At 31.1% G+C, this 144,179-nt stretch overlaps 3 protein-coding genes across 3 annotated transcripts; all 3 read right to left on the reverse strand.

The window, feature by feature from the left end:
* Positions 1-14,022: 14,022 nt before the first annotated feature.
* LOC145333054 (gamma-aminobutyric acid receptor subunit alpha-1-like) lies at positions 14,023-78,239 on the reverse strand. Its single transcript, XM_080178199.1, has 28 exons — positions 78,160-78,239; positions 74,303-74,365; positions 73,713-73,753; positions 73,335-73,395; positions 65,469-65,539; positions 64,299-64,366; positions 62,111-62,169; positions 61,737-61,776; positions 53,289-53,380; positions 46,303-46,356; positions 42,392-42,474; positions 41,137-41,174; positions 39,777-39,821; positions 39,137-39,191; positions 38,561-38,628; positions 37,560-37,647; positions 35,089-35,150; positions 33,904-34,002; positions 26,727-26,851; positions 26,288-26,371; positions 26,015-26,056; positions 23,015-23,049; positions 22,617-22,668; positions 19,003-19,033; positions 18,499-18,590; positions 16,624-16,701; positions 16,364-16,424; positions 14,023-14,154 (listed from the first exon to the last, which is right to left on the reverse strand). Exons 1-28 carry the CDS (start codon positions 78,219-78,221, stop codon positions 14,101-14,103), a joined length of 1,803 nt encoding a protein of 600 aa, XP_080034325.1. The 5' UTR covers positions 78,222-78,239; the 3' UTR covers positions 14,023-14,100.
* Positions 78,240-94,114: 15,875 nt separating this feature from the next.
* On the reverse strand, positions 94,115-117,285 carry LOC145333517 (alpha-tocopherol transfer protein-like). The gene is made up of 13 exons (XM_080178676.1): positions 117,126-117,285; positions 113,946-114,053; positions 112,285-112,401; positions 111,409-111,452; positions 107,797-107,865; positions 107,351-107,434; positions 106,204-106,249; positions 105,830-105,929; positions 104,753-104,805; positions 96,818-96,900; positions 96,493-96,639; positions 96,005-96,050; positions 94,115-95,373 (listed from the first exon to the last, which is right to left on the reverse strand). Exons 1-13 carry the CDS (start codon positions 117,174-117,176, stop codon positions 95,275-95,277), a joined length of 1,047 nt encoding a protein of 348 aa, XP_080034802.1. The 5' UTR covers positions 117,177-117,285; the 3' UTR covers positions 94,115-95,274.
* A 10,963-nt stretch (positions 117,286-128,248) lies between these two features.
* Positions 128,249-139,902, reverse strand: LOC145333063 (uncharacterized). The gene is made up of 17 exons (XM_080178210.1): positions 139,824-139,902; positions 138,782-138,882; positions 138,099-138,199; positions 137,444-137,493; positions 135,826-135,874; positions 135,201-135,272; positions 134,625-134,682; positions 133,863-133,934; positions 133,720-133,743; positions 133,326-133,393; positions 132,726-132,753; positions 132,369-132,434; positions 131,022-131,091; positions 129,887-129,996; positions 129,416-129,508; positions 129,224-129,275; positions 128,249-128,369 (listed from the first exon to the last, which is right to left on the reverse strand). Exons 1-17 carry the CDS (start codon positions 139,858-139,860, stop codon positions 128,353-128,355), a joined length of 1,068 nt encoding a protein of 355 aa, XP_080034336.1. The 5' UTR covers positions 139,861-139,902; the 3' UTR covers positions 128,249-128,352.
* Positions 139,903-144,179: the final 4,277 nt, after the last annotated feature.

Raw genomic sequence — 144,179 nt, forward strand, 5'->3', positions numbered from 1 at the left:
AATGAAGCGGTGGAAAGTGTCATGTTTGACGTCATAGATATACGTACAAAAAGGATGGATGAAAAGAGAAGTTGGAAACCCCTAAAAAAGATATGGATATCCCTAATTTTTATGACGTCACACTTTTAGATTAAAATATAGTTGAAAAGTAGGGACACTGCACTAGTTTGAACCCAGCTTATACCAATAACGAAATTAATTCGGAAAAAAATAACAAAACCTATACGTGTTTTTCAGCTGTCGTTGGGGGGCAACACATCGTAAAATTGACGACCTCTCCATTTGCCCCTCAAATATTATTTTAGATTAATTTCGCTTGTTGGTTATACCTTATACCTGGTTTGAACCAAATAATAATTATTTTAATCAACAAACGAAAGACTGTGTTTATAAAATTTTGGGTACAGTCCAATTCGTTAATTTTATCGTTGGGACGTGGAGAAAGTTTTAAAAATCTTCTAGGGACCTATGAGAAGCTTTAATGTAAGGAAGAGATATTTTGGTTCAGCGGTTAGAACCCTAGCTAAAATGGATTTATTATTGTTTTGTTGTTTTGCCATCCAAAAGTTTTTCAATCAAATGTTTTTTTTTCTATATAGATATGGCTTCAGAATAAATTAATACATCTTCTTTTTCACATACTGCAAATATATTACAGGGATTTTAAGGGATAAGACAATGGAAGATAAATGGACAATAATGATAAACAAAATTACCATTAATGTAGAACCAATCAAACAAGATAATATAAAAGTACCTAAAATTTTAAAGTCAAAGAATAAGAGAACGTATTGATGAAAAATGTGGTACTAGTATAATAAATTCAATTGTTCCATTCCTCCATGGCAAATCTATGTCATACAATGAAAGATTTTTAGAAGTGATGCTACTATGTAATATAGGTCTAACCGACTTTCTTTCTACAATAACTAAGTAAAAGTATATCATCCTCCTATTGGTGAAATTGACGAAAATACGTGTAAATAACGTTCTTAAATCTAGCACTAAAAAAAAATATTTATTTTTAAAATTGTAAGTGACCATGTAATTTTCACAGGATTGCTTATAAACATTTTTTTTGTATTATTGTTCGTAAACTTAAAGTCTGTCAATAAACAAGGAAATGTTAATGAATATGAAAAGTAAGATAAGAAAAATATCAGTAGACTTTGCCAGTTATGGAAAAAGTTCAAAATGTGGCACATGAACGGCTAAAAGGAAAACATAAAAGCAGTATGCCCCTAATATTTAGGGGCTCTAAATTCATAAAGGAAGGGGGAGGGGCTGAATAATAGAACATTAACATCTCGAAACATAATTAAAACTTCCCATAAATTGTTTTGTTGGTTAGCAAGATCTTAACAGACGAAAAACCTCTCTAATCTATATAATAGAGTATTATTAAAAGAAATATAATGTTGTTCAAAAGTTTCGCAGCATTAACAAGAAACTTTATTTGGTGTAGAAAATACGAAAATAAAAGAGGTTCTGCTTAGAGACTGTATTCTGCGCAAGTCTATTATCTAAATACATATTTTTATTGTACGTCATGCGGTAATGTGTTTAAAAGTAGTTACGTTTCTGAATCTACAATATTTTGACATATTTTCAAGATATTTAAAAAAAATATATATATTTTTTTTTCAGTGAATATATAAAAACTTTTTGCTCTTTTACTTCCGCGCGATAAAACCTTGAAATTGGTAATCTATCATCTTCTCAGTAAAAATCAGGAATAGATGGAAAGCATATATAAAATTCTTTAATTTTTAAAAATTCTTATAAAATCTACTATTTGTAGGTTTTACCTTGCCTCTAAGGGCTCCGTTCATAAAGAATAGCTGCAGGGGTTCTTCACCATTGGATATAGGATATATTGTCTCCATTTAATTTGCTAATATAAACCTCATTTATTCGTCAGTTTGTTCATCCAGTAGGAGGGGATGGAATGGATGAGAGGGTATGGGGGGTATTTTTTAGCCAGCTCTGAGCATCACTTTACCAGAGTACAGGAAAATCTTGTGCAACATCCAAGTAATAATATATCGATTTCATCACCACATATGAATTTAGTTTTGAAATAAGAAATAAAGAATGAGATGTTTTCTGGGTGTCTTAACTCTTTTTTTTTTGACGAGATTACTTGCTCTAAAAAGTCGCATTAAACCTATCCAAAATCAATACTAAGCCTATCTGAATATTATTAAAAAATTACCAATGATCTAATCCCTTTATCCTTGATAAGATTGGAAAACTTTATGAAATTTATATAAACCTATTTCTCAAATCTGAAAAGTTTTTAAATTTGTCTATAATTTAGTCAATATTATAGGTCCGGTTTGTTGGAATTTCATGTTAAAGTCCATTCTTAATCTATAAGGTAGACGCATTTAATGTCATATAATGTTCATGTGAATTTATGTGGAAGGAGAGCCAACCTAAACTTAAAAGATTTTTTGGGAGGTTTGAAGGGTAACATTTTTTCACTATATTTTTACATTTACAAAAATGTCAGTTTGATACAAATACTATATTGAAATATCAAGCATTCGTAATTTTTAATATTGCAAACTTGCAAAAATGTATTGTATTTTAAACAATTTTATACAAACCATCAAATAGCAAAAATTTACCATGTTTTTAGCATGTTGTTACCGCGCCATTTATGAATATAATTGTCATTGTTGTATTATATAATATTGTGTTATGGTTATGTAATATACATATATTTATACATTATTATTATGAATATTTTGACACAGGGATACTGCATCTAAATTTTTCTCAAACTTTTATCTAGTCAATGCTAGTTATTTAACATAAGATAAAAATTATAAGATTAAAACCAGTTTTGTTCAAAGCCATACTTGTATTATTCTTCTGTTTATAATTGTTTTATTGATAGGTATTGACGCTTGCTATATATACTCTGTCGAAAAAATTGTCGTTGTAATAGCAACATAGATTTTTAGTTAAATTGTCAGCCACGACCTCTTTTCAGTAAATATTTCAGCTGACATAAACCCTTGAAGTTTATGTATTATGCCAACAATTTTGATAGGGTAATAATTATGTAATTACTATTTAAATGCAAAGAAAAATTATTTATCTTGTATTGCCTTATCCCTTAGATAATAAATATTATCTAATATAATGAATGTATGGGCTAGCCTGTCGGAGGAATGTCAGCACTATGTCACCACTGCCTGATTGATTTCTCGTCGCATCACAGTTGGGTATACAAATGGATCTATGTATAATGCGTGAAATAATGATTATTCATGTATCTACAAGAAATAGTTATATACAAATACTTTTAAGCATTTTATGTGCTAGCTAAAATTAATATTTTTCTATTGGTTACTATTATTAAAATGAATTGAACAATTTTATATATTAAGCTGCAATTTTGTAAAATTTCCATTACCCCTTGTCATCAAATTCGATTAAGACATGCAAATTAAAGCATATACTATATATCCCAATACACAGTAATCCATTCGTATACCTAACTTCCAGAGATAGATGGATGCACAAGAGTGCTCCCATAATACAACCTAATATTCCTTTACCAAATAGCCATGCCATAAAAGATTATTTTTAAATTTTTTTCATTAAAGAAGTAATGTGATTTTCTCAGCTGATACTTAAAATGTTGTTTTATTTTAAGATTCCTTTGACCGTTTGTTCTTTTTTTCATGCTCTGTAGTTCATTTTATGACAAGACTTGTATAGATTTGATATTGTTGAGTTTATTTTAAGTTTTTGGCAACTTTTTGATCTTGTCTTTCTTGTTTTAAATACAATTATAGGCTTTTCTTGAATTTGTTTGCTACAAAATAAAAAAAAATGTTCAGTTGTAGTGTAGAAATACTAAAAACTAAAGAATAGGAAAAAAGAGAAGCCTTTTACCTAAATTAGTATATTAATAAACAAAAAGGTGATCAGTTTTTCATTATTTTGAGGGGAAGGGGGAATTGGCAATGGGAGATAAATTAATTTCTAAAGAAATATTCCTCACTTTGTATATAAACTTATTCTCTAATTTACATTTTCAATACAAAGTACGCCCAGAAATCAATTAATAAAGTAGCTGGGCAAAAATAAAAAAATATCGAACTCAACACTTTTTTTCAAATATAAGGGAGCGATTGCAGTCGGTGCTCGATAGACACTTCAAGGTAAAGAACCAATATTAAAGAATAGCAACTCTTTATCATTAGGTATGTCAATTAAGTTATTTTTGTTGAAGAAAAATTAATAAAGAAACAAATAATTTGGTCCTTATTTATTTCACTGCATTTTTCGAACTCTAGAGCTTTGCTTAATATTAAAGCTATCATCCTTGTTCTCTGTTTCTTTAGATGAAAACAGATAATTAACTAGCAGTCAAAAACAAACATTAGTTAGTTAAACGTACTGGCCACTCATTTCAAATTAATTAATATTTAAATTATGTATTGTATACAACATCTATATTAGGGTGTTCTGAAAACAATTGACTTTTTGAAAATTAATTTTTCTTTCTAAAATTTAAAATCATTATTCCTATGTTTTATATTTTTATCACTCATGATGATTAAGTACCAACGATGAACAACCTTCTTAAGCATTTTTATACTTCAGCATTAATAAATTAATTATTTTTATATATAAAACATTTATTTTGTAAAACATATTAAGGTTGCAGAGAGTGAAAAAATATTAATTATGAGATAAAAGTATATAATTGTGCATTTGTTTGGTAAGGGACTAGTGTAAACTTTATAAAAAAAAGTCTCTTTGAATAGTTCTTTTTTTTAAAGTATTTACTTTCATTTTACAATTTAAAGGTAAATTACTTTAACTTTAAAAAAAAATAAAATCTAATAGAATTTTTATAGAAATATGATGCAAAGAGTTATTGCCATATAATCATAAGTATTAACAGTAATGAGCAAGGATCCAGCTTTTTACATCAGATATGATATTTTAAATGTTATCTTTCTTTGGGCAAGAATAAATTTGTAAAACTACTAATTGTAATCTGGTGTTTTTGAAGTAGTTCAGATATTATTTACCATTTAAACAGCCAATCAATGATTGTATTTGCTCCAAGCTGTTAGGTAGAACTCCACGAGAGTATCAAAGATGCTGAGCACACTCAGACCCAACCATAAACCAAGAGAACTTCCCAGGTCTACAACAAGGTTAAACATATCATATGCATAAACATCTGTGTTAACAATGATTTCATCATTTATCCTTATGTGAACATATCCAGTTTTCATCCTATTAGAGACTTTAGCAATTTCTGTAAGCTTGAAACTCATTGACCAACATGAAGGTGAGCAAAGGCTCATAGAATCCATTTTTCTACCTCTCATGAATTTGTAGAAATGGTTGGTAATATTATCGTCTCTTTTGGCATCAATGTGCAACACATTTCTATCTTTGCATGTCAAATTAGAGTGTTTAGGGTACCATGGGGGTAAACAACCATACCAATCTAGCAAAGCATTTTTCATCTCCTTTTCAACACACTCTGCATAGGTTGAACCTATCCTTGCATAGTTGAAACAATTAAATCCGTCATTAATACCATGGTTATCTAAGGTTAAATCTACGGCATATCTTATTCCTTCAAAATATCCTGTGTGTAACATACCAAAACTAGCACTAGCAAAATTTGATCCATAAACACTGAAACTGTTGGCATTATACGGATCAAGCAGAATAAGAGTTGATCTATTTGTTGATTCTATCTGTGTTTCTGCTCTAGTTGGCAAAATATTCAAACAACTTCCAAATGGTGAAATATTGAACTTTTGTATTTCTGGTGTAACCCAATCCTTTAATTCTCCTGTGTTTGAATGTGTTGGTATGGTATGGATATAATTGGAATCAAAAAGCAAATCAACAACATTTCTAAAACTCAAGTTTCCATCCTTTCCATTCCATGAATATTCTGATGGTTTCAGCCTTCCCATTGAAAAATCTGTAAGTCTTCTGTAACCAAGTTTATTAGCTACAGCATAATTGAACTGATTATCAAGACATACATATATGTATGGCTTTTTGATCTCATCCAAGGTAGTTGTTGAGGTTTGATGAACTATTGGCCTTGAGGTGTACTTGCCAATTGAATTTTGCAATTGATACACAAACAATCCAAAGGCAAAGAGTTGAAACAATCCTCTTGCAATCTTAGGGCTTTCCATTTTTAATTCCGAAATGATAATAGCTGCACTAATTATTAAATTTATAATGTACTAATTATAGGATTTTTATTATTATTTGTAAACACTAGTCATATCAGACAGAGGTCAAATGTATATTAAAACAGTGTTTAGGGCTTGGAAACTTCCTATACTGCATGTAGTTATGTTTATATGTAAATTGTAAATACCATAGTTACACTACTGATGTGCCAATTATGCTAACTCTTTGAATTGATAAATATTTGAGTTCATGATTCAATTAAGTGAATTAAAATGGTTTGTAAACTTAGCAGACAATTTAAATCCCAATTTTTAGGAGCTAACTTGCATCTTTTTTGATTACCCAACTTTCTCTCAATGTTTTTATTTTCTTATATCTCTATCAAGAATGTTTTTTTGCAATTTGTGAAAAGTTAGAAAGCTCAACACCATAACTAGTAGTTTAGCTATTTTATTTAAAAATAATTGTATTAATCTAAAAAAAATATCAATTTGTTTATTTTCATCCAGATATTTCGGCACCTCCCTAGTCTTTTCATTGACTCGTATACATCCAAGCTCTGTTTATTTTGTAGGTGTATTTTTAAATAAAAATCAATATTAACAAAACTTGAGTTACTTTAATTAAGGCAATATCCCACTAAGTACCTGGTGTGGTAAACCCTTCCTCCCACCTTTAAATGACAAAATCCATAATCACGAAAAGATCATGGTTGGGATTATAGACAAGGAGATTTTAAAAGCAATTGTTGAAATCAAGAATAAATTGATTGAGGAAAAAATATCGAAACCTTTTACATGTATTTGTAATTTTTTATATTTCTATTTTAGCATAACTGACAGACCAACGGACATAGTGAAAACATACTGGATGCCCATTTGTATAGAAAATCTTCACAAAAAATAAGCAAAGAAATCTCCCCAATAGAGCGTTAAAGACCTACATACGAAGTGAATTAAGGAGTAGCTTCGCTACTGAAAAACTTAATCTGAGTTTGTTTTGCCGCCTTTTTCTTTAACATCTGTAAACAAAAAATACAAACTTACTATTTAAAAAGTACGTACAAACCTTAGTTTTAAAGTAACTACGCTACTTTTATTTTATTATATACCTATGAAGTTCAAAGTTGTTTTACATAATCAGATAAAGTTTTCTGTTTTCAATTTCCATTTTGAAAATATATTACTACATTTATGACTGTATTAATATTTAGACAAAGCAAATATAGTCAGGGACCTAGGGATAAGACAATCAACAATTTATCAATATATTTAAAGTTAAAATGTTGAAAGAATATTTTTGTCCTTTTGTATCTCTAACAGTCCCCCCATAATCTTAAATTAGTTTACTATATCTAAAGTTTTGCATAAATAAGAAAATAAAAATTAACATTTTTTCTTTTAAATCTAGGTTTCTCTAAAAACCACTAGAAGTGTGAAGTGAAGAATTAAATAAGAATTCCAAAATCGATCGCAAAATAGGTGTTATAGAATATGCCTAGTTTCACAATAAAGATTCTTGCCCCAAGAGGTAGTTAAAAAACAATTATGTACGTGCCTATCGTGGGAATCATCTTCTATTACCTACCCAGCTGAAAAAATTGCAAATGGATCGCCAATTTTCGTGCCTACTTAATTGAAAAAATTGCGAATGGGTCGCCAATATTTGCGAATAAATGGCGAATTCGCAAAACATATGCAAACAAATTCTTTAAAAAAAGGGGATTGTGATTTTTTGTTTTTTGGGGTGTTGGGGGCGTACCACCCCCCCAAGAAAATAGCATTAAACCACCACAGGACCAGTATGTATATTCCCTGAAGAGTAGAATCCGATCAGTTCAGTGGTTACCGAGATCTTAAGGGACAGACGGACAGACAGACGGACGGTCAGACATCATTCTACTTTGTATTATAGACAATTATTTTTGAGGACTACTTCTCTCCTAAGAGAAATCGCCCCTAGAACAATGACCCTTTTTAAATTTTTTGTTTACTTTTTCTTTAAAAAAACAAAAATAAGGATGGGTGAGGGACTCTACTTTCCCCATCACTAACCTCAATTTGTCCTTAGAGGTTTCTAGGTTCCTATCCGCAAGCATACATAAAAGACATTGAACTGGCTTGAAAAAAAAAATATGAAAGGGATGTATGATGAATTGGGGATTAGTTCTACATCAATCTTTTTATTCATTTTATCCTCTTTAAATATTCTTACAAGATAGAAAAAAAATATTTAAAGCTCAGAAAAAAGATTAACCTCTAATTTTTCTGCTTCTTAATAAAATTCATAATAGTTTAGTATTTAATTTTTTGTTGATTACTTTAGCCATTTGTCTGTCTTTATGTTATGTTATAGAATGAGTAATTTTTTTACAGGATGAATTTGGTTTTATTTTGCTGTTATTACAGAAAAATGCTGAAATTTTGTATTAATTGTATACTGAAGACATTTGCTACTTACGGATGTTGTCATCCTGAGGTGTATTTCAAAATAAGTTTACTCCTTTTAATATTGTGCTCGTTCTTTAGGTTAAAAACCATGCGCTTTTTTATCATTTAGTAATTTTATAATTTTGTTTCTTATTCATTGAAATAAAATAAATAAATTATTAAGCTACTTTGGCAATCTATTGTCATCGTATGATGTTTAGATTGATAAAATTTATAGATATTCATTTCCATATATTGTGATTATAATGGCTCCAAAGCTGTGCGTCAGCCGCCTATAAGCCTCAGGTAAATCAACCTTCTACAATTTTGAAAATCAGCTGGATGTCTTAACCTAACTCAAATTCTGCACTCCATATTTTCATAAAATTCATCACTTCCAAATGGGTTTAGATTTGAGGCTTTGTCGCGGCTGAATCGCGGCTGCCGAGCCCTGGTGATTATGATAAACTGTAATCCTTGTTTAGATTTGTGGTAAAGTTTATATCCATTCAATTATTGATGAAGGTATTAATTTAATCTAATAGACATAATACCCAAGTAAAATATATGAAAGTACATCATGCTCCGTCTGTATTAAGCTATATAAGTTGTAAAGAATTTTAATGTATATAATAGATTTGAAATCTGTATAGAATTTTAAGGATTTTTTTTTTATAAAATTCGTTTTTTGTATAATTCTTTATCTAAAAGTACAAACACAATTTAAGTTAATTAATTTTGACATCTGTGATTGGTGGGTTGAAAACAATCTGCGCTCTGATTGGAGAAGCTTAAGTGGTGTACACCATTCAACCAATTAGAGCTCAGGTTAACTTAATTAACTTAAATTGTATTTGCGCTTTTAAATAAAGATGTATATAAAAAACGATTTTTATAAAAATCCTTAAAATTTTATGCAGATTTCAAATCTATTATATACATTAAAATTCTTTACAACTTATATAGCTTAGTCTGTATGTCATTATCTGCCTATTATTAGGTATGCCATTATGTCTTTTATCATATCTGTTATTCTGTAGTAGCGGCCGCAGTTATCAGCCGTTACTGAGTTTGGATATTACGGCGCAGGGAACAGACGTAGACAAACGTTATTATATAGGAGCTGTGCTTCTCTATGTTTCACCAATAACAGCTAGAATATCAGTTAAGATGTGGATTTATTAAAGGTTCACAAAGTACTAACTATAATACAACAAAATGCTAAATACATGGATTGGAATAATTAATAATCAAAATCAGAGGTTAAATATATCTGTACAACAACAATAATTGGTGGGGAATGGTAAGATAAATCAGAATAAACACAATAGGGTTGTCAAGCTATAAATACTTTACTACATGGGGGGGTTTGATGGCCCCACCTCCTCCTCAGGGGAGATCACTAGGACCGCCCGTAAGTTGGAAGCAAAGCTACCCTACAATTAGGGGCATTGGGTGGCGAATACCACAATACAGTGGGTATAGAATATATTTGTGTATATCTGTCTATATTATTATATCTATTATATATTTGATATAGAATAGATTTGTGTATATCTGTCTATATTATTATATCTATTATATATTTGATATAGAATAGATTTGTGTATATCTGTCTATATTATTATATCTATTATATATTTGATATAGAATAGATTTGTGTATATCTGTCTATATTATTATATCTATTATATATTTGATATAGAATAGATTTGTGTATATCTGTCTATATTATTATATCTATTATATATTTGATATAGAATAGATTTGTGTATATCTGTCTATATTATTATATCTATTACTAGCGGCTACGCCCCTAGAGGCCTCTAGGGGCACATGAGGAGGGGGGAATCGAAATTAATAACCCAATTTCTTATTTTAGATTTTAAAAGAAAAAGGATGGAATTTTTTTGTTTTTGTTTGGGGGTTATTTTTCATTTTTGGAGGGGTTGGGGGTGTACCACCCTCCAAGAAAATAGTTATAAACCTTCCCTGGACCTATGAGAAGCTACCCTGTTAAGAAGAACCCAATCGGTTCAGTGGTTAGCGAGATCCTTTGGTACAGACACACAGACACACAAACACACAGATACACAAACAGATAAACATCCTGTTACTTTAGTATATCTATTATTATTATATATTGGATATATTTAGAATAGATTAGTGTATACTGTCTATATTATTATATCTATTATATATTGGGTATAGAATAGATTAGTGTATATCTGTCTATATTATTATATCTATTACTAGCGGCTACGCCCCTAGAGGCCTCTAGGGGCACTTGAGGAGTGGGGAGTCGAATTTGATAACCCAATTTCTTATTTTAGATTTAAAAAAATTTTTTTTTTTGGGGGGGGATATTTTTCATTTGGGGGGGGGGTTGGGGGTATCCCACCCCCCAAGAAAATAGTTATAAACCTTCCCGGGACTTATGAGAAGCTACCCTGTTAAGGAGAACCCGATCGGTTCAGCGGTTAGCGAGATCCTTCGGTACAGACACACAGACAGACAAACATCATGTTACTTTAGTATAAGGATATATTGGGTATAGAATAGATTAGTGTATATCTGTCACTCTGTCTCTGTAAGGATTATCAAATTATTGTTTGTATGTGTTTCATTGTGGCAGTTATGTTTCTGTGAAATAACTAATATATATTCTCAAGATTAATCATGGGCTAAATGAAATGAATTTTAGGAGTTGACTACACATCTTCACATCTATCACCATTTTGGCTGTATTTTTTAATAAAGTATCCATACTTTTGTGAAGGGGTCAAATTCATTTTAAGTTCTTAAACCCAACCTCTCTGATTTAAGAATTATTTTCCCAGAATGGCTTCGAAACCGATATACTTTCGATTCCTGCATCATTTACATTCCGAATTCCTCTCCCTCCCAGTATTAATTAGATTTTTAAGAAATTACAGCACAAAATTTAATAGATATGTGTGAGTTTTGGTAATTTTCTATTCCCGTTTTTTTTGCGGAAACAAAGGAACACCTTGGTCTGTGAATGAGATGGAATAATGTGTGTAATGGAGTATAAAATATTCACTGCATGACGGGTGGACGGGGCCATGTTACAGGAAATGGCAGATCCTAGTTTTTTTGTCCGCATAATTTGACGTTTTGACCCTTAATTCGGCATTCCTTGTTTTTGGACATCATCAAATAAAAAATACTGTAGTAGAAAAATATAAACCATCCTTATTTTAAAACAAAATGACCTTAAATGCTATTTTATTTAACAACCTTTTTTTTTTTTTTTTTTTTTAATTTAAATATTATCAACGGTTGAAATTTTCTTTTTTTAAATTTAAATATTATTAAGGGTTGTAATTTTCTTTTTTAAATTTAAATATTACTAACGGTTGTAATTTTCTTTTTTTAAACTTAAATATTATTAACGGTTTTTAGCCGGTGCCTCGGGGCTAAAAAAACTAGTTTTAATCTTATAATTGTACATTCTATATCCGCGGAAAGCCGTTTATAATACGATGCGAGAAAGAACTATTAACCCTTAACAGTCGGGCCCCTTGCCGCACCTTAATCAGTCGGGGGGGGGGGGCGTTCAACGCCCCCCCTCATTATCTCAGTTCCTATTAGAGCTAGAGTGCTAAGTGCTTGTGCAAGTCCCCTGTGTTATGGTGAATTTCCGACCTTAAGTAAGTCAAGGTCAATTTCCGCTTCCTTCACCCTTTTATTTAACAACCTTTGTTTTTAGGTCCTTTTTTACTTAAAAATTTCAAACGGCTGTAATTTTTTTTATTTTTAAAGCTGGAAGAAAATTTTTTTTTGCAGAAAATGTTTATTTTATTTAAATTTTATATTTGAAATATCCAAACATAAGTTTCAGCGGCCGCAGCTGTACTTGGCAGCTGCCAGCCGCCGCAGTCGGCGGGCGGTCGGCGGAAAACGGTGGCGGATCTTTATGAAATTTTTATACATTATGTAGACATGTAAGAAAAGCTTAAGTTTAAAATTTAAAGTCTCTAAGTCAAAAATTGCGGCCACAGGAGCATTTTAAAGATTTCTGGAGACCTGGAGGATCAGGACCTGCAGGATCATGCCTGGAACCTGAAATTGACTTGAACACCTGTATTTAATATGAGGATGTACTACTAGAGGATATTTTAGTATTTTGGTAAGATAAAATGCTTTGTTTAAATCAAAAACAAATTTTTGTTCTTTACCTGAATGACCCTGCCAGGTTTGCTGGCATCCTGTGCCCGCCAGGATGGAGATATTCAAAAATTCCAACTCTCAGTTATGTGTCATACCCATACTTAAAAAGTCAAGCAGTTTGGGCTCTTCATCTTTCACACACAGAAAATGAGATAGAAAAAACCGGATGGGGGGGCGTTCAACGCCCCCCCCCCGACCGTTAAGGGTTAAATGCTCCCCCAAAGAAAAAAGCTTTGGCGTCCCCTGTCACAGGATAAATTTAAAGATTGCCGGAGACCTGTAGAGTCAGGACCTGCAGGATCATAACTGAAATCTGAAATTGACCTGAACACCCGTTAAGGGTTGAAATGTACTATATCCGAATTTAAAGTTTACTTTATACATAATTTATTATATCCTTTAAACATAACATAACAATTTACTATAATATCACAAAATATGTTAAAACAATTAACATTAATAATTTTATTAAAACTAAGCCAAATATATGTTTTAGTAACAAAGCAAAAAAAATCAAAAATGTAGAATGTTACTGTTGAAATTTGACAGTAATTCAAGTAATCAGTAATCATCTATGGCCAAGCATTTTAAGACGAAAGGACAATCATTATGAAAAAAAGTAACTTTGCTGCTATTTTTACATTATTGTAAACTTTGAAAATAAATTCAAAGTTACTTTTGATTTATCATTAAAAGTTGAAAAAGTTAATTTTTCGGTGACTGGTCAAAATAATCTCTTGTGAATAAAGTTTTACATTTTCATTTTTACCCTCCGATTTTTTTACTTTTAAAAGAAAGAAAAACTTAACTTAAAACCTCTTTAGATTCTCAGAAGACTAATACAACAATGATATTGCTAACCATAGTAAGTAGCACGCTTAAATAACATTTGAGAAAAAAAACTAAAATTTGCTGCTCATGTTTAGATGTATAATCGAACAGGACCGATCGACATTGGTTACTTGTAAATAAGCTAAAATATCTTTTTTTTAAACAAATATTACAGTAATTGGTGAAGCCATTTATCGCATCGTATTATAGACAGTTTTCAACGGATGATACAATAAAAAAATAAGAGAATAATCTCTGTTTTGTTGCCCAATAAGGGCCAAAAGTTTGGACCAATGAATTAATAGAAAGAATATTATATCATATTTCGTAAAAAATGTCTTTAAAACGATACGATACATACTTTTTCATTAAGGGAATAGCTTTGAAACTAAGAAAGATATTTTTTTATAATTATTTTTATATTTATTGATTGTCTAAATACTAACTAAGCTTTATTTCCTCTAACAGCATGATCACTCCAGTTGAATTGTATGGACGTCTGTTAACAGTGCAATATTAATTTGGATAGATTTTTTTTTTTTAGATTTTTAAGAAATAATGGATTTTTCCAGTCCTAGAAATTATTATTAATTAATGGTTATAGTATATATGTTTAATATTAATTTTAATAAATTTGTATTTTAGCTTGCTAATATGGACCTCATTCATTGGTCAGTTTTTTATTCAGTAGGAGGGGAGTGGGTGTCGTAAAGGGAGTGGATCATTAATTTAGCCAGCTACAAGCACCTATCCGGAAAATCCGGTTTAACATCGATTATTCACACGTTTTATGGACATTATTATTATTGTTTTGAGAGAAAAAAGAAAAAATGTAAGTCCATTATTTTATCTTTATAGTTTGACAATGTGTTCTCATGTTAAAATCAAGCTAGAGATATAGAATAGACAAATGATGGCAGCAAAATCCCTCAACATTATATTAGACCAACAAGAACCCCACCGGCTAATTTTAGCACCAAAAACTTTTTTTTAACATGTGTGTAGCCTTCAGCAATAATTAAGTGTATACTAGTTAGCTTGATTTACAATAATAGCTCTGACCTATGTGAAGCTTACCTAAATTAGATAACCCTATTGGTTCAGTAGTTTAAAGATCTAAAGATTCAGACAAAAAAAATCTTACTACTTTATATAATACTATTGGCTACGCCTCTAGAGGCCTCTAGTGGCATTTTAATGGTTTTTTAAAATTTTAAATATCTAATTTGAGAAATAATTTGTCTATGTTACGATCAGCTGTTAAATTCATGTCTCTACGCAGCGCCACTACGCTGGCGAGAACTATGCGGCGGGAATATTTCATTTTTTTTCGATTTTATTGTTATTTCTCTTCGGAGGATGGTGGTACCCTCCCCCAAAATAGTTATAAACCTTCCCAGGACCTATGAGAAGCTACCCTGTTAAGGAGAACCCGATCGGTTCAGTGGTTAGTGAGATCCTTCGGTACAAACACACAGACACAAAAACACACAGACACACAATCACACAGACACACAGACAAATAGACATCCTGTTACTTTAGTATGAGGATGAAGTTTGGTGTCTGATAATTTTATAGAATCTGCTGTATTTTATAATTATCTATAATTTATTTAGGTTAGGTCAAGATAAAGTATGTAGGGTTAAGAGCCTCGCTGAAAGGCTAGATCCTAAATAGGATAGGTTTCCCAGTAGGGATGAGAATTTAAAACCTAAGTTTAATCAACTAAATTATTATGGTTTATCGGTGGGGGGGGGGGGGGGGTAAAATAGTTCCAATATCCAAAGAAGTGTTTCCACCAAAGAAATATATGGTTTTTCTTTTTATTCTCGGTTTCATATAGCCCGCCATTTTCTTTTCCAGTACTTCTTCACAATAAAGAAAAGACCCAGGAATCTCTAAAAGGACAAGACAATGGACGATAAATTGATGTACTTTCTTAATGCTTCAGGTTTTTGAGCTGACAAATAAGATAATATATTGTTCATTGGTACACCATGTAATTCCCAATGTCCCCTTCCTCCCTTGGGATATCGAAAGAGAAGGATAAAAATTTCCTAAATATATAAAAGTATGCAAGATAGCATTTCAAAGTTGGAAAGAATTATTAGGGAAAAGATAAACTTATCATCCATAGTTCTATCCTATATCGCTGTAATTTTGTATTGTTAAAGGTATAGCAATGAATATTATGTTTTATGCTTTTTTTCTGCTTATTTTATTGTTGTTGGTTTATGGTAAAGATAAATATGAAAAATAGATCTTCAACAATATAAAAAGAAGGAAAAATAACATTTATTTTTACTGCTTTTTTGATAGAAATTCCTAGATATAAGAATTTTGTTTTGTTTGTCCGTTAAGATCACGCTAAACATTACAACAATTGGGTTCTTCATTTCATAAAATATTCATATAGTTCATCCAGGGAATTTAAGTCTAGGGATGACATATCGCTAAATTTTTGCACCATTCCTTTCCCTTCGAATACAGACACCAGACATATTTGGGGCGCAGCCGCTAGTAAATTGTATAATAAAACACTTTTATTGGTCAAGTCATTACACTATTGAAAATTATATCAATTTTAAAATTCATCTTCCATATTAATTTTATGACATGGTCTTAAACTTCTAGAATGACACACTGATATTTACTTGTTAGAAGTAGCTATACTACTTAAAATTATTCTGATTAATATTGCACTTTCCATGAAGTAATGATTCCAGTATATGATGTTGAACAGTACAAACGTCAGTGGGAAAAGGATTCTAAAATAAGATATTAGTCATAGAGTAGCTACGATAATCATAATTAAATTTATTGCGAAATAGTTTTTATAGTGCCAATGATAATATGCTGATATACAGCTAATTTTAACATGATCATTTAAAATGTTTACTGGATAAAGATAAGCATAAACTTGGGATTGTCAATTATACCTGACAATTATAAAACAAATTTTTTAACCTTGAAACACTATCAATTTTTGAAACAGAATTAATTGTGCCCGCCAGCCTGCTTGCAGCCGCCTTTTCACGTTCTCTCCTGCAAAAATACATATTCCAATAAATAGAAATAAAGGAAATAGTTGTGTAAAAATAGGGATCGGCAGCTGCGCGTAAGCCTAAGTAAAAAAGTCATTTTATATTCAGCTTGATGTCTAACGCTGTTTCTAAACAGACAATCCATTTTTTCGAAATAAAATCCTTTGGCAAACAAGCAGGTTTAAATCTGAGGCTTATGCGCGGCTGCCAAACCCTAGATAAAAAGACAACAACAATTAGAAATTATCTACAAAACTGGATTAAACCACACATAAATATGTAGTGAAGAACAAAATTTAAATTCATAACTTTAAAAAAATAAATATCCTAATCAAAACCAATATAAAGCTTCTGTTAGATTCGTTTAAAGCTATTTCATAAAGATTTCATAAAGTTACCTACAGGCTGCGAGCTAAGCAGTTTTGATGTTAAAAAATATATTTCTATTTGAATAATAAAAAGAAGAATATACGATAGAAAATTTGGCAGCGACAATGTTTTTCCAATTAGAATTGGAATTAGAGTGAAATCTTAGGATTTCCGCAAGAATTTTCCAATTTATACACTTTACAATTACAATTGTGAGGTAGAAAAATATTTTGTTTTAAGTAGCTAAGCTACTCTATAATTAACTATCTCGGTCCATCAGTCAGTCCGAAACGGTATTGGAGAAATGTAATTTAGATAGATTGTGGATTTTCTTTTTAAAGACACATAAACAGCATCCAATATACATCTTACTTAGTTCGCCTGCCATGCTACAAATTACACAAACATACTTCATATGATAGTTTATCATATAATTTACCCAAGCAAAGCTTTTTTCTAAGAAATTGAAATTCAACTATTTATAGCTGACTCATTAGGTGAATGAAACGTAAAAATAACTGACCTTACGCACCAAAATCCATACATTTTCTAACATATAATATGGCAGGATTGTTTCTCCATTTATTTCCTATTGGCTGATATAGAAAGAATATATCTATTCCATACTCATGTTATAATTGCCAGGTATCTGACATTTAAAAGAAGTAAAAACAATTATTAAAGCAATTGAAACCAATATTCTAACCTATTACCTCAATTATCAGATGGATTAACTGTTCATTGATCTGTATTTAATATTAGCTACAGAGTCCAAACTGCTTACCCGTATTCAATATTAGCTGCTAGACAGAAGTCAAGCTGCTTACCTGTATTCAATATTAGCTGGTAGACAGAAGTCAAGCTGCTTACCTGTATTCAATATTAGCTGGTAGACAGAAGTCAAGCTGCTTACCTGTATTCAATATTAGCTGGTAGACAGAAGTCAAGCTGCTTACCTGTATTTAATATTAGCTGGTAGACAGAAGTCAAGCTGCTTACCTGTATTTAATATTAGCTGGTAGACAGAAGTCAAGCTGCTTACCTGTATTTAATATTAGCTGGTAGACAGAAGTCAAGCTGCTTACCTGTATTCAATATTAGCTGCTAAACAGAAGTCAAGCTGCTTACCTGTATTCAATATTAGCTGCTAGACAGAAGTCAAGCTGCTTACCTGTATTCAATATTAGCTGGTAGACAGAAGTCAAGCTGCTTACCTGTATTCAATATTAGCTGGTAGACAGAAGTCAAGCTGCTTACCTGTATTCAATATTAGCTGGTAGACAGAAGTCAAGCTGCTTACCTGTATTTAATATTAGCTGGTAGACAGAAGTCAAGCTGCTTACCTGTATTTAATATTAGCTGGTAGACAGAAGTCAAGCTGCTTACCTGTATTTAATATTAGCTGATAGACAGAAGTCAAGCTGCTTACCTGTATTCAATATTAGCTGCCAGACAGAAGCCAAGCTGACGTAGAAATGAAACACTTTTCTCTGTTTGTGTCTGTACTGCTTTACTCCCACTCTAAATTAAATTGTCGACTTATACAACAAATGATGAACGTTCGCTTCATAATTTTATTTTTGATTTTGATGCATATCATTTTACTACTGCATCTTAAGAGAAAAGACTATAAACAATATATATTAGTGCACATTGACAATGATGACAAAAAAATTAACCCTTGTCTAGCTCTAAATTATTGGGCACTAGTAGTTTTTAAAAAGTACCCAAAGTTTTGAGTCGAATAATACGATTTCTAATGTCCCCTCCCTCCGTGATTTTGCCCCAGGTTTTATATCAGAATTGGATAACATACATTTTCTGTTGATCTCATAATAAGGTTCAATGCATATACAACTTATTGCAAAATACATTTAAGACCATTACAGAAGGATGGCTGTGATTTTTATATCATAAATTATACAAATATTACCTTTAAACTATCCATAGAACCTTCAACCGTGCTGAAAAAATATACAAGATAAATATAAAAGCTTGAAAATAAAAATAGTGCAAAACATAATAAAAAAAAATCATAAGTAGCGCAGCACTAACATGTTAACAACTTTTTAGATGAAAAAAACTTAATTCAATATACTTTTATTCATTTTTCAAAATTTCTCTGTTAACAATGCAGTTTGACACAATGATAACAGACGTATACACATGCCATAGGTAAAGAGTAGTTTAACTACAAAACATAAACAAATGTGGTATATTTACTGTAATTGCTCGTATTATTTTTGTCTTTAGGAATTAATTGTCGACAATTAACTCGTATTGCAACTGAAATACATTTAAGACAAGTCAGTACGACCGTTTTTTTCTCTAAAGCTAAAATTTGAAAGAATATTTTATTCCAAAGATTATTAATATTGTCTAATTATATAGGGATGTTTGATTTCCATTATAATTCTAATTATCCTTTTATGTATCTAACTGTTTTAACACAATTAAATTGATTACTTTTATCTCAAATACAAAAATATGATAAATGCTGAAATTAAAGTAAATAAATAGAACAGGCAAGTGCTATTAGCTTTCCCGACCAGACAAGGACCCTGTCCCAATTTTATATTTGCTCCTTGAAAATCAGCTGATAGATTAGGTTTCGTCTGCTTCTAAAGCGTCCTTGTTATTTGGGGGTTGTAGTTGATTGTAATATAAACATCTTACTTATACATTTTTTGGACTAATTACAAAGATTCACAGAGCAAATATCAAGATTATATTGAAATATTCACCTACAAAAAATATCCATTCAAGTATGTAACTAATTTTGATTTAGTATCAGAGCACAACCTAAACACACCAGTCATTTCCGAGATCTTAAGCTTAAGAAATAAAGACTTACTACTTAAAAACTTATAAAAACATATCCATTCATGTATCCTTCTTATCTTAATTTTTTCTGGTATCAGAGCACAACCTAAACACACCAGTCATTTCCGAGATATTTAGCTTCAGACAGAATACCTAACTACTTTATATCATACTAGCGGCTGCACTCCTAGCATATAGAGACTCTATTTTCAAAAGGGGACAGAAAAGTAGCCTGCAAAACTTCCCAAAGCTCAAAAATAGAAATAAAATAGCCTAAAACCATCCGTAGACTCATGTAGAGCTTCTCCAAATTAGAGACCTCAATCGGTTCAGTAGTTATAAATCTTCGGTTATAGATATATGAATCCTATTGAATGATAGAAACATATCCATTCATGTATCTTACTTATTTTGTTATAGTATCTGAGCATAATTAAATTGATTGCGGCTATCTGGACAATATGTGCTCAATTCATTACAATCCATTCCCGTACAATTCATCCCAGAGAATAATGCTCCAATAAAGATAAACAAGAACACCTATGTACAAAAGTTATGCACTAAGAAACCCAATCATACAGTGATAAGAAAAAAAGTAACGTATTATGGTTATATGAATATTCACACAAATTTTCTTTTATATTTCAAGAAAAATCTAATGTATTCAACAACATATCTATGGTATACATAGATAACTATACAGATAATTACCTCCCTCCCTTTTTCAATTACCCTTATCGTCTGCTACCAAATTGTTTTCTGCTACTCGACTGTGTTAATATCCCCAACACCATTGGTTGATTTTCAATCACCCAATTGAGAGTCGGCACAATGATATTGTGATGGGGCGATACAGTTATTTAACCCCTTCTCCCTCAAGTGTTTTACTCTAATTATTCAACATAAATTCACCTAAAAATCAGCCTGTCCTTAACTGGCATCTGAGAAAATTCAGCATGCTCTAAAATGATGACAGAAAGATATACAATAATTTTTAATAAAAACCATAAAATGTGGGGAGAATTCTGTAGAAAATTTTGGTAAAACGAGGCCGCAAATAACAACTCTGTATCTTGAAATGTAATGTGAGTATTCACATCCATGATCCGTAAAGTGTTTTTTTAATCGCAAAAAAAGAAAAAAATATTAAGATTTTTTGGGAATAGTCCCTTTCGTAACATCGCTTCATAAGTAGCGATTCGTCGTATTTTTAAAATGGCTTTTTATAGGTTATTTTAGGTTAGGTTAGGTTATATTGGGTTAGGTGATTGCCACACAGGGTTAGGTAATTGGCCCCGCAGGGTTTGAGCCCCCCGCAGGGGCTAGAAATAGGAGAAAAGCTTCTGTGAAAAACACGAAGAATAACCCCATAAGGTGCGATGTTACGAAAGGGACTAAACCCGATTTTTTCTATCATGAAAGTAAAGAAGATGATTAAAGTCCCTCTACAGACTATGACCTTATACGTTAGAATAACCAATAAGAGGCCAGTATACACTGTAATTGACCAATGGTAAAATTTATGCTGGCCTCTCATTGGTTATTTTATCGTATGACGTCATAATCTGTGGAGGGACTTTAATCATCTTCAAAGTAAAGCAAAAGTATGAATAGGATTTAAAAGATAAGACAATGAAAGATAAATTTATACACACGCCCTATGATGATGTAACTTTACAAAGTGTCTCAAAATCAGCCATGTGACGTCATAAAAATAAGGGATTATCCATCTTTTTTTAGGGGTTTTCTTTCCCAATTCTCCTCTTATTTCCCTCATTTTCATGACGTCATATGGCTGATTGTAAAGTTACTATGATAAAAAAAAAATTACCCTGTGTGTAGATTATTAGTTGAAAAGTTATTGGTTGAAACCATCCGTTATGTTTAAAAAACAGTACCCATATATTTTAAGCTAACGGATCAGAGAATGTGTTTAAAACTTTGGGTACTAGTTTAATTTACAGTGCGGAAATGAGTGCACACTAGAATAGTATAACAAGTTATCATCATCCAGAGAGAAAAAGCTTTTATTCATTACAATTAACATCATAATCATGTAAGAAGATAGAAAAGAGTTATCTTATACTAGGACGAGGACAGTTTTCGCCATAAAGCGAAGCAAAATGAAGCTAGTGAAAATATTTCATTTAAAAAAATGTAATAGGTAATATTTGGAGATATGCGTTATATTTTAATTGTAAGTTTTGTTGCTTGTTAATATTTTGCTAAAAACTAAAACAAATTAAGTTGCTTATTAATGAAAGCTTCGCGTAGGTCTTGGGATTGTTTTATTTTTTGACTTAAGTCTTTTTGCATGGTTTAAGGATATCTTCGCCCTCTCTTGCCATAATGTTAACGGCGCAGCGCTATTAATGTATCAACGACAGTTATCTAATTAATCATAAAGAATGTTTTTGTTATAAGTAGCTACGCTATTAATAATGATGAAGAGGTTAAGTGTATTTCCGTTCTTTTATTATTTTTTTTTATAATTCAGAAACGTAGCTACAATAGGTTTAGTTTATGTTTATGCGTCTGTCAATAATGACCTTATATTAGTTCTAAACCCCCAAAAATAGGCTATGTAAGGAATCCTTATCCGTTTCGGGGGGGGGGGGGGGGGTTACTCTACCCTAGACTAAGACAAACTTCCCTTATTTTATTTTAACTAAACACTTAAAAGACAAACAGACATACACTAACTTTAGTATATGAAAATATTACCTATGTTCTCTACAGAGAGGTCTTCGTCCATTCTGACCCTCATATGGATTGCCTAAAATGTTTAATAAAATGTAATATTTATATATGAAGAAAAATAGCTAATGTTTCCATAAGTGGTAAAATTTTTAACAAAAACAAAATTATTTAGTCAAAACATTTTTGTCAGTTTTTTTGTCTTTCTAATGTACAACAAATTACGCAACCCTTACAAAGAGATTGACATTTCATAGTAGCTGCACAATTAAATAATACTAAACTAGTTTCCTTTTGGAAGTTTATAGATCAAAATAAATTTTCACATCTTCAACCAATCTTTTTCTATTAATTTGAAGTTACGAAAGGCAGAAACAAGTTTATAAAGTTATAGAGTGAAATAAAAGAGTGAATGTTGAACTTACCAATTGGATGTATATTGTTTACATTTCTCCAGTCCCTAAATAGTTTAATTAATGTAAGTTTGACTTTATTATGGTGTTTGATAACACAATTATAACATAATTACAGACAATTGGCGTTGAATTGTACATTAAGATATACAAGTTGGAAAGAATTTTAATTTTAGAGGGAGATTTGAAATCTGCTTCAAATTTTAAGAATTTTTTTTTATTAAATTCGTTTTTTGTATAATTCTTTGTCTAAAAGCGGAAATACAATTTAAGTTGATTAATTTTGACATCTGTGATTGGTGGATTTAAAATTATCTTCGCTCTGATAGGAGAAGCTGAAGTGTTGCACATCCAGGGACAAGGGAAGGCTATTCTGGCAAACAATGCTTTAGAGCTGATTTCTTAGATTTCCAGTTTAAACTTGATGGTGAGATAAAGCAACTTTTGGCAGAATTTGATAAGAAACTCAAGCATTATTTTAACACTTTTTGCTTTGTTTACTAAAAGCCATGCTAAAAGGATAGACAGAGTTTGCCTACACGTCCAGTTCAAAGATGTATGGGCAGAAATTAAGCTTTTTTAAAATATTTAGGTATTTTATCTAAATCATAAAATACTTGTAAATTATATGTTAAAGAGTGAATAAATTTATAAAAATCCTAAAGAGTGAATAGCTGTGATACTTTGAAAAATATTTAAGATTATTTAAAAATTTATCTCATATACATATTTTAATTCAAAAAAGGTTTTTACGACACCTAGCAATAAAATTCTGAACTACATAGCTATGAATTTTCACAATCATACATTTTATAATATTTGTAGTAGTTTAATTTTGACTTTTTTAGCAACTTCTTGTCTCTAATGGCTAAACACGTTGGAGGAAAGTGGCGAATTAGGGAAGTAAAATAAAAAAGCTTCCCTGAAATCATGATTTAACAAGTACTGCAATAATCAAACCTAAAAACTTCTAATCTTCTCCGAATATTACAACTTACAAACATTTGAATCATTTAAGATATGGGTAATTTCCCCCAAAGTGCCTTGTAGAGCACAGAGTCCCCCCTTTCCCTATCATTAATGTAAAACAAATTGAAAATGATCAAAAGGGCGGCATATTAGAATTGTCCTATTGTTTTAAAACTTTGCATGTGATTCCTGTAGTAGTTAGATACAATTTAGAGAGCGTAGCAACTCTATAATTGTTACCAGAATGTCCATATGTCCATTTTAAACATTATGTTGATTTTTTTTACTTTTTAATAACAAATTTTTATGTGATCTAATTATCCTATTGATTTGGTATACTGTTTCCTGGGACAACAAAGTACAATATTATAAGCGAAGCAACTCTATAATCAAGTCCTAGAAATGTGAGTATGTCCATAAACATTATCCTGTATTAAGCAGTTTTTCAACAAAGTTTACTAACAATTTTGCTTCGACTCTTATACATTTAACTTCTGATTATTCAGTTCTGACATTCTATAAGTGTTCATGTCCATTTGTCCTATCGTATCAGAGCTTTGATCTCATAGATGTTGTCATCCTTGTATGATAAATAATGAAAAATGAATTTAATTTTGAGCTTTAGGCATAAGTTTGATTATTTTCTAATTATTTTCAATTTTTCTTTAAAGATCCAAATTGTTTTGATTGAATTTGTCCTATTTCATTTTTTATAGATTCATGAAGTGAGATATAATTTAGTTATTGAATCATTTTGAAACTTTTGCGTTAACCTACTTCAGGGGGTTAAACAAAGTGCTTGAAAATGTTTAGGATTAAAATTTTTTTGAAATATTTTGTTTTTGATTTTAAACAGTTACAAATATTTTGGATAAGAAAAAAATTTAAAGATTTTAATTTTAAGAAGTTTTTAAAAATATTTTTTTAATCTCCCTAATTCTAAATTCTTTAGTAAGAAATCTTTGTTTTGATTCCACCAGCAGACGGCAATTCTAAAATTCTAAGCTAACGAGGTTTGGTGATAGCTTATGATTTATACTGTCTGAAATGAATAATAGTACATAATAGAAGTAGTTGCATCTTTCTTTTTGCTATATCAGCTGACGATTACCATGGTAGGTTTGGTGATTTTTCAAGAATTGTTAAAGAATTATTGAAGAATTGTTGATGAGACGGACTGCCCCTGGTCGCACATCATTTAACCAATTAGAGCGCAGGTAGTTTCCAATCCACCTATCCTATTGGTCAAAATTTATGAGCTTAAATTGTATTTCCGCTTTTAGATAAAGAATTATACAAAACAAATTTTTATAAAAAATCCTTAAAATTTCATGCAGATTTCAAATCTCCCTCTAACATCAAAATTCTTTCCAACTTATATATCCTATTGTACATCCCTAATGATTATAAACAGATAAACTTATTGGATGTGAAGCATATTATTTCAGCCAGGGATCTTAAGCAATAAGGATATGGATGATAAATTGATGCACATCCCCATTGATACTTAACATAATTAGTTGAAAAGTAAAGACACTACTGGTTTGGAACCAACCAACCAAAAATATGAGTACTCAAAGTTTAAAAGCTACATAGGGTACTGGTTTTATATAAGAGATAGGACTTTAGGGGGCTAGGTGTCGCTTCGGGTACTAGACCTCTTCTCCACGCACCTTGAAACATACTCCGCTTATGATTGCAGTGTAAAGCGTCCATTCACCCATCAGACAACCAACTCTCTGAGATGCACGACCTTTGTCTGAGAAATCCCAACTATGCATGGTAACGAGTTGCGCCTGTTTGGGGCCAAGGCATTCCCCCCCACTCTAACTATTTACGTCGCGCATCTTACATAGTAGCAGTGGGAACCATTTTTAATCGTCTTTAATTATGACGCGGTGTCGGACCGAGATTCGAACCTATCACCTTCCTGACGACGAGCGGATGCGCTACATGTTGAGCCACGGTCGCGGGTTGACTGGTTTGATATACTCACTACTGAATTGATGAATAAAATAATGAGAGTTATAAAAAAAAATTTACCTTGGTATAGTATGATGTACTGGAAGACTGTCAGCACTGTCACTGAAATATAGAAATTTAAAAGAAATATGATGAATAAAAATGACCTAAAAATAATAAATTGAAAGATTATTGCAATTGCTCTACAATTGTTTGGGTAGGTCTGCAATAATCATCTTATCATGTTTGCTGGTTTCTAATTTTTCTATTCTGTGTCTTTTTAACCCATTTTATTCTGGGCCGTTATGGTTCATAAAACTTATAAATCAAAAGTAGTTAAAATTCTTGGATTACCTCATACTACCATTGAGTCCATATGCATTATTATAAGATGAAATAAAATTTGTTGACATCGCTGTAAACTGTTGATGATTTAGCCTAAAATTAAATAAAAAAATAAAAGATAGAAGTGCTAATATTTTGCAATGGGTAAATACAATTTTTAGAAGCAATTAGGGGATGGTTTAAAATCTATCTATGTTAGCATGTCTGTGTTAATTGATCAACTTAGATAGTTAGATTATTGTAGATACATTTTTATATTAAGTTCTGTAGTCGAAGGGTTGGTTGTCTGAAATGTAACCCTAGACCTTCAACATTGTTATTTTTTAAATGATGTCTAATAAATTCGCTGTGTATTTGTGTAATGTAATTTTTTGCAATAGCATCTAGCCTTTCCCAAAGAATTGACAACGCTGATTTTTTTTGAAAAGCTTAATCTTGATACTTGTACCTGTAGGTCTGTGTGTTATTATCAATCTCCCACTCTTCCAAATCCTCCCAGTCATCAGCATTAGGTTCAGCACCTTCAACTACTTCCTCCTCATCCTCTGCAAACATGGCTTCCCCACTTCCAACCTGAATATTATTGATAGGTGTATTATTACCTGGATCTTGCACCAGCAATTAATTCCCCACCTCCAATCCCTTTTATCCCATCCCCTCCCTTCCAATTGCAGGAAATTTAGAAATAATTCTACAAACGTTAAAAAGTTAAATCTGATATTGCACAAATCTATTTCAATATACAATAAAGATATAATCAAAAATGATGTTTCTGTTAACTTTCAACTGTTTTATGAGAAATGCATAAATATGCTTCTAAAATCTTTTCAAAAAGACAAATATAAAATCAAAAGTTCTCACCAAATCCAATACTTTGAAAAAGGCTATGCACTTAAGTTCTAAAAATTTTCTTTTTCTAGGTTGATTCAAGTGCAGCTTTTAAATGTGCTGTAGAATAAAAAATACAAACATTGAACAAATCAAAAATAAATTGTATTATTTCATCCATATGTAGCGCAACAGTTCAGGGCTAATATTGATATTAATTAAGATAAATTAAAATTAGTATTATTATATGTGATTTAATGGCATATAATATCACCCTCTTAGAGTTATTTTTACCGCAAATGTCTCTTCTTTTTGCCTCTATATGTATTTGTTTTTAAGTGAATGCTACTTAAACTTTACAAATCCACAGATTTAAATCAGTATAGATACTGCATTACTGTCAGTAGCATTGTTGTACTATAAGCAAGATTGTACATACAATTATTTGTGTACTCTTTCTAGTGCCATAACCCTGCGGGACTACCTTGTATACAATATAACCTGACCTAAATTAACATGTTGCAAATTTATACATTCAACATCAAGATTGATGGCCTTTGCATAGTTCTAATCTTGTTACATTTGTACTTATTCTTGCCAAGCTGCCTGCCTTAATGACAATGTGAGACCTTGCTAGCTTATCTAGGCACATACAGGCAGTCGCGCTCTGCACGTCCTACTTTGTACAACCATTCTTTCTATATTTCTGTATACCATCATGCATTGTGATATTAATAAAAGATAAATTAAAAGAGCGTTGATAATTCATGAAGTTATAGTAAATATTTCTTTTACAAACGAAAAACTATTCATTCTTATTTTCAATCTATTTTAACATTGGAGGGGGTTATGAGCTTGACTTGCCACATTGATGAAAACCGCCCATAGTTACATTACAAATTGTATATGCTTTGATATGAGATGAAATTAATTATGAAATGGATTGATATACGAAACTGCATAACTAGACGTCAATTCAATTTTAATTTCAAGCATTGGCTTTTACAGGTGTTCAGTCACTTCCACAGATCATCATATTACAAGGCAAGGATCTAAAGGGATAAGACAATGGCCAATAAAATGATGTACATCTCCAATGAAAAACACAAAATTACCTCTTCTTTACATTACAATTGGTGGTCGAAGAAAAAGTTTCTATAGTTAAATAGAAAAACTTTAGTATAAAACTTTAAGGCCTAGTGTAATAAACAGCTCAATGTCCACTTCCTCCCTGATAGTGTCTCAATATTCGTAAAAAGAGTTAATAGCAAATAAATTAGGTGTAGTTTTTATTGTTTAATAATGGAAATGAAGAAATGAGCAACAATTTTTGATGTTGTAATAATATACAGTACTGGTGATTTGCTAATGTGATACATGTGCGTAAGTGATAATATACTGATTTTACATCCAGCCTTGCACTCAAATATGATAGATTTGTATATTATCAGGGAGGGAGGGGTAATGGCATATAGATTTTCTTAATGTCTTAATTCAAAAATAATAAACATTAGATTAATATCCAGGTAGACACTTTGGACTTCATAGAATTGATGGCAATTTTAGATATTTTAAATCCCTGGAATCTTATTGAATTTTTGAATAGCTGCCAGTCGATTGTTTTATTTTGTATTTTTATGCTGTCCCTAGAGGCAAAGGTGCTGCCAATAGTATATTGTATATGAATACATCACTTGGTTGAAAATTGTCTATTTTTACAAGGGAGATTAATAATCCATTTATCTCTGTGTATCAAAGATTCGCACAGTGAGACAATTTTGTAATATAACAGGGATCCAAAGGATAAGACAATGGACAATAAATGTATGTGCAATTGCATCCCAAATGATGAAACACTAAATTACTCCTTCTGAAGATTACAATTAGTGGTTTTGACACTCAAATTAATTAACCAACTAATAAACCAAAGTTGTTAGGCCAACGAATAAGAAAACATTATCATAAAACTTTGGAGACTAGTGTAATAAACAGCCAAATGTCCTCTCCTTCATTGCTTGGCACAAAACTATCAAATTGACAAGAAATGAAATGATACAATAATAAAGGGAAACTTGTAGCAGGCTAAAATAAAGATAACTACCATATACCCCCTTTATCCCATTCTCTCTTAATAAAAAATGTCCATATTATCAACCTAGCTAACCTGATGACATTTTTCCCTGTCATGATATCCAAGTATGTTTTATATCCATTGATGTTAGGAAACATATACTGATAGTAGAATAAATAAAATATGACAAATTTAGATTGAAAAGAATAGTAACCGGTAATTTAGTAATAATGTAAGGTAACTTCTGGAAAACTTTATATTTATAAGTATATCAGTAAAACCCATTTTAATAGCGAAGCTACTCTAAAATCAAAAATGTCTTTACATCGAATGCCCCTCCATCAATAAAAAGCGGGAAGGGGGAAACGTGAATTTCTTTTCTCAGTTCCTATATTAGATACTAGCGGCTACGCCCCTAGAGGCCTCTAGGGGCACTTGAGGAGGAGAGAGTCGAATTCAATAATTCAATTTCTTATTTTAGATTTTAAAAGAAAAAGTAAAAAAAAATTACGTTTGATGTTTGTTTTTCGTTGAACTCTCTTTCTAAAATTGAGAAATTTAAAAAAAATTTAATTTCTCTAGGGAGGGTGGTGGTACCCTCCCCCAAAATAGTTATAAACCTTCCCGGGACATATGAGAATCTACCCTGTTAAGGAGAACCCGATCGGTTCAGCGGTTAGCGAGATCCTTCGGTACAAACACACAAACACACAGACACACATCCTGTTACTTTATTATAAGGATAGGGCTGCAATTTTTTGCATAAAATTTACTTAGTCCGACTGTCACTTTTTTATTCTTAAGTTTAATGTTTGTCCAACCATGATTTGTTAATGCTTCGCTACCTATAGATGTAGTCTTGTTGTATTATTGAATCTAAATTAAATAAAGTAATAATGAACTGCATTAAAACAATAATGATAAAGCATTCTCTAGTTGTTGGGATTAGCCTTCAAAGGATTGAATAATGTTTAAGAAGCTTAGGTCATGGTGAAATGCAATACCTTCCTAGATACACCACGCACAGTGAGCTTGAGCATTATGTAAGTTTTTTTAGAAAATCAAAAAAAAGACCTTAAATGCATAGATGTACTAAAATGATATAAACAATTGATGACAACATGTAGTAAGACAAAGTGTCTAAATCAGCCATGTAACGTCATAAAAATGAGGGAAATGAGAGGAGAAGTGGGAAAGAAAACCCCTAAAAAAGATATGGATAATTCCTCATTTTTATGACGTCATATGACTGATTTTTTAGACACTTTGTCCTACTTCAAAAATAGCTAACCGTTATGGACGTACCTACTCTAATAGAAATGCTTCGTTTTAAATAATTATGAGTTACATATATGAAACCTTTTTAAAATTGCCTTTTGATATCTCTGTAATCTTGCCAGTTTGCTGTTTGTTTTATAGTATCTAAATTAAGAGGAATTCTGTGGCTCATAAACAAGTGAAACTTGTAAGCATGCTCGATGCCATAGGTTCATAATTAAAGACTTAAAGTCAAAGAAGACCTTACCTAATGGAGGGGGGTAATCACCATTAATACAAAGGGACATTGATTTAGATTGGTTGGTGTAATATGGTTGAGTGTTCAAACGTTTCAACCATTAGTTGTAATCTAGAGAAGGGGTAATTTTGTTTATCATCAATGTGGATATAAATCAATTTATCAGCGATTATTTATCCCTTCAGATCCCTCATTATTACCTAACAATCAATTTTTTAGTACTTTCGAGAAAAAAAGCTAAATGTTGTCTATGGTAGCTGTGTTGCCGTCCATGCAATCATACCTTCCAACATATCCACAAACTTATCTAAACTTATATTGTTTCTCACACGTACATATACATACACACACACACACACACACACATACACTTCTCATTCAAAGTAAATATACCCTATTATTTTCTATTTCACTGCATCAATACATGCCAGGGCCCGGCAGCTGCCCATTGATACGGCGGCTAGCTATTGTTGCGGTTTTTAGTAAAACATAGAAACCGCTCACAGTTTCATATTTTAAAAGTTATCATATCTAGAAGATCATAAGATTAAGTTGCATTTTAAGCCTCCATAAGCTGCCATTATTGTGGTTTGGGGCTAAATTGTCAAACTATCAAGACTCTGGCTTATGGCTGTAATTTTTAATGGCTATAATAGGCGAATCATTAGTAGTTTAGGGTTACTGCTGATGATATTTAAACAAATAATATCTTTAATTAGGATTTAGAGTGCTGATAATTGAGGAAAACTTAAGCAATTCCCATGAAAATTAGGTTTTACATTTTTTTCTCAATGTTTTGAGATATCAATGTTTATGCGCAATAGAAAGTTATAGCGATTGTCGTTATGGTGTTTTTTCAAAATCTTTTCAAAAGCATCGAAAGAAAGAAATCTTCGAGCTGAAAAACATTTAGAGAAAAAAAATCCTCCAATGAAAACATCCAATAATGTGAAAATTAAAAATGTATGCGGCTGTCGAGCCCTGATACATGGCTAGGCCAAGGAAAGTTGATACATGTAATTTCAAATGCAGTTTCTTTTACTGTAAAGTTCAGTTCAATTTATAGGATAACTTTCACCTAAACTTATTTATCAAAACGCAACTTAATCTTTCATGTTTGAAGTTTGAAGATGAAAAAAGTTTTAAAAATGGATAGTTATATATCTTAGCATTGAAAATTTGATTTAAAGAGTTTATTTACTGGTTAAATCAGGGCGGAATGGATTAATGGACCTTAAATTATGATAGTACCAAAGTTTTTAGTTTTTGTGAATTTTAATTGGTTCAAAGTATTATCCAAACTTTTGTTTCTCTTAATTGGGGGTATATCATTATCTATTTGTTTCTAACAGTAACTAGAATTATCGTTTAAAATATATAGGACAATTCTAACAAACCTTAGATCAGAGCTAACCATTACTTAAGTACGTACGTACGAATGGACATATCCCGATTATAGAAAAGCTTTGCTTTTACAAAGTAGGCTGATAAAAAATCTTATTAGCATAAAGTAAAAGATGTGATTCTAATTATGATGATGTTTATTATGTAGATTGTATACAGCCACTTAAATTGGTGTGCATAAACTTCCTCTTATAATAATATTTAAATATTCCTATATGAATGGATAAAAAATATGTAAATACATTGACAGGGAAATATTTATCGTCTATTTGGGTCGCTCAAATGGACCTCATTTATTGTTCAGTCAGAAGGGAAGAAAATGGTGTAAAGGGGGTGGTATCACTTTAATAGAGTAAATAAAAATCTGGTGCAACATCCAAGCAATAATGTATCGATTTGTAGATTGTATACAGCAACTAAAATTTGTGTGCATAAACTTCCGCCCATAATCACATCAACATTGTGCCATACATTAAGGATTTTAAGGTTAAACATTGACCTCTAAACTTATGTACATCCCTTATGAATATACACAAAATTACCACTTCAGTAGATTACAAGTAATGCTTGAAAGTTGTTGAGCCAAATAATAAGAAAACGTTATCATAAAACATTGTGGAATAATGTAATGCAACAGTTTGTTTTGTTAATAACTGTATAAGTATTATACCCCGACAACAACTTAGGCAAAGTGGCGGGGGGACCTTTTACATCTGCTAGCAAATTGCTTTCTGCTGTTTTGTAGCGACTTGGCTGTGTTAATCTTTCCGACGCTATATTCAAAGACCCAATTGAAGGTCTTCATCAGGGGGGTAAAGTAACATATAGCTCGTGCTTCATCTATTCGTTTACTTTCATGTACCGCTGAAATGAAATGCGGTTCTTATTTTTGATAATTTGATACATATGCAGAAGTGAGAGACCACCTTTCTTATTTCATTTATGATATGATTCATAGATAAAATAGCCTAAAACCACACCTTGACATGAGCCTGTGACCACCTTTCTTATTTCATTTATGATATAATTCATAAAATAAAATAGCCTAAAACCACACCTTGACATGAGCCTGTGAGCCTTCCCTAAAATGAAAAAGTCAATTGGTTCAGAAGTTATCAAAATCTTAAGCAACGGACAAAAAACCTCACATAGGATTTATAGTGTAGCTCCTCTGCAATCGTTTATGTGTGATGTAAGATGAATTTATTTTAAATAAACTAACAATGGAATTATAGAGTAGCTTAGCTACTATGGACATATATAAAAAAGATAATATTCGTAAAATAGAATGCATAAAATTAATGTAATTATTCTTTTCATTTGCATATGCATTAGGCAAGAACAAAATAGAACAGGAAAAAAACTAATTCCTTTTCAAAGGTATATCTAGCTTAAAAGTTATTCATGACTTTTACATTTTAGGATCAAAGTTACTCTTTAATCAAGGATTGCTCAAACGTTTGTTTGTCATTTAGAAATATGTATTGTCATATTAGAAGCTAAAACTATTTATTGTTTACCTAGTAAAATGACACCAGCAAACTCAAGTAAAGAAGCCATACAGTAGTCAAGACTATTTATAGTTTACCTTAGTAAAATAGTGTACCCCTGCAAAATCATGCAAGGAAGCCATACAGTAGCCAAAACTATTTATAGTTTACCTTAGTAAAATAGTGTACCCCTGCAAACTCAAGTAAAGAAGCCATACAGTAGCCAAAACTATTTATAGCTTACCTTAGTAAAATAGTGCACTCCAGCAAACTGAAGCAAAGAAGCCATACAGTAGCAAAACTATTTATAGTTTACCTTAGTAAAATAGTGTACCCCTGCAAACTCAAGTAAAGAAGCCATACAGTAGCCAAAACTACAGATGATAAACCAATCCAACGCTGTAGCATAATGGACCTAGATAAAGATTCTTTTCTCAGAATATAATATAACAAGGATGACAACATCCATAAAAGCGAAGCTCTGAAACGGTAGGACAAACGGACATTAACACTTGTATAATGTCAGAACTGAATAATCAGAATGCGAATGTATAAGAGTCAAAGCCAAATTGTAAATAAATTTGTTGAAAAACTGCTTGATTCAGGATAATGATTATGGACATAATTACATTTTTAGGACTTGTTTATAGAGTTGCTTCGCTTATAATATTGTACTTTGTTGTCCCAGGAATCAGTATACCAAAAATCAGACCAATCGGATAATTAGGTCACATACAAATTTGTTGTTAAAAATGTAAAAAAAAAATCAACAAGTTTAAAATGGACGTACGGACATTCTGGTAATGATTATAGAGTTGCTACGCTTTCTAACTCGTACCTAACTATTACAGGAATCACCATGCAAAATTTAAAATCGATAGGACAATTCTAACATGCCTAAATTAAAGAAAAAAGCTATTTAAAAAAGTAAAAAAATCAACATGTTTAAAATGGTAATGATTATAGAGTTGCTTCGCTTTCTAAATCGTACCTAACTACTAAAGGAATCACCATGCAAAATTTGAAATCTATAGGACAATTCTAACATGTCTAAATTAACGAAAAAAGCTATCCGTGACGGACGGACCGACCCTAGTTATAGAAAAGCTTCGCTTTTAAAAATAGATTTTTATATATTCTAATAAAGGGATGCTCGAAGCTGGAAAATAACGATAATCCCCTTCCCGACCACCACTTGATGAACGAACTGACTAACAAATGAGGCTTAGGGTAGCAACCTATATTGACAAAAAATTTCCCCCTGTCACCATATCCACGTATTATAAATCCATTATTATAAATTTATTCATAATAGATTATATGTGATTTAAGATTTTAGTAAAATGCAGGGTTTGGCAAAAGGCAATATATTTTGACTTCTAAAAACAAAATATGTAGATTTCCTTTGTAAAAATCACTAAAAATGGGAAATAATTTGTTGGATCCTAATTTTTTTGTCTAAGTTTTTTTTTAAATATCTGTATAATGTAAAGTAAAATACCTTTGGAAGATCAGTTCTACTATCCAAGGCTATAGCTGAAAGGGTTAGGACAGCAGTAACGCCTTAATAAAAATGTCATTTGGGTAGCTGGACAAAGTGTCTCAAAAATCAGCCATGTGACGTCATAAAAATGAGGGAGATGAGAGGAGAAGTTGGAAAGAAAACCCCTAAAAAATGATGGATAATCACTCATTTTTATGACGGCACAAGGCTGATTTTTTTAGACACTTTAGTCCAGCTACGTCATTTGGTATTTTTCTTATTTCATGAATAATCAGTATCATATCCATGCAATAAAAGTTGAAATATAAAATCTTATACATTTACTTAGTTTAAAGGTAAACCTCTTTGAAAGTAAATTCTTCTAACTTCTATTTTACAATTCGATGCTGTGAGTATTGGTGCAAAAAATGGGGACATGATTCCAGTGACGTCATATTTTTCTTTCCCGAAAAAGGGAAGGGGGGAAGAAAATCTCTTCAAAAGAGATGGGGAAAACCCCCTTTTCTCCCATCTCTTTTTTTCTTCCCCCCTTCCCTTTTTCGGGAAAGAAAAATATGACGTCACTGGAATCATGTCCCCATTTTTTGCACCAATACTTCTTTAGATTACAATTATAGACTTTTAAAAAATTGCAAGTTTTAAAGTCATGATTTATCAGTACAATGTACAGTCCCCTTACTCCCTGGTTATTTAACATTGAGGTCAAAGAGAGTTATTCTTCAATCTCTTTTAATATATAAATCATGATTTATATAGGCTGTCAAAATAGGTAAACAAATTGTAGCAAAAGAAAAATATATATGTTAACCTATTTGAAAATTAATGGATGTTTTATTGTGTTCAATAAGTTCTCTGAAACAGCTTTAATGATTAGTCTACAATGTTTAATATATTAAGGCTCTTATCTTTTTAGCATATTAACTATAATGATCGATATTGGTGGGTTGAAAGGGTTGCCCCTTGCATCTGGGAGTTTAAGTAAGAATGGGACAGAAAAAAAGCCTAAAACAATCTTAAGGCTTATATCTATAAACATAAAATATACAATGATAACTCAATCATTTTAGTACATAATCTTAACATTACTTCATTGTATACTAGGATATTTTTTTGTTGCAAATATGATATTCTTTCGGATGCCATGGAACACCTTTTTATTTACAATTTGGTTAATGCACATATGCACTGCACTGGTAGAATCAAGAATTGTTAGAATCATCTGATGTGCTTTTTACAAACTTTACTGCCCATATAGATTAGGATCAATATTGCCTCTAAAATTAAAATGTTTTTTTTTGTATAGGCTTTTTTCTTCTTCAAAATAGTTTGGTTTTAATTTTAGCACTTTTGTCCTTGCGCTGAAAACATTTTTATCTTCTCACTCCTTAATCAATAACAAAAAAGTACATATATTTCTATCGCCTACGAAAGGCTCTCAAAGATTGAATAATATTTAAATTACTAGGGGCTCTGTTTTTATGAGGGTAGAAAAGAACACAAAAATAGCCTAAAGCTATCCCATGACTTCAATTGACAAATACAATTGCCTAAAACCACTTCGGGACCTATGTGAGGTTTTCTCAAATGGAGAACCAAATCGGTTTAAAGGTTAGTGAGTTCTTAAGCTACATTTAAAATACTGAATTTTGTAAATTAATAGGATGATATGTAGTTTATTATCTACAAGAAGTTCATATTTGATATTAAATTCAATCCTTTTTTTTTTACTTGGGGGCATTATAGACCTTATCTGAATAGATTGTATTGCACTAAACCTGAGTTTTGAGTTAAGTAGATTAACAAAGCAATATTTAACTATATAATCAAATTTGATGCAAACACGCTAAGCAGGGCTTGGCAACCGCGAGTAAGCTTCAACTATTTGGATGCTTTGAAATTTTGAAAAGAGAGATATCCATAATCATATTTGGGTTGCGTTTAGACTTTCAGCTGATTTTAATATATTGTAAAAGATTGATTTCCTTGGGGCATACATGCGGCGCGGCTTCCTTGCCCTGACGCTAAAGATGTAAATAAAATATAATCAAGGATAGTTGTATCCATAAGTAGCGCAGTTTCAAGAATACAACATTTTAGATGAATAGAACAACAAACTTTATTTAAATTAAAAAACTGATTGTTGAGATTCTATTGAAGTCTGTTGAAACAAGTTATCGAAATATTGGTAGAGAATTATTAAGTACAAACATACATACACAGTCGATCATACTGTAGATTTGCTTCTCTCTGTAAAAATTATAAATGATAATAGTCCACCATGCTTAAGAAACGCGTTCCTTAATTCGTTTGCTTAACCAATTCAAGGACATTTTTTTTATTAAATCTTGATTTGGTTGTACAATCTTTTTTTCCAATAATTAAATTCACAGAAGGGTTAATGACTTTTATCAGAATTGGGGATGTACATTAATTATCTCCGTTGTCTTATCCCTGTTTAAATATCTTACCTAGAGTGACTCTATCCGAAGTTGCTTCTCTGTTTAACCAAAATCCGACCCAACTTAGCACAACAATCAGAGAACAAGGAAGATATACCTACAAAGTATCACAGTATTACAACTTATTAATAGTTATTTCTCGCATCGCATTACAAACGGCTTTCCGCGGATATAGAATGTACAATTATAAGTTTAAATCTAGTTTTTTAGACCCAAGGTACCGAAGGCTCCGGCTAAAAAAACTGGTTTTAATCTTATGATTGTACATTTTTATATTCGTAGAAAGCTGGATATAATACGATGCTAGACATAGTTTTTTCGTATGGATGAGAACCGGTTCCTATCCACCGGATTCGAATGAATACGAAAAAAAAACTGTTATCATTACATAAAAGTTACATGATGTCTATATGTTTTATGTCTGTGTTTCTGTGCATAAAGATCTCGCTAACCGATGCAACGATTAGTCTTTCTGTTACAGTGAGGCTTTTTGGAGGTTCTAGGAAGTTTTTTTCTATTTTGGAGGAGGGTACCTCACCCTCGCAAGATAAATCTCCCAAGAAACAAATCCCAACCAAAAAAAATTCTTTCAAAATACTTTGCTTCTGTGTCACAAGCATCTAGGGGCTATTTAAAGGGATGTGGTAGAAAATAGCCTAAAACTAACTCAATATATACCTATAAGCCTAAAATATCCCAAAAAATAGAAACGTAAAGGTTACCACTGGAGATAAGGGGGAAAGCCACTAGTATTTACAAAATAAAAATCGAATTGTACACTTCAGACTTTTACAGAATATAAAGTAAAAGATATAAAGACAGACAAAATTTATCAAATTTTCCACATTCCTCCATGTCTAAATATTCCATTCAAATTATACAATACCACATTTATTATTTTTGCTGACCTTGACCTATTATACTAGACTAGCGGCTACGCCCCTAGCGGCCTCTGGTGACATTTTAATTCATCGTCCAGTATCTTATCCCTTAAATGCCTAATATGTAACCTGAATTAGGAAATATCCAGTGTGTCTTTGAAGAAGAAATACAACTTGAAGTACTGAGTACGTTCCAACTAAAAATACAAATATGAAAATTAAAAATACTATTTTTCAAAAGTATTATAATTTACTGTTATTTATTCATCAATTATTATACAGAACTCTGGAGTAATTTTCTGAGATTATAAGTAACAAATTTTGTTAGATTTATAAAAATCCTTATCGAGAACATATATATAAAAAGTAGCGACAAAAGATATTGGGCAAATGTTTAGTGATCTTAAAAAGAAAGGAATAAAATTTTAAAAAGACAGAGATAAAGATGATAAATAAATAGAAAATGATAAAACTTTTAAACATGATTATATATTTATTTCTTTTGTAGCATGACTGATAGACAGAAGAATTAAGTAAATTCTAATACAGGATGCTGATTTGAAAACGGTATCTTCAACAAAAATTCAGTTGTCTATCTTGAATTGAAGCTGATAAATTTATGTTTCACCAACTACGTTTTTTCACTACTGTTGCCTTAAAGACTTAAAGCTGAACTAGCTAAAGTGAACATAAAAATAGTCTTACTTGATTCTGATCTTGTGTAGTTTAGACTTCTGTGTTCTGTTTTCATTATATCAAACTAAAAAAATCAAACCTATTTATAAAGCAGTAATTTTTTTTTGCGATAAGCGATTTCAATAACTACTAAACTCATTTAGTTCTCCAAATAAAGTATTCTTCACATGATGGTTCATAGCTATTTTGGTTTAAATTTAATCCTGTGGGCGGTTTTATGCTCTCTTTTAACCCTTTATAAATAGGTAGAGCCACAACCGATAGTTTGATTCATAACACAAGGTAGAAGGTTGTCGGTCTGTCCAATTTAAGCAGAAGGTTTTGCTGAGGGTCGATGGTATTTTTTCATGGAATATATCGAAGCGCTGGAAAGTATCATGTGTGACGTCGTAAAAATACGCCTATTATCCACCTCTTTTCTAGGGGTTTTCTTTTTCACTTCTACTCTCATTCCTTCTATATTTGTTTTTATGACATCACACATGACAACGCTTTGAATATATCAACAGATTCAACCATTGTAATGAGCTATTGTCCTGCGTGCTAAGACAACCTCCTCTCATAAAAAAATTAAGCACTATATCTTATTAAAAATCTTCTTTAAATGTTTAAAGGAATAATTTTAAAGAAATGTAAAAAAAATGTAGACCTGAGATAACTGAAGCTCTCCTTCGTAACCCACCGCTGAATTTGCCTAAAACAAGGATGACAACATCCATAAAAGCGAAGCACTGAAACTGTAGGACAAAAGGCCATTAACACTTATAAAGTGTCAGAACTTAATAATCAGAATATAAATGTATTAGAATCAAAGCAAAATTGTAAGTAAATTTGTTGGAAAACTGCTTGATACAGGATAATGTTTATGGACATTTTTAGGACTTGATTAAAGAGTTACTTCGCGTCTAACATTATAGTTTGTTGTCCCAGGAATTAACATAACAAGAATCAGATCAATCTGATAATTAGATCACATAAAAATTTGATGTTAAAAAAGTTAAAAATCAACATGTTTAAAATGAACGTACGGACTTTCTGGTAACGATTATAGAGTTGTTTTGCTTTCAAACTCGTACCTAACTCCTATAAGAATCATCATGCAAAGTTTAAAATCGATAGGACAATTCTAACATGTCTAAATTAACGAAAAGAGCTATCCGTTACGTACGGACGGACGGATGGACGGACCAACCCTAATTATAGAAAAGCTTCGCTTTTAAAAGACTTATAGCGATAATTATCGTGTCGAATTATAGAATATTAGCCGCGAATAGGAAATTTAAAAACTATATAATTTTTTTTTGTTGTGTCTTAAGAGAACGAGGGCTAAAGCCAAAAAAATTGATTTTCATTATGAGTCAGAATAAATTTATAATAAACTTTTTATATTAAAATCTTATTATCAAATACCTCAATAACAAATTGTAGAGTATAAACACAAGAAAAAATTAAATTGTATTAATGCAAAAGTTTAGGATAAAAATGGATTAAACTTAAACCTACATTCTTAAACTATTAGGAAATAAAACTATGAACATCTAAAAGTGCATTTAAAGACTGGGGAAATCCTTTTTTCTCCAGTCAAATCATGTATCCCATTATTTTAACTTCTTCAAAATATTGAATTGTGTAAAAATGCTTTGGCTAGGTTTAAGAAACTGAATAGATTAATATGACTTTCATGAAAATACCAAGGGAAATTATCTTCAATGATTAATTTATTTCAGTAAAAATTTAATAAATAATTTTGGCATCTTTAACTTAAAATATCAATTATTTTCCAGTATGGCTTCGAAATCGATTAATATCCTCTGAACCATACTGAAAAATTATGCATTGCATCAAATTACAAACAATTTTTCACGAATATTGATTAAGTTAATAATAGTTTTGTTCGACCGGGCCATCGACCCCTCGGGGCTAACAAGACTGATTTTAATCTTATAATTTTCCATTTTGTTATCCCTGGATAACTCTCTGTAATACGATGCGATGAATAAAAACCTCACCTTCCATCTGTATTCCACTTCATCTGCTGTATATGCAACTAATAAAAAAAAATTCTTAAAAGTTTTTTGAAATTCAAATCAATTTATATTTACGATATATAAACAAATTTTTAGACTAAAATCATTGGTTAAAAATTTTGAACACTGAAACTCTTTACAACCTTATTGGAAATTAGTAATTTTTTATAAATTTTTAAAGATAACAAATAAGACATTGTTTTTGTAAGATTTTGGGACCAGTATATTTTACAGCCTTTATGTGCCCTCCCTAGTTAGAACCCAGTTTGAAGAATTTTGTACTCACAAAGGTTTTAGGTAATGATCAACATGTTGCAAGCATATAACAATGGATATATAATATTTGTTGATATATTGACAATAGAAAAATTATCAATTCGTTCATCCAGTAAGAGGGGATGAGGGGATTATTTAGCCAGCTGTTATTATCTCTTTATTAGATTAGTGGCTATTAATTCCGAGGGGGGGGGGGGGGGTGAAAAAATAGCTTTTAAAATCAATCCCAAGACTAATACTGAAAATAGAATAGCCTAAACCCATCATAGTGGAGCTTACATATATTAGAAAAAACAATCGGTTCAGTAGTTATAAAGATCTTAAGCTTTAAATGGAAAAAAAAACTTACTACTTTATGTAATAGGATGTTCTTGTCTATCTTTGTCTATTTCTACTAGCCAAGTTAAGTAGGAGCCAATATAATTATGAAAATCAAAATTAAGAAGTTCAGTTTGCTTGCTTAAAAGTTTTGTAAAAACTTTTTCAAATTAGCTCCAACTTCGTAATGAAGCATTTTAATTAAATATTTTTTTCTTCCATGAAATGGTTTATCTAAAAATACATTTCGTAGTTTTACCTTTGATTTATAGAAAAAGAATATCTAGAACAAGTATGTCCATAAGCAGTAAATCAATTTAAAATAACATTAAACAAAGTTTTAATCAAGCCTTCTATAAAAAAGCTAGGATATTGAATATATCTCGTGAGTGTGTCTGTTCCGAAAGATCTCGCAAACCACTGGACTTGTATGATTGCCTTTGCAGTGAAGCCTTTTATGGATCATTGGAAGGTTTTAACCTATATTCAGATAGAGTACCTCTGCCCTATCCCAAAAATTCTATATTTCTCTTTTCAAAAATAAAAAAGGGTTGTAATTCTAACATTCCATTTTCCTTGCCTTCACCTCTCCATTCATTTAAAAATTAAGCTAAGTTATATAGTTCTACTTGCAAGTACTTACATGATCCAAAGACTAGGGGGCAGCTTTGGTAATCCATGGGAAAATTCCTTAGAATCATTGGACACTTCGCTTTGATGGTCAACCTAGAACAAACAAGAAACATTACTGCATTGAATATCAAACTTTATTATTGATCTTTATCAGGGATTTTAAGGGATAAGACAATAGACAAAACTTCTTCTTCTCATTGTGTGAAATTATTGGTGGAAAAAGTTAGACACTGCTACTTTGAACGACAAAATCAAGATAAATATTGGGTAGAAGTTTTGTCAGGAAGGAAGGGGATAAGGTGCTGATTATTACATTAGTCCCCAAAGTAATTTTAATAATGTTTTCTTATTCGTTGGCTTAACAACTTTTAGTGAATTTGAATTAGTTCATTAAGATAAGTGTCCAAACGATTCAGTCACTAATTATTAACTACAGAAGTAATAATTGTGTGTATCATCAATGGGGATATACATAAATCTATCGGTCAATGTCTTATTTACTAAGTATATTTGCGATTAATTTTATTTAATGAAATCTTCCAATTTTTAACATGTACAAAACGGCCTGCTTAATTGCTTCAAGATCCATGTCAGATCTATATAGGAAATAAATGTCTATAAACGAGCTCAAGTTTTCCAAGGAATATATGATTAAAACTCATAGTGCTCCAATAATCCATAATAAACTCTCATTGCCCAGAACGATAAGACCCATTATTTTACTTTATTAAAAATAAATTCATTTTTTTCATTTCATGTTGCTATTTACCATATATTGATGTATTTAATTTCTAATCATAAAAAAGAAAATTTAAATTTATAATATGATAAATTTAAGAAAACTATGTTTTAAAAGAATTCGATTGTGGCGACATTTTGTGTGTTCAAATATTAAACTAAAATTGTAATCATCATCATTAACCCTTTGGTGATGGTAATGTAAAGAAAAAAATATAATTTAAAAAAATCTTTTAAAAATCATTTAAATTATTAAATATTTACTTTCTTTTAGATAGTAATGCCGGGTGAGGAAAATAGATTTATTTAGAAATAGATATGCATATAGAAAACTAGCCAATAGGGAGATAATTATATCGAGCCAACTCTAGTCCCTTTATATTCCTGAGTTTATGGATATCGCATCCCCTATTACCAAACCTCCCTACCCCCTAGCCCAACGAGATATCAGCAAACATACAAAAAACACAAACACATCATGCCCCTCTATTTATATGATGAAAGTATTCTAAGGTTGTTTTTGTTGGTTGGTTTAGAAAAAGTAAAAGTCTTATTGATACAAAATACTTATGACACTAAAAACAATAAAAGTCTTGATTTATTAATAATTTTTGCGACAATATGATGGGAAAAATATGTTAAATACAGTGCGCATTCCCATCCGCATATTGTTTAATATTCACATATTCTGATATAAAAGTAATGATGTTTGTCTACATCATGTCTGTTTGTACCGAAAAATCTCGCTTACCGCTGCACCGATGGGGTTCTCAATTACTTTCTATAAATTCGGCAAAAGTTGTTTACAATTTTAAAGGGATGAGTGTACTGTGTACCCTTACCCTTCTATGAGAAATCACCTCTAGAGTTCTTTAGAGACAATATATTAACCACAAGTTAAAATAAAAGTAATTGTACGTTTACATTGAAGCTTCTTATAGGTTCAGGGAAGGATTATAATGATTTTGAATAATTTTCCTCCCAAATGAAATCTCACATCCAAAAATATTCTCCATCCCCCCAAAAAGCGGTACTGGAATTGGGTGGGTCAACTTTCCCCCTTTTGAAAGATAAAGTTATAGTATAAAGTGGATTGTTTTATGATTAGATTGAAAACTAGGAACACTTGCCAGTTAGCACTGTGTTAAAATAATATGCAGTTCAATTGATTTGATAATGTTATACATGTGTGGAAATTATTACACATTGCTGAATAATAATAAGCTTTAATATATGACAAGAGAGAGGGACATGTCTTCAGTTAAAAAAAATAATAAGTATTTTTACGCCGTTCAAATATGTCTTTTGTTAACTGTTCCCACATATTTTTTAAAACCGTTTGGGTTCTTTGATTTTTAGACTTCCAGCTGATATTCAAAACTTTAGAAAGTTAATTTCGCTAAAGCTTACAGGTGGCAGTTGCACCCTGCTTTTTATAGCCAAATTTTCTGAATTATTACTATATTCTTAGAAAAAGATATCAATATTGAACTAATTGTGGACAAAATTGACCTTTTTATCAATAATGTATCCATGTTAGTGTGGCATCATGGCATAAATGGTCACAAACATCATAAATCAAATATCCGCAGTTTTTACTTTTCATTTAGGCGGGTAATTTCGGGCTAACAAAATAAAATTATATATTCTGGAAATTTGGTGTACCTGCATGAGAGAGCTTTAAAAAGCATGCAGCCTTTTTTATATTATTTTAAATTGCTTGCTGTTCTAAAACATTCTAGCCTTAATAAATTGAATTTTTTCATTTATTTTAAGACACATGTATATAATAAATTATGCTATTAAAACCCTCTAACCTTAATATTCTAAACTTTGAAACATATTTCCTAGATATCTAGAATAAGAAAACCTTCTAATCTTAGATTTTGAATCTTTAAACTAAATATTCAGAACTTTAAAAGCCTCTGAAATAAAACCTACATTTTTAATTTTTTTAAATCTTTGAATTTCAAATTCCAAAATTGAATCCCTCTTTTGACGCCCTCTATTCTATATATTCCGAAATTGAAACCACCTATCCAAGATATTGTGAATATTAGTGTCTACATACATATTACAAATTATCGGAAGTCTCACCACATAAAGAAAGGATAACACTTTTTCTATTATGTAGTGTTGTACCGAAAATTTGGTAAAGCTATTCAAAAAAATGTCACATTTATAAGAAGCTAGAAAAGATTCTTTTTATTAAAGATTTAATAAAGCAAAGAGGCATGATTATTTATAGAATAAAGATGCTTATAGATCATGTGAATCTCCCCAAGAAAATTCAGACTCCCCCCCCCCCCCTCCTAAAAAACTCAAATTTATCTATTTTTGGGCCTTTTTAAGGCGGCAGAATCATTGACAAAATTCCTTCCTAACCCTATTATTATTTGTTTGTGTGTAACTCAGTAGAAAATATCAATATCTGGAATAATAATAATCTGTGCACCAATAAAGGGAGGGAGGAGACAATGGACTGTTTATTACACTAGTCCCCAAAGTTTTATAATAACGTTTTCTTATACGTAGGATTAGATTTGGGGACTTCTGTACACTTTTAATTATTCTATTAACGTTAGTGCCTCCAATATAAAGACTTTTTCCTTATAATTAGAAAATGGGAAAAAGGATTTTTGTCTGTGTGCCTGTTTCTTTGTCTGTCTGTACAAAGGAGCTCCTGAACCTATATAGTTCTCCCTTATAAAGAATCTTCTCTCAGGTCCCAGGAAGGTTTATAACTATTTTTGGGGAGGGTACCACAACCCTTGGAAGAAAAATCAACACTAGAAATAATTGCGCCCCCCCCCCCCCTCCAAAATAATGTAAGTTGATTGGTCGACTCCCCCAATCCCTAGAGTCCCCTAGAGGCCTCTAGGTGCGTAGCCGCTAGAAATATTTTTATAAAAGATTATCAATATTTTTTTCTTTCGTGTGATATTGAGGGTAAAACTTACAAAATATGGCTTCGTTCCATGTTTCAGCTAGATCAATGAACATAAACTGTAAATGTGTTTTCAAGGAAAATAATATATATTCTTAGTGTTTTTTAAAGCTTTTTCTTCGTTATTTAATTGATTGATTAGCCATAACAGATAATTATTGCTGTGCTACTTATTGAATGGACATAATTTTTTTATGTTTTCAAATTGACCTAACAGATAAAAAAAAAGTTTTTACCTCATTGAGTAAGTAATTTCACCATCCTCAGATATACGCAGTAATTTGTTAGGTCTGATTTATACAAAATATTATTTACAACCAAGACTAATATATTTTAGTTTCAAAGCTATTCCATATGTACATCTTTATGTCCATCCTTCTCTCTTCAAATCACACAAAGAGGGGACACAAAACAATAAAGACCAATAACGGCTCATACAAAGCAATATTGAAAATAAAATATGTCCTTCGAAAAACGCAGAAATTTGTAAGGTCTAATTTTAACACAATTCAAAATATTATTTACAACCAAGGCTAATACATTTTGTACCAAATGTACTTCATATGTACGTCTTTATGTCTGTTCTTTACTCTATATATCACACAAAGAGAGGACTCAAAACATTAAAGGCCAATACAAGGCATTATTAAAAATTACATAAGTTCTCAGAAAAACGCAGTAATTTTTTAGGTCTGATTTATACACAATTCAAAATATTATTTACAACCAAGGCTAATAGATTTTAGTAACAAAGCTACTCAATATTTGTTTATGTGTGTAAGTTCACCATTCGTATGTTCTCTCTCAGCCATTAGTGTACTTTAAACTACTTCAAACTTGTTATTTTTGTATATTTTTCCATCTTTTTCTCTATTTCTCTCTCTCTCTCTCTTTCTCTCTCTCTCTCTCTCTCTTCTCTCTCTCTCTCTCTCTCTCTCTCTCTCTCTCTCTCTCATTCTCTCTCTCTCTCTCTCTCTCTCTCTCTCTCTCTCTCTCTCTCTCTCTCTCTCTCTCTCTCTCTCTCTCTCTCTCTCTCTATCTCTCTCTCTCCCTCTCTCTCTCTTCCTTTCTCTTTCACTCTCTTTATTTATTTCTCTCAATAAACTTAAGTGTTACAAAAATTACAAAAATGCAAAATGTACGAACTATGTTTGCAGTGTTTTTTTTTATGAATTTGTTGTAATTTATGTTAGTTTGACTTCAAAAGAGCAATTAATTTGAAACATAAAGAATGACAACATACAAAAATAGGGAAGCACAAAACACAAAACATGATTGGACAAGCGGACAAAGTGAGTTAAAGATCACATGTTAAAAAATAGAGAAAGGAATAATCACGAAACCTTAAAAAATATTATTTTATTTGTAGCATAACCGACATACCGACGGACGAAGTGAGTTGTGCGCATTAAAATGTGGTATATTCAAACAATCAGCGGTTTATCTTCTTTAGCAATCGAGAAAATCACATTTACACCTTAGCGTTACGGTCACTTAGAAACAGTTAAATTACGAAGCAGCTTCGCCACTCAAAATTTAAAAGAGGGACAAAAAATAATAAATAAAAGTTCAATATGGCTTACAATTGAAAAAAACAATTAATTTAAAGCAACATTTGCCAATAGTACATAAAATATATTGCTATAATGATCATACCAACAGGAAGTTGGTTGTGGTAAAAATCAGAAAGGGAGGGGACATTGAGTTGTCAATTAAACTGGTACCCAAACTTTTATAACCACCTAATCTTATTTGTTGACTCCAAATTTTGGGTCCTTGAATTTTGAATGGTTGGGGATGTATATCAATTTATCGTCATTGTCTTATCACTTAAGATCCCTGGATAAAAATACTAGATTTGCCTGTCATGCATTATAATAATTTATATCAGGGATGAAGGAAGGGGTAAGGGTTTAATACCCTGGACCTTCCAATAAAAAATTGAAGAAAATAATTCTATAATTTTTCTTTTCCTTATGTGAGTTCAACTATCTATAAAACTAGATTACCTATTGTTTTTCCATGGCGTTAAGAAGCGATTAACCTTATAGACGAAACGCATTAAAAATACATAAAGTAACTAGAGTAAGCTGGCTAAAATATAATGATATTATTCATATGACTTTTATATAAAATACTATAAAACAAGGACAATTTTATAAAAAGAAAACAAGAGGCCTAAAATATTTCATTCTTTTGAATCGACCTACTCTAATAACTACGTTGTGATTCTAGCTACATATTTTTTGACAAAGAGCGTAGAAACCTTTTTAGGTAATGAATGCACCTACGGACATACTCTTAAATAATAACTAAATAATAACTAAAAACATACGAATTTAAATAAAAGGTATGATAAAAGACAAAATAGTCAAAATCAAATATCTTGCATTTTATAAATTTAATAACCAAAAAAGTAGTTTTGTGGGTTAAGAGTTCTAAAGATTAAAATAGTATAGAAATGTTTGTTTGTCTCGCTTTTGTAGATGTCATTCTTATTTTTGTGTACTATAGTCCCAAAGGAAAATAATAGAAATGAACAAACTATTACTTGTAGGTTTAACAATATTCTATTTATTTAACATAACTCCATAATTTACACCTCTTTTTAAACTTCTAAATATATATGTTTACTTTTTGAAGGGTTAAACCCCAACAATTCTTAATATTCCAGTTGATTTTAATAAACATAAATGGTGGTTTTCCTCGAAATGGCTGTTCGAGCACTTAAGTTTAGGTTTGCTAATGCTAATGTCGTATGGGTGAGTTGCACCTGGACTTAACAGTTAACTTGTTAATTCAAGGCCATACTCTTGGTCCTTCACCTCATACCCGTGGTACAGTACATTGCAGACAACCAACCCTTTGATTACACGATCTTTGTCTGGAGATTCTAACTCCACATGGTAATGAGTTGCGCGCGCGCCTGTTTAACAATTTAATTATGTAACAACTATTTTCAGTCCTAGCTTGGTACTTTGAGGAAAAACTAATTGGTGGTGGTAAAAGTTATCCAAATCAAAGAAATGGAAAATTTCCATGTATGTTATGATGTACTACACACAAAGATTATAAATGAAAAATTGTTCTGTTTTTATTCTTTTTAGAAAATCCTTTCGATTACCAGTGGACCAAAGGAAACCCTCTCCTTTAGTTTAGTTCAGAAGACAAATTTTTAAAAAAATATTTGCCAGGGGAAAGATTTAGGGGATAAGGAGTTTTTTTTACATCCCTTAACTTCTGAAGTCTCAACTATATCTTAAAGGTAGACAATTATGTTTGGTTAACCTGTAACTTAATCTAAAACTAATACAACAAAATTCAACTTTAATCTAATGTTTTTGCCATCTCCAATTTATGTGATGGGGGGGGGGGGGCATTTGAGGTTCAGGGAAAATATCATTCTTTTTTTCTGAAAGGGTGAGAGATCATATTTTCTATTTGTTTGTTCCTTCATATATATTTTTACTTATATTACTTTCCTTAAAAAGTTGTGGAATGTCCGTTTGTCTGTCTAAAAGATCTCAACAAATTCCTGGACTAATTTTTAGGGAAGTCAATAACAAATATTGTAGGTTTTGCAATTGTTTACATTTATAAATAAACATATATAAATTATATGTACCCTAAGTTCAACGAATGGCATAATAAGGCTGTATTTTTTTCTTCAAATCCCAGAATCTGATAATTACACATAGCAAAGTATACCTATAAACTAAAATTGATTATGAATGAATAGGCCTACATTTTAGGATCTTAAGCACATCTAAAATGTTTGTATACCTACACAAATTTAGAATTTGTAAAAGCAATAAAGTTCACTTTGGAAAAAGACAAAATATTGTAAAATAAGATCCTAAAGGTTTAGTTAAAGTGTCAAATGCGAAGCTATTCTTTATTTATGGTGTGTCTGTTCCTAAGTTCATATGTCCCTAAATAACGGATAGCTTAGATAATGTAGTTTACATCCAGAGAGAAAGGGACATTGGGCTGTTTATTACACTAGTCACCATAATTTATAATAACTTTTCTTATTTGTTGGCTTAACAACTTTGGGTGAATTTTAATTGGTTGCTTCATTAAGTTGAGTTTTCAATCGTTCCAACCACTAATTGTAATCTACAAAATGGGTAATTTTGTGTATATCCTTGGGGATGTATATCAATTTATTGGCCACTGTCTTATTCAATTAGATCTCTGGTTTACATCTATACAAATATTACATCCCAAAGTAGATTTGTTTTAAGAATCTTGCACATAAGCAATTTCAGAACATATATTTCGCCTTTAGATATTAAGAGTTATATCGTTAAATTTGATAATGTGCGTTAATAGTACAACTGTCTGATTTGCTGAGCTCTGCTTTTATTGATGTTGTCATTCTTGTTATATAAAAGGTTAAAGATCCACATGTATTATATTTGATCCCTTTTTATTGTCCTATTCGGTTTTCTATACCCAAATAATGGACGTTTTTACATACCAAACAGGAAAAATTGAATTTATAAGTAACGCAGAAACGTTTTGATTGTAGAACAACTGTAACTTTTTACACAATAATAATTTTTAGTGTTGGTTCAAATTGCTATTTTTAGTAAAGTTTAAACTAATAAATAAAGTAAGTAATAATAACCTCATAATTAGGCCAATAGAAACACAGTGTAGAACAATCTTACCATACCATTGGTCAAAAGTGTACGCATTTTGTTCAGAACAGTAATAATTGAGAAAATTGGGTTTATTTTCAGTCTGTTTACTCGTACTATTTTACTTTGAAAAAACACCTCAATACTTTATTTATATCCCTAACCGACATTTAAATTCCAGTTTTATATTTTTAGGAAAATTGGTTGGTCTCAATTTTAGATAGGTTGTAGGCAGAGATCTTAAGGGATAAAACAATGAATGATAAATTGATGTAAATCCTCGATGTTGATAAAAAAATATCCTCTATGTAGATTAAAACAATTGGTTGAAACATTTAATTGAACAGTTGATTGAAACACTCAACCAGCAAACCAAAATTTATGAAAGTGCCCAAAGTTTTTAAGCCAACAAATAAGAAAGAGTTTTTATATAACTTTGGGTACAAGTGTATTTAAATGAAATTAGACATGCCATCTTCATAGAAAGATATGGTAAATGTTCTAATTTATTTCATCTTGTACGTTTTCTATGGATATTATCACACTTGTTATTGTATAATGTCAATATTAAAATATGTTCAAATTGTATTATTTCAATTTTGATCTTCAACATTTTTGTTATTAAAAGAGGTATTCATTGAATATTAAAATGCTTACATTGTACATCACACTACAGCCATAGACGTCCAAGGGTAGGGCTAAAGGTTGTAAACTCCCCTAAAACTTTGAAACCCATCATTTACCCCCTCAAAATATAAAATCCTTATACTAAAGTAACAGGATGTTTGTCTGTTTGTTTGTGTGTCTGTGTATCTGTGTGTCTGTACCAAAGGATCTCGCTAACCGCTGAACCGATTGGGTTCTCCTTAACAGGGTAGATTCTCATAAGTCCCGGGAAGGTTTATAACTATTTTGGGGGAGGGTACCACCACCCTCCCAAGAGAAATAAAAAAAACGATTTTTTTAAAGTAATCGATTTTAGAAAGAGAGTTCAACGCCAACCAGGGATAAGGGATGGGAAACCTGGCCATAAATTAGGTCTCGGCCTGGTTTTGAAAGGGATCATGCAACTTTTACCATTTGCCTAATTTAATGACCTTACTGGCGGACGGCTCATATTGGCTACCGCTCTAAACCAATAGTGTTCTGTGATTTGGGCTTGTTTTGTATCAACCAATCACCAATTGGCGGAGCCAATTGGTGATTGGTTGATACAAAACAAGCCCAAATCACAGATGGCGGAAATTTTAGAAGCAGACAATTCTGGAAAAAATAATGATTTCGTCTGCTACGAAAAAATAAATATAAATGGTGTTAGATCACATTAGTTTAATTATTAAATCTGCTTAGAGTTAAACATTAAAAAAGGGCCACATAGAAAAAACAAAAATAACGGGAATATTTTTTTGGGAAGAAGGTAGCTACGAATTTTCATTTGGTAGTTTATAAATTAGATGTTGTATTTTGAATTTTAAAAATTTAGTACGGAGTTGATACAACACCTTCACCCTAATTTTTGTACAATACAACACAGTACAGATATATCATTACATTATATCCAGTATAGTATCCAAAGAACTTGATAGAATGTTACCCAAGTGCATATTTATTTATTTATTTTGAATTTTAATTAGCAATGAAATTTTCAAATAAAATTTTTACTCATTAATAAAAATGCAAATAATACAAACTAAAATCTGTCTGAGGGAAACCCAACGATAGCTTTCTGACAGTTCAAATTACCAAAGTAAAAGATAAAAAATTTTGGGAGAGAAAAAACTTCATTTTAACAAAAGCCATTAATATATAGGTTTATAAAAAGTTATGTTTTTTACTTTAAACTAGCTACCTGAATTTGATTCTATACTTTATCTACACACACACACACAGCTTTTTCATTAGCATTTTATACGAACCACTGCGCTATCCCAAAACTGGTTTATTAGGCTAGAAATAGGCCTAGGCTTGAAATAGGCCTGAAATAATATTTTCCTACGTTTCCCATCCCTTATCCCTGAACGCCAACATAAACGTCAAACGCAAAATAGACATATTTAAATATAAAAATAAACATTTAAAGTGCCACTAGAGGCCTCTAGGGGCGTAGCCGCTAGTATATACATAAGGTTACACCCCTAAAACCTTTAAAACATCTCATTTTCCCTCTCGAATAAAAAGCATGGACGTCAATGACATCATCCCTCCGACCTTTTAGCATTTTGCATAGTGAGAAATTATTTTTAACTGATGGTCAAGGGATCCATAATGATTTTTTTAGGTTTTATATTGGTCGAAGGTCTTTACAAAAACTAAAGTATCACTTAAACTTAACAATGAATAAAATAATGTAAAATATGGTAGAACAGCTATAGGACATCCAAGTTTTTTTATTTTGAGGGGGCTAAAATAAGAAATTTAAAAGGTTTGAGGTGGTAATATATCAAATGTTTTTTTTTTATTTGAGGAGGTTAACCACCCCTTTACTTAAAACGTCTAAATATGTGCAGCTTAATATTTTTTTTAAAGTTATATATCTTAATCAATAGCCTTGGTATTAAAATGAAATATTTGAATTCCTAGTGATAGTATGCAGATAGGAGTCAAGACCATTGTGAAAATAAGTGTCAGGTTTCCAAATCTTCTCCAACATTTTCACGTTCAGGCTCAACTAAAAATGTCAATGTTAATATTGAATATATGTACAAGGGCAATTTTGTCCGTAAGTAGCTCAGCATAATTACCTACTACTATTGAGGCCAATGACTCTTAATCGTGGAAGTATTCTCAGGTATATTAGGTTAGATTTAACACAAAACAGGAAACCTGCATTTTTATTAGAGTCCGAACTTTGCACGATAATGTAGTGGGACAAAGTGTGTTAAAAATCAGCCATGTGGCGTCATAAAAATGAGTGAGATGAGAGGAGAGGTGGAAAAAAACCCATAAAAATATAAAAATGGATAATCCTTCATTTTTATGACGTCACGTGGATGATTTTTGAGACTTTGTCCCGCCCCATAATAATAAAACCTCAAAACAAGGAAAAAGAGTAGAATAATAATTTGTAAAATTGATCGTGTAAACGAAATGAAAAGTGTAACTTTGTAACAATAGTTGGGAATATAAGTGTACTAGCGTTTACTTAAGTGAAAAAATACCATTAATCTGTAAATAGATGTTTTCTATAACAGGATATTTATTCCAAAGCACATAGGGGCAAGAAGGGGCATCAATTCACCACCCCCAAATCAAGTTTTAAACATTCTATGAGTATTATCATACCCAACGTACATCAGATTTCAAAGAAATCGTAAAAATACGCTTTTCAAGTAAGCATTCTAATGCATGGAAGTCAAGAAATGCAAAAATTTTCTTACAGAAAAAGGCATACTTTTTGTGTTTCAAACACAATTTTAAAAGTATTATAAAATCTCTTAGAATTAACGTAATTAGACAAAATAACTTTTGATGAGTCATGCATTACTTATATTTTGACACTATAAAAGAAAACAACACAAATTGAAGAAATTAGTCCTAAATAATTCTAGTTGAAGTCAAGATTTTAGTTTTTTTTTGTTTGTTTTTTAATCAACTTTTAAGATCACAGTAAGAGGAAACATGTTTTCGCCGGGTGTCGCCGGCTAAAAAAATGATATTTGATTACCCAAAGACATATTTTAATCGCCAGTACTGGTTTCACTTACCCCCCTGCGCCCCCGTAGGGGTTTTTAGTCCGTTTTCTGAATGTAAGTGCACGAAAAGTTTGTAAGAAAAAGTGTTTAAATGCACTTTTAAAGTCAAAACTTAAGATATAATTCAAATAAATAAAAGACACAAAAACATAGACATATATTGGGAAATATTTATTCTGACTTAGAATTAAAGTTAATAATAAGTATTTTCAAGTTCTATTCCACTAAATGATGGGAAGGAGGGAAGGAGGGGGGGGGGGGGGCTAAACCTAAATCTAAACTTCTTTATGTTTGATGTTTTAATGTAACTAAATAATCGTTTCTATAGATTATTACATATATATCAGGGATCTAAAGGGATAAGACAAAGGTCAAGAAATTGTTGTACATCCCCAATGATAATACACAAAATTACCCCATGTGTAGATTAAAGTTAGTAGTTAAAACGTTTGAACACACAACTGTAAAACTTTTGGGACTAGTGTTATAAACAGCCCAATGTCCCCTACCTCAATGCGGAAAGGTAAAGTAAATATGCAAATAACGTGAGGTTCTTACAATCATTCTAAATTGGAATTAGCAAGTAGTCTATCTGTCTGTCTATTGGTAATGCTTTGTTTTTAAATTATGTAGTTACATGGTATTCATGTTTAATGTCAGCAGTTTTATTTAGAAAGGGAGGGGACTGTTAATTACACTAGTCCCCAACCTTCAAAGTTTTATAATAACGTTTTTATATTCGTTAGCATAAGAACTTCAGGAAATTTAATTGGTTTTTTATTGGTTGGTTCATTAAGATAAGTGTCAAACTTTTCAACCACTAATTGTCATCTACAGACAAATAATTTTGTAATATAATTTATTAAATATGTATCAATATTGGGGATGTACATATTAATCGGTTATTGTTTTGTTCCTTAGATCCCTAGGTGTTAATACATAATACAAAGTATCTTGATGTCTGTTTGTCTGTCCGCCCATCTCTTAAGATCTCGCTAACCACTAAACAGATTGAATTCTACTTTTCAGGTAATATATCTACTGGTCCTGTGGTTGTTTAAAGCTCTTTTTCAAAAATAAAAATCCTCCTCAATTTTTTCATATTTCTATAATTAGGGTTGGTCCGTCCGTACGTCTGGTACAGATAGCTCTTTTACTTAACTTAAACAGGCTAGAACTGTCCTATCGATCTTTTCATGCTGATTTCTACAACAGTTAGGTACGACTTAGAAAGCACAGTGCATTATAATTCATGGTTTTTCTATTTACAGAACCCTTTTTATCCATAAATTATAATGCATTTTCTTTAAAATAGACATTTTAAGTTCGATAGTTATAGAGTGGCCTAGCTTCTGTATGAGTATGTTTTCTTTCTAGAATATTCTTGAAGTAATCTAACGATTGCCTATTTTAAAGGCGCGCCTAAAAAATAAATGTCAGACCACGCAGGCCTGTAGCAAGGGCGTTCAAGCTATTAGAATGCTAAAACTTTGAGTACAAAATAAGACATACAATATTGCAGAAATTGGCCACTCATAACAGTCAAAATATTCATAATTTACTAATTTTCTTAAAAAATACTAGTAAAAATAGTAAAAACGAAGTTTTAAGACTTGAAGGGGAAAATTCGGTTTCGGGAAAAAGTTCCAAGAAAATGTCAGTCCTTATGAATTTAAACATCCGACTCCGTGTATTAAAAAATACTACTTTTTGATCATTTTATCATTTTTCATGCAAAAACAGTACGAATCTTAACAATTAAATATAATAAATCAGTAAAATATAACACTTTTTAGACATTTTATATTTAAATAACATTTTTTTTTTATACAATAGAACAAAGTTATTCAATGAATATTAATAAGTGTGTTTTAGCACAAATCCGCGCAAATACTTTTTCACATATATCGCATGAATATGGTCAAATAGATTAAAACACTCCCGTGTAATCAAATTTGGACTTTTTTCCGGACTCGTTTATTTCAAATTAGGTTTTAAAACTATATTGTGTATTAGAATGAATTTTTATTCTTAATTAATTGTATTAATAAATGTAATGAAATTTGTGATTATTAAAAGATATGTTACATTATATGAATGCAATGTAATAATTTCGCAACAAAGGAGTGTGTTAGAATATTTGCGCACGGGGCCTAAGTCAAGGTTTTATGGCAATAGTATAACTAATATGGGTACTGCTGGGAGATTTTAGCTGGCAGTCGGACACCAAGGCTCATCTGGAGCATACATCTTTTTCTTTAACTCGCGAGTCCTTTTTTCTTACAGCATAAAATTCTTGCCATTTCTTTGTTGCAAATCCTAAAATAAAATCAATTTATGTCTTAGTACTATTTTTTATTAAACTTTATTTTTTCCTTATTAATAAAATTACATTTCCTTGCTAAAAAATACCTTTTTTTATTCGCTCGTTTTTTAAGCTGTAAGTTTTTATTTGCGTTTCACTAAAGTAACGGGATGTTTGTCTGCCAATACTAAGTTTTAAAATTTCAAATTCAAAATACTTAGGGGAATTAAATTAGGCACATTATTTTTGAAAGGTGTATTTTATTAGGAGTTAGTTAGGTGATTTATAGTTTAACAAGGGGATTTAAGGGGTTTTCCTTTTTTTTCCTAACTCCATTTTCAGAGATTAATGAGGTTGTTAACTGTGGTGAGACATTAGAAGCAGGTTAACACGTCTCAACAGCAACTCTATAATCGTTACCAGAAAAGCCGTACATCCATTTATAACAAGCTGATTTTTACTTTTTTGACAACAAATAATGGTTTTGAATGTTACAAATATCCTATTCATCTGATTTTTTGAATTCTGATTCCTATTTCAATAAGGTGTAATGTTATAAGCGAAGCAACTCTATAATCAAGTCCTAAAAACGTCAGTATGTCCTTAAACAGTAACATGTATTTAATCAGTTTTAATTACAATTTTGTATAGACATGCATTAATATTCAGTTCTGACACTTCACAAGTGTTAATGTTTGTTTGTCCTTCCATTTCAGAGCTTCGCTTCTTTCATGGATGTTGTCATCCTTGTTTAATTACCTCTTGGGGCAAATCCCCTAGAGGCTAGGAGCGAAGCCGCTAGTATTCATATGAACAGTAAACAAGAATCATAATATCATTATAAATAGATATAGATATTAGTTAATAAAAATTTATGTTAATCATGCCCACATTTATAATGGATTTATTAAACATAAAAATAAAGTGAAACTTGTAGCTTGCTAAAATAAGGATCCCCATCCACCCCCTTTACACCATCCCCTCCCCTCCTACTGAAATGAATTACATGACCCCAAATTTGACACTTTGAACACTAAAATCGGACTACAATTGACATAGTTACACTTTTAAGTGCCCAAAAAGCTAGTGATAGGGTAGCTGCGCTACTAAAAAATTCTCATATTGCTCTGATAACCAAAACCCCTAATTAGACGATTTAAACACGAAATTCAAGATAGTTGATGGATAGATAGATGGATAGATAGATGGATGGATAGATAGATGGATAGATAGATGGATAGATAGATGGATAGGTAGATGAATAGATATATGGATAGATAGATGGATAAGTAAATGGATAGACAGATGGATAGATAGAGGGATAGATTGATGGATGGATAAATTGATAGTTGATGGATAAAGAGATGAATAGTTGATGGATAGATAGATGGATTGATATATAGATGGATAGACAGATGGATAGATAGATGGATAGATAGATGGATAGATAGATGGATAGATAGATGGAAAGATAGATGGATAGATAGATGGATAGATAGATGGATAGATAGATGGATAGATAGATGGATAGATAGATGGATAGATAGATGGATAGATAGATGGATAGATAGATGGATAGATATATGGATAGATAGATGGATATATTGATGGATAGATAGATGGATAGGGTAAGGGGGGGCTATTTTCGGGAGGGGTTAATCTGGTAATTTTTTATCTACCTTCATAAAATGACCTTTATCTCCATGTTCCTTTCAAATGACAGAAAAAAACATAAAAGCAAATTTGTTTGTTGTTAAATTACCTACAAAAAAGTATGAAATGAAATTTTTGTGAGATTAATTTTAAGGGTACTAAATAATTAAATCCCCTTTTTGGTTGATTTGCCCCAATGTGCAAAGGTGAACGAAATTATGAAACAATCTTTCAAAAGTTAAAGCCAGGCAGACAAATAAAATTTTCCTGGAGACCTTAAGGTTCAAGACATGCATGATCATGGTTGGAAAATAATTTGGGTTTTGACAAATATTTTTTTTACCTGGATGAACCAGCTATCGTCCTGTGCTATTTTAAAAACAAGTTACTTCCTACTTGTGTCTTATTAGCTCATTTTAAATTATCATTTTCTATCTTTTAACTTAAAATCAAAAGTTAGAATCTCCCCCCCCCCTCTCCTCTCCTGCCGCAGATCTTTTAGGGTTATAACCAATTAAGATAAATAAGATTTTGAATAAGATTGTTATTTCTAATCTAGAGAAATCGTTTATTGATTGTGGCCTCTAGCAAATTTTTAAGTCATAGAATTTAGTATTTTTCGATATCCGCTTTTATATATAGTAACTCAATCATATTCCCAACTAACAAAAGTTTTTAAGTTAGGCAAAGGGTTCAAAGATTCTAGTTAAAAGTTTTGGCATTATTAGTGAGATAAAAACTTTTTCTCTAATAACAACAAGATTCAAATAACTATTGAAAACAATTATATGTTTTTGTGTATTAGGTTATATGTCTATTAGCTGCTGCACTCCTAGAGGTTGGAGGGGAAGGGAATTCAACATTTCATTATTATTTTCAGTTTTAAAAAGAAAAAAAATAGAAGAAAAAATTCGAGGGGTGGGGTCTTTTTTTAGGGTTTACATTCACCAAAATATCTTAATATCGTCACAGGATCTACGAGAACTTAAGAAGATATATTGTAAGGGAGAACCATATAAGTTCAGCAGTTAGCTTGATAAAAAATCGAAACAGACAGACAGCCTTTTTTTTGTCTGTTTTTCCTTCTTTTTCCTATCCAAATATTCTTCTTTCTCCCTATTTCTGTGTCTTCTTTTTCATAATAATGAATTTTGTGAATTTATTTTGCAAACATGAATAAATTTTAAAGAAGATTCGCTGGTAAAGATATAATTTAACCAACCCTTTTGTTCATTAAGAGTTGATGATGTAGGTTTTATTTACATTTTACTTTTAATAAAAATTTAGGGTTGAAAAGAAATATGTATTTTTTGATGACTTTGGTATAATAAGATTTAAAAGGCCAGTTTTGCATCTCACTTTTTTGGCCACTTTTAGCTCTGTAGCTATTTTTGAAGTACCTTTTACAAAAGCCCCCTTTATGTTTTGAGTGGCTTTATGCATATTTCAGTAACATAAAAATCATCATGTTTGAAAATTGAAATGGACATTGATGACATATGGATGTACAGTCCGACCCTAAGGATAAAGAAAACAAAGTTTAATTTTAAAACACAAATCTTGATAAGAAGCATGTAAAAAGAAGATACGATTCTATACATAGTTTTTCACTATGGCTGAGAACAGGTTCTAATCCAGCGGAAATTAACCGGTTTCGAATGCAAACATAACCACACAACCCTAAATAGATATACACACACATACAATTGTTCTCATAATTTCACTCATTTTCTTTTTGCAAAATTTTTATATCTTCCCAGGAAATGGTTAGATCCCCAGATATAAAAGACACAAATTATTCATTTGGGACAATCAAGGTTATTAATCAAGGAATGGGAATTATGCTAATTCAAATTGCAAAGCATAGAATAATGCAATTGCAGACAAAGAAACGAAAAGACTTAATGAGTTGATACAATTGCATTGTAATAGATATCTTAGTATTAAAGGAAGTAAGATTCGTTGCCTATTAATCTTCTACTGAAGCTATTGAGTTCTCCATTTAAGGTTATGATCACATAGCTTCAAGGACGGTTTTGGGATATTTTATTTCTAAATTAGAATCTTTAGATACTTTTAGGCTATTTTTCGCATTTCTCAACCTTTCGAAAATTTATGTGGTTTTCTTATTTTTCATGGAAATTAAAATAATTAATTTTTCATTTTAATTTTTAAAAAAATCTAATAAAAGTAGAAAATGGCAAGCAATTAACGGGCGGATAAAATGGTCCTACCCCAAACGGAGGAGTCCCAAACGTCGGAGTGGACAAACGCAGGAGTCCCAAACGTCGGAGTGGACAAACGTAGGAGTGGGACAAACGTCGGAGTGGACTTTGTTTAAGTAAAACCTAGGAGTGTCCGCTATTTTAATAATATGACAATTTTGAAATTTTTTTATACCCCTGTTTACAAAATAATGACTTGCCGCAGCGCTCGGCCCCCTGGCCTGTAACCTAACCTAACCTAACTAAGAAAGGTAACGGAACCGAGTTAAAGGGGGGGGGGGGGGAGTTGTATAAAAAAAATTCAAAATTGAAAAAAAATTTAAAATTAAAAAAAAAATTCAAAATTGAAAAAAAAATGGGACTTCTGTGTTTGTCCACTACGACGTTTGTCCCAAAAATCCTGCGTTTGTCCACTCCGACGTTTGTCCCACTCCGATGTTTGGGACTCCTGCGTTTGTCCACTCCGATGATTTTCCACTCCTACGTTAGGGACTCCTACGTTTGGCGTGGAACCGATAAAATGAATAACAGAATAGAACCAACAGGTTTATATCTTGGATTATATGACATTTTCAGGTGTAAGATGTGGAGATGTTTTTTTCTTTTAAAGATTACATAGACGATGTTGTAAATTGTTTTTTCCTTATACAGTGGCTTAATAAAATATAGGTATTGGTAATAGAAAAGCTTTGCTTTATTCATACTTTTAAGCTGATCTTACGTTACATACACGAATATACAACTTTGGATATTTTACTAGATTTAAATAGAGTTACTTGTTTCATGTGTATTACTATAGTATTCATTATCTTTTTTAGAAACAGACTTCAACAAAATATTTTTAATCTTACAATTTTATTTGATTGATGTCTTGGTAAATGGCTATTTGCATTTCGACTTTTTACAGACAACCAACTAATAGGTCCTAACTGTGCATTGTAATGAGTTGCACCTGTTTAGTAGCTGAGGTACGTACTCTTTACGTTTACTAACACTGTCTATTCTTGCAGCATTAGTTGCTATTTAAAATTTATTCTAACGTTGTGATACATTTTCGGCATGGATTCGAACCTATTACCTTAACAGTTAGCATAAAATTAGCATGTTTTTATTTGTTTTAATAGAACGCGATAATAAAAGGATTTTCACCTGATTAATTTGAAGGTGGTTTGCATTTTTCTTCAAACCTCTAAAAAAGATTTGTTGGTTATTGTAAGATTAAAGAGTTAGGATGTTTGTGTGTCTGTCTGTTTGTACCATAAAGCCTAGTTGGCGGCTAAATAGATATGGTTCCGTTATAGCTTTTCTTTAAATCTGTTTAAGGAAACCGTGTAAAATATGTCAAGAATTAGTGTATGTATGGCTGTTAGACCAGGTTAATAATATGTACTGGATGTTTGTTGGTGTAGATAATCTGTACAGCCAATAAAATCCTCCCCCCCTCCTTCCACCCCCCGACTGACGAATGGACGGACAGACAGACAAACTAAATTATAAAGTAGCTGCGCTACTATTAAATTTACCTGAAACTTAATCTTTCATCTTTCCAGTACTGACGGAAATAACAATCCATGGAGTAAAACTAAACAAAGGAGAATTTTACATAACGTGCCTGTTGAGATCTACTACTCCCTTACATTCATTTTTAAAAGCGAAGCTTTTCTATAATTAGGGTCGGTCCGTCCGTACGTCCGTAACGGATAGCTTTTTTCGTTTATTTAGGCATGTTAGAATTGTCCTATCGATTTAAAATTTTGCATGGTGATTCTTTTAATAGTTAGGTACGATTTAGAAAGCGTAGCAACTCTATAATCATCACCAAAATGTCCATATGTTCATTGTAGATTTTTTACTTTTTTAACAACAAATTTTTATGTGATCTATTCATCCGATTGATCTGATTTTTGGTATATTGATTCCTGGGACAACAAAGTATAATGTAATAAGCGAAGCAACTCTATATCAAGTCCTAAAAATGTTAGTATGACCATAAACATTATCTTGAATCAAGCAGTTTTTTCGACAAAGAGGGAAGTAATTTTCTAGAAAATCCCGTAAAGGTGTGTGTTATAAGGCCTAAAAATAGTAGTAGAACGATAAGGTGCTCTATATATTTGTATTCCCTATTGAATAGAACAATAGGGAAATTTTTTTTTTTTTTTGATAACCGTACCTGGAATATCTTTAAAAAATAAGAAATTTCTATCAAACGCTTTGTTTGGCTCAAACTGACAAAAATATATAATTATAATGATAATGTTTTCTATAGGTACAAGGTAAAGGTTAAGAACAATCTATACCATTAAACAAAGGAAGAAGCCATTCTTTACAGGTTGACTTATTCAAGGTGACAAAAATTAGTTTTATGTTTGTAGAATTTCATGTTTGTTTGCTTTGAAGTAGAAGGTTTCAATGTGCATTGTTTCATTTCAATTTCACTACAGCGAACAACTACATTTTAGAACATTTTTTCTGTAAATTAAACTTTCATTATCAAAAAACTAACTTGTTTTTCAACTATATTTTGGTCAATCTTTATTATAAAAAAAAATATTCTGGCTTTAAAATAGGATTAGAAACTAAAAATGACATACTACACAACAAGCAAAGAAAGAATATGACATGCAACCTCCACTTTGAATCTCTTACCTTCTTATATAGATTGTATATCTGAATGTTTTTAAAATTGTCTGTATGTAACTTGTTGTGTTGGTTTGTTTCACTAAGTCATTGTATTAATGATTTGTTAAAGTTTCATTTTAATGTCCACTGCTTGTACAACCTGTAAAGCATGGCTTCTTCCTTTATTTAATGGTATAGATTGTTCTTAACCTTTACCTTGTACCTATAGAAAACATTATTATTATAATTATATATTTTTGTCAGTTTGAGCCAAACAAAGCGTTTGATAGAAGTTTCTTATGATAGATATTCCAGGTACGGTTATCAAAAAAAAAAAAAAATTTCCCTATTGTTCTATTCAATAGGGAATACCACTATATAGAGCACCTTATCGTTCTACTACTATTTTTAGGCCTTATAACACACACCTTTACGGGATTTACTAGAAATTGACTTCCCTCTTTACTTACAATTTTGCTTTGACTCTTATACATATATATCATGATTATTCAGTTCTGACACTATACAAGTGTTAATGTCCGTTTGTCCTACCGTTTCAGTGCTTCGCTTTTATGAATGTTGTCATCCTTGTTAAAATAAATTGACAGGGGAAAGGGGCCACGTAGTTCTTTTTAATATGCATAACACCCTCGGGATGCTATAACACTGTGGGCAACCATACCCAATAGTATCTAACCTAACATTACCTGACCTAAAGTAATAAACAAAACAAAACAGAAAAGGGTGCAGTTTTGGTGTTTAAAAAGGCATTTTGAGGGAAAACACCAAGTAAAATGTTGGCTATAAGTAGCACAGCAACAAAACTATTGTTCAAAAAGAACAGTTGAGTATTATGCAGAAGTAACGAATAGTAGCAGATCACATTTTGGGATTTTTTTATGGAAATGTTTTATGATAAACAAAGATGACTTTTAAAATTATTCTTTTGACAAGAATTTCTTATATATGAATGACACTTATTGAAAGTGTAGGGTGAAGGACTGGGTCCAAAAACAGGACTTGAATCTAACCCCTTCCTAAAGGATTATATTAGGAATGACGGAAAAATTAAAGGGAAAAAATGTATACCATATCAGCTTCAGATATAGGTCCCATACTTCTAATCAGAATATTTACTCGTACTGGAGTTGGTTTACCTAAATATAACAGCAGTACATACATACATACATTAGAGACAAATTTAAGAGTTGCTGCGCTTTTATTGTGTAAAGGGATATTTTCATAGAGGGAGATTAAATTCAAAATTATAGATTCAAAAAATACAATATAAATAGGATGGATGTTTTGTTAGACAGTTTTCAAAAATCTTAATTTTATAATCTTAATTTTCTTATATTTTTTCGTTTTTTTCGGTGTCCGTGTAATTATGCTTTCTGCATTTTTATCAAATTATAGATTTATAACTTAAAAACTAGCTTTTTAGCAGGTGGTTAATCTTTATTTTGATAATTCTAAAAACTAAAGTTAAAACTATATTTTTGGACTATTGAATCTTAGAAGTAGAACTCATTCGAATTTTCTTTATGGAGCTATCCCATTATAAACTGAAATTTAACATAACAAAGATATTTTCAAACAAATAAAATGTATTTAAATTAAAATAGACAAAAGAAAACTTGAATATAAACTTAATTACTCACTAATAATGGATATAGGATAAACGTGGATACATTGACAGGGAAAAATTTGTCTTCAATATAGCTTGTTAATATGAATCTTATTTATTAGTCAGTTCGTTCATGTAGTAGAAAGGGAAGGGGATGGGACAAAGGAGTTGGAGGGGAGGTATTGTTATATTAGCCAGCTGCGAGTATTACTTAATCGGAGTAAATGGAAATCTGGTGCAACATCCAAGTAATGATATATCGATTTCACTGACGTAATAAATTGCCTTCTAAAGAACAAGGATGACTCACACATAAAAGCGAAGCTCAACAGCCATTATCTAATTCAGATTGATAGTGCTTTTAAAATTTAACAAAATCTACTATTCAACTGTAATGCCATATTTAAACGTAATATGTTTGATTATAATATTATTTTTTTTAAATTGTAAATATATATAAATATGCCTCATTGTTACAAGAATCTTCGAAATTCTGATGCAAAAGTTAAAATACTTTAAATGAAAGAAAATACATATTTTAGACCTTTATTATTAACTTGGTTTAACTATAGACATATAAGTTTTCCTTCCAATGTAATATCCCCCCCCCCCCCTTCGAAGAGTTTGCTTACCATTGCCGTAAGATGGACGTTCAGTTTTATCATAATTGTGAAGTAAATCCTCCAGGATGGCCGTAACATTCCTATATGCAAAATTCAAATTAGATCTTCGCTTTTATTTGCAACAATTTTGCAAAGAGAATAGTTATTTATCGCATCGTATTGTAGACAGCTTTCCACGGATAGTAAGACTAAAAGTTATAAGATTTATTCCAGTTTTGTTAAACCCGAGGAGCCAAATGCACTGGATTTTTCTTCTTTCATTCCGGGCTTAAGTAACGAAACTGCTTTGTAAGTGTTTGTGTCTGTATAATAAAGTTAAGTATAGAGGGGTCGATGGTATATGAGTATATAGAACTATGGCAAAGACCTACAAACACATTCATATAGCTCGAGAAATTTGACAGCTTGGACCCAAGAATGGCCGAGTTTTATACAGTATTTTTCATTTTTAGAAACAATGCCCTAACTATAAAATTAAACATGTATTTGTGTTTGTACTAAATAAATAATGGATATATCTTAAAATTAATAAAGTAAACAAAACAATTTAAGTGTTGTCAAAAAATAATAAAAACCGTAAAAATCTGGGCTTTCTGTAAGATATTTTCACTGCATGCTGCTTACAAATACAATCATTTCGGAAAGTAGATTTTATTACCAATTTTTAAAAATAGCAATATTAAGTTTCAAATTAAAAGCAATATAGGTTTAAATTGTTTTTAAAATAATTTCCTTATGAGGGGGCTTTAAAATTTTTATCCCAGTACTAGATAGATAACTTTCTTCCTTTCCTCTTTTCGAAATATTAGAACTGTCCGTAGCTCCTACGTAAATCTGCTGCGCTTGTCTGTTTGTATGTTATATTTAGTAGTGAAGCTACTCTATAATTCACTTTATCAGTAAGTCCGGATTATTTTTTCAATGAATTTGTAAATAAAAAATATTCTGTATTTGCCTTTTATTAAAGGATTTTACATCCTAACAATATGTAATATGTAAATTATTTTATATTTTAGCTCTTTTATGACTCTATACATGCCTTTCTCTGCTTTTTACATCAGCAACCAAATGTATGTAATTATTTTCAATTCCTGAAAATCATAAAAATCTGTACATTGCTATATTTTCAATATTTTATTCATTAAATCAACTGATTTTAGAAATACAATTTTTTTTAAATGCTGCTAAACTTGATATTATCATCCTTGTTATAATGTATTATAGTATTTGAATAAAAGGATTATTATTTTTTGTCAAAACTTTTTAAGCTAGCTTTGTAATAATGACGTTTAAATTCTGTTAAATTTACTGATAATTATCATCTAATAATTCATCGCTTATTTTCAAGGTCTTACTATTCTAATTATACATACATTATTATGTTTAATAAGAAAATTCCGACATTCGTTCCAGTTTATTATTTTAAAAAATTAGCTGTCTTTGAATTAAATATTCAAATAAAATAACACAGAACAAACTGGTTTTGAATACAAAACACAAACAAATTAATGGAAACACTTTTGAAAAGATAGCATTGAAATTAAATGATAAATATGCTCTAAATTTTTACAAAAACTAGGCAAAACATTTATTTTTTGTTGTTGATAGCAATATCTTATTCTTATAGTGTTATTTATAAATAGCTTTACACTAAAATCTTTTGATTTAATTGTTTCAACTCTTGTACAATTGGTCAGATGACTTTAATTAATAATAAAGGTCCCCCAAATCCTTATACCAACAAGTTGGTGATTTTGATTATTTCTTCAAACCTTATTCCAATGACAGCATATGAGCTTTCTAGCAGCTAAGTGAGAAAGCAAAATTTATATCGATAAACAACCTTCTGCAATGGGTTAGGTCTTTGAATAAAGAATGTTTGTAGCTATCTGTTTATACATCTATACTCTAAATTTATTGTCTGTATGTCCTTTTGTCTGTAATGGACATAATATAATATGCAAAATATTTAATAAAATTGTAGCGGGACAAAGTATCTCAAAAATGTGACGTCATAAAAATGAGATATTATCCATTTCTTTTTGGGATGGTTTTCTTTCCCACTTCTCCTCTCAGTTCTCATTTCCCTCATTTTTTTGACGTCACATGGCTGATTTTTGAGACACTTTGTCCAACTACTATAACTATCTATATTAACTAATTTTTCGCTTTCCTGGCAATGTTAGATATTAAAATGGTGTAGATACCAGGGAGGGGACATTGAGCTGTTTATTACACCAGTGTCAAAGTTTCATAATAACAAATTTTTTTCATTGATTTATCAACTTTTAGGACTTTTATTGAATTTTGATGACCTAACGTTTTAACTACTAATTGTAATCTACAAAAGAGGTAATTTTGTGTATCATTATTGGGGATGTACTTCAATTTATCGGCAATTGTTTTATCCCTTTAAATCTCTGTGTAAATAAAAACATAATGTTGATAATATGACATGGGTTAAACACTTTAAATGATTGATATTGTTTGTCAACACAATACCTCCAGGTCTAACTGGTGTCATGGAGTAAATGTGTTTATGTTTGCCTTTACTCTTGAATATTACTATTCTTTTACTAAACTGTAAAGTACCTTTTTACATGTCATAATATCAAATTGGAAAAAGCTTTTATTTGAATATACAAATATTTTTACAGCAAAACATAAACTAGCGGGTTCCTCCCTAGCATCTAGGGGCTATGTATTGGAATGGGGGGGATTAGGAGTGATTAAAAATAGCCCAAAACCATCGCAAGACTTATGTTAAGTATATCTAAATTGGAAAATCGGTTTAGTTATTTGCGAGATTTTAACGTACTAATTAAATAAACCTTACTACTTGAAACAGTGTAAAGTGCCTCCAAAAATGACGTCATACAATAAAATGACCAATGATAGGCCAGTATACATAGTAATTGTCCAATGGTAAAATTTATACTGGCCTCTCATCGGTCATTTTATTGAATGACGTAATATTTTTGTATGTAAAAAAATCTACAAATATTTCATAAAAAGAATAAAGTTTCAAAAAGAAATGAAATATTATCATGTCAGTTAAAAAAGTTTTATAACTTTAAATCAAGACATCAAATCTATTCTTTAACAAGGATAAATATGTCCAATGTATAATACTAGCACTGGTTTTGTTGTTGGTTGATCAATCGTTGAATATGCAGTAGTGTGGCCCAAATGAAGGTCTAAATCGCTTTTCAATGTGCGTTATGTAAAAATAGGTTATGTATTGTTTGTAGATTTTAGCCCTATAATTGATTTTAAGAAAAAATCTATCGCTATCTCGTCAAATGCATATTTATTTTCACCTTTAATTCCCCAAATTATGAAAGGCTTACACCAGATATAAAGCAAAACATCAAATTTTCTGTCTGTTTGTTAACAAACATTGAAATAAAATATTAAAATCACCAGGAATAAACATATGAAGAAAGAAAGTATAAAAATTTATTTATGTACAATACAATAATTTGGGAAAGCTAATTCATACTGCAAAATTATTGAAGAAAAATAATTAAAGATAAGCCTTACTCTTTATTCCTGGTTTAATAAAAAACAATCAAATTATTTTTTGCAATATTATTTTTTTTATTAGTATGCTTTTTTTTAAAAAAGTTGAATATGAGAATAAGTATATTACATATTTTTTTACCTTTATTTAATTTTTTATTTAAGTAAATTGTCTCTTTATTGGCGACAATGTCTGTTGAGCCATGAAATTTATTAAAAACACTTTTTCCTATTTTATGTCTTTAAAATGTATATTTTTTAGAGTTTTTCATCATTTCTCTTTTCATAAGACTAATAGCTACTGTTTTAGTTCAATTTCTTACACAAATTATCAATTTAAATAAAACAATGTATTTAGACGTTTTTCGACATTATTCGGCAGGAATAGCGGTTATGCCTACTTTTTATGATTGCTTTATATTTGAACTCTTGTTACATTATTTTAGGTTGGCAGTTCTTTAATTATTTCTTGTTAAAATCATGAAAATATGAAGTTTTTGATAAAAAGCTTAAGATTGAAATTTCGAGATCAATTTTCATTGTAGAGAGGTCTAGTTTTCACTAAAAGGTCTACATTTGAGCCGGTAACAACTTCAAGGTATCCGCAAATTGATATGGTAAAGATTTTAAAATTCATGTTTTTTTGGGCCAGTCTTATATGCAGGGAGTGATTGTAGGTTGAACTGGTACCCACAATTTTATAATTTTAATCTTTGGGTACTTATTACATCTTTTTTTTATTTTTAATCTATATTTGTATTCTACAGAAGGGAAAAAATTAAATACATTACAGACTTTGAACTATGGGCTTCAGATATTTGAAATATCCTTGCATGACTTACCTACATATTTCCTAGATATAGAGCAGCTTTGCTACTATAAAAAGTTTTGAAAGAAAAATATGGAACTTTATGACTTTCTCTGAATAGAATTAAAAGTTATTTTATCTTTATCAATAATATGACCTCATGTTTTATAGAAAGATTAAACTTGTCATGTTGAAACATTTTTAACTGGCGGATACACCACTTGCCCATAGTGTTACTAAGAAGAATAAAATGGACTACAGGGAGTTTTAGGGACGAAATATTTAGGGCTTTTATGTTCATCCTCAATATTGATTACCTTAAGATGGGATTCTGACATTTCAACGACTAGGGAAAGTACAATCACTGGGTTTTTGACAAAAATTGGGTGTGTTTTTGTCAATATGATTATTAGGTGTAAAACTGAGAAGAGGGGAAATAAGCTGTTTATTACACTAATCCCCGTAGTTTTATAACAACGTTTTCTTATTCGTTGGCTTGGGGACTTTTATTGAGTTTGATTGATTGGTTGATTAAGTTCACTAATTTAAATCTACAGAATACCCAACAACACTATACCCAATACCTTAAAATTAAATTTTAAAGCAAATTAGAGAAAATTTATAACGTGGATTTTTATATTTTTCAGCAAAATTTATCAAAAAAACCTGCTAAAACTAATATTAAATTAAAAATTTTACTTTTTTTAAAACTGTTTTTGTTTGAATACAGATTTGTCTCAATGTCAGAATGCAAAAATATAATCTGAAAGTTTAGACAATTTGATATGTACATTTTCATATAGGGTAGATTAGGATATTGGAATAGTCTATAAAACAATCGATAATGATCATTTCAGTATAATATTTTTTTTACTTATTTGTCCTTTCTTGAGGGCTACTAAAAAGGTTTTTGGGTAAAATATACAAAGAGATTTATAGACAAATCAAAATTAAACCTTTAGAACCAGTATTTGAATTTGCGGTCGATCTATTTAGTCTCTGTAATCGAACGTTTTTTTTTTTAAATAAATGGCGTTATCCTCTTAGAATTTTTTTTTTCAATTTTGAAAATTTGAGTACCCCCCCCCCCCCCCCCCAACAACGACGAACAACTATTTTAGTTTAGGTTTTAGGCTAGCGAGCCGAGCACTACGGCTAGGCAGGCAAGGGGGCCAAGTGCTGCGGCTATGCAGGCAAGGGGGCCGAGCGCTGCAGCTAGGCAGGCAAGAGCTTAGCGCTGCGGCTAGGCAGGCTAGGGAGCCAAGCGCTGCGGCCAGAGTTCATAGTTCAAAATTGAAAAAAAAGATTTATACGAGGACAATACCAAATAAATCTTTAAGTATGGCTTCGTTACCAACTAATATTAGCTGGCTTTGAACCGGTTCTCAGTCATACCGAAAAATCCTGAATAGCATCGTCTTACAGAAATTCTCCACGAATATTAAAATAAAAACCATAAAATCTTTTAACCAGGGCTGGTTTTAATTCTATAATTTTTTATTTTAATATCTGCGGTTTCAGCTTTTTAAAATACGATGCTATAAATAACTATTATTACTTTAAACTTCAATATTCTTATTATTTAAACTGCACCAAGTCACCCTCTTCTGTAAATATATCGACTGGACAATAGAAAAAACAGGGATGACAATATCCATAAAAGCGAAGCACTGAAACGGTAAGACAAACGGACACTAACACTTGTATAGTGTCAGAACTGAATAATCAGAATATAAATGTATAAATGTCGAAGCAAAATTGTAAGTAAAATTGTTGAAAAACTGCTTGATACAGAATAATTTTTATGGACATTTTTAGGACTTGATTATAGAGTTGCTTCCCTTATAATATTGTACTTTGTAGACCCAGGAATCAGTATACCAAAAATCAGATAAATCGGATTAATAGATCACATAAAAAATTGTTGTTAAAAAAGTAAAAAATCAGCATGTTTAAAATGGACGTACGGACATTCTGGTAATGATCATAGAGTTGCTACGCTTTCTAAATCGTTTCTAACTACTACAGGAATCACCATGCAAAGTTTGAAATCAATAGGACAATTCTAACATGCCTAAATTAGCGAAAAAAGCTATTCGTTACGGACGGACGGACGGACGGACCGACCCTAATTATAGAAAAGCTTCGCTTTTAAAAACTTTTTTTATGTAATTCATGTGTGTGTGCCTACTGCACCCATCAAATATGTAAATAATCAGGGTGGTTTCCCTCAAATTGCCTAGTAGAGCACAGACAACCCCCCCCCCCCTTATTTTTAATAGGAATGGAAAATAAGGATGGAGGATGTAATTTTTCGTGTGTAAAATATTTATACTTTTTAACATTTGAATATAATACAGAAACCTTAGAAAAAAATTATTTGCACAAAATATCGTATTGTTGCATTTTTAAAGGAATTCAGGGAAGGGGCAATGCACAATAAATTATCTTCCCTATTGTGCGTGATATTTTGGTAAATTTTGTTTAAAGGAATCTATGCAAATTATCTTAATCTCAACGTGTCCCTGTCAGTCTGCAACGCTTGATTTAAGGAATTGATCTATTTGCGATTAAAGCCTTGCACAAAGACTTTAAAATCAACTTTAAGATAATGATTATCAGAATGTAAAAACGTTAATTTTTAGATTTATTTTCAAAAAATTATATAAAAGGACTAAGGTATAAGCGAAGCTACTCAATAAATAGGTCTTACAGTTAGTCCATATAGAGTGAGATATGTTTATAGTTTTATTTCCAGACTTCAAAAATAGTCTTCAATATTGATTTTTTTTAATGTTGTCGAGTCATGCGTATATTAATGTTGTCATCCTTGTTTAAACGAAGCTTTACGTGAGACAAACAATTTAGTAGAGACAAACAAAAAGTTGGTGTTTTTATACCTAATAAATTAGTCTGGTTGAGAAAATAAATCTCTTAATTTACATCTTTTATTGCTTTAAACCACCTCTAAATCTTTTTACGTCAAGACTTTATGTGGAAAAAAGTAAAATAAGTAAATAAACTATTAAATACCTTGAGCCTAATTTAAGAAATTTTGAAAATCTGTTCCAAAAATCATTTAAAACGGCTCCCTTATGATATAAGTGGAAATAAAGACATAAATATTTGGCAGATCTCTGTAACGCTATCCTACTAATAGAATTTATTTATAGTCATTAGTCATATCTTGGATACAGTGTTTTTTTAAGTAGTAAGGTTTACCCTTTTGACCGTTAAGATCTCGCTTTCAATGGAAGTGGTATAGTTACTTATATTAGAGAACTTAGTATAGGTATAGAAATGGTTTTAGGCTATATTATTTCTTAATTCGGCTATTTCTCTCCCCTATCACAGATCATTCAAATACAGGCCCAAACAGATGCTTTGGCGAAGCTATTTGTTGCAACAGATAAATTACAGTTGATATGAACGGGTAGATAATATTTTTTAGAGCCGCTTTACAGTATATTTTCTTTGGCATTATGTCCAATATTACAACAAGGAAAATGTTTTCATGTAGCGCAACTAACATTTAATGAAAATACCTGCTAACAGCATCCAACAAAGTTCCCTTAAATTCACTGTCCTCTCTTCTCATTCTGTTATCTAAAATCATAATAGATTTATTACCTTAGATGTTTAGTCAGACACAATAATCCATCCAAATTAAAAGGGAATTTCTATCAGACGTAGATATCTGTTAATGTTTAGTCACATTTTAAATAAAATTCCCAAGCAAAGATTTATTAAATCAGGTGATTATAGCATGTTCTTTTATACCAACAATGAGTTACAAATTTGAGTCTCTTTTGGTTAATTTAACATCAATAATGTTGTTTTATTATTATTATTATTACTGCAGATCTTATGGATATAATTGTCCTTACTTAATGTATTATATTAGTTTTAATGATAAGGGTTACCTTCTAAAAGAACATTTGGGACATCAACCATCAGACTTGGACTAGAAAATTTAAAAAAAGTGTTTTCAACTTTCTAGAATAACAAGAAAAAATGAAAAATTGGCAGTGCAGAGTTATCGTGTATTTAAGATATGCGTGGAAGTCCCTTTAGAATTATTTATATTTTGACACTTTATTTTACAAATTTCAAATATTTAGTAAGACTTATATATTCAATAATGGCTTTGACTTACGTTAAATTGAAACCAGCTGTTGTAATTGCATTTTTTATGTCGACTTTAACAAAATTGAGTCATGGCAGGAATTATATCGACATGAACATGTGAGTACATTTTAATGTTGTTTTAATAAATCCACGAACGTGACTTAACACGTAGTAGGGCACCCGCTAGTCGCCGCGTTATACCTAAAGATGGTTTCTACTGCTGCTATGTCAGGTAGGCGACATTTATAGTTAGAGTTGGGGGAATGCCTTGGCCAAAAGCAGGTGCAACCCATAACCACACACAGTTAGGAATTTGAGACAAAGGTCGTGCAATCAACATAATTTTAACAGAATTCAATATTCTGTATGAAGATGAAAAATAAACCTGGAAGACAAAGTATTAGGAGTGGAGATGGCGACTGTGTCATTCAAAAATATCAGATCAGTCCTAGAACAAAAAAACCTTATATGAAAGTAACAAGATGTCTCTCTATCTCCATGAAGCTAAATATATTGCCAACCGCTATACCGATATGGTTATTCTTTTCACTTAAGCTTCTTATATGTCCTTGGAAGGTGTATAAATACTTTATGGGAGGGTAACTCTGTCCTCCTAAAAAATAAAAAAAATAAACTGAAATTGGTGGGTCGACTTCCCTCCCTCCACCTTCCCTCAAGTACCACTAGAGGCCTCTAGCCAATAGTCATGCATAAAGTAACCTAGCTAGAAATACAACAACTATTTTGTCAATTTTGGCAGGTATTGTTCGTAAATAACATACCTGACATTTTTTGGAGTAGTTAAAGTAATTTTATAAAAGATTTTCGCTCAGAAGAATCGTCGACAATACATATCCTAGAATCAACAGTAGCTGCGCTAATAAGACATAAATATAAATAATTAATTTATAACTGTCCTTGTTCTAAAGTATGGTATGAATAAACATATTTCAGTATAGAGCATTGTTTAAGTGATATGATTTATTTCAGCTTTAGACAATAAATCATAAAGGCCATTGCTTGGAAAGTCCAAGAAGTTAAATTTCAATTTATAACTTCATTTTAAATTAATCTATTATAACATACGAGAAGATCGTAGTAAAGGCTAAAAATATACTTTGTGTGTTAGAAAAAAATTTAAATTTAAAATTTGGGTCATGTAATGGTTTCGTTGTATTTTCACAGTAGCTTTTGAAACCTCTCAGAATCCTAAAAATCCATTAGATTACCTCCCTAAAACCTTTAAATCCCTAATTCTACCCTCCTTAAGCTTGGACGTCCTTAGCTGCCGCCTAATTTTCAAATTACCAGCATTGAAGCAACATATTTTTTCAACATTTTCTACCAATCAAAAGTTAACTTGCATTTATTTATTATCTTTAATACAAAGTAGAACGATGTCTGTGTGTCTGTTTGTTTGTCTGTCTGTTTGTTTGTAGCGAAGGATCTCGCTAACCGCTGAACCGATCGGGTTCTCCTTTACAGGGTAGCTTCTTATAGGTCCCATCAAGGTTTATAACTATTTTGGGGGAGGGTACCACCACCCTCCCAAGAGAAATCACAATAAAATCGAAAAAAAATGAAATATTTCCGCCGCATAGTGTCGCTAGCGTAGTCGCGCTGCGTAGAGACATGAATTTAACAGCTGATAACATAGACAAATTATTTCTTGAATTAGATATTTAAAATAAAAAAAAAACATTTAAATGTCGCCGTTAGTTTTATAGTTAGAACGTGCAGACTCAGCCAAGCTGCCTTATATATGGGTGGCTGTCAGCCTGATTTACATACAATTAAATGACCAATGATAGTCCAGTATACATTGTAATTGACCAATGGTAAAATTCATACTGGCCTCTCATTGGTCATTTTATTGCTCGACGTTAATTTTTTAGTGGCACTTTACGCTGTTTCATTTTCCCTCAAAAATTTAAACATTATTTTAGTAAATTTGACCAAAAATATTAAACACATAAAACTAGAAACTCATTGAAATAAAAAAAAGTAAAATTAATGATGTTGACTAAATGGATAAAAATAAATGGTTTATGATTCAATAATTTACTTTAAATTATGGCTCAGGTGCAAATTACCTCAAGGATAAAGGGATGGGACAATGGACGATTTATCAATTTACATCCCCAATGAGTGTAAACAAAATTACCCCTTATTTATATTTAGATTATTGGTTAAAAATTTGAAACATTGCTGGCAAGATTTAATAAAAACACAAAGACCAACAAATAAGATAACATGTATGGGTACCAGTGTAATTTACAGTCCAATGTACCTTTCTTTTCTGAAATTGAAGATGCAGGGATGAAACAATCAATGGTAAATTGGTTGGAAGATTGTTTTCTCTTAAAAACTATTTTCAAATTTTGGGTATAGTCCCTTTCGTAACATCGCACCTTATGAGGCGATTCTTCGTATTTTTCACAGTAGCTTTTCTCCTATTTCTAGCCCTTGTGGGGTGCTCTAACACTGCGGGGCCAATTACCTAACCCTTTGTGGCAATCACCTAACCCAATATAACCTAACTTAGCCTAAATAACCTATACAAAGCCATTTAAAAATACGATGTTACGAAAGGGACTATTCCCCAAATTTTGAGTTGATTTGTTGAGAACTTTATCCGTATACTTGTTGTAGCCTGTCAAGTATCATTAAATAATCAACATTGTCTATTTATACCAGTGAGGCATATCAGTTGAAAACTAACAACCAAAGCAACATTAAAGTAAAAATTGAGAGGGCACGAGATATAAGTAACTTTGAATTGGGTCTTTGAATATTAGCCAATTGTGTCGGAAATACTGCAACAGCCAAGTCGCTACAAAATAGTAGAAAGCAATCTGCTAGCAGATGGAAAAGGTCCCCACCATTTGTACTGGTTTCACAAAATAGCCTAAAAAAGGCAGTTTTTGAACGAATCAGTGAATATTATGATTGCCTCAAGCATATTTAAAAGATTTCTAATAAATGATAAAATGTTAATGGTCTATTCCCGAAATATATCTCAGCGTTAAAGATTTAAACAGCAATATCCCCAATTTGTACAATTTTGATAAATAATATTGAAATCGCTTAAACAACCAGTCCTTCACCGACGTTCCTCACTTTACATATAGTAAACATTGTCATTATTTATCAACATAAATCCGGCCAAATTTAACACAATATTTTACATATTTATTTATTTATTTTGTACTAGCAGTTAAGCCCCTAGAGACCTCTAGGTTATGATGGCTTGAATTCAACCTCTCCTCCCTTTTTTAGTGTAAAAAAGAAGTAGAGGGGGGGGGGGGGGATGGTGGTACCCAACATAAAAATAGCTATAAACATTCCTATGACCTATGAGATGCTACACTGTAAATGTGAACCGTATCGGTTCAGTGGTTAGCGAGATCCTTCGCTACAGACTAAAACACCTTACTACTTTATTTTTAGGATTAGAAAAGAATATTTTTTAAAGAAAGGTCTAAAATTAAATCCTCATTATAAAGTAACAGTATCTTTGTCTGTTTGTCTGTACCGAAAGATCTCGCGAAACGATATGGTTTTCCTTTACATTGTAGCTTCTCATGGGTCCTGTGAAGGTTTATAGCTATTTTTGGGGAGCGTACCACCACCCTTCCAAGATAAATCGCAAAAATATAACTAACCACATCTAGCGGATCATAATATGGTTTGAAAATATTACGTGCCCCTAGAGGCCTCAAGGGACGTATTCGCTAGTATTATATAAAGGAAAGAAAATATACATTTTTCAAGCGTTTTTGGAGTGTTTATTTGTTTTTTTTAATGATTAATGAGACAGACAGTATAATTACCAATTAAAAAGAGCAATCAGTATATTAATACTTATAGTCAGGGCTCGGCAGCAGCAGACGAGGTTTCGGTTAATCATTCTAATGAACTGCCAAAAAAAACAACAAAAATTGCAGCTATTTTTTTCTAAACAATCAACAATAACTTTTTTTAAAACATATTCATTCATTCAATTAGGAAAAGTCGACTAGAACGGCTCCCCTTGCATCTAGAGATAGGAAGGATGGTAAAATAGCCTAAAACCAGCCCAATAAAAAAGCATTATATCATTATAGCACCTATATGCGAAGCTTTCATTGAAATGGTCCAGTGGTGAGCAGGATATCAACGGTCAATCAAATAAAATCATTCTTTGAATAGATTTACCCTATATTGCACAGCCTAAGCCAGATTAAAAAAAGAATACCTTACCTGGACCCATAGAAAAGAGAAGAAAAGCACAGTAAGAATATTAATATTGTGTTTTCTGACATTTTAACTCTAAAAATCACTTATTGGATTATCTAACAAAATTCCGCAGCATAAAAATGAGAAAAAATTATATTTTAATATTTTAAGAACAAATTATGTTCTTCGCTGTTTCAAATTTAAATCAAATGCGTTGTTAAAGTTAAAGTGTCAACAAATGTTTAATGTGTACTTTCGCTATTCATAGTAACAATGCTGCTTTATAATTCACTTTGTTTGTTCGTCCGGCAGTAAATCAGTTCGTAACGCTATAGGGATAATGTGATTTTCATGGCTGCTGTTGACGATAGACAGCTATTTATTTTTTAGGGGGGGGGGGGAGGAAATTATCTTGCCATAGGCGCATTAATATATACATTTTGTCCATCTGTTTATCGGTCATGCTTCAACTGACATAAACCTTATATTTTATAAGATTCGTGAATTTCTTTAAGTTTTTGCATATTTTCTCTTGTTTTGTTATTAGAATTAAATATCTGTTTATCTATTCCATGATTTTTTATGCTTCGCTACTTATGCATGTTGTCATAGTCATACTTTTTCGTTTTATAGTGTCACATTATTTTAGCATTTTCTTATCTATAACATCTCTTTTGTCTGAGATGGTTAAATTCGAAGTCGAAATCAAAATTATCTATTTCAAAAGGGAAAAAAGTAAATTAGAATGAAGATTTTTTAGTTTATTAAAAATCACATAAAAGGAAAACGAGAATAAAATAAGATAATAAACTGAACAGTTTATATCCTATTGGTAATAAAATAAGACAACTAAGTCCATAAGCGCAGTAATAAGAAATCAAAATTTTTACATGGAAAACCAGAAAGATTAGCGTATCCATTATTGGATGTTTTCATCGAAGGATTTTTTTTCTCAATGTTTTTCAGTTTAAAGATTTTTCTCATTGTTATAAAAACATAAGATATAAACTGAAAAATATTTTAAAATATTGAAAAAATACATTGAAAACCTTGTCTTCATGGAAACCGCTTCCTAGTTCGTGTAAACATAGAAATCTAAAAAAAAATTGTTGCAAAACTGTTTTAACAGAATACTTCCAGCTATAAGACTTGATTATAGAAATGTTTTGCTTATAACATTATACCTTATTTTAATTGGAATCTAAAAAGCAAATGAAAAGGTTTAAAATCAACATGTTTTTAAATGGAAGTACGGACATTCTGGTAACGATTATAGAAAGTTGTACCTAACTACAGTAGTCAGCATGCTAATTTTAAAATCGATATGACAATTCTAACATGCCCAAATTAAAGATAAGAGCTATCAAAAGGACAGACTGACCCTAATAATAGAATAACTTTGCTTTAAATAAAAGACAATGTATGAACTTTAGGATTACAGCTGTCAGTCTGATTACATTTTTCTTGGATTCTTAATTAATATTTATTTCATCCAATATGTTTATTTATTTGTAAAAAAAAGAAGAAAAAACAATTTGATTCGTTAGATTTTTTATATTCAATACATTCGGCTGCACCCTTTGTATAGCCTCTAATTGAAATACCTGTTATTGTCATTAAAATAGCCTAAAACTAAGACAGAAGGAAAGCTCTCATGTAAATTGAAAAACAAAAAATGGGAATAAGTTTACTTGTTTTTTTTAAGTCAAATGGTTGATTTTTTTTTGCTCCCATCTCTTGCAGTTTTCAACTTTTTTCTCCATAAATAGCCTTAAACCGGGACATAACTAAACTATCGTGAAATTTGTAAAATTCGACAAAAAGTTAGGAAGAAATTTACTTTTTCTTTTGTGAGGTTGAGGAATAGCTGATTTTCTATGACTATGTTTCTCATGATTTATATATAATTGATAAAATAAACCTTTTTTAAAGCTTTAAAAACATTTTTGTTGAACAGTTCAGCTTCATTGAGACCTAACTAGACACCCAAACTAATATATATTTTTTCCATGGTTTATTTAGTAATTTTAGTAATTTTTTTACAAATCAAACAACTGTATTACAATTTATTGTTCTTATTTCATTTAGAATGTTACAATTTCTGTGCTATTTAATGACATTTGAATGGCTTTTCTGTTACTAGCGGCTTCGCCCCTAGCCTCTAGGGGCTTTGCCCCAAGAGGTGATTAAAAAAATTAAGGCGAAATTCGTTAAAGGACCAAGGAAATCTTCTACAAAACCTAAAGAACCTAGGAAATCTTCTGCAAAACCTAAAGAACCTAGGAAATCTTTACAAAACCCAAAGAACCTAGGAAATCTTCAGCAAAAAAAAAAAAAAAAAAAAAAAAAATGGGGGGGGGATTTTTTTGTTTTTGGGGGGGTTGGGGGTGTCCCACCCCCCAAGAAAATAGCTTAAAACCACCACAGGACCAATAGAAATATACCCTGAAGAGTAGAATCCAATCGGTTCAGTGGTTACCGAGATCTTAAGGGACAGACAGACGGACAGACGGACAGACATCAAGCTACTTTGTATTATAGATAAAAAATCACAAAGTAGTTATTTTGGATGAAATATTTTAAACAAAAAAAACTATACTCTTTCTGCCTCTAGTATATTAATACAACTGTTTGAATGGTCCGAACAAAAGTTAAATGTATATATGAATCCTTCAACATAGATAAGAGTACCATGTATGTGAACCATCCCGTACATTTTCTCTAAATTTAGCCCTCATACCCACATATATAAATGTATGTTAGATTTCCCGTATTTCTAGTCTCCGGGTGACACAAGGCAAAACGCGGATAATGGTAAGAGGTATGCTCGCAAAGTTTTGACTCCGAAACCACTCCTGTTACCACGAGAAATTTGGGCTCAACCCAAAATCAAAAGGTAAAGAAATTACTTTTTTATCAATAGATTTGTAACTTATTATTTCACCACTACAAATTTTGTTACGGGTAAAAAGAAAACTAATTTTAAAAGATTTTTAAAATATTGACTTATGCTGTCAGGGGAATTTACATATTGGTCCTGTGGTGGTTTTTCCGATGGAATAGGACACCCACCTACCAAAAAAAGTGTCCCTTCACCTCTATTGGCTCAAATTTAAAACTTTTATCCGAAATAATCTTGGCAATACCAATAACAACAATTTCAAAAGATACACAGACAGACAAACGAACAAAATTAAGAATATGGGCGCTGCAAAAACAAATACAAACACGGCCAAGCTACAATTTCAATTCTCACGGAGTTTCGAGGCATATCAGCCGCCTACCACCCAAAAAGTAGTAAGGATTTTTTGTCTTAACATTAAGATTTCAATAATTACTGAACATATTGATATCTTTTTTTAAAATGAAGGTTTACATATGTCTCGGGATGGTTTAAGGCTATTTAATTTGTAGATTTAAATGTAGGAATGGTTTTATGTTATTTTTTTTAACACAAAGCCCTTTGGTGCTAGGGGCGTAACCACTAGTGTGTAAATAAAATTGGGAATTGATAATTAATTTTTACGTAAATAAAAATGTCAATTTATGGCAGCTTCTTGACCGCTGACTTGCAGCTGCCGAACCCTGCCGAGTTTTGTTGAATAAATTATGTAAATATTTGCTATTGTAGAAAGGTTTCTTGCTTCAAATACCCGTCAAAAGTAAAATGAAAGGTTTGGCGCAAAGCAAAGCAAAATAAATGTTTTCTGCATGTAGGCAAATTTTAAAAGCATTAATTAATTTAACAAGGATGACAACATCAATAAAAGCGATGCACTGAAACGGTAGGACATATGGACATTAACACTTGTAAAGAGTCAGAACTGAATAATCAGAATATAAATGTATAAGAGTCGAAGCAAAATTGTAAGTAAATTAAAAAAACTGCTTGATACAGAATAATGTTTATGGACATACTTACATTAGGACTTGATTATAGAGTTGCTTCGCTTATAATATTGTAATTTGTTGTCCCAGGAATCAGTATACCAAAAATCAGTTCAATCGAATAATTATATTACATAAAAATTTGTTGTTAAAAAAGTTAAAAAATCAACATAATTAAAATGGACAAACGGACATTCTGGTAATGATTATAGAGTTGCTTCGCTTTCTAAATTGTACCTAACTACTACAGGAATCACCATGCAAAGTTTGAAATCGATAGGACAATTCTTACATGCCTAAATTATAGAAAAAACCTATCCGTTACGGACGTACGGACGGAACGACCCTAATTATAGAAAAGCTTCGCTTTAAAAAAAAAACTTGTGGCTCTGCCCTATAGGGTGGTGGAGAATTATTTATTTATTACAGGATTTACCTATTTTGTTTTAAAAAGGATAAAAAGACAGTAAAGTATCAGCAGTTTACAATAAGAAATATAGACTAGTTATACTGCCGACAGACCGACCAACAAAAACAAATTATTAGTAACTTCTTTGCTAATATTATGCAGTTTTGTAGGAACAACCTAAAATAATAGTATATATATACTCTTATAATCTATAATACAAAGTAGCTTGATGTCTGTCCGTCCGTCCGTCCGTCTGAAGCTTAAGATCTCGGTAACCACTGAACCGATCGGATTCTACTCTTCAGGGTATATACCTATTGGTCCTGCAGTGGTTTTAAGCTATTTTCTTGGGGGGTGGGACACCCCCAACCCCCCCAAAATAAAAAAAATCCTCCTCCCTTTTTGTTTTTTACAAATTTTGCAAATTCGTTATTTAATCGCTATTTTTTTTTACGAATTTTGCGAATTCGTTATTTAATCGAGAAAATGTTTTCCTGCTGGGTAGGTGCGAAAATTTGCAATCCGTTCTGCTGGGTAAGTAATAGAAGATGTAATTATACCTCTTGGGGCAAAGCCCCTAGAGGCTAGGGGCGAAGCCGCTAGTAAGATTAAAAAGAAAATACAAAAACCCTATTCAAAATTATTTATATTTTTTTAATCAATTTTAAACCGATGAGGTTTAAAATAGTATTACATTTTCATGAGTAAAAGAGTATTGCAAATATATTAAAGATGCATAATATTTATTTGTACAAATTTTGATGAATTAAATTCAGGGATCTAAAGGGATAAGATATTGAACGATAAATATACACCATTACCCAATGATGAGAAACAAAACTATTTTAACTTTAGATCGAGTTAAAAGTCCTCAAAAGCCTTTAAAACATTTGGTGTTTGTATAATTTACAGTCCAATCTACTACCTCGTCCCCCTGATTAGAATTCCAAACAATTCACTTAATAAATCATTCTAAAATAGATATATGAAAATTTGCAATTATTTAATAGGTTTGGTTTACACAAGGAAAAAATAATTTGCATTATCTGTCATTATTGAAAAGTACTAAAGTGTTGAAGAATAGTTATTTATAGCATAGTATATTAGACAGCATTCCGCGGAAATTAAGATAAAAAATCATAAGATTAAAACCAGTTTTGTTAGACCCTTGGGGCCGAATGCTCGGTCTAACTGAACTAGTATAAATTTTGTGATATTTATTTCTATATTTGTAAAACATTTCTGTAATACGATGCTATACATGATTTCTAAGTATGGCTGAGAACCGGTTATAATCCAGCAGATAACAATCGGTTTCGAAGCCATACTGGAAAAACTTTATGATAGACAAAGTAAGTTATAGTTTACAATATATAGTTGATAAATAATTTAATATTTGGATTCTTGAAATTTGCAACAATTTATTTATAGATTTTTGGCTTACATTATTTATTCATTAATCTAATCCTTGTTAAAATATTTGTTCTTTAATTTAGGCATGTTAGAATTGTCCTATCGATTTCAAACATCGGAGGTTGATTCCTACATTTAGAAAGCGTAGTAATTCTGTTAATTTTAAACTTTTTAGTAGTGAAGCTATTCTGTAATTTGAAATGTCTCCTTTTCAAGATAGACGCCTGAAATTTTAAGGGAATAAATAAGTTTCCATTCTTCATATATTCACCAAGTTTAATTAAGATATGTCAATTAATTGGGGTGCTAGATCGATTCCTAGATTTTTAAGTTTTCATGATTTTCTCGATTCCTATTTAGGATAGAAGTCTCAAATTTAAATTCAAATTCTGCTCACTTCTATAAAGTTTTTTTTTTTGCTTATTCCTACTCATAGTCCAGATAATCGGCTGAAATTTTCAGGGATTGAATAAGTTTACATTTTACATATTTCTACAAAGTTTCATTAATATTAACTTACTGGTTGTGGTGCTATTTTTTATTAATAATAACTGTAACAAAACACTTAATCCAATCATGTATCCAACTGATATACAAATCTGGTATTGGCTTTTTATATGTAGAGTAGTTCCAAGTTAAAAGAATATGTAAAAAGGTAGCTCAGTCATACAGAGGCATGCACAGGCTTTTGCCAGAGAGGTTTGAACTTTAATTGTAAAGAGGGTAACTGACACTGTGTGACTACAAACCATGCAATGATATTCTTTTCATAATTTTAATTCATATGCACTATTTAAGTTCGAAGTGGGTTATCATTTTCGTCTCGCGAGGTGGATTCTTAAAAAAAATTTGCCACACTAATCGCTTAATGGGGCAAAAAACTTTTGAAAAATCCACCAAAATCACATTAAAAATCTACAAAATTAAACAAAATCATGAACATAAGATTTTATTTAATTTTTGTAGATTTTAATGTGATTTTTGAGGATTTTTCACGAAAACAATTTTGCCCCACTAAGCGATTAGTGGGGCAAATTCATTTTAAGAATCCACCTCAGTAGAAGAAAAAAATAAATTTGGTGGGGTAAAGTATTTAATATTTTCGCTAGAGAGAGTGAAGATACCCTTTACCAGAAATAGATAAAATAAAAATCCTGAACCAATAGGAAGATTCACTGTAAAGGAAAGCAATACTAGTCTAGCGGTAATGAAATCTTTTGGTAAAAACAAATTGATATTATGTTACTTTAGTTTACCCTTATTAAAATAAGTTTATATAATTATTTCATTTCCTCAGTAAACACACATTCATATGTATATCTTATTAGTTCTTTAGTTTCGATTATATTTAAGTATTTTTGCTATTTCTTAACCCCTTACAGTCGGGCCCCTTGCCGCACCTTAATCGGTCGGGGGGGGGGGGGCGTTCAACGACCCCCCTTATTATCTCAGTTCCTATTAGAGCTAGAGGGCTAATTTTTTTTGTGCAAGTCCATGGTTTGATAATGAATTTCCGACCTTTTATAAGTCTAGGTCAATTTTCGCTTCCTTCGCCCTTTTATTTAACAACCTTTGTTTTTAGGTCTTTTTTTACTTAAAAATTTCAAACGGCTGTAACTTTCTTATTTTTGAAGCTAGAAGAAAATTTTTTTCCAGAAAATGTTTATTTTTATGTAAATTTTACATTAGAAATATCAAATATAAGTTTCAGCGGCCGCAGCTTTACTTGGCAGCTGCCAGCCGCCGCAGTCGGCGGTCGGCGGGAAAACGGCGGCGGATCTTCATGAAATGAAATACGTTATGTAGACATGTAAGAAAAGCTTAAGTTTAAAATTTGAAGTAAAAAATTACGGCCACAGGAGCCTTTTAAAGATTTCTGGAGACCTGGAGGATCAGAACCTGCAGGATCATACCTGGAACCTGAAAGTGACTTGAACACCTGTATTTTATATAAGGATGTACTACTAGAGGATTTTTTAGTATTTTGGTATGATAAAATGCTTTGTTTAAGTCAAAAAAAATATTTTTGCTCTTTACATGGATGACCCTGCCAGGTTTACTGGCATCCTGTGCCCGCCAGGATGGAGATATTCAAAAAATTCCAACTCTCAGTTATGTGTCATACCCATACTTAAAAAGTCAAGCAGTTTGGGCTCTTTATCTTTCACACACAGAAAATGAGATAGAAAAAACCGGATGGGGGGCGTTCAACGCCCCCCCCCCCCCGACCGTAAAGGGTTTATAAATTAACAATATATGTAAGGTAAATATATTTAGGTGTACCTATTTATGTAGCATGTATTATGTTCAAAGTCGTGGATTTTAAGTGAAAGGAAATTGGACCACTTAATTTATGTACATACACTATGCAAAAAAAATCTTATGTATATAAATATGATTGGTTGACAAGGTTGAACAACTTTAGTTTTAACTTACCTTTCAAGGTTTTAACATTGGTTAAAGCAATGATTTTACTCAAATAGCCCACCCATCCATGAAAAAATAGAGGATTGGAGTAAAAAAATAATCAAATGGGATAGACATACATAATACATAATATAACTATTATAAATCACTAAAAATTACATTAATGTATTTTTTTAAAAATCCTCCCATATACCTCGATACATATTTATTATTTGAGTAGGGGAGAATAAACGATATAGAACATGAAAAATAAAAATAGGTATTCTAATACAATAAAACCCATTGCTGAATCTAACTGGATAAAGAAACATCGAAATGAATGTCTGAAAGCTTTCCTATCAACTTTTATATATAGGTGTGTTGGTGTGGGAATAAACTAACCAAAATTATATCTTTTTAAATATTTAATCATATTTGCTGTACTATATCTAAGAATTTGCTACTAAAGATATTGAAAACATTTACATTACACTGTTTATAAAAGGTATTCAATTAATGGGTTGGTAAGGTTGTCGTTTGCGTGTCTCTTTCCTAATACCCTGTAATACATCAATTTCATTAGAAAATTTTTGAATTATTTTTTTCCAGGAATTGCAATGTATAGATAATGTAGGATCAGTTGATCTACACCGAGCCCTCCCTGGTAATTTTCATTTATTCTGCTGAGTTAATCTTGCTGATCAAAACCCAGGAATGATTACTGAGTATCTATATCCATAGTCATGATATTGAGATTTTCTCTGACCAGGGGCGGTTTAGCCCTGTTGAACTTGGAGGTTTTATATTTACATACAATTTACATCATTGTTGTTGACTTTGTAATCCTAATAAAAGTGGGCATGGCTGACAATTTACAATATTACATTGAGTAGTGTATTTTTTTATCAATAGCTTAAGATTTTGGTAGCTACTGAACTCAATAAGTTCATCATTTTATTGAATTTTCTGCTTGCTTTCCCACCCCTTCAAGTAAAGATCTCCTAGATGCTAGGGTAACAGCCGTTAGTAAGTAATAAGATGCTTGATTTTTTTTCAATAACTATAACGTGTAATGTCATTTTAATAACGATAATGCAACTTTAGTCTTATGTTGATATAATAAAAGCCCAGTAGTTTTACAGTGTGTGGGTAGGTAGCATTGAATAATCATTCACATTGTTTTATCTTGTTTTTCAGGCTGGTACAATTTTTAAGGAGACAATGTTTTTCCCTTATAGGTAATATATTTAATTTACTTGAAATCAAGTCTATATATGCAGTAACGAAAATAAAATAAATATTAGAGTAATTCATAAACGTCCAAAGTAGGGGTAACGGGGCGTTTCCCCCCTCTTAAAACTTTGAAACCCTTTTATTTACCCACCTCGAAAATTTATAAATACATTAGATTACCCCCCTCCAACCTTTAAAACTCCTCATTTTCCCCATCGAAGTAAAAAGCTTGGACGTTCCTGATTATAAAACAACTCTGTAACAAAGTGTACCAACCTATTTGTTATTTGTGGTCCTTTAGGCAATATTGGTGCCTTTACATATACATGTATTTTCCTAGCTTTCACTCTTAGAAATATAATAGTATTTTCAAATAAATCTTTTAGGTTCTCTTTTAAATATCTTTTCTTTGTTGGTAACAATTAGAGTTGACGCGCAAAATACACAATTTCGCAAAACAAATACTATATTTCATTTTAAGATAGAAATTATATAGTTTAATCCTTCTTTTTCACTGTGCCCTTTTTATATTTATTCCTATTACATCCATATCAACAATAAATGTATAAGTATAGATGTTTAATCCAGACAACTACCTGGCCAAAGTGATGCAGACCCTTTTCGTCTAATTGTTTTCTGTTCTTTTGTTGGGAGTTTGCTGTTTTTATTTTTCCGACGCTGTTAGCTGATTTCGAAGACCCAATGCAAAATCGGGACAGGATCCCCGGCTTGTCGGCACAGTTCTATGTAGCTCATGTCCCCTCTAATCCTTTACTTTTATATATCAAAATATAAATTCTTCTTCTTTGGTCTCTTTTTACCTAATATCTTTAATCTACATAAGACAGATTTTTGCACTATAATCAATTTGGGGGATTGTTATTTCATCTGTTATTAACATATCCCTGTAACAATAACAATCATTGTCTTTTACAGTTTGGGAGTTGAATCCATTTTTATAGAAGCAGAAATATAAACCACGATTATGGTTTTGACCCTCTAAAAAACGTAATCTACCATTCCACTTTTTGCCTCTCTTGGTGATGATATCATCAACGCAGATATGATTTTTGGGCTCACATGAAGGAGACTAGCACCGGTGCTAGTCTCCTTCATTCTACACCATTTGGTGCTAGGCTTCTTCATCCTAAAAAGGTGTAAAAGGGCCGGGACATATTTTGTGTGAGAAAGAGGGAGGAGCAATTTATTTATTACTAGCGGATACGCCCCCTAGAAGCCTCCAGGGGCACTGCACTGGTAGGAGAAGGAAAAGTCAACCTCATCCTATTTTAAATTTGAGTTTTCAAAGAGTTATAAAATTATTTTTTGGGGGAGAGGGGGTTTAAGACACCCTCTCGAAAAATAGTTTAAAACCTTCCCAGGACCTATACGAGGCTTCACTGTAAAGTAGAACAATATCGGTTCAGCGGTTAACGAGTTCCTTCGGGAAAGACAAAAACGCTTACTACTTTATATAATAGGATTAAAACATAATACAATTAAGAAGGGTCAAAACATTAGGTGCTAGTTTTCTTCACTTTAAGACATTTGGTGCTAGCTTTCTTCATTCCTCGATTTCGGTGCTAGTCTCCTTCATGTGAGCCGATTTTTGTAATCTACCATTCCAATTTTGCCTCTCTTGGTGATGATATCATCAATGCCGATACGATTTTTGCAATGTACCATTCCACTTTCAAGAGCGGCGAAACTGGAATGGTGGTTTAAACTTTTGATATTGACATAATTGAAATTATACATACTATTTTTAAATTATGTTAATCGTAAGAATGAATAAAATACTACTTATAGTTAAACAAATTTTTATGTTAAATAAAAATAATAACTAGAATATTCCATTACTATTATGTCGATTTAATTAAGGAAATCAATGTTTATAAATACGCTGATATGTAAACATAAATGTACTATTCCAGTTTCGCCTCTATTGAAAGTGAAATGGTACATTTCAAAAATCGTATCGACGTTGATGATGTCATCACCAAGAGAGGCAAAATTGGAATGGTAGATTACGTTTTTTAGAGGGTAAAAACCGTAATCATAGATTATATTTCTGCTTCTATTAAAATGGATTCAACTCCCTAACTATTTTAGACCATTTATCTGGTAGGTATACAATAACATAACATTTTTAACCTGTGTAGTGTGCTTTCAATTCTGTATATGTATCAAAATATAAGATAGAACCCGCAACTGTGGCTTAACACGTAGCGCATCCACTCGTTGTAGGGGGGGGGGGGTGATGGAATCAAGTCTCGGATCAACACTCGTCAAAACTAAAGACGATAAAATGGTTCTTACGACAGTATCAGATTCGAGACATTTAAAGTTAAAGTTGGGGAAAGGCCTTTGCCAAAAACAAGCTCAACATATTACCATGCCAAGTTAGAACTTCCAGACAAAGTTATTTATATTTCCTATTGTGTCTTTTCACAAATAGATTAAAATAGAGTTTATGAACTAATGCAATACTTTTAAATGTTAAATTAATATACCAAATCACATTACAAATTTCAAAGAAAGGAGTAATTAGGCCTTGGAGTAGCCATGTAAATGATTTAATTTTCAATTTTATTTATAGTATAGTATAGTATAGAATTACAAAAAAACATATACTAAATAAAGATATTTACACAAATAAATACACAGATCAATAATTGACATGCAGAATTGAATGCACACCTATATAATAGCATGACATTAATAAAATGTAGTAATTGTTATCCTGCCAATATTAGTCTTTTATTTATCATCCCAAGGATCTAAAGTGATAAGACAAAAGCAGATAAATTAAGGTACATTCCCAATGATGATACACGAAATAACCCATTCTGTAGATTAAAATTAGTGGTTGAAAAGTTTTGACATTTAACTTCAAGAACACATCAATCAAAATTCAATAAAAGTCCCCAAGGTTGTTAAGCCAACGATTAAGAAAACATTATTATAAAACTAGTGTAATAATTAGCCCAGTGTTACTTCCCTCCCTGGTATCATCCCCAATTAATATTCTACGGAGTGCAGATACTCTACTATTAGGGTATGTTAATACGTTCTTCTGTCAGTCTATCATTAAGAACATGATATATAACTATTATTTAATATACCCTACATAATCATTAAAAGCAGAGTTTATCTTTACATTTTGGGTCCTTAAGTTCATTATTTCAGGCAATCTAGAATCATCCTATAGAATTAAAACCTTACATAAAGATTCTAGTAACAAGTAGATACAATCTGAAAAGCAATATTATCTTATATATATTATCCAAAGATGTTGAATTTTAAGCTTAATTTTAACTTTTTTTAATTTTGAGTCCTAGGACCATTAGGAATATTCTAAATAATTTGTGACAAAATAACATCAAATGCTCTTTATTTGTTTGATTATTTTTTTCTGAGTTGTTAGGCTTGGCTATTATTGTTATGTTCTTCCTTGTTTATCTATATATAAAAAAAATAATTATTGGTAATTTATTACTTTATCTCGACTTTTGACTTTTCGTGAATATTTCCCCAAAAGATCCTAAGCTTATCTGTAATTTTTTTCTTTCACGGAAATATCTAAACATTTTCTATATGGCTTTTTTTGTCGGTCTGCATGTTTTGCTGTAATCGATTTAATATTGCTTCGCAACGAATGTTGCCATCCTTGTTAAAGTAATGGAAGGATATTGAAATTTACAAAATGGAAAACTTTTATCTCAATTAATAGGATGAAATATTCAGCAAATTGATGAATAAATAATAGGCTTTTTAAATTTAAAAAAAAAATATTTGAATTATTATAAAGAGTACAATTCTGTTAATAATAAGTAGAAACTAGTTATTTTAAATCACATTAATATTTTTTGATCTATGTTAGATAAATAGAGCGGAATAGTTTGAAAAAAATCTTTGAAAGGATATATTAAAATTTATTCGAAAATACTAAGGCGTAGGTATGAAATCATACGGCCCTTTTATTCGCAATTCTTTGTTCACGTTAATGTAAGGCATTTATATAAGCTAACATATGTAATGTATATTATAGACCAACGTAAACGACACTATAATAGTAGCTAAACTGACAATGTTTAATGAGTAAAAATATACAACAAATAAAAATTATGGTGTCTTAGTGTGACATTAATAATTTTACTTTATTTGCAGGGAGGGAACATTGGACTATAAATTTAACTAGCCCCTTTTTTACCAATTCTGTCTAACATAATTGGGAGTGTGCTTACAATGATTATCATCCATTTTCTTACCCTTTAACCTTTCCTGACTATTTTTCATAAATAGTTAATTTAAAATGATATATTTATGTTAGTTTGACTTTAGAATAATGTTTGGTAACCACACATAAAGTTTAGTTATCAGAGATGGGTTCTTAAAAGATTATGCCGCGTTTTTTCGACATTTTTTACGCTAAGAATAACAAGCGCGGCATTCGCGAAATCTAAAAAGAGTATACAACTTAAGAATTTAAAATTTTAAAATTATTATTTTAGCCATTTGTATAATTTCTAATATAGCTCTAAAAAGATATATTAATTAATATGCAGCAAAAATGGATTTAAGATAATTTTCGTTTCTTTTATAAAGGCTGTACCAACAAAAGCGAAATAATTAAATAAATAGTTGTATACCCTGTTTAGATTTCGCGAATGCCGCGCTTGTTATTCATAGCGTAAAAAATGTCGAAAAAAAGCGGCATTATCTTTAAGAAAGCATCTCAGTAGACTACACACTACAAATTTGAAAGTCCGGGATAAAAATGAAGAACGATATTTTTGCGAAAAACATTGTATATTATCAAGGATAAAATGGTGTTTTAGATTATTGAATTAAATATATAAAATACTTGCCTTTAAGATATAACGAAAAATTGCGGGGTTTCTTTTGAGAAAAGGTAAAAGTGGCTTTAAAAACACATTTTAGAACTCATAACATATTGTTTCCGATAATTTTTCAACAGTGTGTAATAGAAAAGCTGCCTAGAAATTGTAGACTGTGCTTAAACTGAATAGTTTTGAATGGCAGAAGGACGCTCTAATAGATATGATACGCTCTAATTTTACATTCTCTTCGTTACTTAATTAATAACCGCAAAAAAAATATTTTTTTGAAGAATAACTTTTATTTTATTTCTGACTTAAGCCTTGTCCATAAAAAGTAATGATAATTTGTCATTCATTAAATCACCCTTGTCAGTCTGTCTGTATGGTAATAATACTTATTAATCATGCTTTATTTCTACAGCTGCCCATTTACAATTTACACTGTCCTTCTGGAAAGTTAGGCATTCCATGAAAGTGTCTTGTTGGAATTTGTTACCTATCTCCTTATTTGTAAAATAAATCGAAATGAAAGAAGGGTGGGTAGTTTTTTTGTTTGTTTATTTATTGAGGATAGGTTAGGTTAGGTAGTCCCGTAAGGTCAAGGACTTATTTAAAAATAAGAAAGGCGGGGTTTAAGTTTCTCAACAGAGAGTTTCTGTCTAAATTCAATGGTATGCAGATGGAGTGTAAGGGGGTTCAAGAATCCCCTTACACTCCCTCTTTCAACGCTTATGAGACATATTAAATTTTAACTATGATCACCTTAGAAAAAAATAGTTTTTACTATATAAATTCTTTATTAACACATAAACGCAAAATACTTTAACAATATAATACAAGTGAATAAGTAGATGACTAAAATTATTTTAAAAATGAAAACTATTTTAATTACATAAACATATTTAAGTATTACAAGCTCTAAATTGGTGTACTTGAATTAAAAGTTGGGTATATCTATATTTTACATAAGTCCTTTTTTAGTGGTGAAACAGCTTACTTCTTTAAAAAATGTGTACATTTATAGAAATGGATATAGAATACGTGGCTATATTGACAAGGGAAAATTTGACTTCAAATTGGGTTGCTAATATGGACCTCATTCGTTAATCCAGGGGATGGGGTAAAGAGGGTGGATGGGAGGTATTTTTATTTTAGCTAGCTGCGAGTATCACTTTGTCAGATTACATGAAAATCTGGTGAAATATCCAAGTAATAACATATCGATTGATATAGATTCAAATAAATGTTTGAAAAATCCAGGCAGAAGAGGATAATATTAATCTACAACCCCAACTACCGATAAATAATTAAAGCGAAATTTGCCATTTAAAAAGTGCAAAGAAAATTAATTTACCATCCATTGTCTTTTCTCTGAATTCCCTGGTTTAATCTAAATTTTAAATAATGCAAAAGGTGTACAATCTCGTCCGCAAAAGTATCACGCCTATAATTTGTTAGATGTTCATACAAAAAAAAACTTTATAGCAGATCAGATTTAACAGGATATTTTCTCTTATATAAGTAAAATGACGGGGGAAAAAGAATTTTTTGAGCTGTAGTAATAATTTAAGGTTCTAGTTGCTTTCGATAATGTGACCCGATGCGGACGTGATTGGAACACAAATGCAATAGTAGTGTGCTAGTAATGTGCCTTCACTTCCACGCATGATTCATATTATAAAATTCTCAGAACTGCAGAAAAAAAATAATTATAGACGTCTAAAGGTGGGGATAAAGAGTTGTTTACCCCCTTTTTTAACCCCCCTCAAAATTTAAAAAATATAATCTTTGAAACTCATTAATTTACCCTTTCAAAATAAAAAGCATGGACGTCGATAAAAATACCCCTCCCTTTCCTTAACTATAGAAATTAATTATTTCGATATTGTGAAGTTTTGCCATAATAAATAAAAATAAAGATGTGATTATGTGGAAGTGAAGGCCCAGCTAGGCAAAAGGATTGTGACTTTACATTAGTTTATTAAGCATACAATTTTATGGCCCATTGTAAAAGATTTATACCCGTTCAATAAAAATAAAACTGTTAGATCCATGAAGGAATTATTGTTTACTAATGGGATTTCTTTGTTTTTTACAAAATAAAATTAAGTAAATGCAGTTTACATTGAACTGAAATTTATACTAGTATCCAGTTTTTAAAAAATCATTCGCAGCCTCAAAAATTTAGGGAATTTTTCTTGAAAATCTTTGGGTTGTTTTAAGCTATTAGTGTTCAAACTTTTGAACCAATAATTGAAATCTACAGAAAGAGAACATAATATTCAAAAATATCAAAAATAGTGAATTATCTCTAGCAAACAGTAATACATTCACGAACCTAACCGACAGTAAAAAAAAATTTAGTTCAGAATGAATTTGTAATTAAAGCTTTGTTTGACTTAGTACAGAGGCAATATGTCATAATTTTTAATAGAATAATTATTGTATGTACAATACATATTTATGTATATGACTGTAAGATATGGCAAATCGATTAATAAAAAAGTGTAATAATATAAAAGTTAGGATAGTTTGATCTTTGTAACAAAAACTTTTAACAAAATAAGTTTACTATTCATTACTGTTATATCTATTAATATTAGACTACTATTAAATAATGTGATGTATGATAGATGTAAAGATTAAGTAAAAAACACTTGAAAACACACAAAATAATACAAATTTGAATGTCCATCAAAATCAAAAAGCCCTTGAAAGGGATGGGATATTGGACCATGGATTATTCTTTTCCCCAAAGTTATAAAAAAAATGTTCTTCTCATTATTAGGTTGATTCAATATAACAGTGTTCAAACTTTTCAACCATTAATCTAAAGCCATACAAGGCGTGAGTTTGGAATTCTTTCCAATACAATGTTAGGGTAAAATATCCATTGTCCTATCTCCTTATTTTGATGGACTTACATACTGCATGAATAAATGATATTTAAACGCTATTAGCTGCAGAAGTTGACATGCCAACAAATGACGGAAGATAACTCCAAATGCTACTGCTGCTACTCTTCTCTTCCTTGCATTTCAATGCCTGAAAATAATTAAATACATTAATCTTGATCTAAAATATCTTGCCAGGTTTTTTACCATTGGTATTGTATATAATATACCAGAGTAACAGGTAGTGTGTCTGTATCTATGTATTTTCATTAAGATGTAGTAAACAACTGTGTTGATTATTCCATAATATTTTTGGTTTTGGTCCAGGGCTGGTTTTCTGTTATTTTAGGGGAAATATTCAATATTCATCAACTCCCCCATTCCAAAGCTATAACAATTATCCATTCTTCATTTTTTTCTATTTTAAATAATGTATGGTATTCATAGAGGGAAGGACATTGGGTTGTTTATTACACTAGTCCCCAAAGTTTATATTAACGTTTTCTAATTCAGTGCCTTAAAAACTATGGTCCTTTTATTGAATTTGATTAATTGTGTAAATAAGGCGAGTGTCCAAACGTTTCAACCACTAATTGTAATCCAATGAAGGGGTAGTAATTTTGTGTATCTTTAGTTAGGGTGCTCATCAATTTATCGACCATTGTCTTATCCCTTTAAAATCTCTGATGGTAACACCGCCCCCCCCCCCATCTCCCTCTTGGACTCTTGGACTGAATCCTTTTGATATTAGTAACGAAACTTTTCTATGATAAGTATTTTACCTTTGTTTCTGTGATGTCCATGGAATCTAATGCTAACAGGATGGACCTAAAAGTATTAAATGATTAAGTATTTTTTTTTCTTCTAAAAATATCATTACTTTGGACAAATAAGATTGTTTTTTTGGTAAAGCTAGATTTTCTTTTACAATAGTTGTAAATACGCAAAATATTTGGTGGTATTCTTCAAAATGCTTATATCCCAACCCCTTCCCCCTTGTTAAAACAAATAAAAAATATGGGAATCTTAATACCTAACCTCTGTGTGTGGTCCTAATCCTGCGGGACTCCTTAGAAAAATAACCCACCGTAATTTTCAAATAAAAAGTGGGGGGCTTTAGGAGGGACGCTAGAAAGTTTGAGGGAAACCGCCAAATAATTTTAAGGAGCTATAAAGTTACTGATAAGAAATATTATATTATTGGTATGTAGACTGACGACATGACACATAAAAGTTATAGAGTTGCTGTACTGCTATCAATCTTTAATACCTCTTTTCCTCTAAATGCAAGGCCCACTGAGCGGTCATCTGCTCTAGGGGAATGGTTCCCCCATACTCCAGGGGTAGGATAGACTCAGCTGTTTGTGCACCGAGCTTCGTGTGCAACTTGTCCACTGAACTCAACATGCAGAATCGGCTAAAAAATGAAAAGTTTTACTATGAAGTTTTCAAAATAATGATTCTTTTATGCTTCCAATCTATTCTAAAAACATTTTTAAAATTTACCTTAAAATTACAAAAGAAACTATTTATTTTAATCAGTATAAGAATTAAAATATCAGAAATCCGTAAATGGATAAAACAAAATTGTTTACCTCTTAATTTTCTCTGAGAGAAGTGACTTAGCAAACTCTAGGACCCATCGGAGAGGTAGGGGGAGGCAGAGTAGATTTATGTCCTAAATAGAAATCAGGATGACAATATACATAAATTGAGCTTTATAATATATACAGCGATTCTTAGGGATAAGACAATGGACTATAAATTGATATGCATACATATTACCCCGTCCCGGATTTGAAAAATTTTGTTAAAATTTTTGCCCCCAGCCAAAATATGGTTGATTTATGCATAAAAATGACCCATGCAAAATATTTTTTCTGTAATGCAAAAATTGCGACGGTACAAGCACTGCAAAGTTTTTAAAATCTGCAAAAAACCCTGTTTTTATGGCTTTTTGGGGGCTTTTGTACCATCCCAATTATAAAGATTTTTACAAAATTTCAATTCAAGTGTGTTGATATATACCTGAAATTTACCAAAAAAAATGGGGGCAGTCTCAATTATAACATATGAAGGTGTAGCAAGTAATCTTCCAAATACAAAATTGTCAAATTGCATACATATATAATAGGATTGGGCCGGATAATTTTTTGGACGGATACTGGATATCTGGCTGATTTATAATGCCGGATATCCGGCAAATATATGTTATTTTGCCGGATACCCAGCTATTTGACCGAATATCCGGTTATTCGGCCAGATATCCGGTTATTCGGCCGATGTTCTTTTATTTGGCCAGATATCCGGTAATTTGCCATATAACGATTATCTGTCATTAGAAATCAACCGGATATCCGGTATCCAGCCAAAAAAGTATCGGCCCAACCCTATTATATATGTATGCAATTGTTTCTTCTTTACAGTAAAGTTTCTGATAGAACCAGGGAATGTTTCAGTTATTACCACTTAGATAAAATTAGAGGATCGACCCTTCTCTAAGGTGCCCAAGAGTCCTTCAGGAGCGTTACCGCTAGAAAGTACTATGGAGAAGCTCTTCTTGTGAAAATTAGATAATTTTTAACATTATCTTTTTATGTGTCATTTATTCATTGTTTATCTCTGTTAATTTTGTATTGACTTAATGGAAAAAGATGTCTTAGCTTATAAAATATGTTCGGTGCTTTCCCTCAAAGTGTCTTTTGATCACTGACAACCCCTCCCTCCTTATATTAACTTGCAAGGGTTCCTGGTACCCAATATAAACTATCCAAACCTGACCTTATATAATTAAGAAACAAAATAGAAAGTATCCCTTCCTTTTTTCAAGGTCTGGAGATGGGGGGGGGGGTATGTGCTCGACTTGGCACTTGGGAAACTGGCAATAATTTGCATTAAACTTACGTCTTCTATGTATATATAAAAAAATAATGCTATAAAGCAGAAGTACCGATTGCAGAGTTGCTACACTTTCTAAACCCTTATTGTTACAGGAATCATTTACCAAAGTTTTCAATAAAAAAATTTCAACTTGCTTAGATTAAATAAAAGAGCTAACCTTTACGGAGTTTGTTCAGACTCATATTATAGAAAAGATGTGCATTTAATAAGTATCAGTTTAATACACAAGTTCCAAAAGTTTGAAAATAACCTTTTCTTATTCGTTGACTTAATAACTTTGGGGACTTTCAATAAATTTTGATGGATTGGTTTATTAATTTGAGTGTTCAATCGTTTCTACCACTAATTTTAATCTACAGAAGGGTTAATTTTGTGTATTATTAATGGGGATGTAATCAATTCATTAGCCATAGTCTTATCCCTTAGATCCTTCAGTAACATGTTATTTCTTGTTATGTTATTGGGTACAGGGATCTAGAGGGATAAGACAATGGCTTTTAAATTTATTTGTATATCCCATGATGATACACAAACTGACCCTTTTTTGTTGATTACATAGTGGTTGAAACGTTTGATCACTAAACCTAATGAACCAACCAATTAAAATTCAATAAAAGTCTTCAAAGTTGTTGAGCCAAGAAATAAAAAAAATGTTATTATAAACCTTCCGGGACTAGTGTAATAAACACGCCCAATATCCCCTCCCTCCCTAGTTATTATTAGACTTGTGATACACTCTTGTATAGTTCAGGGAGGGAGGGGACATTGAGCTGTTTATTAAATTAGTCCCCAAAGTGTTATAACGGTGTTTTCTTACATTTGGGTTAAAACATTGGGGAAATTCAGTAAATTTCATTTAGTTGATTTATTAAGTTGAGTGTTTTAAAGTTTCAACTTCTAGTCTTAATCTACAGAAGGGATAATTTTTTGTATCACTATTGGGGATGTACATCAATTTATTAGACATTGTCTTACGGGGATCTAGATAGAGAAGACAATGGCTGATAAATGGACGTGTATACCCCATGATTATACACAAACTTACCCTTTCTGTTGATTACAATAGGTGGATGGAACGTCTTATTAAACCAATTAAAATTTCAAACAATCTAAAAAGTTGTTGAGCAAACAAATGAAAAAGTTTTTAAAACTTCGGGGACTAGCGTAATTAACAGCCCATTGTGCTCTGCCTCCCTAGTCATTATTAGACTTTTGGTACACTCTGGTATAATTCAGAGAGGGAGGGGAAATTGGACTGTTTATTTCACTTGTCCCCAAAGTTTTATTATTGTTTTTCTAATTCATTAGGTTAACAACTTTTGAGATTTTTATTGAATTTTGATTAGTTGGTTTATTAAGTTAAGTGTATAAACGTTTCAACCACTAAGTTTAATCTACAGAAGGGATAGTTTTGTGTATCAAACAAATTTCATACTTATATAATAGAGGTAGGCCGGATACTTTTTTGGCCGGATACCGGATATCCAGATGATTTATAATGAAGATATTTGGTATCCGGCAAATTACCGGATATCCGGCCGAATAACCAGATATCCGGCTAAATTATCAGATATTTGCTAGATATCTGGCCAGATGCCGGATATCCGGCATTATAAATCAGCCAGATATCCAATATCCGTCCAAAATAGTATCCGGCCCAATCCTATTATATATGTATGCAATTTGACAATTTTGTAATTGGAAGATTACTTGCTACACCTTCATATGTTATAATTGAGACTGCCCCCATTTTTTTTGGTAAATTTCAGGTATATATCAACACACTTGAATTGAAATTTTGTAAAAATCTTTATAATTGGGATGGTACAAAAGCCCCCAAAAAGCCATAAAAACAGGGTTTTTTGCAGATTTTAAAAACTTTGCAGTGATTGTACCGTCGCAATTTTTGCATTACAGAAAAAATATTTTGCATGGGTCATTTTTATGCATAAATCAACCATATTTTGGCTGGGGGCAAAAATTTTAACAAAATTTTTCAAATCCGGGACGGGGTAATACATATCTAACAAAATTACCGTTCTAGCAAGCGAATAGCAGAAGTTTTTATAAAAGTTTGGGTACCATATAATTTTCAGTTAACTTTTAGTAATTATATGACTTTATATTAAAGTTTCGAAAACAAAAAGTTATATGATCAATGAAAAATGAAAATCATTCTTAGAAATTTATAATGTTTACATATATATTTTATTCCATCAATATCAGGGGTGGAGATTACTGTAACGATAACAATTTTCGACAATCCCTTGATTTCAAAAATACTCAAAATCTGCAACAATTTTGAACATGAATTCAATTTTAAAATTTGTCCAGGGCTCGGCAGCATCAGCGAAACCAACCTGTCATAATTTTAAAATCAGCTAGAAGTCAAAACCTGAACAAAGTATGGCAATCATCCTTTAAAAAAAAATAATAAAGCATCCAAACGGGTTTAATTTTGAGACTTAGTCGCGGCTCACGAGCCCTGAATTTTTCCCTTGTTTTATATCTGATATTAGTTGCGATAGCTTTTACAACTAATTAGGATGACAACCTCAATAAAAACGAAGCTCTTAAAAGATAGAACAAACGAACATAAACACTTGTAGAGTGTAAGAATTGGAAAAGCAGAAAATAATGTATAGGTACTACTTCAAAAGTCAGATGATAATAGGATAATTATATCACATAAAAAAGGTTAAAAGCAACATGTTTTAAATGGACGTACATATTTACTGGTAACAGTTACAGAGTTGCTACGCTTTCTAGATCATACCCAATTATTTTAGGAACCCTCATGCAAAGTTTTAAATTGATAGGACATACCTAACATGACTAAATTAACGAAAAGACTGACTGAATGATATAGTACGTTTAAAAAATAACAAATTAAAGGATAAATATTCCGATGTATTGTGAGATGAGTAAAGGATAGAAAAGCAAAGAAAGTTTTGTGTGAAACTTTTTAAACAAAATAATTTCACAAAGAATTTTCCTGATATATTACAATTGTTTTAGGAGTGAGGACAATTATGTCGATTTAATGAGATTTGCTATTTTTATTAACGAAGCTACTACATTTAAATTATTTTATAGTTTCCTATAAAATGACTCAAAGCATTTGTGGCATTTAAAGTGTGTTACCTTTTTATATGTTTTATTATTATTTGCCCACAACTTGGTCAAAAATGCTCACAAATCTGACCTTTTTCGACCAAAGATACTCAAATAGTTCCCTTACAATCCCAATCAATCAGTTATAAGATATTTTTATATTTCAAGGAAAATTGATGAAAATACTAAAAAAAGGCAAATTTGGATGTTACCTTTTATATGCAAATCAACAGAAAAAATACTTATTTTTACTTTTCTCTCATTTTTAAAGTTTGATTCTGTTAAATTGGCTATTCTTGAAGGAATTTATGCATTGATTATACTGAAACATAATATTGGGCATAAATTAATGTATTTCAAAGAAAGAAAATTTGGAAAATAAGAAATTTGACCTCTATCACTTCAGAGGACAGCTGCCAACCTCCAGTTGACAGGATGCAGTTAAATACTTGTTAGCGATAATAGTTAGCACAAAAAGTAAAACAAAAAGTTTTTGGATATGGTAAAAAAATGATAATCTAAATCTTAATTTTGGGGATGATGATCTAAAGGACGCTCTTACTGGTGGTGATGATGACCCAGATGGTATCCAAGTACATAAGCGTTATGATAACTCATCTATTTAACTATGTTCCAATTTTTGTATTTGTAGCAGCCTCCAATAAAAAATTGTAACAGGAAATAGAACCATCTTTAAAAAACTTCTGTATTTACCTTATGAATTGGAGAATTTAAAAACTGTGATTGTATGTTTTGGATTTCTCTTGATTGGAGAATTCTACAAATACAAAAATCGGACCATAGTTTAATAGATAAGTTGTCATAGTCCTCATGTATTTTGATACCATCTGGGTCATCATCACCAACAGCAAGAGCATCTTTAAGATCATCATCCCCAAAATTAAGATTTAGATTATCATTTTTTTACCATATTAAAAAAACTTTTTGTTTCCCTTTTTGGGCTAATTATTATTGCTAACAAGTATTTGACTACATTCTGTCAACTGGAGGTTGGCAGCTGTCCTCTAAAGTGATTGAGCTCGAATTTCTTATTTTCCAAATTTTCTTTCTTTGAAATACAATAATTTCTACCCAATATTATGTTTCAGATTAATCAATGCATAAATCCCTTCAAGAATAGCCAATTTAACAGAATCAAACGTTAAAAGTAAGAGAAAAGTAAAAATAAGTATTTTTTCTGTTGATTTTATGGTATCTGTGCATATAAAAGGTAACACCCAAATTTGCCCTTTTTTAGTATTTTCATCAATTTTCCTTGAAATATAAAAATATCTTAAAACTGATTGATTGGGCTTGTAAAGGAACCATTTGAGTATCTTTGGTCGAATAAGGTCTGATTTGTGAGCATTTTTGACCAAGTTGTGGCCAAATAATAATAAAACATAAAGAAGGTAACACACTTCACTTTAACATTTCTTTGACAAATAAGCATCTAAAACAAACAACAAATTTATGCATGTCAAAATTATCCGATTCATCTAATTTTTTGAATTCTGATTCCTTTTACATTAAGGTACAATGTTATAATAGAAGAATCTCTATAATGAAGACCTAAAAATGTAATTATGTCCTTAGCAGTATCATGTATTTAAGCAGTCTTGCAATAAAATTACTTACAATTTGGTTCATTTAGACTTATTCATTAATATTCAGCTTATTCAGTTCTGACACCTTACAAGTGTTGATGTTCGTTTGTCCTTCCATTTTATGGATGTTTTCATCTTTGTTTTTTTAATTCCTACCTTCTTTTCTTTTATAGATATTACGTAAACAAAAACTTTAAATAAATTCAAGGGACATTTGAAATAAAGGGGGAAATGCACTTTTTCTTGCATTTGTATTTGCACAGTAAAAAAAGTTTGCTAGGAGTGTGATTGTACCTAGAAAAGTAACCATCTAGTGTTCAGTCAAAAGTTTTTTTTGTAGATTTTTCTTATTTTAACCTATAATTGCCAGTATTTTGGTTATATGTTAGAGTCTTCTAATTTCTAACTTATATTAATTGATTCCAATAACGATATTGTACATATTTTCATACTATCTATGTTTATTGTCATATAGCCAGTCTATCAATATTTAGCATCTTCTTTGACATATCCCTTTCAAATTTCAGACATATAGATATGATATTCTTATAAAATTATTATATTTTTTTCTTTTTGTTTTAGTTTTTGAATATGTCTGTTATGTCAGACATATTCTTATGTTGATATACTAACAGTACTGAAGTTTTATAGAAAAACTGGTTTGCTTCAGAGGCATGCATTTTTTGCAATGGGGATGTATTTTTTTAACATGTGAATAAAGAGGAAGGCAGGACATCAAAATTTCATTTTTAAGAGGGGGTGTTGAAACCACCTCAAACCCCACTTCGCACGCTAATGGTTTGCATGTTTTTTTTCATAAGGGTGAGTATTTTTAACATTTAAAAAAAGTGCAGGACCTTCAAATTTTTCACCCCCCTTCTGAACGCTCATGGTTTGCATGTTACTTGTATTTGTAAACACCTGTCCAGTGTCCACTCATACAAACATCTTTCATTTATTCTTCAACTTTTCCTGGAAGGCCAGGGAAATAACAATTAAAAATAAAAAAAAATTACAATTGAAAAAAAGTTTCTAAAGAGATAAGACAATTAACGATAAAACGTTAGACACTATAATTAACAAATACACCTTATATTTAGATTATTGGTGAAAAAGTATCAAAAAAATTTAAGCCAACTAATGAAAGAATGTGATATGAAATCTTTTGTTACTAGTATACCTTAATTAAATGCTACAATAATAGAAAAATATTAAAAGATATCAATCTGAACGTTAACAATTAATTTTAAATCATAGAAACAAATATAAGATAACTATTCTTTGATTACAAAATTTTGTCAACTTGATATAATAGGATAATAATTTTGGTGATTTAAATGCTTTGTTTAAGTCAAAACAAATAGTTTTACTCTTTAGTCGAATGATCCTTCCAAGTTTGTCTGCAAGGATCATGATTTCAAAAAATTTGATTTCTATCAGAGTATGATGCAGGAATATGGAAGTGGAGACGGCAAACAACTCCCCACCCCGACTTATAAGGATTTTTATAACTGGGGGGAAATCTTTATCATTCTTTGAACCTTTACTCAAGTACCCACAATAACAAAAACAAAGTAAAAAGCACACACGAATGCAAAAATAACAAAATGTATGAAATATTTGATTTAAAGTTTTGTTTTTTCTTTTGCTTTTCTGTATAACCTGAATAAAGGGATGGACAATGGCCGATGTATTCATGTACATTCCCAATTATGATACATAAAATTTTCCCCTTTGTAGATTACACTTAGTTGTTGAAACGATTGGACACTCAATGAACCAAACAACCAAAATACGATGAAAGTCCCGTAGTGTTTAATCCAGCGAATAAGGAAATATTATTATAAAACTTTGGGTTATAGTGTAATAACCAGCCCAATGTCCTACCCTTTCCTGATTATAACTAACCTTATGGCGCATTGGAAGATTTTTCTCACATATCTTGAACAGCTTAGTAACTTCTAAAATAAAATAAAAATAATAGGTATGGGAACTATGATTAGGTACACCGACAAACGTCCAACTGCGACAAACGTCCTAATGTGACAAACCTTCTAAACGACAAACCCCCTAAACGACAAACCTCCTAAACGACAAACCCCCTAAACGACAAACGTTTAATGCGACATCTCTTAAGTAAAACCTCCTAAATTTTTTTTAGAAATTAAATCTTCCAAATTTGATTTTAAAATGTTCTAAAATAAGTGGAAACATATTTTTAATAAAATTTTGTAATGCAAGGAGGTATCGGGTTTGAAACCATACCGTTTGATAGCCAATACAGACTTTAGGAAAACTATCGGACAGATTTTTAAATTTTAGCCTATTGTTGAAATTATTAAAAAAATAAATTTCAGTTCAAAAACATTTCCCTGTGTTTTATCGCCATTTTAAATTTTATATTGTTAAATATTTTTACAATTAGAGGATTTTACCCTTAAATTTGGAAGATTTATTTATTTCATAATTTTTGAAAAATTTTAGGACGTTTTACTAAAGAGATGTCGCATTAGGGCGTTTGTCCCTTTAGGAGGTTTGTCGCATGAGGATGTTTGTCGCATTATGAGGTTTAGGACGTTTGTCGTAGTAGGAGGTTTGTCGGTGTCCCCTCTGATTATATATTTTTTCTATTTCTCGATTGGAATAAGGTACTCTAAATGTTATCACTAGCCAAAACTCTAGAACATTTATTATATCAGATATCCCTATCCAAGTATATGTAGGTAGGCCTTTGTAAGAAGTATTTAGCCTAGTTTCAAAAAGGCATTAAAAGAAAGAGAAAGAAGGATATTAGAATAGAAGACAAAAAATGAATGAAAAAAAAATTACGAAACCATTACCAAAAATATTTGTATATATGTTTTAATGCATTATCCATGGACCGGCAGACAAAGTAAGTTGTGTACTAGAAATCAGCAAAATATTTTTTATTGTAGCAAAAAAATCAACAAATTAATGTATACTAGGTTTCGTGATTATATTTACCTGTCGGAGACCAAATGCTCAGCTGTGCCAGACTAACCCCAGAACAATCAAAAATGTATGTGAATCCTTTCAACTGAGTCTCTTCATCTTCTAATAATGCCTATAAATTAGATAATATTAATATGATAAGCTTTATTTAGACAAATTTATATTTTTTTCTGCTAAAAAAGGACCGATTAGATACTCAAATTAAGAGATGCTTCACTATTTCTTTTATATTTAAGCCTTAAAACTCGGTATTTTTGTCCCTATATACTAGGGGAATAGTAAACTAGTAAAATAAAAAGAAAACATATTGTTTAAACCAATTTGTGATTTTGATTTTATAAAAAATATCACATCTATATAGGAAAGAAAATATTTTAAAGATTTACCTCAAAAGTTAGAATATGAGCTCTCATAGCATCACTGTTTGTATGTCTAAACAAAATAATAATAAATATTTGGTTTGGTCTTAAAGTGTCAAAAAAAAGACATGAAATTTTATGTAAAAATTATCATAGCTTGCATGTTTTCGTTTCGACAAACCTTTTTAAAATTAATTATTTTACATTATTTATGTAGACTGCGTTGCATTCAGGGATACTAGTAGCTTCAACAAACAAATTAAAATATAATAAAAGTACCCAAAGACAGTTTTATAAAACTTTGGGTACTATAAAAATTTACAGTCCAATGTCCCCTACTTCCCTGTATGTAACCTGTTTACTGTTATTCATTTGTTGTAGTTTCTTTTCTTTTTATTCAAATGGTAAATGTCATTTTATTTTCGTGCATTTTTTATATTGCTGTAAGATTGCAACTTTATTGTGCGCAAAAATGAGTTTATCTTCTTGCAAATTTCCTATCTTTTATTTGCAGGGCTGGAGGAATAGGTATTTGGAGGATAAATCAATGTTTTTTAAAAACAAAAAGATAAATTTAGGAAAATAGAACATAAATTAGCAAGTTCTGATATACGAAAATCTTTGAGAATAAAGTATTTTTTTCTGTGCTAAAATTTTCAATAAATTAAAAGATACCACATATAAACTTTGAGATGAGATAATGTATAATTCATCTAACGTTAATTCATCCCTTTATCCCATTTATGCAAGTTTATTTTGTGCAAACACGATTGTTTTGATTTCTTTGGATATAAAAAGTTTTTTTTCATTTATCTTACTTTGTTTGTGCGAGAATCAATAATCGATCATTAAATAAATTTAATCGCTGAAAAAATATTTTTTTCCTATTCTAAACTAAGGAAGTCACTTATATTAAGGTGCCTAATTTAAGTCTTAAGAATCGGACCCGCGACCTTAAAGTGTAAATGCGTCCACTAGTTGAACTAGTAAGGCTCGAATCATAACATTACACGTCCCAACTAAAGACTTTAAGAATAGGTCCTACTGCTGATTTATCAGTAATGATAGTGAGATGATTTGGCCGATAAATGCTGCATAGTTACGACTTAAGACCAATGGTCATGCAATCAAATAGTTGTTAGTGTATAAAACTACAGGTGATGTGATTATGTACCTTGATGGGTCTAGAACTCTTGCCTTGCTGAAAACCACTCTTCTTCCCTCGCTGTCTCTCTCTGGTAAACAAAACACATAACCACTAGGCAAAGAAAAATTTATGAATAAATTTTTGTAATGAAGCTTTTACTTTACCTAAAATAGATGCTAAGAAAATCATGTTGCTTCTACCAATAGAGCTATGGACAGAAAAATGTATAAGCGATTCGCATAAATCATTGGGAATATGACAAAGAATTTTAGCTTTATATTTTAGATAGAATCCTAGATAATTCAATTTTTCTTAGCCGTACAGGTGAACGGACAGACAGGCAAAATGAGTTATATGTAGAGTAGCTAAGGTTCTAATATATGCTTTTCCCTAAAGATTACCCAGAAAATTAATAAATTATTGTTGCTTCTCTACCTATGGACATAATTGTCCATGTTTCAAGTTTAAATTACCTTTTGACTAGTTCTGACAACTTTTCATCCCTCACATCCAGATTTTGAAACCAGTGGGGGTATCCTTTCCTAAAAAAATATATAGATAGAATATTGAATAGATAATTAACATATAGTTTGTTATTGTGTGTAAAAAAGCATATATTTAAATAAGAATGACAACATTCATCATTTCCGAAGCAAAGAAATAAAAACAAACATTATTGAAATAATAAGAATATTACTGACGCGCTAGTGAGTAATATAGAAGAAACCTAATTGCATTTAAATCAATGTACAAAAAACATTAGCTTAAATGAAAGTACAGGTATCAAAAAGGATAAGACAATGGATGACAAATTGATGTACATCCCCAATGATAATAAACAAAATTACCCGTTCTGTAGATTACAATTAGTTGTTGAAACGTTTAGACACTTAACTAAATAAACTAACCAATCAAAATTCAATAAAAGTCCCTAAGGTTCTAAAGCCAACAAATAAAAAAAAACTTATTATAAGACTTTGGGGACTAGTGTAAAACAGCCCATTGTCCCTTCCCTCCAAACGCAGAAAGTTCTAGTAAAGCTTCACTGTTAAATAAACTAATGTGCAAAAAGAAGAGACAAGAAATAATTACACTTAAATTTTCTTTGTCTGCAAAAATAAAGTTTGTTTATAACGTAAGTGACACTATGAAATTTAGCTGACGCAAGAAAATGGAATGAAAACTACACATTTACTGTTTATTTAAAGTAAAGCTTTCCTTACAGTTAGGGTTGGTCTGTATGCCCGTCCACAACAGATAGCATTAGTTTAATTGTTTTCAAACTTTGCGGATTTATGTTATAATTAGGAATAATATCAGCCAATAGCATCGGAAATATTAACACAGCCAGGTCTCTTTAAAAAGAACAGAAAGCAATTTGCAAGCAGACGAAAAAGGTCCCAACCACTTGGCCAGCTAGTTGTCTGGCTTATACATCTATACTTATACATATATTGACTGGAAAGTGCGTGCGTTCATTTTAAACATTCTGATTTATATTATATCATGTATGAGCATAGCTAACATTAATATTGTCATCCATGTTTATTTCTAGAAATGTAATAAAGAAATAACTACAGACTTGACGAGAAAACTGCATATTTTAAAATAACAAAGATTGTAAAAATTTGAAAATTACTATAATTGAAGAATTTCCTGTTTGTCCATTAATATTCCGACATCAATTGTTGAAAATATTGATTTTTTCGTTTTAGGAAAACTTCATATATGGTTGATTTTAGGCTGATTTGTTTTTGAATTCGAATTATTTGCGTGATTCTAGGCATATTTTTTTACTCCATCCCTTTTCCTTCGAATCTAACGCCTCTAAAAGCTAGGGGAGCAACAGCTAGTTAGTTAAACAAACAGGAATACTGTAACATACATTAAAGATTTTCCTTTAGATTTTTGGAACATCAAAGAAGTGAGGGATGTTCACTTCACTCAAAAAGTATACTTTTTTAATTCAAATAGTAAGACCTGTTGAAGACAATTATAAAGCTTTGCTAAAAATACTTCTTAAAATTCAACCAGCCTTTTTAAATGACTATATGTATAAATTATTCTACAAAACATCTTTCTATCCCCTAGAGGCAGAACATATTCAAAATTATTTGAAAGATAAATTTATTATCAATTGGTATATCCTCTAAAGAAGGTGTATCAACTTTTTTTTTATAGCTAGCCGGTTCTTTTAGTAAGTAGTAGATGTAAAATTTTTCATAGAATTCAGATATGCAATCGGTTTTTTTGTAGACCTCTTATTTTTTAAGTAATTTAAGTTTTTTAAAAAAATAATTAAGTCGGTTTTAAGGTACTAAAACGCAACAAAATAAAAGAAGAAAATGGCCAGTAAGAACAAAAATAGTAAGATCTTTAATTTGACACCTTACTTTTAAAATTCTGTTGAGTAATTATTGAAAAAATCTATTTTTTTAACCTCGGTTTAATAAAAACTTTAGACCTAAATATTTTCTCAAACAGACATAAAAAACATGGGTTCATATATACCTTTAGAATCAGAAAAATATTACGAATCCATTGTAAGCAAAATTGAAAAAAAGTAAAAAAATAAAAAAATAAACAAATGGCCAATTATATTTTTTGTTCAGGCAACACTATCGTCTTCCCTTTTTTACCCCCTCTTTATACCCTTCCCATTTTAATACTCAATTCAAGAATTAAGACGTTGCCTGTACAATATAATATGATATTTTCATATAATTCCTTTTATTGTAGTTTATATACTATATTGTAAACTTTTTTTTTCAATTTTGCTTACAATGGATTCGTAATATTTTTCTGATTCTAAAGGTATATATGAACCCATATTTTTTTAACTGTGAAATAATAAAATTAAGTTCAAAGTTTTTATTCTCGTGGGTTTAAAAAAATCGATTTTTTCAATAATTACCTGACAGAATTGAAAAAGTAAGGTGTCAAATTAAAGATCTTACTATTTTGTTCATAATGACCATTTTCTTTCTTTTTTTTGTTGCATTTTAGTACCTTAAAATCGACTTAATTTTTTTTTTAAAACTTAAATTACTTTAAAAATAAGAGGTCTACAAAAAAAACCGATTGCATATCTGAATTCTATGAAAAATTTTACATCTACTACTTACTAAAAGAACCGGCTAGCTATAAAAAAAATAGTTGATACACCTTCTTTTGACGGATAATATACATTTAAGTACTATTTATCATTAATACACTATTATGTAGGAAAAAATTTTAAAATAGGTCAAAAGTAAGCAAAAAAAGAAATGTTTTTTCACCCTCTTTTTCAATTTAAAACAAACAGCTTTGTGTTTAGATTTTGATAACATAATAAAGATAAGAAAACAAGGACGAAAATGTATAATATTGCTATACATTGGACGACAAACTTTTAATCGAATCGTTATTATGTAAACACAAGTATGTTGTTAGATATGGTTAAACTGATATTATTTCAGCCATAACCATTTTTATTAAAGCTGTACAGTCGACATAGTCCCTTGAAATTGCATATTGATAAACTGTCAACAGTTTTACAAGGTCTTGAACAAATATGAGAAACTTGTGAGGTGTTTTAATTTTAATGCTTTTTTATCTTTCAAAAATCCGTCAAATAAGTTACAATAAATCTCCGATTTTAAAACTAGCCAAACACTTACGGGCATTCACAAGTTAAAGGGTGGCTGGCATTCTAAAAAGTTGAATATTTAATTTGAATTTGCTGAGCCTTACATTTTTGGACAATAGAATAAAATGGTGACAACAAGGATGACAATACACAAATAAGCGAAACGCAAGAAATAAGACAAAACAAATACAATAAATCTTGTGGTATGACTAAGGTTTGAACAAAAACCCTTCTCTATAAAAGAATATAGACTTACATATATTTTGAGTGTAATTATATACAGAAACTAGGATTTTAAATTGCACCCACAAGATATAGAAATTGCCTATTTAAATCTAAAATATACTTACTATTTTAAATTATATGTAGAAATAAGGTTTGAAATATGTACGATGATTCTAAAATGCTCAAATACTTTTAAAGAGGAGAATATTTCATTAAAAAAATTTGATGATACCTCATTTTTAGGTAGTTTTCTAGGGTACCACAGCTTTTCTCAAACTAAAAAATTAAAAGTTTATAAATAAATTAATTTGTTGAAATATTAATGTAAAATAATAGAAAGGGCATATTTAACCCTGTCCTGATTTTGTAATGGGTCTTTGAAATCAGCGAATAGCGTCGAAAATATAAACACAACCAAGTCCCTACAAAAGAACAGAAGGCAATTTATTAGCAGACGAAAAGTGTCTCCACCACTTGGGCCAGGTAGTTGTCTTTAGTGTACATCTATACTTATACTTAAAAAAACTAAACTCTAAAATTAGAATAAAACTCAAAAGAATTGCTTATCAGCATAGGAATGTTAAAGGGGTTAGGCTTAATGAAATCTTTGACCTTTCCTTTCAAATAAATAGTATTTTTAGATTGTTTTAAGATGTACTTTTCGATAATATGCAAATAACTCTTTTTGAAATATAGTTTGTAGTGGTATATACACATATAAAAAAAATATTGGAAATGAGACCTAAAAGACAGGGATCTAAAGGGATAAGACAATGGCCGATAAATTGGTGAACATCCACAACGATGATACACAAAATTACCTCTTTTGTAGAATAAAATTAGTGGTTGAAACGTTTGGATACTCAACCTTCAATCAAAATTCACCCAAGTCTCAAAAGTTGTTCAGGGAATGAATAAGAAAACGTTATCATAAAATTTGGGGACTAGTGTAATAAACAGCCAATTGTCCCCTCCCTCTTTCCCTAAAAGATTCTTCTTAAAATTTATTTATCTACTAATGGAGGGAGAGGACAATGGCTAATAAATTACTCTACATCAATTTCTTCCCACTTATTACTCCATTGTCCTATCCCTGTATCCCTTGTACCTGGTGTTTTTGCATCCTGAGAAATCTTCTGAGAAAGGATGGATCCTGCCTGCAGTTTATTATTGAATCATGATCCTTAATCCACATTAATAACCGCTCCTCGGATTTTACACGAACCTAAAATGAAATTTAATTTTGAAAAAAGGTAAGAAAACTCCCCTTCCCTACACAGAAAAAATATAAGATTGTTTAGAGGACGGATAGGTAACAAGGCAAATTCAAAACTTTTTCAAAAAAAATTCTATTTACAATTTTATGCAAATTGTTTTATGATGTTTTGATTTTTAAATAGAACATTGAGATGTTTTAATATGACAATCAATCTATGACATCTAAGTGTAGTGAAATGCCATAAAAATTATTAACGAATAGATATTAGTTTAAGTCTGAGCAAAAGTATGGGTGGGGGGGGGGGGAGAATAGCAACGTGGCATAATCTTATATTCATAATCATAATTATTTAAAATGTGCAAATTTCTATGCAAAATATCTTTGTAATATGATACATGTACTTTAAGGCTTTTAGATTTATTTGATATCTTAATGTTTGTGGATTTATTGCTAATAATAGTAATGTGCTTTTGAATCATATATTAGTGGCTTCTCCCAAGCTCAAGGGTCTTTCAAAAAGGGAATATGTGATTAGTAAATTCGAAATTTAAGTAAATAAATCTATATTTTTGAAATTATTAAAATCCATCAATGTGCGAGGAAAAAGTACAGTTAATTTCATTAAGATTTAGTAAACGTAGAAAAAACTCTGATTTAGTTTAGCAGCGAAACAAATAAAAGATTGCAACTGGCTAAAATGCAACAAATATCATATTAAAAAGGATTAAGCAAAGGATTAGATTTTAGATTAAGTATTTATGTTAAAAAATATGTAGTTGTACTTGTACACATCTACTACATTTGTCAAAATACATACAGACAGACAGACAGACAGTTAGACATCCTTTTACTTTTGTTCTTAGGATTGTTTATTGAGATTTCCTTATTGAGTTTCTGTAGTTAGTTATATTGTTATGTGCAGATCAGCGAAGCTGATCTATAATTGAGGTCAAATACGTCTGTCTACCAAGCTCGTGGTCACGAACCTCTGAAGGATCAACAGGGAACGTACCACATTTCCATTAAAATTTTAGTGTTATGACAAAAGGAGGTTTTAATATTATAAAAAAAATATAATCCAATTGGTCTTTGGGCGATAGATTGACTGAAATATTTGATAATTATGCCTCCAACTTTTCTGCTAGTAACATATATGATAGTTATTTCTCGCATCGTATTATAAACGGCTTTCTGCGGATATAGAATGTACAACTATGAGATTAAAACTAGTTTTTTTAGCCCCGAGGTGCCGAAGGCACCGGCTAAAAAAAACTGGTTTTAATCTTATGATTGTACATTTTTATATTCGTAGAAAGCTGGATATAATACGATGCTAGACATAGTTTTTTCGTATGGATGAGAACCGGTTCATATCCACCGGATTCGAATAAAAACGAGAAAATCCTATCTAATATTTTATGAAATTAATACTATTTCTGAATTGGATTATTCAGGACTAATTAATTATTACAGAGTTGAGAGAACTAGGTCTTTCTTAACCAAAATTAATGTTTTAAATCAATCGAGCATTTCTATCAAGATTAACAAACCTCTTCTGTCTCTCCTATTTCTTGGTAATCTTGTAGAGTAACAACTTCTAAATAATCTTCCTTCTCTGACGTTAAGACTAGACTTCGCTCTATGGTACAGCATAGCTCCTAAAACAAGAACAATTGTTTTCATTGTGACACAGCAATATAAAGCCGATGAAAAATGCATAGTGAAGTCAAATCAGCTGACAATTAGATATGAAATGTTAGGGAGTGAATATAAAATATGTGGATTTTATAAGAAAAGAAAAAAATTGTCCTAAATTTAGGTTCGCTAATAGGCCTAATTTCATCCAGTAGGAGGGAAGGGGATGGGTATCGTTATTTTAGCCAGCTGAAAGTATCACTTTATTAGATTACATGAAATCTGGTGCACCAACCAAGTAATTTATAAATCGATTGGTATAGGGTAGACTATCTACAAACATTTTCGTATATTTAAATGGAATAATGATAGGTTCCTCCTCCCTCCCCTCCATATATAGTAAAGCCCCTAAAAAAGAGGCGAAGGCACTAGTGTTAAAAAACTAATAATATTTTTTACGAAATTATATCAGCGTAATTATAAAACTGATTACATAATTCATGATAAAAAATTTCCTATGTTATCAAAATAGGTTATTAATCATAATTGTCATCTTCAGTACAAACAAGGAAAATTGTATCCATAAGTACTCAGTCATATAAAAATTGTAAATTTTGAAATCAGATGTCTTTGTAAAGATTATCCTGAAAGAAGATCCATTAAAAGGTTCAAATTCACATAATGATATTGACAAAATTTATGTTTCTTTTTTAAACTATGATTTTAAAAGTTTTTCAAAATTTTTTAGCGACACTTTTACTTATCAATCCACAACTGCAGCTATCTTCTTATTTTGGAAAGTCCACAATAACTCAAATAACCGCAGCCGTAGCCTAACTGCATTTTTATCAGGGCTCGGCAGCAGCGACTAACCCTAAAATTTAAACCCTTTTTGATGCTTTGGAAAACAATTTGAAAAGAACGATTTTTCTATTTGGATTAGACTTTCCACTGATTTTAAAAATTGTAAAAGTTTGATTTAACTATAGAAATTACAGGCGGTTAAATCGCGGCTGCTGAGCTCTGATTATTATAGAACTCGAATGGAATTAACAATATCCCAATATTTGGACACTACACCCGCGATAGCTATAGAATTAACACTTTGTCATTTAACTGTCCGCAGCCACATAGAAGCAATCATAAAACTCTGCGGCTGACAACCCTTGAAGATTAAAATGATTAAGTTTATCTGACATCATTCCAAACCATAAAAATATGTTTTACAACAAAATGCATTTGATAAATTATACAATAAATTCAAAAAACAATACAAATGGTTTGTTTGGTCAATGTAGGTAATGGAATTATTATTATTTTGATCTTACACCAGATTACCATGTACTCTGATAAAGTGAAACTTACAACTGGCTAAAACAACGATCCATCGTATGTCTTAGGCTATCTTATTTTTATTACTACCCTATAAAAGGAATTCTAGTGGGCTTTGTAGATTGTGATCAATTCTAAATCTCCCCTAAATGCTAGGGGTGAACTCGCCAGTTTGTTTTAAAACTAAATTTACATCAATCTTGCTAACACCATTTGAGATAGCTAACAAAGACTTAGTAATACATAAATTTTGCCCTGAGCTTGCAAATGCGCGAATAAAGTGTTTTGCGCATTTTCTCTCTTCATGCACATTATGAAGTGCTCCTAAGGGATAAGACAATGTATGACAAATTAATAAATATCTCTAATGATATAGATCAGATTCATTTCTTAATAAGTAGGGACATGGTTAGCTTGAAACAATTAAATATAAGTCAACGAATGAGAGAAGGTGTTTATGGCTTTTATGATGTTAATATTTATCTATAATACAAAGTAGCTTAATGTCTGTCCGTCTGTCTGTCCGTCCCTTAAGATCTCGGTAACCACTAAACCGATTGGATTTTACTCTTCAGGTAATATACCTACTGATCCTGTGGTGATTTTAGGCTATTTTCTTGGGGAGTGGGACACCCCCAACCCCCCCAAAAACAAAAAATCCCCCCCCCCCCATTTTTTTGTTGTTGAAGATTTCCTTGGTCCTTTTACGAATTTCGCCTTAATTTTTTTTATCACCTCTCTGGGAAAAAAGCCCCTAGAGGCTAGGGGCGAAGCCGCTAGTATATTTATAAAGATGATGAGATTTATCATTCATAAATTGACCAGTTTGTCCTAAATTACCATTACTACGAGCTAGTTGAAATTCCCACATTTTATCAACATTAACTCGTTGCGTTTTTATTAGTAGCGAAGCTACTCTATCATAATTGTCAGTATGTTCGTCCTTACGTTCATCCAACCTAGCAACTTAATTTCAAATACAAATAATAAATTTTTTTTTCAGTTCTTCTTCAAAACCAATTAATATCCTTTGTATTAGAACCGGTTCTTAACCATACTGAAAATTTATGTATAACATAGTATTACAGACCATTTTCCACGAATATTAAAATAAGAATCATAAAATAGATACAAGTTTTGTTAGCCCGTCCTTTGGCCCCTCGAGGCTGACACTGGTTTTAATATTAAAATACTTCATTTTAATATCCGCGGAAAGCTGAATATGATACGATGCGATAAATAAATATTACTCATCTTATCTTTTCAAATTCATTTTCTTGAGTTTTCACACAAAAACATAGATTTATTTTGATTAATATAAACATTTATTAGACTGTTATTGCTGTGGTGCTTTTGGACATAACCGTCTTGATTAAAAGGTGATAAGAAGAAAATTTGATAAAAATACACTATAAGATGTTATATAATTATAATAAGGGCACTATAGGTATGATTATATAAGCTTGATATTATGATAAGACATGTTTTATGTGTCTGATAATTTAAATTATTTATGGCTAAGATTTTCTATATTTAGGGTTGGTCTTTGCGTCCGTCTGTAACGGAAACTTTTATAGTAAATCTGGGCAAGTTAGATTGCTCTATCTATTTAAAACTTTGCATGCTGATTCTGGTAACAATTAATTACAGTTTAGTAAGCGTATCAACCTTATAATCACTACCAGAAAGTCCGTAGGTCCATTTTTGTTACTACGCAGCTACTCTACAACTAAGGTGTCTGTCCGTACGTCTTTATGGTTTACCTGTGTAGGATAAGAAATAGCCACTTGTGAATTGTCTGCCGTCGGAGCCATTTTTAATTAACAAACTTAGAAAATACAATAAAAATGATAAATTTTAGATATTAAAAAATATTTTGGTTGTTTCTAGGTCTAAAATGACATCTTTATGCTATAATAATCTGAAAATATAAAAAAAAGGATGGTTAAATGATTCTATAAATTATATTAAAGCAAATATACACTGTTTATATACTACATTTTTTACATCATAAAGATGAGGATGTTTTCCTTAAAAGTGCCTTGACGATCACAAAAACCCCTTTCTTATTTTGAAATAAAAAGATAAAAAGGAAAGCGGGAGGAGTTTTTCATTTGTTACTTTAGGTCAGGTCAGGTTAGGTAATATTGGGTACTGCATGGGTAGCTCCTCAAGTTTAGTCCCCCCAGGCATAGGGGAAAATCTCCACCCTTATTTTCAACTCATTTTACAATTTATTTTAAAAATAAGGTGATGAGTTCAGTGCGCGATAAGCACTTTTGAGGGATAGCACCAAGTTCATCTTTAAAAGCTCTAACCAAAAAAACGTCATTTTTTTACTTGTGTTTTAATAGATTGCAAATTCCAAACAACTTTTTATTCCCTAAGTTGGTTGATATGTTTTTGCTGCATAAAACAGGCATGGTACAGTTGTAAAATAGGCATTTTTTGCTAACATTACAACTAAAAATAAATAATTATTTTCTCAGGGATCTAGAGGGATAAGAAAATGGACGAAAAATTGAGGTACCTTCCTAATGAAGATACACAAAATTACCCCTTCTGTAGATTACAATTAATGGTCTCCTAAGTTGGTAAGCTAACGAATAAGAAAACATTATCATAAAACTTTGGAGACTAGTGTAATAAACAGCCTAATGTACCCTTCTCCCTGCTTTTTCTGTTGTTCTAAAATAGCAGTTTTTAAGAATATTATATCTTTTATTAGCACAGAGCAGCTACTCTATAAATGAGTTTAAAAAGAAGGCCTTCTCAGACCGTCGACAAAAATAAATATCTATATAAGAGGTTAACTCACATACAAAATATGAAATTTACATATTTATTAAGACATTTCAATTTTTTCGACAATGTTTGCTATCTTCAGATGTCAATGTAAAACTAAATTTTCATATAGTATTAAAATTTCAGGGATTTTTACAACTATTTTGAAAGATTTTTTGCAAATAATAATTTTTAAAAAATATTGATAAAAATAAACTAAGATCTCAATAACTACAGAACCGATTGGGTTCTTATTTTAGGAAAGCTTCATATGGGTCCTAAATATAATGTGTTTAGGATATTTTTTTATTAGATTAAACCTATTTTTCTTTTATTTATCCCTCCGATCACAAATCCCCTAAAAGCTAGGTGCGGTCCCGCTATCGTTTTTTCCAAGTCAATTATCTGTCTGTCGGTAATAAGAGTATGGCCAACCAAAACTGAACAGTAAACGGCCGTACAGTATTATTATAATAACTAGAAATCTTAAGGGATATGACCATTGTCCACCAATTTTGTAGATGATTGTCGACTGGACAACCCTAATTTTTTAGCATTTGTTCATTTGTATTTTTCACTTATCTATCTTCAAGTAAAGTCATATTTTTTCAATAAATTGATCAAATTTAAGTTCAAATATGTGTATCGAAGATCACTCAAAAGCTGACTAATCTAAATTTGAATGAGTACTACTAAAAAATCACTTTGTTTGTTTTTATGAAAGCCCACAGAAACGTACTACGATAAAGCGGTGCGTATTTTTTGCTTATCTACATTTTTCAGGGATCTTAAGGGATAAGATAATGGATGATGAATTGATATACATATTTAATAAATCATCCGGCGTTTTTGAGCAAAAAAAAAGAAGAGGAATTATTTTTAAAACTTTGGGTACCAGTGTGAATTATAGTCCAATGTCCCCTTCCTCACTGATATTTACTGGTGTGCATTCGCTTCCGCATATTATAACACTTTCATTGTTTTTTATTTTTCAAATATTACCAATTAGGAGTATGTTTGTCCGCTGTTCGGATGAACGTAACATCTCTCTAACAGTTTGACTAATTGATCTCTGCTTTACATCTCATAGAATATATCTAATAGTCATACTTAGGATTTAGACTATTTATTTAGGTGTAGTACAATCTCCCTAAAATTGGAACCTCTTAAAGAATAAAAGTTAAATCTTTTTCAAAAACAGAAACATACCTATGTACGAGGGAACAGAATCCCTTTACCTCCCTTTTTAGAATTATATTTTTTTCATGGTAGCATACATTTCTGATAATTTGATCATGTGGTGAAGTGAAGACACGCCATATATTTACTATATCTACTTTTTCTTTGCACTTTGGACGAGCCCCCATTGAGATTTTGAGACACTAAGCGCAGTTTCTCAATAACAACGGTATGAACGTTAGTGATTGTGACTTTAGGGGACCTTTTACCAATCACCTAAAATATGAAATCTTAATAAAATTTTGGTTGTTTATATGGAGGAATCCCGATTTTAAATATGTATAAATCTTACTGGGACCTATTTAGAAACTTCACAGAAAAGAAGAGACTTATCTGTTTAATGGTTTCAATAAAATAGAATGGAAAACCAATATTGTTAGCAAGTTTTTCAGAGGCTCTGAGTAAAAATTTAAAAGTTTTAAAAGAGTACAAAATTTCAACGAAAATTGTTTATTCAAACAATTGTTTATAATTAGATAATAGGTTATACGCAAAAAAAATGGCGTCAAAGTTGAAAAGATTATAATAAACAAGACTGTTAGATGGCAAAAAAAGCGAGTAATTTTAATGCAAATCGAACCTCTAATGAAATTATTTTTGTGTCACGATTTTGTTCCTAGTTGCAAGATATTAACTATTTTTTAATCTTCAAACCTAAAAATAGTAAATATATCTAAAATTGTTTGCATATTATGTTTTTAAAAGCGAAGCTTTTCTATAATTAGGGTCGGTCCGTCCGTCCGTACGTACGTCCGTCACAGAGAGTTAGCTCTTTTCGTTAATTTAAACAGGTTAGAATTGTCCTATCGATTCCAAACTTTGCAAGATGATTCCTGTACAATTTAGAAAGCGTAACAACTCTATAATCAATACCAAATGTCCGTACGTCCATTTGAAACATGTCGATTTTTAACTTTTTTAACAACAAATTTTTGTATGTTAAAATTATCCGATTCTTCTGATTTTTTGAAAACTGATTCCTATTACAACAAGGTACAATGTTATAAGCAAAGCATATCTCTTAACAAGTCTTAAAAATGTAAGTAATGTCCTTAAACAGTATCATCTATTTATGCAGTTTTGCAACAAATTTACTTACAATATTGTTTGTACTGATACATTAATATTCTGCTAATTCAGTTCTGACAATCTACAAGTGTTAATGTTCGTTTGTCCTTCCATTTCAGAGCTTCGCTTTTATGGATGTTGTCATTCTTTTTTTTTTAAATTATATAACTTTATTGATTATAATGGTTGTTTATATCTTAGGCTATCCTTCAATACCACTGAACCGATATGGTTTTCCTTTCCAAAGGTGACAACATGGAAACTGTCCCAATTTTGTATAACTTTTGCGGAACATGTTCCAGTTACGTCATATTTTTCTTTCCCGAAAAAGGGAAGGGGGAAAGAAAAAAGGGAAGGGGGGAAGAAAAAAGAGATGGGAGAAAAGGGGGTTTTCCCCATCTCTTTTGAAGAGATTTTCTTCCCCCCTTCCCTTTTTTCGGGAAAGAAAAATATGACGTAACTGGAACATGTTCCGCAAAAGTTATACAAAATTGGGACAATTTCCATGGTGTCCCAAAGGTTTATATCTATTTTGTGGGATGGTACTCCTATCCTCTAAAGAGAAATAAATGTACCTCAACTCCCCAAACATATTCTCTTTTTACTTTTTCTTTTTAAAACTAAAATTCAAGTAACCATAAAGGCCTTGGCATATGGTATTATACAAAACTATTTTAAAAAGCTCATATTATCTAGGCATAATGTAAGATGTTAGATAAGTAAACCTAGTTTAAACTCCCCCCAAAAATTCTCTTTTTACTTATTCTTTTTAAAATTAAAATTCAAGTAACTATAAAAGCCTTGGCATATGGTATTATACAAAACTATTAAAAGAAGCTCATATTATCTAGGCATACTGTAAGATGTTAGATAAGTTAACCTAGTTTAAAGGTGGTTAGTCAAACATGTTCTATGTGTTAATTTCATCATAAGCAAGAAAGGATAACGTGACAATCTAAGAATCGATCTAGCACCCGAACCAAAATCAAATCTTGATAAAATATGTAGAATGTAAACTTATTTGATCCCTAAAAATCCAGCTGTCTTGAATAGGAGATATGCAGTTTCCCCATAGAGTCACGAACTCACTGAAGGACGGACAGACAAATTGAATTATAGAGTAGCTTTGCTTCAAAAAAAGTTATTTATAACCGTTAAAAATCTTCAAATAGAAGGAAGAAGTAAAGCGTGCTAAGAAAAATATTTTTGGTTAAAAATACAATTGAAACCAAAGTGACACATCTTATCATTGTTTTATAAAGTAAAACAAGAACAATTATGTCTATAAGTAGCGCAGCAACATCGACACGACAATATATTTATATAAATAAGTTTTAGGCATATTTTTCGATATAATAAGAAAGATACTTTATCTTCTTTGTTTGATCCTTATATAAAAGTAACAGGATATCCGTCTGTCTGTGTATGCTAAAGGATATTGTTTACCACTAATACGATATGGTTCTATTAAACAATGAAACTACTCATATGTTAATGGAAAATTATAAATATTTTGGGGGACAATACCAACAACCTCCCATGGGAAATCGGCCCCCTCCAAGTTTTTTTACTTTTTCTTTTAAGAATTAAAATAAAAGTAAAGGATCCTTGCTTCAAGTACCCCTAGAGGCCTCTAGGGGCGCAGCTTGACTACGTCTAGAAACTATCAACATCTTAGTTTCTAGAGTACAAAAGTGCTTTAATTATAGAGTAGCTACACTTAAAATAAATAATGTTTATATTACAAATAAATGTTGTTTATGCAATTTATTTTCAAAATTAAACCAATTTTTCACACAAGTAAACAAACATAATTTTTTACCTTATTTAAAGGGAAATTTGGTTTTTAGAAGCAAAAGTACTTTTTAAGTGACAGTCTTTTTTCACAAAATAATATTTGTTATGTTGCCTCTCTTTACCTCCTTTAAATCTGTACATATAAAAAGTATAATGGATAATTTTTAGTAGCGAAGCTACTCTATAATTTGAAATGTCCGTCTGTCTGTATGTCCGTATGTCTGTCTTAGTTTGGGGGAAACGTGATTTTCTCGGCTCCTATAAAAGATAAAAGGCTGAAATTTTTTGACAACATTCCCATTATCAAGGAGCACAATTAACTATAAAACATCATTGGCGATAGGACCGCTTTTTAGCAGGTTTTAGGCTATTTATGTATTTTTCACATTTTTCTCCATATCTTTAGTGTTTATGGTCCGAATTCCAAAATTTTTTCAGTTATAGAATCAAAATTAAATTTCCTATCGTTTCAAGAAAACAACTATGACGGTCAGACTGCCATTAAGCAGGTTTTAGGCTATTTTTGTATTTTTCACATTTTTCTCCATACCTTTGGTGTTTATGGCCCAATTTCCAAAGTTTTTCAGTTATAGATATCAAAATTAAATTTCCTGTCGTTTCAAGAACACGTCAATGGAGGTCAGACTGCCTTTTTGCAGGTTTTTGGCTATTTTTATATTTTTCACATTTTTCCTCATGTCTTTGGTGTTTATGGTCCATTTTTTTTTTAATTTTTGTAGTTAAAAATATCAAAATTAAATTTCCCGTTTGTATCCAGTATGTAATTTACTTTGACCATCAGTCTGTTAGTCATAGTACTGAAATATAAATAAATATTAAGAAATTAAAAACAAATGTTGAAAAGGTTTCGTGATTTTTTCCTAATATACATTCTTTTGTCAACTAATATCTAAATTCCTATTTAATTGTCTATGCTTCGCTACTTATGGATGTTGTCATCCTTGTTATATTTAAAATTATCTTTTAGATGAAAATAACAATGAGGTATATTACAGCAAAATCATAATTGATTATATGGAAAAATAACTGAACCAGAGGCTGTACTTTTGATATTTTATGATAAAATAGCTGCGCTTCTTAAAACTGAATTTCTATCTTTGTGAATTGCTCTTATAATGAAATTGTGTCTAATCATTTTTGGCGGAAAAATGACTTGGTTCAACATTTAAACTAAAAAGTTCTAAAGTCTAAAATAAACATTTTTGCTTAGTTTCGAACAATAAAATTATGGATTTATAAATTAGATCAATAAAGAAAGGAAGACTAAAAAAAGAAATGTCTATTGTCTTATGTCAATCTAACCAGAAAAAAACACATTCAGTTTAATACCAACATAGGAATTGATTGACGAACTAACGAACATTTCGAAATATAGAGTAGCTTCGCTACTAAAAAGCTAGATTCATAGTTATATTGCTAAACTTTGAATGTTTTTACAGCAGTCGTCTTTTCTATTACCCAGATTTTCTTTAATTATATTTAGCCGCGAAATATATATAAAAATAACTGGTAGCCAGTCGCTGCTGCTAATCTACAGCTTTAAAATGAACAACAAATTAATCAAAAGTAAACTTTTCATTAATTCTAATTTATATACTAATTAAAATTTCAAAAGCCAAACGAATAATATGTATTTGCTTTACCTACAAAGATAAGAAAATTAAAATCAAGTATTGATATTGATTTCTTTTTATCATACAAGGATTCAATTATTGTTAGAAGCGCAGCTATTCATGTATGTATGTCTTTCCTAAATCCTAGGGAAGCCTAAGCAATTTGATATGATTTAGCCTTTTGTTTGTCAACAAAGTAAAAATTTATAAATTATATTGATTTAAAAAAGATAGATCAATCAGCAATGATTTAATGACAATATCTCCCAAAATTTATACTTAATAATAATTTTGGCTTGTTGTTGCTATGCTAATAATGAAATAATTTGTTCTGTGTTATTAAATAAAACTAATAAATTTCTAAAATACATTTTCTTCACTAAATTTTAACATTTTCATTTATCACAATTTTGATAGTATGTTCTTTAGCTTGAAGCAATAAATTTGAACTAGACTAGCTCTTACTTTTAGTTTTAAATAGTCGATAATATCGAACAGCTGAGCTTACTAAGTTCAAAACAGATTTCCGTTTTATTTGTCCCACTAACATACATACACACTAGTAGTATACATCAATAATATATATAGCAAGCAGCAGACTATCTCTCTATCACTACTATATTGCTTTACTACTAGGGTAAAGGCCCCGGAGATTAGAAAGGGGGGAGGGGAGGGAAAGTTCACTGTCACCCTTTCCCCTTCCTTTCTTTTACCCTCTTTCTCTTCTTCTTACAAGAGTGGAAGGGGGGGGGGGGTAAAGGTGCATGACAAAGAAAATTTGGGGTAGGATTAATGGGGTAGGTTAAGTTTATGGAGAAGAAAAGGGGGAATTAGTGCAATATAATGCAATCATAAGTGAAAGATTATACATATATACAAGAACGAACACTTTGTAAATATCGCAACAAAGTAATATTGAAACTAAAAATCTTCAAATAGATTCTAGTGGCTTCATGGGCTAATGTCCCATAAAATATTAAATAGCTTGAAACCTTTCCTGAAAAATAAAAGAAACAATTTGATTATTTATAACACTATAAAAATGTTTTTGTATGTCTATTAAGCTCTCGCTAATAACTTAACCAATTAAGCTCTAAATGTTTAGAAGTTTATGGAAATTTTATAGGCTTTTTCATTTTAAAGTTGAAGCGTGGAATAGTTTAAGGCTACTTTACTGCCCAATCTTCTCCTTGATGCTATGTGCGCAAACACTAGTCTATGTAAAAATAATGTGATATAATGGAGAAAGAGCTTTGTATGCTCTCTCATCGGAAAATAACCGGACGGACGGACTAACACAAATCCTATAGAGTAGAAACACAGCTGCATATATAAAGATAGGGAGGGGGGGGGGGTGATAGGTAAATGGTAACAAAGAATTAAGGGGATTGGGGAAGGTTGACATGTGTAAAGGGAAATGAAACATTACGCGGACATGATAATAAGGGTGTTTTTAAAAAGTTTGAATGTCATGGGCGATTCTTACAGATGCTCATTGCCAATTAAAACTTTTTTTGTTGTTATTATATCAACACAGAACTGTTGTTTATATATGTCATTAGATTTGGCTATGCACTGATCCGATTGAGTTTTCCATTTTAGTTAAGCAATACATAAGGCCTACGATGGTTTAAGGCTATTTTATTTTTGGAGTTATGTCGCGTATGATGGTTTAAGACTATTTTTCTTCTCTTTCCCTCTCAATTGTATACAAAGCCCCTAGTGTATAGGGGCGCAACCGCTATTGGTATAGATAAGATCATTGGGAAATTTATTAAATTTAATTGCCTAATTTGACAATTTCTTTATGAGAATAAAAAAGATGAAAATCAGAAGCATGTCAAAATATATAACAAAGACAATTATTTCCATAAGTATTGAGTGCAAATATATAAGTCAATAAGTCACCGAATATTACTTTTAGTTTATGTTTTCTAATTAATTATCAAGTATGGAAAGTTCAGTCAGTTAGTAAAAGGTGAAAGGTCTACACAGAAAGACGGACTAACTCAAATAGTTATAGAGACGCGTCGCTTAGTTAATAAGTTGTCAAACTGACAGTATTTTTTAGAAAATTTCTATAAAATGTATTTTTAGAGTTTATACAAAGACCAAAACATTGGAAAAGGTGTGCATATGAGTTTGAGGGTGTTTAACACCCCCAGTGAAACTTTATAGGTTAGGGGTGTAATTTCTATTGGTCTTTGAGCTCTCATTCCACACCTCCCCTGACGACATTAGAAAACCATTACGGAAAAAAAGCAAGCACATTCCCCAGATATTTTTTAAAGAAGAATATCTAAGGGGGGGGGGGGATTGGAGGACTCCTATCCCACCTCCGACCAACAAACTTAGCACGCACGCCCTTGAATTATTGACAAAGGAAATAATTAAAGTTAGGTTATTAAATTGCTTTGGATAAATTTTTTAAAACTAATAACAGTGGATAAAGCATTTCATTTTTATTGGGTTTCGCCAAAATTTAAAGAAAATAAAGACAATTGTACTTTACTGGCCTGAAAGATGCAAATATACTGTAAAAAAAGGAGCCATTTAATTTGTTAATTAAAATTTTTACCAAAATCAAATCCATGTTTAATACATCCATTGTACTATTTTCAGCAGCCGTATCCGGCCAATTTTTGACAGATTAATGTATTTTTCAGTGCACATATACTCTATAATTATTATCTTCATTCGACAAATTAATTCAAAATTATAGATTAATACTAAAAAAACTAATTTTTGAGGTATACTATATTAAGTTTATTTTTGTTTTTTGTTAAGATCTTGCAAACCAAATAACCAACTGAGTTCTTTTACTTATGGAATCATATCATTTTGATATTAGGCTATGAAAGATTTTTAATTCATCCATTTTGGTGGTTTTATGCTATCTTAATGCACTCCCTTTCCTTGATGCTAGGTGCGCATCCACTAGTAACTACATAAGAAGCAATACTAAATCAAATTCAAAGTCAAGTCTTTTAATACATACTTTTGATTGGTTTCATTCTTGTATCGATAATAATATCTTTGTCTTTTAATAATCAATATAAAACCTTTTGTATAATGGATGACAACAATCGACATATTATTACTTGGATGTTGCACAATATTTTCATGTGCTCTGATAAAGTAATTTTTTCAGCTGGCTAAAATAATGATACCCCCCCCCCCATATCCACCTCCTTAACCCCACTCCCTACCTCCCTACTGGATTAATGAACTTTTCTATAAATGAGGTTCATATTAGCAATTTATATTGACAACCAATTTCTCCTGTCAATATATCCAAGTATTCTCTATCCATTATGACAAAATAAGCGAAGCGCAAATCAGACACAAAAAAAATTAAGAACTATATTTGTCCATTCGTTCAACTCTTAAGATCTTGATAACCGCTAAACTAATGAGGTCATTTATACATACTGGTAGTGTGGTTTTTAAATATTTTTCTGAATTAAAGTCCGTTCAAATATTTCCTGATGATACTATGTAAAATTTCCAGAGAGAAATTGTTGGCATATTAATAGCTGGATAATCGAGATTTTCTATGATTCCTTCCTCCCTGAAGAAATTTATTGCGTTTCCATTTAAAACAAAAACTTAATACAAGAGAATAAAGAAAGAAGAACGAATATGAGTAAATTTAACACATGTGCAACGAACGGATGATGGGTTGGTTATTATAGGGGGAGAGGGGTTATAATCCGGGTCAACCTGATAATAAAAGGATAATGGGGTGACAGTCAAATTCAAGATCCTTTTTGTACAGTGTGTATCCTATTATATAAAGTAGTAAGCGTTTTTTGTCTGTCTCGAAGGATCTCGATAACCACTGAACTGATATTGTTATCCTGTATAGTGAAGCTTCTTATAGGTTCTGGGAAGGTTTTAAACTATTTTTGGGGAAAGTGTCTTCACCCTTCTTCCCCCCAAAAAATATGTTTTTTACTCTTTTGAAACTCAAACTTAAAATGGGACGAGGTCGACTTTACCCCCTCTTACCTTAAGTGCCCCTAGAGGCTTCTAGGTGGCGTAGCCGCTAGTATTTTATAAACCATATATGTTAAATTCAACGGTTGAAAGCAGCATTCTAATGGTTACTTGCCCTGTCAAAAAAAAAAATAATAAGTTTTGGTGAATTACCTAATCCAACATCTTTTTTAAATGTGTAGCTTAGGGTGAACTACCTACTTAAAAAAAAGGTTTGGCCACAGCCAAAGCATTTTAAAGTATAACATCAAAATTTATGTATAATTGTTGTAATCCAAACTTAAAGTCGACTAATTAGCACACCCTGACTGACTGACAGTCATTTCGTTAACTTGTATAGAGTAGCTTTGCTAATAATAAACAATCTTTTTTGTTAGTTATTTAAACATACAATTCTCATCGTTAACTAAACAATATTAAACAAAATTATAATTGAATTACATAACTATCTCTCAACAAATTTTCATCTTCAAGTTGTTTCGGCAACTAAAATAAAATAGATCTTGTTATATTGAAACAACTACACGGGCCAATCATACATTACAAACAACGATGACAACATTCATATGTAGCAAAGCACAAAAAATCTTGGAATGGCCAAACGGACAAAGTAAGTTGTAGAGAAGATGTTCAGTTTTCATAATGAAGAAAAGAAAGTGTGAGAATTTGAAAAAAAATCAAAGAAAATCAAAAAACCTTACAAAAATATGTCTTTTAAAGGATGACCGACTGACAGACGGACATAACAATGTTTAGAAAAGATACGCGTAAGCCTTAGAAATCTTCACTAAAAATTTAAGCTGTCTATCTTGAATATCAGCAGAGAAATTTATATTTTCCACCATAGCGTTGCAGATTGACTGACTGTTGGCCTAACGGACTGACTGGCTGACGAACCCTACCTCACCCAAATAAAAATAATTGTCTGGAATATATGTACATTTATGTTTGTATGTTGCGAAACAGAACCTTCATATTTAGTAGCTGCACGTCTCTGCATATACAATATACATATACCAGCAGCTTCGCCCCTAGCCTCTAGGGGCTGTGCCCCAAGAGTCAACTAAAAAAACATTGGTGGTGCGACCACCAAAGTTTTAATTGCGTGCCTAAAAATAATTAACTGCCTAAGAAAATAGAGGGGGATTATTCTGGTTTTTTTTGGAGGGGTTGGATGTGTCACACACCCCAAGGAAATAGCTTAAAACCACCACAGGACCAGTAGATATATTCCCTGAAGAGTAAAATACAATCGGTTCAGTGGTTACCGAGATACTAAGAGACAGACAGACGGACGGACAGATAGACATCATTCTACTTTGTATTATAGATAAATCAACCTTTATTTTTTTCTTCTTCCACTATTTCTTCAAGCGCTTTGCTTTCCCCAACCTAAACATAAAAAGGCTTTTAAAATTAAAATAAATTCTTTCAATATCAAAAGCAAGAAATTGTAGGTAGATAAAAGCGATAATGTATCAATCATAGTAATGGTATTAAATTCAAGAACAACTGCAAGTTCAAAGTCCTACCGTATCTTCATGCAAAGTTGTATCCAAATTTTCTGAGGATCCAAATACTGGAGAACGCTTGAAGTTGCCCATTTCTGATGGATGTCCATTTACCTGAAATTTATAAAAAAAAGTCCGTAGGACAACGACATTTACTTCTGTTTTTAATATTCAATGTTTTTCTTTATCTACAATAATACGGCTAGGCCACTTTTTAATTGTAGTTTTAAAAAGAAAAAGTTTCGGCACTGTTGTACAAAGGAAGGTCCAATAAGTCAAGCAATAGCGCTTTAAAATATTGGTGGTTTCTCTTGGGAGTCATAAAATAGTTATTAACCTTCCTAGGGTCTATGAGAAGCTACACTGTAAAGGAGAACTATATCGGTTCAGTGGCTAGCAAGATCCTTCAGTACACACACACAGATACAGATCCAGTAACTTTTATATAAGGATTTCATTTTAATTTATTAATGTCTAGTATGGATATCTTACTGAATGCACGCTTTCTGATCTGCTTAAGCTTGGTTTCTTCCCTGGGAATCCAGGTATAGGTCCTGTTGGCAGTAATAATCCACTCATAGCTGAGTCACGTCCACTCATACCTTGGCATTTAATTATAAACATTATACATTTAACTGCTTATTACTATTATAAATAACTAGCGGCTACGCCCCTACAGGCCTCTAGAAGGCACTTGCGGAGGGTAGAGTTGATTTTGATAACCCAATGCATTATTTTAGATTTAAAAAAAAATAGTAAAAAAAATTTTGGGGGGTTAAACATTTTTTTTTTTGGGGGGGGGGTTGCCACGACACCCCTCATTTTTAATTTAAGTTTTAAAAAATTTAAAACTTTTTTTTTTAAGGGGGGGGTATTTTTCAATTTTTGGGGAGGTTGGGGGTGTCCCACCCCCCCAAGAAAATAGTTATAAACCTGCCCGGGACCTATGAGAAGCTACCCTGTTAAGGAAAACCCGATCGGTTAAGCGGTTAGCGAGATCCTTCGGTACAAACACACAAACACAGAGACAGACAAACATCCTGTTACTTTAGTATAAGGATAATAGCAGCTTAGCTCCTAGGTTGTCCTGCCCTTAACCAGGTTCTTTTGGGAAAAGACAATGAATGATAATTTGGTATATTTCCCCAAAGATGATATTAAAAATACTCCCTCTGTAGATTTAAATTATTGGATGTAAAAGTTGGACCCCACCAGTTTGGAACCAACTAATAACATTTAATTTAATAAAATGAAGTACCCAAATTTTTTGAGCCAATTAATAAGATAATATATTTATAAAACTTTGGGTACCAGTGCAAATTACTATTCAATGCCCCCCCCCCCCACTCGCCATGCATTAAGGTTTTTATGAAACATTACATCTGATGCAGACTAAAACAAATATATCACTGTATTAGAGGATCTTGGCTTTTAATAATAATATAAAATGGGGGGGGGGGGGGGGAGATTCTAACATGGTTGCCTATTAAAATATCTTTAATCGTGATTGTAAAATTTATTAATCATCCTAAATACAGTGGTTTCTGTTATCATTCTTTAGCTAAAAAACATACAGACAAAATCATCTTTACTTTGTAATCTTGTTTTGTAATAAAATGTGACCTACTTGAATCTGATCTGTGCTGATTAGGTATGAATTTGATCACTCTTCCTTCCAAGTCATCATAAACATATGGCTACAAAATTTTAAAGTTATCATTTATGTAATGAAATCAGTTCGTTTGTCCTACATAACATTACAATTTTTTTATCGTATTTAAAACAATAATGTATTTTTTACTGTATTAAAAATTATACTGTAGTTTATACATTTTGCTTAAAACACGACTTAATTATGTATATCATTTTTAAAAGCGAAGCTTTTCTATAATTAGAATCGGTCCGTCCGTCCGTACGTCCGTCCGTACGTCCGTCCGTCCGTACGTCCGTCCGTACGTCCGTCCGTCCGTACGTCCGTCCGTCCGTACGTCCGTCCGTCCGAGATAGATAGCTTTTATTCGTTAATTTAGGCATGTTAGAATTGTCCTATCGATTTCAAACTTTGCATGATGATTCCTGTAGTAGTTAGGTACGATTTAGAAAGCGTAGCAGCTCTATAATCATTACCAGAATGTCCGTACGTCCATTTTAAACATGTTGATTTTTCTACTTTTTTAACAACAAATTTTTATGTGATCTAATTATCCGTTTGATCTGATTTTTGGTATATTGATTTCTGGAACAACAAAGAACAATATTATAAGTGAAGCAACTCTATAATCAAGTCCTAAAAATGTAAGTATGTCCATAAACATTATCCTGTATCAAGCAGTTTTTTAACAAATTTACTTATAATTTTGCTTCGACTCTTATACTTCTATATTCTGATTATTCAGTTCAGACACTATACAAGCGTTAATGTCCGTTCGTCCTACCGTTTCAGTGCTTCGCTTTATGGATGTTGTCCTCTTGTTTTTATATCAGAGGCCAGGGGCAAAACGCTAGTTGCACATATAGGAATAGGTTTCCAAAATATTCTTTCAATATAATTATCACATTACAAAAAATTGTTAATTTTAAAATTTTATGTCCACAAAGGGAAAAGGAAAAATTCAAGCTTGCCATGTGATCAAACCTTAATAGACCATACGTAATACCCCTACATGAAATGTATACTGAAAAGTCAAACCAGCATCTTTATCAAGGACTCCTTTACCCCCCCCCCCCCCCCCAAACAAAAAGCTTAGACTTCCTTGCCTATATGATATATATAAGATTACCCCCCCCAAATGAATTTGGGGGTGTCTACGGCATCCCGAACATTTGGAATTTTGAATTCTTAACCCCCCAAATAAAAAAGCTTGTACGCCCTCCTTCTTTGATTTCTTTCAATTTAAGAGGGAGTCACCTTTCCTCTTTCTGCACACCTCTGATTTAAAGTAAGGTTTTTACCAGCAGTGTCAAATACACTTACCACATTATCAATATACAATTTATCATATCTTATCACACACTTCTTTTGGGGAGCTTTCGTTTTGATCTAAATAACAAATTTTTTTGAATAAGTATAGGCAGAAGATCTAAACGCTGTAACTCAGGCAGTAGGAAGAACAAATTACCCAAATTATTGGCTAGAAAGTGTACAGATTTTGGTAAGAAAGCTATAAATTACTTGTAGGTATGCAATCTACGTCAATTTTAAATGAATATACAGCTGTTTTATTAATAAATATTTTATCCAGCTACAAGTTTAAATTTTTTAGAGTACATGATACTCTATTCATTCTTATCTGTATTTATGTTTAATGATTTTGACAAGAAAAGTTCTTACCCTTCGCATATACTTTTGTAGCTCATTCCTAGAACAATTCGTTAATCAAAAAAATTAGTGTTGTTAATGTTATTATCTAAAGTATTATTGAAAGTTTTTGGACCTTATACAGTTCCCGGTTAAATGTTCCTGAATTGGATTATCTCCAAAAATGCATGAATTTCAAAGGCTACTATTGCCCAACGGCTGATTAGTTATAAGCGGCATAAGAAGGCCTATAAAGCAAAGATTCAAGAAGAATGAGTAAAATAAATATTGTTCGTCCATTTACTTGCGCAGCGAGATAACTGTTAACCTTTCAAGGTAATTTGTAGACCTTTTTTTGTCTGTTGAAATTTTTAGCCTACCTAACATTTACGCGTCAGCTGTTTGACCGCTACCAGCTTTTAAAGTTTATAGATTTTTTTGAGATACTCGATCCCAGGAATATTTTACCGTGAACTGAGGTGAATTCTTAAAAAAACTTTTGCCCCACTAAAATCAGTTTGCCCCACTAAAATTTTGGTGAGGCAAAATTATCCCCACTAAATTTTTAGTTTGCCTCACTAAAGTTTTTTTTTAAGAATTCACCTCCTGTATTTGATCTTAGTAGCTATTTACCTGTGCTCACGGGTTTTTCTTGAGAGATCTTCAGAAACATAAATGTTGCTTGATTTTAGTAATTTAGACTAAAACATTTATCAATGATCAATGATATTAAAGTAATATAGAGAAAATAAGGTTTCCCAAAAAAAGGGAGAGGAGAAAGTGTCTCAAAAATATGTGACGTCATAAAAATGAGGAATGAGGAGAGGAGAAGTGGGTAAGAAAACCCATAAAAAAATTCCTAATTTTTATGACATCACATGGCTGATTTTTTTAGTCACTTTTTAAATCTTTTTTGATGAGACAACCAACTTTAAGCTCATTTCATTAAATTACATTTATTTCAGTTTTCTTTATAAATCTAAAAATCCTAAAAAACGCATGGCTTTTTCTTTGAGAACTTGTTTACCTTAGTGAAAATTTCTTCTCTATCCTAAAACAATTATATTATCATTCTTTTTATACACAAATTCAATTTAAGGTGTTTGCTTTTAGCAACAAATTTTGTCGCTGTTAAAAAAGGGAAAAGCAATAAAAAACTATTGTTTTTACCTTAAAATTTAGAAATGCAACTAGTATAGGTCTACTTCCTCGAACTTCTGGCCCTGTAGTTAACCTTGCAACCTAACATCAACAAAACAAGGATGACAACATCCATAAAAGCGAAGCACTGAAACGGTAGGACAAACGGACATTAACACTTGCATAGTGTCAGAACTGAATAATTATAAAATAAGAGTCAAAGCAAAATTGTAAGTAAATTTGTTGAAAAACAGCTTGATTCATGATAATGTTTATGGACATACTTACATTTTTAGAACTTGATTATAGTGTTGCTTCGCTTATTACATCATACTTTGTTGTACCGGGAATCAATATACCAAAAATCAGATCAATCGGATGATTAGATAACATAAAAATTTGTTGCTAAAAAAGTAAAAAAATCATCATGTTTAAAATGAACGGTGATGATGACAATGTCTGTTTCTCCCTCCCCCTTCTTCCAATTTCTATATTCATTGGTAGATAATGATCCAAGGATTTTAAGGTATAAAACAATGGACAATTTAATATACATATTTTATGATGTTAACTAAAATTACTTTTTCTGTATTGGTTGATTAGTTTGGATAATGGAATTAAAAGCCAAATAATCAATAAAAGTACACAAAGTTTTTGAGCAAATTAACATGGTTATAAAATTGTTGGTACCAATGTAACCTACAGTCAAATTTATTATTACAAAAAGCTTAGCCTTTATTGCACATAATTGTCCTTGTTGTTGATTATAGACAATAAACTAATTCTACATACCTTAGTTAGGGGAATATCTCTAGTTATAGCAAGGCTAAACTTGAAAATCTCATTTATTCTAAACAAAAGTACATATTAATAAAAAAAGACTAACTGACCTTAGGATGAGTATTTTTTTGACGAATTGAAACCAATGCTTCCCTAATTCCCCACTATATTTAACCTATTTTAAAAACTTGTAAAATCAAGGTTTGTGAATAAGACCACTAAATCCCGCCCCCACCCACTTTAGTTTTAAAAAATTTATAATAAGTAGGGTGTTAGTTTTTACTTTCTATGTGAAAACAAATTTAATGGAACCAATTACAACTTTAATGCAGCTTAAATAAAAAAAAAGAAACTTTTAATTTTTATTTATTGAATCTATTATTTCTTTATGTTTGATACTGCATGGCTGCCCTATACCCAACTAATACTAAATAACATAGCTTCTATTGGCCAATCATAGAAGACAATAATTCACAATGTTTTTGGTATTACATTACATTTGTGCTAGGCATGTAAATTATAGAGTAGCTTTGCTATCATTGATTGGGTTTTAAGATTTTTGTTATCCTTTATTTAAGTATAATTTACCTCATTGTAAGCTGGCTGGGCAGCTCGGGGGTAAAATCTGGGGTTAAACCATAGAACAATAAATTGTTCTTACTGAAATTAGATAATAATAATGCTTTTCACAGAGATCTGAACATTTTAGACAATGGACGATAAATTAGATTACATCCTAAATGATGATAATATAAATCAAAACTTTTGGTTGGAACGTTGCAATTCAGAACCAACCAATCATAGTTCTATAAAAGTATAAAAAAATGTTGAGCTAACAAATTAGATAACGTGATTTATTATAAAACTTTGAGTACCAATAGATTTTGCGATTCTATTATATCTCCGTCCCTGGTTTTACTAAAAATGTTTCTGTTAAATGTAATACTAGTTATTTTGCATCATATTACAGACAGCTTTCCGAGAGTATTAAAATGAAAAATTATAAGATTTAAAGCAGTTTTGTTAGCACAAAGTGGCCGAAGGCTCAGGCTAATAAAATTGGTATTAATTTTATGATTTTTATTTTAGTATTCGTGAAAAATGGTCTTCAATACATTACGTTGCTTAATAATTATTTAGTTTTGTTAAAACCGGTTCTAATCCAGCGAATATTAATCGGTTTCGATCGACGCCATAATAGAAATATACTTACATTGACTTATCAACGTCATGCATTTTTTCATGTAAATCATCATAAACTCCTTAAAAGTTATAAAGTTAAAGAAGACTGTAAATATAAAAATCATAATTTTTAAGACAATGGACGATAAATCAAATTACATTCTCAATGATTATAAACAAAATTACCCCTTTGGTAGATTAACATTTATATTGGAATGGGCTAATCAGAATTCAATAAAAGTATCCAAATTTTTGAACTAACCCAAAAAGGTTAAAGGCGTTAAAAACTGGATACCAGTGTAATGTCCTCCCTCATTAATACCTATCTGGAGTTTTTTTTATAAAGTTTAAAATCTTGACATAAAAAATAAAGTTAGTTATATGAAAGTTTTAGATCATGTCAAGTAAACAAAGAGGCTAGTTTTGTTCTCAGTATAAGATTAACTAATTATTCATCTTGTAAACTTAATGGGTGCAACTCATGTCCAACACCTTACAAATTCTTACCTTATCTTATACTAGCCCTAAGGGGGGGGGGGGCTAGTGATTAGGAAAATAGCCTAAAACCACCCCAAAACATTTATATATATCTTCCAACCAATTCAATCATTTCCTAAGATCTTTGGCTTCAGACCAAAAAAAACCTTACTACTTTATTCTTTAGATATACTAGTGTCTTCGCCCTAGCCTCCAAACGCTTTGCCATGATCCTAAGTTTTCATTGATAATCCCATCAATAATTATTGTCTATTATTCTGTTGCCAAAATGTGTAATTTTAAATGCTCTGGGGAGGGGAGAAGTCTGGACAGTCTGAAAACTTATAAATCAAATCAAGGTGATTTTTCTTTTACAAACTTATATTACTCAAGGATCTAAAGGGATAAGACATCATTCTCCAATGATGATACACAAAATTACCCCTTTTGAAGATTAATATTAGTGGTTAAAACGTTTGAACACTCAACTTAATGAACTAACCAATTAAATTTCAATAAAAGTCCCCTAAGTTGTCAAGCCAACGAAAAATAAAACATTATTATAAACTTTGGGGACTAGTGTAATACACAGCCCAATGTCCCTTCCCTTCCTGTTTATTATTACAATCTTTAATAAAAAATAAAACTATGTCTGTCTTTCCGTATTGGACTCAAAATGTTGCTAGCTTTTCAAGGAATATCTGAATATCTAGGTTTCATCTATTTTGTTAAGGGAAGGGATACCGAAATTATTCCCCCCTCCCCCCCCCCCAAAAAAAAAAAATGAATTAGTCAACTGTTTTTCATGAAAAAATAAATAGAGAAAAGACACTTTACCACTTTATGAATGAAAAAGCCCCTCGAGTAAAACTTCACACTTTCCAATAATTTTTATTTTCATAAAAAAAAACAGAAATGCTTCTTTTGGAAATATTTTATAAACAGTTTAACTGCATCTTTATAGCTTGCAAACAATTTTGATAAGTTGCATTTTTTTAACTGGAAAGTTTTTCATTATTTATTGTTTTCTTTTTCATTGCAATATGCCATGAATCATCGAGAGATGGACATTAGGTTGCGTAATTAAAAATATAAATACATTTTCATGCCATTATTAGCAGTTGGACAAATAATTAATAGTATTTCTAGAGTAGCTATGCTGGTAACATTGCCTGAAATAGACTCCATCTTGTTCTTTATATCCCTGACTTCGGTTTCGAAACTGAATAAAAGATTATTGCAGTTTACCGTAAAAAAAACACCTGGGATCGATTATTTCCCAAACTTTAAAGACTGCTAGCTGAAAAACGACTGAACGTACATTTTATGCCTGTACATCGTTATAAGCTGCATAAAAAGGATTATACATAATCTGGAATAGCTAAGATCCAATGATGTACAAGAAAGGCTTGAATGATGAAAATATGCACAAAATGATTATTATTGGCGCATTAATGGTTTTTCCAGATTTTTTTTGTCGATTGAAAAGATGTTCAACATAATATATACGTTCAGCCTTATGACAGGTAGCAGCCCTTAAAGTTCATAAATTTTTGGAGATAATCGATCCCAGGAACATTTTACTGTGAACTGCACTGTGATCAAAATTATTAAGAAAATTTGTTAATACAATTATCTGTCAATTCACTCAAAACATTTTTCAGAAAATATTATAGGATTATTAAACTTTTTAAGTTGTCTTAGAAATCTTATTTTAAATTTTCTCTTAAAGGCTTGAATTAGATAGGATACTTGTAGATATTTCGATCTTTGCATTTTTATGTATTGTGGCTGCTTTCAAATAGTAAATGCTAAAAATAATTATACCCAGAGATGTTTCCGATTGTTGCTTTCAATTCTTCAATTTCCTTCTTTTGATTCTGAACTTCATTTTCCAGAGTCTCAATCTTGCTTTCATATTCTTGAACCTGGAAACAATTGAAATATTATTACTTGCATCTTATACAAGATTTTCATGTTCTCTAATAAAGAAAAACTTGCATGGGGCTAAAATGACGATTACCCCCTTTCTCATCATTTAAACCATCCGCTCCCCTCCTACTGGATTAATGAAATGACCATTAAACGAGTTCCATGTTGGCAAGCTAAATTGGCGACAATTTTTCCCCTGTCATAATATCCACGTATATTCTACATCCATTCTTGAAATTCAAATTATCAAACTCTATTAATTCTATATTTTGTCATTTAACCTCCTCATTCAGTCAAGATATTAACTCTTATATTTATAACTAGCTCCTAAAGGCCTCTTGTGGCACCTGAAGGAAGTAACTTTTAACTTAATAAGAAAATAAAATGCATTAAGGGGCATTTGTAAGGCAAATTCATTTCGGGAGGATAGTTTCACACTTCTCTAAAATAGTTATAAACCTTCCCGGAACCAATAAAAAGCTTCACTATAAAGGAGAACCATATTTGTTTAGTGTTTAGCGAGATATTTTGGTATACACAGACATTCTGTTACTTTAATAAAAATGATTACTTCTTACTTTATCCTGTAGCATTTTCATCTGTTCCTCTTTTGTTGGCTCTTTCTGTTTGGCTGGAGGCCCTCCTCGTTTTGGAGGACCTGGGTTAACCTCCACATCTCCTACAAATGTTTATTTTGGTGACTAAGCTTATTTAAAATTCAATATAGAAAGTCTAGTACCCTAATCTCTTTATCAGACCAATAGATGAAATTAAACAGTAAGATCAATAAAAAAATTATTAAAAAGTTAACACATTTTGATATGAAAAGAGCAGTTATTTTTTTGTAACTTTACAAATTGTCTCAAAAAATTCTGCAATGTGACGTCATAAAAATGAGGGAGATGAGAGGAGAAGTGGGAAGGGTATTAAATCTATTAATTTAGAATAAAATTTCCTATAAAACCAATTGGTATTTAAGTAATTAAACCAGGGTTCGGAAGCCGCGCCTCAGCCGCGCATAAGCCTCAGTTTTAAACCTGCTTGTGAGCAGAAAAAGAAATTTTTGAAAGAAGGATTGTCTACTAAAGAGACAGTTTTATACATCCAGCTAAATTTTATAGTGATAAAATGACGATTTCACTGAGGCTTACACGCGGCTTACGCGCGGCTTCCGATCCCTGAATTAAACTAGCAGAGAAAGTAAGTTTTTCTTTCACAGAAGAAATTAGCAATCTAACTTCATTAACTGCACAGAGAAAATCGAAAATGGAGTGATAATAAATAAATTACTCCTTCTGTAGAATAACATTATTAATGGGACAATAATTATTTCGACCCATCTAATTAAAAATTTAATTAAAATTCCAAAAGTTTTTGAACGAATGAGATAAAGTGGTTTTAAAACTTTGGGTACCAGTGTAATTTACGGTCCAATGTCCCATCCCTTCCAGTATATTCACTATACTTCCTGGTTATAGGTATACTTCCTTTTTTGAAAATATTTATTTAATAACATGTTATATTTATTAAATGCCATGAAATTAATCAGCAACTAAAACAAACAAAAAAATCTATTTAATCATGTTCAATTAATCAAATAAAATTAAACGTTTTTTTTACCTGCTAACAATAAAAGAATTTGCAGATAATGCAACATTTGAATGTTTTGGTCATGCAACTTAGAAAGTTTTAGATTGACTGACTCCACCAAATATTCCCTTCGTGTCAAAAAACGTTGAGTATCATCATCTAAGTGGCCAAATATATACATTTTAATAAATTTATTTCTGTTTTTGTTATGTTATTTTGTTCTTATATAAAAGTAACATGATCTGTATCTGTCTGTACCGAAGGATATTGCTAACCTCTGAACTACATGGTTTTCCTTTACAGTGTAACTTCATATAGGTCCTGTGATGGTTTTTTACTATGATGGACCCACAAGATAAATAGTTCCTAGAAAAAATTACAATTTACCCTTCCAACAAAATTTAGTTTTACTTTTTCTTTTTTAAACTAAAATATTCAATGTAGGTGAGCGACTTCTTCTGACCCCCACCCTCCTCAAATGCCCCTAGAGGCCTCTAGGGGCATAGCCACTAGTATTAAATAAAGATAAAAAAGAAAATATAAATTCTATACCTGTGTTTTATTATTTCTTAGTTTGGCCACTTGTTTATTTTCATGGTCAAGGTTTCATGAATTTCATGTTATCTAACAACTTTGTTGTTTTTACCAGTAATATAGGCATGGGGCAATGGATCTAAAATTCATTAATTTGTCAGTATTGTGTTTTGGGCACTAGAACGGAAGAAACTTTTCTTTTTGGGCTAATTTTGAAGCTTCTGGGCACTAGCGCATAGAATGCCGCTGAACAACCATTCTACAAGCAGACAAGGCTTATTGAACATAATAAACACTGGTAGATTATAATGTTTAATATGAAGAAAACAAGATTATTTGGATTGGTTTTTTAAAAAAAAATTTCATCATTATATGGGTAAAGCAAGGCAGAAACTCTACTTTGGTACTGTGGTAATTAGCTATTCAAACAGAATCCTCTCCTCTGTTCAAAAAATATTTTGTAATAATGTTCTAAAGTAAATTATTTTATGATCAATTACAGACTATTCACAGCATGGCATAGTAAGACAGGGGAAACAATGTCAAATATTTTTGTGTAATCTCTTATTTAATTTAGATTATATAGATTTATTAAGGATTGACCTCGCTGAGTTTTAGACTAATCCGGCTTAAAAGACTATTGAGCTAAAACTCTAAAATTGAATTTATTACCTATTGTCCAATCCCTAAATCCCTGTGGTTTTTTTTTACAGAAGGTCATGTGAATTCAGACAAATTGCAATAAAACCGAACAAACATCTTATGTAATTTTAACAACAAAATTGTTTGGTTCTTATCTATAATACAAAGTAGAATGATGTCTGTCTGTCCGTCCGTCTGTCTGTCCGTCTGTTTGTCCGTCTGTCTGTCCGTCCCTTAAGATCTCGGTAACCACTGAACCGATCGGATTCTACTCTTCAGAGAATATACCTACCGTTCATGTGGTGGTTTTAGGATTTTTCGTAGGGGGTGGGACAAAGATTGGGGTGGGGACAAAACCGCGACAGGGACAAAACCGCGACATAACAAAACCGCGACAGGGACAAAACCGCGACAGTGACAAAACCGCGACATTGCAAAAAAATCTATAATAAAAAAATCTTAATGCTAGAAGGTCATGGCCGCAGAGCTCGGCCCCCTGGCCTGCCTAGCCGCGGGCACTCGGCCCCCTTGCCTATAACCTAACCTAACCTAACCTATATGTTTAAATGTTTAATGTACATTAACTTATTTATAGTTTAGAATTTCGTGGATTTTACAAAAAGTGGTTGGTAGATTTTTTTCAAATTTTTTGTACAATATTTAGGTTAGGTTAGGTTATGGGCAAGGGGGCCGAGCGCCCGCGGCTAGGCAGGCCAGGGGGCCGAGCGCTGCAGCCATGTATTTCTAAAAAAAATCCTACATAGTTATATTTTTGTTATTTTCGCGGTTTTGTCACTGTCGCGGTTTTGTCCCTGTCGCGGTTTTGGCGCTGTCGCGGTTTTGTCCCCACTCCAAGATTGGATCATTCTGTTGATAAGTTATTTCAATGGCCGTTGATGTCGACTATGCAGCAATATAAAAGTTTACATAGTATTGTCATGTGATTAATTCTTTTTTTTTTGCAAATATAGTTGAATTCTTAGAGGTATAGATGAATAAACAGACGCACTGTCGCAATTAGTCATAAAACCTCAAATGCACAAAATTTGCATGACATAGACAATGATATTATTAAAACAAAAATAATTAATGTAAACGATGACTTTTATCTTTTTTAAATCTTTTTTTTAATTCAAAGTTTTTCTCCGTTCAAATTAGGCCTTTTATTCCGTTAGGTCTTTTGTAGGAATAAGTCTTTTGTTGGATTATAACGTTTGCAATTAGGTCTTCGTTACAGTCGGATGTACAGATTAAAGAAAAGCTTCGCTTTAAAAATAAAATTAAGAATATACATACATAATCAAAAGCTTTATTAGTATCACAAAAGAATTTCAAATAACTTTAAATAAATAATATATCAATATTAATGTATTTTAATTTAACTTCATTTTCAAGGAATTTTTCTAATAATATCCCTTTATTTATTTTGACATTTCAGTTCAAATAAGTTAATGGTAATTTTACTTTAATTGGTTAACTTTTTTGTTGCTTTTTGAATGATTTTGTAGTTTTCTTCTCTTTCACGTATTAATTGTCCGTAAAGTTTTGGAATTCTTAGCAGTAAAAAGTTTATTAAATGTTTCTTTGTAGGTATAATCAAAATCAATTGCACTATACTTTCAAGGGAACTAAAAAAAACAAAAAGTTCAACAAAAAAATCATCATCCATTATTTTTATTAGTTTGATTAATTTCATTTCTTAATTACCTAATATGACTATAGGCAACTTTTTGTTTAAAAATTATTATAAATTCACACCCCAAATTAAAACAAAAATATTTCTTTGTCCCAATAAAGGCGTCCAACTAACAAACCAAAGTGTTCCCTAACTAATCTGAGAGAATGTGTGTTTATATTTCATTGTCTTATCCACTGGTTAATGGCAAAAATAGATTATTAAAATGAAATAAAATCAATAGATTAATAATACAAATTTAATAGAAATATTCATCGTTGTTTTGCTACTTTGTTGTCCCGCATTTTCCTGAAAGTAAAAATTATATTAGTCATAAATCACGAAACCTTTCGTCTATTATCTTAAAACTTTTTTGTTCGTTAGTAAACCCCACACCTTTTTTTGATGTAGCAAGGATTATAACGTCTTTAGAAATAGTAAATCATTTAGACAGGCTGCCAATATCTCTACATCAGACAAACAATTGTAATACTCCAAATAGCTGTACAGACAAACAACCCAAGAATGTCCAAGCTTTTTATTTTGAGTGGGGTAAAATGAGGGGTTTTTAAGGATTGAGGGTGTTTATCTAATGTATCTTATCAACTTTTTAAGGGGGATAATGTAAGGGGTTTTTACCCATCCTATTAAACGGGGGCAATCTAATATATCGTTTAAAATTTTGAGGCGGTAAAATAATGGGTTTCAAAGTTTGAGGGGGGTAAACATACACGTTAACCCACACCCTAGGACGTCTGTGTTACCCATCCTATACTTACTTGCTCTTTTCAAAATGTTTCTTGATATCAAAATCTTCTGTTAGAATAGAGGTCTTCTGTCTGTGCTTCTTTCTCCCACGAGAATTTAAAATGTCGTCTTCGCCTAATGAAAAATACAATTGTAATCAAAATTTGTATTCTTGAACAATAGATCTATAGTATAGATGTATAAACAGATAACTACCTGCCCCCCCTTTTTCAAGGACCTTTTCCATCTGCTAGCAAATTGTTTTCTGATACTTGGCTGTGATGATATTCCCTAGACTACTGCTTTTCAAAGACCCAATTTATTTTCGGCACAAGGTTCTAGGGATGGTGACATACAGTTATCTAACCCCTTCCACCTCTAGTGTTTTACTCTAATGTGCAATTTGCAGCATTTATACTTCATGGATTTTTGGGATTAATAACAAAAAAAGGTTTTGGGTAGATTCTAAGCTTTCGAAATTTGAATTTTGAGTGTTGGTTTGTCTAATTTATTTTAGCTTATGGTTTCTTGTTGCTTTTGAATTTGAAATAAACAAGGATGACAACAAACTTTATGCAGTGTAAAAGCTGAGGCAAACTTATACTTCTTATCTTAAAAATTATCAGAGCCGTACCAATCCGGACTTACAGACAAAAGTGAGTGTATCGAGTTGATATGAATTGGTCAGAATAATTTATCAGTATTACAGACAGACTGACGTAAATGATAGACACATTGCTTTTTCATGTGGTATCTTTAAGCCCTTTATCTTAAATAGCAGATGAGAA

This window comes from Acartia tonsa, chromosome 12 (assembly GCF_053477335.1).
Source record: "Acartia tonsa isolate MP-2025a chromosome 12, ASM5347733v1, whole genome shotgun sequence".
NCBI lineage: Eukaryota > Metazoa > Arthropoda > Copepoda > Calanoida > Acartiidae > Acartia > Acartia tonsa.

What these genes read in the sequence shown, in the direction of transcription:
- LOC145333054 (XM_080178199.1), bottom strand. Translation starts at nt 78,221, where the DNA reads ATGTCAGAAAACACAATATTAATATTCTTACTGTGCTTTTCTTCTCTT. An exon ending in TTCGGATAGAGTCACTCTAG is followed by an intron (nt 35,151 to 37,559) that starts GTAAGATATTTA and finishes ATTTTTATTAAG; the next exon opens with GCGTTACTGCTGTCCTAACC. An exon ending in AATAACACACAGACCTACAG is followed by an intron (nt 26,372 to 26,726) that starts GTACAAGTATCA and finishes ATTTAATTTTAG; the next exon opens with GCTAAATCATCAACAGTTTA.
- LOC145333517 (XM_080178676.1), bottom strand. Translation starts at nt 117,176, where the DNA reads ATGGCTCCGACGGCAGACAATTCACAAGTGGCTATTTCTTATCCTACA. An exon ending in AAATAGGAGAGACAGAAGAG is followed by an intron (nt 112,402 to 113,945) that starts GTTTGTTAATCT and finishes ATTTCATTTTAG; the next exon opens with GTTCGTGTAAAATCCGAGGA. An exon ending in TTGCATTTAGAGGAAAAGAG is followed by an intron (nt 96,051 to 96,492) that starts GTATTAAAGATT and finishes TAATACTTTTAG; the next exon opens with GTCCATCCTGTTAGCATTAG.
- LOC145333063 (XM_080178210.1), bottom strand. Translation starts at nt 139,860, where the DNA reads ATGTTGCATTATCTGCAAATTCTTTTATTGTTAGCAG. An exon ending in AATTCTTTTATTGTTAGCAG is followed by an intron (nt 138,883 to 139,823) that starts GTAAAAAAAACG and finishes AAACATTTGTAG; the next exon opens with GAGATGTGGAGGTTAACCCA. An exon ending in AGAAAAACCCGTGAGCACAG is followed by an intron (nt 132,754 to 133,325) that starts GTAAATAGCTAC and finishes GAATTGTTCTAG; the next exon opens with GAATGAGCTACAAAAGTATA.